This window comes from Rhinolophus sinicus, linkage group LG05 (assembly GCF_036562045.2).
Source record: "Rhinolophus sinicus isolate RSC01 linkage group LG05, ASM3656204v1, whole genome shotgun sequence".
NCBI lineage: Eukaryota > Metazoa > Chordata > Mammalia > Chiroptera > Rhinolophidae > Rhinolophus > Rhinolophus sinicus.
Genome location: NC_133755.1, coordinates 173,946,695 through 174,090,873, shown reverse-complemented (window position 1 = coordinate 174,090,873; position 144,179 = coordinate 173,946,695). Strand labels below are relative to the sequence as shown.

General features: G+C 38.6%; 1 protein-coding gene across 3 annotated transcripts; it reads left to right on the top strand.

Annotated features, from left to right (window-relative positions):
• Positions 1 to 80,009: 80,009 nt before the first annotated feature.
• Positions 80,010 to 143,678, top strand: NOX3 (NADPH oxidase 3). Of its 3 annotated transcripts, XM_074333736.1 has the most exons (14): positions 80,010 to 80,365; positions 81,137 to 81,337; positions 85,272 to 85,367; positions 85,475 to 85,585; positions 86,551 to 86,635; positions 95,390 to 95,535; positions 98,042 to 98,223; positions 102,122 to 102,251; positions 107,204 to 107,296; positions 109,103 to 109,356; positions 115,216 to 115,378; positions 126,153 to 126,299; positions 130,469 to 130,593; positions 141,069 to 143,678. In XM_074333736.1, exons 4-14 carry the CDS (start codon positions 85,526 to 85,528, stop codon positions 141,193 to 141,195), a joined length of 1,512 nt encoding a protein of 503 aa, XP_074189837.1. In that variant the 5' UTR covers positions 80,010 to 80,365; positions 81,137 to 81,337; positions 85,272 to 85,367; positions 85,475 to 85,525; the 3' UTR covers positions 141,196 to 143,678. The 3 variants fall into 3 exon arrangements, with proteins under 3 accessions (XP_074189837.1, XP_074189836.1, XP_074189835.1); XM_074333735.1 differs by lacking the exons at positions 80,010 to 80,365; positions 81,137 to 81,337 and adding an exon at positions 84,499 to 84,632 and having other exon boundaries at positions 115,216 to 115,270; XM_074333734.1 differs by lacking the exons at positions 80,010 to 80,365; positions 81,137 to 81,337 and adding an exon at positions 84,499 to 84,632.
• Positions 143,679 to 144,179: the final 501 nt, after the last annotated feature.

Here is a 144,179-nt window from a genome sequence, read left to right as displayed (position 1 = left end):
TCACAAGGGGAAAACCAAGGTGTCTATGGGCCAGGCTCTTATTAGGATGCTCTAGAAGGAATCTGCTTGCATGCTGATTCAGATTGTAGGCAGAACCCAGTTCCTTCTGGTTGTAGGACTGCAGTTCCCACTTCCTTGCTGATGGTCAGCTGGGAGTCACTCCCAGCTCCCAGACGCCTCCTTCAGCCACTGCCTGTTGCCCCCTATATCTCAGAGGCAGAAATAGCAGCTAGAATCCTCCTCGTGGTTAGACTCTCTCTGGTTTACTCTTGCCTTATCTCTCTAGCTCACTCTTCCTCTGCCTTCTTCCTCTGCTTTCAAAGTCCCGTGTGTGTACACAGGACCCATGTGGAGACTCCAGGATCCTCTATCTTGAGGTCAGCTAATTAGTAACCTTCATTCCATCTGCAGCAGGACCGACTCAGTATTTGAATATCCAGGAATGGGAATCCTGGGGGAACTTCAGAATCTTCAGAATTCTGCCCACCACAGTCTGTCTTTAGGTAGTGACCAGAACTTCAAAAAATTGGAGTCATGCTTCTTCCTCTTCCCGAAAGCGGCCTGAGGTGACCTCTGAAAATGGTTTGCTATTCGCTTGACCCAGAGAACCCCACAAAATCATGTAAATCAAGAGGTTCAAATCTATGGGTTCATTTTAAGAACACTCGTGAAACTGCGCAGACCATCAAGGGGATGCATATCTGAAAAGCCACCAAGTATTTAAAGGATGTCATGTTACAAAAGCAATGTATGCCATTCCGTCGTTACAATGGCGGAGTTGGGAGATGTGCCCAGGCCAAACAGTGGGGTTGGACGCAGGGTCGTTGGCCCAAAAAGAGTGCAGAATTTTTACTGCACATGCTTAAAAATGCAGAGAGTAATGCTGAACTTCAGGGCTTAGATGTAGACTCTCTGGTCATTGAGCACACCCAGGTGAACAAAGCTCCCAAGATGCGGCGCAGAACTTACAGAGCTCACGGGCGGATTAATCCATACATGAGCTCTCCTTGCCACACTGAGATGATCTTCACTGAAAAAGAACAAATTGTTCCGAAACCAGAAGAGGAGGTTACTCAGAAGAAGAAGATCTCCCAGAAGAAACTGAAGAAAGAAAAACTTATGGCCCGGGAGTAAATTCAACATCAAATAAATGCTAATAAAAGGAAAAGCAAAAAAAAAAAATTGGAGTCATAAAAGCCATTAAATTTCTACAATGCATCACAAGTGAGTAACTCAGGATGTTTGGCTAATGAATCATCATCACAACTGAAGCAAAGTATTTATAATTTTCAAAGGCCATCATGAGACAATTATCATAATTTAAAGTCCGTAGGTGTATCAAAAATTGGTATGATCAGTGATGAAAAAGTTCCAAATATCTCTTTATATTTCTAATATATGAGATACTCCTTAAAGATTTCAACTGTACATATTCAGCCATAACTAATACCTATTTCTTAGATGGTAGTTTATCTCCAAATTCCCTTTTCATTAGGTTTTATAAGATGTTGTTTCCAAGGAGCTGAGTATATTCAAAATCTTTGTAACACAAATTCAATTATATTTGCTACCCAGTCCTGAACAACAATTAGCACATAGGGCAGAATCTCGACTCCTCGTTTTTCCCACATGGAATCCTCAATACAGTTATAAACACACAGGTTGATTACTAAATCGGCAGACACTTATTGATGACCTGTGGAGCGAACAGTACCATTTCTAAGCACTTTGGATTACACAGTATAGAGAAATTGTTCCTTCCATAAACAGTTTTTAGAAGACAGGGAAATACATGATCAACATGAATAGTGTGTCCAAATACATATCATGACTTTAAAATGAGTTAAGAGGGTGTTGGGGAACATTACTGTAGGTGGCAAAAGAAAAATATTTAGTAGGAAGAATTTCCTTTGAGTAGGTAAGACCACAAATGATTCTGAGATGGAAGAAGTCTAGCACTGCTGATCTAAGGTTGCTTTTTGTATGTCGAGGGCTTATTGAAAAGAAAAGGAGAACCGTGGAGAGGGAGACAGCCACAGCTGATTTATCACCCTGAGAGCTGGCGGGAGAAGAGCCTGTGTGATGGAAAACTTTCAAGGCTATTATTAGAAGATTGAATTTGATTCAGAAGACAGTGGGACTCTCTGACAGAATGGGGAAAAACAGAGAGATATAATCAAGGCATCAGGCCTGAAATAGAGATTAATCGCACAGTGCAAAATAACTTCAAAAAAACTGCACTCCAAAAGCAGCAAGGAAGAAGATAGAATAATCTAGTAACAATTTGCCAGTGGTCAAGGGATTGTACCATGGTGATGATGGCAAATGACTTGATGGTTCTAAGTGGAAACGGTGAAAGCAGATGGGCTTAGAAAGGTGGAGAGGAATCAGAACGCAGTGCTGAAAAAAAGTGTCGTGATCACCCTGTGGTCTCAGGGATGTGTATTTTGTCAGCTGTTCAATAACTCTTACTAACTCTGATAAGCTCCATTTGTTCATTCAACAGGCCTAACATATAAAGGGCTTTAGCCCTGTATCCTTCCTATCTATGATCCACATTTTCATGGAAAAAAAACAAAAAACCCACTTTCTGTGTATAATTCACACTTTGCATTTCTAATCCACAGGGAATCAGACAAGTCTTCTTAAAGTTAGTGACCGCTAAACTGAGACTGGAGGGTGGATACCAGGCAGTGCCTCAGAGAAATAATGTAATCAGATGTGGGTTTTAGACTAATCCTCCTGGTTGAATAGCGGCCTCCAGGTTGAAGAGAAATGAGGAAGCTTAGGTTGGTAGCCAGATGACCTCGTAAGTTGACCCAAACAAAAGAGTGATGGCGACTTGATCTATGGCAGCAGCAGAGAGAATGGGCGAGGGCATTGAAATGACAGATGTTCAGAGGAGAGAAGAGGCACTTGATTGACTGAAATAGCACTTGGTTGACTGAAAATTGGGAAATAGTGATGAAAGGGACCTATCATGAATAAGCCCCAGGTTTCTGGATTTAACTACTAAGGTCAGTTGTGTTGGAGAGACAGTTTGGAGATAAAATAATGAGTTCCAGAAATGTTGCGTATGTGATGCCCAGCGCATGTGCAAGGGGAACTGCCTTAGTTGGCTGTGTGGTGGGCAGCTGGCTACATAGAGTGGGAATTGCAGAGAGAGTCCGAGTCTTGAGCATGGAGACTGACTGATGCCAAAGGAGTTGATGCAATCACACCCAGGACAAGCAGCAACAGACAAGAACCCAGACAGAACCCCGAGGGACCAGTAGCTACACATGCCACTGGACAAGTGGAGCTATAGGAAAGAAAATGGGTCTGTCAGCAGGAGTTGCTGGCTTCCTCAGGTGGCTTTCCTGGGGTTCTCAGACTATGGAGCCAGAATTAGTTAATGCATTCGTTCAACACCTTCTTTTGTTCTGGACACCATACGAGGTCCTAGGGAACATGCTCAAAACCCCTAAATGAAAGACAAGCCTCCAGAGGGTGCCCTGCAAGATCCATTTATGAAGCTGTAGGTTAATCTCACCGTCCAGCCCAAATACAAAGTTCTGTTTGGGACAAATATCCTTAAAGGCCGTTCTGAATAATAAGGTACCCGTATTGTGGCTATAAAGTTGCAAAGTACTGCAAGGTATATTTTGTGACTAATTTATCAGGAGGCAGGATTATTTAATACTTACCATTCTGTGGGGGGTTCTTTTGGCTGAGGGAAATGATTGGCAATATAATCTCCTAAAAATGTCTAGGCCACTTTGCCTCTTTCATATTCTGTGGTGCTGAGCTCTGGGACTCAGGCAAGTATTTTACCAGGAATTTTCCTTTTGAGAACACCTGATCCCTCAGCGTAGGCACCCTTCAGTCTACCTGGAAGTAACTGGATTACCACTATTGTTGAGGGGAAAATACGAGTTAATCTCTTCATAATGCCAATTTTTACCCACATATTTAATGTGAAAAAGTATATGAATATTATTTCCCTCATAGTGACATCTCAGGTGTGCATAGGGTCTTTACAAAACACGTACACATACAAAAGCTCTTTTACTCCTCACAATAACATGTTAGTACTACCTCTATTTTACGGATGAGAACATTGAGACTCTAGAAAAGTGATTGCAAAGGCCACCCAGCTAGCATGTGGCAGAGAGAGAGCCTGCTTCTAGATATTTAGAGCTCAAATAATAGCTTTTCTAACTAAACAAATATTTTAGGCACCCAACATATGGCACCCAACAATTTCATTCTCCACAGTAAGCATATTATTCTAATTTGGGGTATAGATTTTTTTCCCCCTTCTTTTATGTGTTTCTAATCCTTCTTCCTGGCCTTTTTATTAATCTTTGATGTGGTTTAATTATGTTTGCTTTAAATCACTTTTTGAAAAAGGCAGAGTATCATAAATAAATTAATAAATAGTCAGACACATAAATAGATTACAAATCTGAGGCTTGCTGATTCTCCTGGCAATAACAAAATTTAAATCATATTTAGGTGACAAAGAAAGAAAGCAAAACTATAGATATGAAACAGATTTTAACACATTCTCAATAAGGCACTTACTCGTTTCTGCTAATGAAGACAATTCCCCAATTAAAATTAATCCTAATCAAGAAAATATCTCTACTGCTTCTCCTTATAACTCCAAGCCCAGGGGATCCATCCATCTTCTCTCTCTATTCAGAAACACTTTAGTGAAATTATTTGGAGGGTCTAGTGAATCTATAATTTCAAAAATGAAATCGTGAAGAAGCTTTGAAGACAGAGGCGAGGTAGGGAATCGATCAAAATATCAGCATTAAGCCTCCGCCCACCAATTAAACAAACTGTTTCTTCGTCCAGAAACCACTCTTCTTACCAGTGTTGTATGTCTTGCTATATGATCTTTCTCATTTCACTTATTTTCCCTATCTAAAATTCTATCGCTTCCAGAATATCAGTATTAGTCAATACCTCGTTTTTATAAATGTAAATATTCTGGGATTCATTCATTCAATGAATACTGATCAAAACCTACAAGATGCCAGGTGCTGTGCTAATAACTGGCAATGTAGCATTATAAAAACAACAGACACATTTGGGGATAATGGTTCACAATTAATGAAAATTATTTAAATTGGTTTGCTTTTTCTTTGTTGGTATTCATGTGAAATTATCTTCACGGAGGAATAAGACTACTGTATGCAAGGATAAAGAGGAAAGTAGGTGGTGTGGGAACACGCTTGTCCTACCCTGGTTAGAAGGGGGCTAGTTTGCAACGTATCGCCTCTTAGCTCCACATTCACCTTGCACCTCACCTGAGCTGTGATGATGGACTGGACCCTAAACACTTCTGCTTTACAGGGAGCATGATGTGACGCTTAGTCAAGAGGAGGCACTCAAGTGATACTAAAGAAAAAAGGGGCTCCCTATCCCGGTCTGGGTGCATGTTTATTGCTGTTGTTATTATTGTTGCTTCTAGAGTGTTGCCGGCAGGTGTGACACATCTGGTGCTGCTCTGCCTCAGAGCTCACAGTCCCTTGGGGACTTCATAGCCCTAGGCCAGGGCCAATGGCCACTTCCTGCAGTCCGTCCAGTGCAAACACCCCATACTCCTGGCACCGTTTCCCCAGCAGCACTCCAACTCCCTCGCACACCTGCTCACCAGCCCTGGCTCCTCTGCACCTCCTAGAGTCAGAGCACCTTTGATGTACCTATCCCCCCAGAGGGTGCTTCCTGGTTTCCCAGTGACTGGACCAGCTCTGGTGTGGGCAACCCAGAAAGCTTCCCCACCATGCAGTGGCTGCAATCGCACCTTCTCCAACAAGGACTGAAACCGAACCTGGAGGAGGGGACATCCCCTTGCAAGTTTGCTCTTTCTTAGGTCCTCTCTTTCAGTCCTAGGGTACATTTTAGAGTTCTCATTACACCTTCGTTAAGTACTCTCCTATCACAGCTTAATAATACTTTATATTACATTTCCACTCTTTAAATTACTGTGTGGTTTCTGTCTCCTGACTAGACCCAGATTGATACAAAGGTCTTTTGAGACAAGACACCAGGAGACTGGCCAATGGTGAGAGAAGAAAACAAAAAGATGTCAACAAGAAACTTATCAACTGAAACAGTTTACATGGCACTCAACCCTAACCCTGCAAATAAGAAGGGAACTCAATTCCCCTCCGTCTCCCCATCTACTTTGTCCTATCCTAGGTGGCTCTGTGATGTTAGGATCCCAAGCTAGAGGGTAAAAGAGGGTTACTCTAACCCCATTTAGTATCATCTTCACTTTGCAAAACCTGCTTTAAGTTCCATACAATCAACTTACAAATAAACGGTTTTCAGGGGGGAAGACATTAAAATGTAGATATTACCCGGTACCATTACCACATTTTGAAATTGGATTTACATATGAAATTCGAAAAAATCAAAGCAAAATAAAATTGACGAGACAGCATAGGCCAGTAGAAGGAACTTGGGTTTTTGCCTGACTCCACTGCTTATCAGCTGGTGAGCTTGAGCACATTAAGCCCAACGAATTTCAATTTCCTCAACTGTAAAATGGGAAGAATAACATTTACTTCACAGGTTTGCAGTGGGAATTACATATTATCATGTATGTCAAGTACATCACACACGGTAGGTGCTGCTGAATAAGTATGATTTGCCTTTCTCCCTTGATTTTTTTTTTTTAATGAAATGTATTGTTTTCAATCTGAGACAGGGTGCTTCTTTCCCCAGGATCTACTGAAACACAGGGGCTGCTGGAGGCAGTGTTTCCACCCTGGCCAGTTTGTGCAGTGAAATTCACTCCTGAGCAACAAGTTAAAAGAGTTCAGCTTGCAGAGGCTGCTTCTCCCGGCATATGGAAAACTTGTATCAAGAAGGCCCCTCTTCACACAGGGTTTTAGGGCTGACATTATTTCAATGCTCTAATCACAGCCCTCTACATGTTTTCTTTAACTGTTTTGAGTTTAATAAAATTTCCATTGCGCATGGGATTATGTAATTTATGTTAAGTGACAAAGATGTTCCAGTCATTCCCACAATGAAATGGCAATGAAAAATATGTCAGAAATGTTAGTCAAGAAATGCTCAGAGACCTGGCTCAGAGCCCAATTAGCAAGGAACAAAGATATATATATAACCTAGTTAAGCTAAAGAATCTTTAATTATGCTACTGGAAAGCCAAGGGTTTTAAAGTTCAAAGGATATGTAGACATCTGTCCAATTCCTTTCAGAAAAGGCAACAGAACTTACTAGTACTCAGAGAGAGTGACAGACATAAATAAAATTGGCAAGGAAACGTTAATATAACTGAAGCAAAAAAAAGAGTAATAGGATTGTGTATAATTTTTTAGTGTGTTTGTACATTGACTTATCTTTTGTGCTGAAGGAAGTTGCCTTGAACGTTTCTTCTTAAAATCATGCACACAGATATCAATGTTTAATCATTATGTTTGGGTTTGAGTAGTTATAAATAATTACATTTCTGAATGACAATAGTTCATAGTCGATATGAATTCTTTCAGAAAATCTGCGTCCCTCGGAACGCCCACGTGCCCAGACTGTCCTGACATGACCAAAGCTCCCCCTGGTCCCAGTTCACCTGTTCAGATTTGATTTGGCAAAGTTTCGTAGCATGCTTATGAGTTTTCACTTTTTCACAATCAATAAATAATAAAATGGCTACCTCCTGCATCTGTTTGGTCACCAAGTTCTACACCTGCTGCCCCCTCTCCATCCTTGGGTTCAATCCTTCATCCACAACCACTGACCTATTTCAGATATTCATCCTCCAGCACCTAGACTGTTTCAAAAGCCTCCTCCAGCATTTCCTGGCTCCCAGCCCCCTCATAGCCAGAGCCATCTGACTAAAATTTAAATCTATTTATGTTGTCCCCAGTTTATATTCTATCAATGGCTGTTCATTGCCAAAAGGATTAGCCCCAACTCTTTAACATGCGTTGAGGCCCTTCACCCTGTGGCCCCATCTATCTTCCCATCATCACCTCCTGCCACTCTTTCAGAAGCTTTCTGTGCTCCACACTGAATTATTCCACCACACTTGCTTGTGCATCCTTGGCTGTACACAGGCTCTGCTCTGTCTGGGATAACCATATAATCTCGCTTCAAGGCAAGCTAGCAATTGGCACCGTGTCTACTTAGTACCAATCTAGAGAAAAGACTGAAAGCTTTGTGGGGTAAGAGCTCATCCAAATAACCATCTAGCAGCTAAGCAGACCCATCTCCAGGAAGCCACTTAGTGACCATCTGTCATTACATGAGCACAGCCCTTGGGAGTTCCTCTCCTCTACTCCAATCAGCCTTTCAGAGCATTCCTTACAACTACAATCAGTGCTCTCCCTGGGAGGAGTTCTAATAAATACCATTTCACCAACTTTTAATTGTCAAGTGATGTGTTAGCACCCCATATAGAGTGGCACCCTCAAAGGCTGCCCATCTGATCAAGCCCCTTATCTACAATGACAAATCCCCACCCATCCTTCAAGATTCAATTAACACATCCCTATATAACCCCAGCTCTCTAGCAGAATTAATTAAACAGACACTTTAAAAGCACGTACTACCACCAGGGCTTTGGGGTTTCTATTCCAAGTGTTTTTCAAACATTATATCACTTTTTACTTACAATAACAACTCTACAAGTTATGTGTTATTATCCACATCTTATTTATAGATAGGAAAACTGTCACGTAGCTAGCAAATGGCAGAATTAGGATGAAAAGCCCAGCAGGCTGGCTGCAGAGTCCTTGATCTTAGCCTGTCTGCTTAGCTGTGTGTTTAGTTACTTTTTCGTTCCATTGCCAGGGCCTCTTATGATTATTTCTATTACAGCAGGCATCCAATCGTATATTAAGTATTTGTTTACATTTGCATTTTCCCTCGAAATTTTGAGGTCCCTATAAGTAGGGCTCTTACCCATATGAATATCTCCAAGAACTTGCTTGGACTCAGTACAAAATAGACATTCTCTAAGTAATTGTTGGATCATTAATTAATCCATCAGTTTTCATAAGTAAAGCCTGTGTTTGGATCTCTATATTAAGAAGCAAGGAAAGATACCCTACATATACTAAAGGAGTTGCATTTCACATGGTGTAATTGAGAAAAACAGAGTATTTGTTTGCTCAGAATTGACGATTGGATAAAGAAGATGTGATACGTATTGTATATACAATGAAACATTACTCAGCTACAAGAAAAGATGAAATACTGCCATTTGCAACAACATGGATAGATCTTGAGATTATCATGCTAAGCAAAGTAAGTCAGATGGAAATAGATGATGTATTATAGAGTTGTACATCTGAAAACTATGTAACTTTACTATAACAATTGTTACCCCAATACACTTAAATTTAAATAAAAAAAAGAAAAAGTCAAGCACCATATGATTTCACTCATATGTGGGATATAAAACTAAAAGCAACAAACGAACAAAACAAACAAAAACTCAGACAACAGTATGGTGGTTACCAGAGGAAAAGGGGGGTGGAGGGAAGTGATAGGAAAGGATAAAGGGAGTCAAATACCTGATGAAAGAAGATTTGACTTAGGGTGGTGAACACACGATGCAATATACACGTGATGTATTATAGAAATGTATACTTGAAACATGCGATTTTATTAACCAACATCACCTCAATAAATTTAATAAAATTGTAACAAATTGAAACAAATGGCTAAGTATACTTGCTAACATTAAATTCTATTATCAAGTTGCATGTGCAATAACAAGATATTTTCAAAAGCACCTTTTATAGTGTATCCTATAAAAGCATATTAGTAAAAAATGTTTTCGGTGTCATCAATATGATGAAAAGAAGTCAAGATGACTTTCTGATAATTACTTCTGAAAGAATTACTACAACATAAGAATAATTAAGGCCAACCAGGGAGATAAAATCCTTTAGATTCAAAACGTGGAGAAATGTCAGAGGGTGTGAAACAATTGTTTTAATTTTTCTCGTTTGTAAATTCATTTTATGCCTCCAAGTGCAATATAAATTATTTACCAAAATTAGCTGTAATCACTTACAGAAACAAGTACAAGCAGATTCACACATAAACCTGTATAGTTGCTTTATTTGCATGTAAACTGTACTAATGTCTAATTAGGAAGGTAACCACAGAGTAAACAATGCTTAATGTTGCAAAAAAAAACCACAACAAACCCACTCCCTCCCTTCTTCTAATTTAAGAAAGAGATAAGGAGAAAAGAACCAGTGGCACAAAGAAAAAACACATATTCTTATTTGAAAACATCTTCAGAAACCATATTTCAAGATAGAATTATGTAGGACTTTTATTTAGTTTCTAATTATCAGCATCAATTATCATTCAGGCTTATGAATGTGCTAGAAATGTTATTTTAGATTTGAAATACCACTCTGCGAAAGGCTGACCAGAGGCACACGTACTTTTATCTTACGAGGTGGAGGTCTTCCTTTCCCTCCAGTGTCTCTTCTCGGACATTAGTCATGGTCTCGGCTCTTATGACTCTTTTGAACAAGGACAGGACAGTTTGCCAGCTGGCCAATAAGGTACCATGAAAAGTGTCTTAAATTAACCTGGAGCTGAGCACTCCACTCAGTTATTTGCTAACTTACCTTTCGGGTTCTATCTGCTTTCAATGTACCCCTCCCCCTTTTTCAACCCTGGACAGGTAGGAGCAGTACCTTGCCTGGGCCTGATACCCACGTGCATTTCGTATTTGATTGTCAGTGCTGCTTTTATATGACTATAAATGCAAGGGACTTGGAATGATGGAGGGTTGTCCATATGGTGTTGGAGGAAGATCTATGATGAGAAGATCCTTTCTGAGATCAAACTGGCATCTACTCGCATTACTTTGTGGCCACAGCTATAAATGACACCGGGAAACATGCCTCATGCACTTGGAAATCTCCTGTTAAAATAACAGCAACTCCCTTGCCTGTTTCTTAGGGTAATGCCCTGCCATAAGGGAGTCAGGAAAGATGGCATTGGAGAGATCGTTAGCGTTCCCAATGTACTTTCAAGATGGGAAACTGAAGGTGTCCGATGTGTTCTTGGCAAAGCCAATTTCCAGTCTCAGATGCAAATATAGAGATCTAACCCTTATCTGAAATTACATATGCCTCCCACACACTGGAACTTGATAAAAATTCTGCGTGAAATGAGTCAATAAATATAACTACACGCTATTCATTTTTCGCCCTTGGACATCATTTTCCCATAGCCATCAAGTCTTTGTGTGTACACATGTGCACACACACAAACACACACAGAATGTGCATAAAGGCATAGCTCATGTTGGTGATCTTTCTGGTTGTTAAGCTCTTTCTGGTGAATATCATTCCCAGCATAACCTCAAATCCAGCAAGCCACATACGCAGAAGGATGGCAGACCCTGCATGGAGTCAGTGTTAAAAGCTCAGTCAATTTATAAGCATTGCCATGCCTGCGTCTTTAACTTTGCCTGTAGCTGTAGGCTAGACTGCATTTCAATCAGTTCGAGTTCAGCTGTCTGTTTTATTACACCCAGGCCAGTAACACTTTGGGGATTTTCAGTCCCTTCAATGACAAATGTATATTCAACCACTGCTGTGAGCAGCAGTGCACAATGCAGGTCACCAAAGGACAACAAACTGAGTAGGTATGTCAGAGAAATGTTCAGAAAAACATCTCCATAGGTGTCTTCAATTGCCTCTACCTTCAATCTTTTCAATCTTTTAGAAGCATGTAAAGTTGTTGTTTTCAAGCCACATAAAAAAAAAGCAAAAAACCAATGTCCTTTAAAAAGAAATATTGAGATTGCTTAAGGCATTTCTAGCAAAACTTTATACAAATTTAACCCATTCGTATGACAAAGACGAGATTTTTATACTACCTAATGTGGTGGTTGGTTGCTTTGGTATAATGTTGTTTTTTAATACAAATCAACAAAGTCTATTCACAGATGCCACTCTGAGCTTCTTATTTCACAAAGATGAAATAAATATCCTTAAATGGTGCAATGCATCAGCTATGCTTAGTGAGACACAGAGAAATTTACCTCCATTGTGTTATCACTTAGCCAACACAACTAAGAGAAAAAGAAAAACACCTTCCTACGAGAGAAATGTCAGATGTGCTGAAAAGACACCGAAGTGGCCTAACTATATTTTCACCTTGATGCCTGTAGCCATTGTCAAGGCCCAAGCTACACTGATGTACCCAAAGTATCTCCGTAAAGTTCTTTTACTATATAAAGGAGGTAGGAAATTTTCATCAAGTCTCATCAATCAACTGAAAACTTTCTGTTAACCCTCGATCTGGCTCCATCTGTTATAAAATTCCAATTAATTTGTGCAAGATGCAAATTTTATTTAACTGAAAGAAAGTCTGTGAAATTTTAATTGTTGGCCTTCGCTGCGGTTCTCCCACCACAGAATTCCACCTCCAGATCCATTTTGTGAGAGCGTTTAGTGCAACAATAACTTTCAATTTCCTGTTCTCAATTCTTATAACACCAGGACTTAATCACTTGGCAATTATCAGGACATCAAGAGCATAAATGCTTTCAATGTATGAAATCTTGTTGTTGTTGTTTTTCCTAGTTTGTGATATGCATTTTTTTTTTTTTTCTATTCTGCACTATCTCTTGGGTCTAAGAAATAAGCCAGGGTATGCTTCGTACTAAGTTTACCGAAAGGATCGCTTGGCAACAGCCATGTAACCAGATTTGTCTTAATCAAACCCTGGTAAGGATCAGCCTCCTCAGAAAACAATCAAAAACAGCTTGACTTTCTAATACAAAATTCACCACGGACAGTAAGATCATATCCAAATCAATACTCATTCAATATCACATTTCTTCCTAGCAATAAACACTAAATGAAGGCAATGAGTTTTAATATGTCAGCATCCAAAACGAGTGGGCTCTTCAATAGATATATGAAGGTGTTATATATACGTATACTGTGTGTTATTCAGTGTTTCCTTTTCATGTTTGTTTGTTGTTTTTCATTTTTGCTGGGTTTTTGTTTTTTGTGTGGTTTTTTTTGGTTTGTTTTTGCCAGATATTGGCAACATTTCAAACATTTAGAGAATGAAAAAATATATCTTTATGAAAACTCCTTCAATAATATTTTGTTTGAAGGTGCATGCAATTCGGTAACATGGTTTTCCCTTCTTAAAACCTTTGCAGGACACAGAGCTCAAAGCACCTACTCCTGCAGAGAAATGCATTTCCATGTTCAATGTACACCTCTGTCGTTTAGAATATCCCTGTTTGTTCTCAATTCGGTAAATTATTTTTAAATAAAACTGTGGATCTACTGCCTAAAAGCATAATTGAACCTCTGAAAGCTCTTTAACATCTCATTTTGAGGTAGGAGTCTCTCCTCAAAAAAAAAAAAAAAAGTGGATTCTCACAAATAACACATTCAGAGGTTAAATTACACTATACTATATTTTTTTCTTCATCGCCTCTTTATTCCTTTGACAAGGATCTCCCAAACCACCATCTTATTCTTCAGAAAATTCCTCCCTCCCTCAGCTTTTTCTTGTCATGAAAAAACAATTTGATACATTAATTCATTCCACATATTAATAGTGATTAATAGTCACAACTGTCGAAGATGTGTGTTCATGAAGTTTTTGTCCATGCAGGTTTTCACTAAATATTACTGTAGTGCCCATTCTTCCGGGGACTTCACTGCTTGTGAAAAATGCAGCCCTGAGCAAGACACATGGAGTTTACCTTCTACTGAAACTATAGTTACACGTCCTTTGTCATTCCCAATATATTTTCAGTTTTGTTTTTTGCCTTTCTTTTATTTTCTCTTGATAACATTTGCCAGGGTTTCCACTCTGTTGTTAGTCTTTTCACAGGAGCTGTTTTTACATCCATCAATTTCTATCCATTTACCTTTTTTTTCCTATTTTATTAAATTTTGACTTTTTTTTTTTTCCTCCTGCTTTCTTGGCATGTAACCTGCTGTTCCTTTTTCTAAATTCTAGAGTTGCCTGCGTGGTTCTTCATTTAAAAAAAAAAAAAAAAGTAATTTTAGTTCTTAATTTGTTAATGACATGTCCAGCTGCTTGGTTCTTTAATTTCCGATTTTTCTAATAGATGTATTTGGAAGTTGTACCTTTTCCTTCCAAGAGCCGATTGACTTGCATTCCACAAGTTTTGATATGTAACATTTTCATAATTTTTATGTTTTATGAATTATTTAGAGGGACATGTTTTATTATCTTGTCATTTTGATTTTGCTTTCCAATTTTATTGGTTAGAGAAGGTGGTCCTGATACTGATGCTTTGGTGTTTGATGATACTGTTCTGTGGCCCAGTCAGTGATGTTTTCACATTTGCTCCATGTATGTCTAGAAGTACATCCTGTAACTAGAGGCTACAAGCTTGTATATATGTCCATTAGAGGAAACCTGCTCAGCGACTTTGTTTCAACTTCCATGGCTTATTGGAGTATTTGCCTTACATGCTAAGACATCTCAGATACATGTATGATATAGTATGATTGTGGATTTGTAAATTTCCCCCAGAAATTCTGACAAATTTACATCATAAAATTTGAAGCTATGTAGCTAGCTATGTACAGTCACAGAATCATTATATTTTGCACAAGAATTAATTCTCTTACCATTATAGAACAGTCATTATTCCTAATCAAGCTTTTGCCTGAGAGTCTGTTTTGGTCTAATACTATAAACGAAAACATAGCTACCCTACTTTTCTTCTGGTTAGTGTTTTCCCTGCACATATAATCTAACCTCCTTTACTCTCGTTCTTTGTAATGATGTTTTCGTGTGCTGCTTGTAAACAACATATCTGTGACTTTTTGAGAGAATCTCTGTGTTCTAACTGGAAAATTTTGTCTCCCTACATTTACTGATGATCAGCGATACAGTAAGAGATATGGATGGCTAAAGAACATAAATTGTATATGACAAGCAGAAATAGCACAGTAAAAGAAAAATAGGAGAAAAGGGGGGATGAAGGAGAAAAGGTAAAATAAGTTTGCTGACTGCCTCAGACGGTCCACTCCAATGGTCTAAAAGGACGGTAGCCACAGCAGTAGTGACTTTCCTTATTGCTCAGATTCTCATCTTTAATGTAATTCATGACTAAAAGAAACAAAGGTCCTTGAGGAAATGGCTAAGTGCAAGCTTCCGGAAAGAGGGTACACTATCTTGGAATATCTTGTTCTGCTAAAAATCAATAACATTTCAATATTGATAGGGTCTGTTAAAAGGACACAGGAGCCTTTCGAAGGGGCTCTTCTATGGCCAGAATTGTGTCAATTGGAGCATCAAAATAATAATAATGATTGTAGTTGATTGGACCACTTGACATCTATGAAAATCCATTGTCTATAATGACACTAAAAAAAGAGAAGGGAAAAAAATAATTTGTAATCAATTGAGGCCACTTTTAAAGCAACTCCTTATGCCAAAAAAATGTTAAGTAAAAGGAAGAAAATAAGCATTTCTCCTGCCTTTCAAGAAAGAACTTTATTTTAGGATAACCAAATAGTCTTGGTTGATTAAATAAAAAGCACTATAGAAGAATGACAGATAATATATTTATAAGAAATGATAGAATTTGAAAATCATCACTTTACAACCTTAATTGATTCAGGAAAAGATTATCAATTTGTTCACATTAAGTAAATGGTTAATGGGGAGCTGAATATCCTTTTAATGCCAAACAAGCACTAACAGTCACAATGAAAAAAACAACATTGGATTCTATTTAGGGGAAAATTATAAGTTCAAAGGGATTTTTTATAACAAGTAAACAACATGAGTACCAAGAGATATTAAGAAATTATTACTATATGTGATGTTGTTATTTTTGGATACATAGGTAAATGATCTCATTTTTTAAAGAAACAATCTGAATTAGAAAAAATAAAATAATGGTTACATAAACAAAATGCAGTATATCCATCATGTCTTTATTTTTCTGTGATATTGATTTGTTCTATTATAGGAGTAGCTCTCAATTTATTAAGGAAAAATGGTTATTTTATGCAAATGCACACACATTCTTTTTCTCTTATTTTTAGCCCTTAAAAATTTAATATACACAATAAAATGTGTTAAATAAATAAACATAATAAAGTCTAAAGTTTATCATTTTCTCTACACTCTTTGCAAACAATGTAAGGCCCTACAGAATGTTTTAATGCTTATCCTACTTTTGTGATCTTATATGTTATTGCTGTTCTGCATTTTAGTTAAACGTTGTGTTTATACCTTCTAAATCAGCTGTCATCATCATGTCATTATCATCATCATCATCATCATCACATCATCATCCTATTTAGATTTCCCATGTGTTTACAATTTGCTGGTGTATCATTGTTTTTTATCTCATACAAGAGTGAGCTCACAACTCTTTTTCCTGTGTTTCATCCATTGATTCTGTTCTCAGTATTATTTTATGAGTAGTAAAATCTCCCAATATTTTTTGTATGAAAATATCTTTAACCCTTATGTTGAAATTACAGTTGAGCTGGGTATAGAAATCTAATTTAAGATTACTTATCAAACCCCTTTGAAATCTTATTTTTTGTTTCCTACTTGCTTTTGTTGCAACTGGGAGGTGTGTAGACAACCTACTTGTTCTTAAATTATATTTATTATTTTTTGCTGTACTGCTTTTGTCACTCAGTATTTCTAGACCTGAAATGTTCTTTATCCTGCTATAAATTCATTGTGCTCCTTGAATCTGAAAATGCATGTCTTTCATCAATTTTGGAAAATCCTTAGCCTGATGCATTTGAATTGTGCCTCTACCCCATTCTCACTAGTTTCTCTTACTGTATCTGCTACTTCCTGTGCTGAAACCTGTCCTTCTGTCCTCCATGTCCAACTTCTTTTTCATATTTTCCATTTCATTATCTCTTTGAGCTCAACATTGCACAATTCCTTCATTGTATTTTATAGTTCATTAATTTTATGTTCAGGTGCTTAATCTGTGTTGCCTTACAGCTGCCAAACCATTTGTTCCCCCTCGCTCTTCCCAGGATTTCACAAGGGAGTGCCTCAGCAACCTGAAGCCCGATGGAGGAAAAGTTCCTTTCAGGGGAAGTCTCAGCAAACTGAGACTCGATGGAATTATTCTGGTCCCTCCCCTTCAATGGATTCCTTGGAGATGTGCGTGTGTGTGAAGGCAACATTCAGCTGCAGCACATGGGAACTTTCGGAAATACAGTCAGCAGGTTCCTAACACACAGATTTTGAGATTAACAATCTTTTACCTCTTTAGAAGTTTACCAATAAAAACTACACGTTTGCGCAACTTGGGGTTCAGTCCCCCAAATTGGCTGTTCCCCTTGGTCCCGTGGCTTGCACTCTAGTCATGTCTACTGTCTTTTCTTAACCCTGCACCACCTCACAACCCTCATCATGCTGGACGCGACTAATCTGTCTACTAGGTTTTTCATTTCAAAGATTTATTTTTAATAAGTTACTATTTTCCTCTTCTAACAGGACAATTCTTTATACATACAAAACATATTTATCTTATATTATAGTTTATATTGCAATCATATTATCTCAAATTTTTAAATTTCAGTATTCTTATTTATTTAGTATTCTGACTTTTACCCATGATGGACTGTTTGAGCTTGAGTTTTGAAATATTGTGAGATCATTATTTGGCAGATGTGGGCCTTTATCAATGAACCCTCCTATGATATGGGTTATAATTTGTCCTCAGCTAACAGCCCCAGATCTATCACCAGCCTAGGACCATTTTAAGTTAATCTCTCAGTTTAAGGATTTCTAGACAACAGAGACAACATAAATTCAGTCCCCAAATTAAGGTGACGTGAGGCCTATGCTTATCAATTCAGAGCCCACACTGAGACACACAATCAATTTTGTCATCTTCCCCAGCTAATATGCAGAAATTTCCTAAGATTTTCTAATCACATAGCCCTTTGAGAACCTATAGCTTTTTGAACCTATAGGTATATCAGTTCCACCTCTCTTCCTTGCGAAACTTCAATTTCTCTTATGTCTCTAGATTGTTTCTGTGTGTCAAACGCTCCAGGGTTGTACAGTTTCAGCTCACACACTTACAACAGTGGTTTTTATTTCTTCCTTTTTAGCATTCTCCCTTTGTAGTTTAGCTCCATATTTCAAAGAAGTTTTATTATATTTTATCTTGTATTTCTAGCTGTTAGTTGCAGGTGAGTCTTCAGATCATCTAGACTGCCATATTACCAGAAATGGCAACACTAATTTTGTTTTTCTCTTTTAAACTTATATGACATAAATTTTCCTCATTGCCTTTCAACATTTTTACTTAAATTCCAGCAGAAGGAAAAAAAATGAATTTATGCGCACTACAATTTTAGTCTTCTTTCATGAATATCTCCTAGGATAAGTTATACTCCTCTGAAGTTCCTGATGTATAAATCTTCAAAATCTACTACTGTTATTTCATTGACCTACATTTGGCCAATAAATTTATTCTTGAAAAAGGAAATTTAGGCAAGGGAAGCACTATGTTCTTTCATTTGAAATGCTCTTGGCTTTTATATATGTTAATCTATATTATTGTCAGCTTTGAGATTGTAGTCTTTTCTATTTATTGGGAATTATACTTGATTTGCCTCTTGTTTCTCAGACAGCTTTTTCTGTACCTTTATATTTTATTCTTATCTACCCCACTAAAATTTGGTCCTTCTATTCTCTTGTAAGTCAATGATCGAGGAAGCTCTTTTCCTCTCCTGATTCCCACTAGTGTACGTAAATTACTAGGTCTCTTATTATAGCTTTAGCTATTGTTTCTAATCCATTTCTACTGGACTTGCTGCCTCAAACTTGATATTTATCTTTTACAGCACATATTGCCTTTTTTGTTCATCACGTTATGTTCAAAATCCTGCTATTTCTTTCTTTAGAATAGTAAGTGTGTCGCCTTATTCCAGTTTATGGTACCAATAAATTCTTTTTTTGGAAACAAAGAATCTTCTGATGCCAGAGTTCCTGATGCCCCTAATGTCTTTACTCTCTTCTCTTCAATCTCTACCACATCTGTGTGCACCAAGTACATGATTATTATTTTCTAGACTAAATTTGTAGAATTCTGAATTCAAGGTTTTCCATCAATTGCAACTTGCTCCTTTCCCTCTTTTTCCCTTTTCCTCAAATACAGGCTGACAGAATACCCTCCTTAATGATTAGTTTGATATTGTCAAATAAAAAAAATTTTTAAGCTATTTACTAGTACTGTAGTTAGAAAAATGCCTTCCATACTAACCATCAGCTCCATCCCAGAGTCAAATAGGAAGGAATAAAAAATACATAATCATCTCTCCCTCCCCATACCTTATCATAATTATATATTCAGGAATATTCCTCCTCGTTCTCATTATATGCGCAAAATTATTTTATTATCTTTTTTACATTAGCAGATAAGCCTTGTCTGGAATAAAAGTAATTTTCATATCCTTAGTTGTACCAGGGGAGTATCTTTGAAAGCTTTAGTAGGAGATCCAGAAGACAAATCAATTAATAAGTGTAAATTATTATTAATATTTGACCAGCACCATGCTACCAAGGGCAGAACTCCTGCCCTAGAGGGTCCTAAAATTCTTTTAATGAGACAAATGTGGGATGAGAGAAAGGAAACAGGTGTGTGTATGTGTGTGCGTGTGTGTGCGCACGTGTGTTTAAACAAATACAACCATGAATGACAATCAGCAACATTTTCAGAAATTTAAAATAAGAATGTACATAAAAGATACTTTTATTTTGATTCAAGAACACTGAAAACTTTTAAATACTGTATTCTATCTTTTTTTTCCCTTTTCCATGATACTTTAAAGAGGTAAAGGGGGACATAGGCAAAATTTTTTAAATGGTTTATTGTGGAAATTTAAGCAAAACAGAAGTCGACTATTATTTTGTTCAAAAGCTCATTGTTACCGAACTCAGATAGCTGCATACTGTATCAGTCATTCGAGTCTAAAAGATTATTTTCTCTAAGATTGATTTGTATCCTGTGTATATTTCTTGAGGCCCTGTGACTATAAGTCATCCTACCACATTCAAAAGATATATTTAAAAGGCTATTGTGAATACTGCCTCACCTTCACAGCTTGTCAAAGAGCACACATCCTCAGAACCAGAACATGTCCCAGCATCCAGAATCCACAAGGTGGCATTAGTGTTCACTTTTTTTTTTCTTTTTAAGGAAGTTAATTTTATGACTGTCATTTGTCTTTTTTTCTTTTTTTAAGAAAAAGATATTTTCTCTTTTGAGATATTTCCTAATATAATTAACAATGATCAAATTGACATTTTTGGAAAACTGCAAATAAAAAAGATTACTTGCCTACACTTTATTCTTTGCCTCAGTGTTTTGAAAGTTAATCATCTCATTCCTCAAATTTCTATCTCTTTTTTCTTTTATAAGAATGAGATTGCAGTCCAGTGTAGTCACCAGTAGCCTCATGTGCAATTTAAATTTAAATTAATTAAAGTTAAATAAAATTTAAAATTTAATTTTTTAATTGCACTAGCAAATTTTATGTGCTCAGTAGTCACATGAGGCTAGTGGTTGCCATATTGCACAGGGCAGATTCAGAGTATTTTCATCACTACAGAAAGTTCTTTGTACAGCGCTATCTGAGGAATAATGGCTCAAAGACCTGAATATATTTCTAGGGACTCATATATACAAATGGTATCCCCCTGTTGATAACTTTCCTTGTAACACATTCTGAAATGAAAATAAAGGTGAAGAGAAAGTTGAAATTAAAATGTAAACTTTCACACACCTTTGTGCATAACATGCTCTAGGAACACTGCGGCATCCTTTAAAATATTCCCATCTGGGCCATGTGTTTAGAGAGCGTAAGTTGGAAATCTTCAGAGCAGTCATTGGCATCCATTTTCTAAACTCTACTTATATTACGGAAGACCAGCAAGGTCATGGCTTTCAGAAACAGACAAATAAAATAGCAGAGCTGGAAAGAAACCTAGAGATTAGGGGATCCAGCCTCATTTGTGGTTCTTCAGGAGATAGGACCACAGAATGCAGCAAGTCTTGTACTAGGCAGTCCCCTAGTGCAGGAGACCAGAAACAAATTCTTTCCTGGATGAGCTTGATGGAACTTTTCTGTACCTAACTTTCATTACATGGAAAATGAAGGCTTGGGAAGGGTTATACGCAAGGTTACATTCAGTTTTAAATTTCTCTGTAGTATCACATTTAGTACTAGGCATTAAAGGGGTTTCCAAGTCACAGGATAAAAGACAGTACATCTACCTTGAGTATTAATTTTATTCAAGGATTTGGGGAGGAAGAGTTAAGTACTTTCACTGGTAAGTGATTTTAAAATTATCCTTTTATGTTTAAAAATGTGTATAAGTTATAGAGGAGATAAAACATGAAGCGACGAAGGAATAGTGTGCCTGTAGTGGGCTATTTGGGATATACTCCTAAATCCTATCAAGAGTTCTCATTCATTGTTTCTCCTTTAAGGACAGTTTTTACACATTTGAGAAATGCTTCAACAGGCAACTGCACAAGCATGAAAGCCTTCCAAAGACAAGTTTGGGAAGTGGGCCACGATTTGATAAGGCCTATAAGTCCAGAAATTTCATTTTGTTAAAACCATAACAAGGTAAAATTTAGTTCATCATAAAATACAAAGTAAAAATGTAATACTTAAATGCAATGATGGTGGTAATTATACCCTAAATCTGGGTTAAATTATTACTAATTTTTATAAAAACGTAGACTCTGAGTTTCCTGAAAGCTAAACAAAAAGTCAATAGAATGAGTGGTATTATTTTTGTTTTATAATAAATAAAGAATAATATTGTATAAGGAAAGTAGACAAACATATTCAAATTCAGAAAAATCAGAGGGCTAGAATCCAGCAGTGTTTTTATAAGGAACATTAGGATTATATAACATTGTGTTTAATAGCAATTTTACAAATAATGGAGAAGTACTCTTTATAGTCATTTCTTAGGTCCACCCTGGATAAAGGTGAAAAACATGCTGCTGTATTGGAAAATTTCAAACCACTTTTACAGAACGTTAAAAACAATTATGTTCCAGGTATATAGCATTTGAGTAACCTAACTTCACACAAGGGCAGATCTTAGAGAATATGGAGAAATGAATGCCTTCAATGATCATTTCTTTTATGAATGGTAAGTGCATTATTGTTAACTTTGTATACAAAAAATACCACTAAGTCCACAAGAAAGCCATATTATTCTAAAAGGAGTGCATTCAGACGTACCCTTAAATATCAGCTATTTAAAACAGAGACCATACAAGAGAAACATTTATAGAGATGTTTTGTTTCCCTGAAAGGAAAATAACAAACAATGTTATTTATCCAAGAGCCTGTTGCAAACTGGGACTGGGAATGTATTGTTAATTCCTGTCTTAGATTTTCAAATGGTAATGGTGATTATATACTGATAAATAGATAACTTTTTTCCTTGACAGTTTTTTTTATTGTGGTAAAAAACCCACATACACATAACATTAATTCACCATCTTAACCATTTAAAGTGCACTGTTCAGTAGTGCTCAGTGTATTCATGTTGTTGTGTAACAGATCTCTACAAGTGTTTCACCTTGCAAAACCAAAACTATACTCATTAAATACTAATTTCCTCTCTTCCCTCCCCCCAGCTCATGGCAGCCACCTTCCTACTTTCTGTTTTTACGGTTTTGACTGCTTTAGATAATTTATGTGAGTAGGATCATACAGTATTTGTCCTTTTGCGACTAGCTTGTTTCACGTAACATAAGTCCTCAAATTTCATCCATGTTGTAGCACGTAATAGGATTTCCTTCTTCTTAAAGACTCAGTAATATTCCATTGAATGTATATACCATATTTTCTGTATTTATTTCTCTATGAGTGGACATTTGAGTTGCTTCCACCTCTTAGTCATTATGACTAATACTGCAATGGGCATGAGTATGTGAATATCTCTTTAAAATCCTTCTTTGAACTGTTTTGAATATATATCTAGATATTGGGTGGCTGAATCATATAGTAGTTTTACTTTTAATTTTTTGAAGACCCTCCATACTATTTTCCATAGTGGCTGCACCATTTTACATTTCTACCAACAATGTATAAGGGTTTTAATTTCTCTGCATACTCATCAAGACTTGTGTTTTGATAGTGGCCATCCTAGTGGGCAATGATTACTTCTATGTCATCCTATCAAATATCAACTGTGCCAAGCCAGGCTTTTGATAGGAATATTGTACAGCAAGCAATTCAAGATGGTGGTCACACAGATGATCTGACTCACAGGATAATAAGAGAATTGTAACAGTTGCAACAGTCTTAAATTTACACATTTAATTAACTTGAAATGGTGCCATAATGCTGAGAAGTCTAATAGTAAGTAGTTTTTGTTGACGTGGTAGTCATTGTTGATGCAGCATAACGCTGTCAGAAGAAGACAGCTGGGTTTCCTAATCCTGTTCCTGCCACCACCAAGTTGTGAAACACGGGAAAATACTTCACTACTCTGAGATCATTTCCCACATTTGTGAATTAGGAATAAGGATATCAACCTCACTGCACATTATTGGCACAAAGATTAAATGAAAAGATGTACGTAAAGTGTCTGGCACATAATATTCTATCAACAAATGTTAACTTCTTTTCCCTTAATCCCCAAATCCATTTCTCATTCAAGGTGATATATTGAGAGATCAAGACCTGAATTTTTAATGAAAGTCTGATAGGAAGTTTCAGGAGACAGTCAGCAGCTACTGTAATATTTAGGAAGATTTTTTTTACAGTAATCTACACGAGACATTCAACCTGAAGCTGCCCTACGTAAAATGGAGTCTACTACCCAAAATAAGATTCAAGTAATGCTTTCTGGAGAAGCATTTTCTTGTCTTTAACTTTAATATAAGATATTAAATCAAAAGTGCTATGATGAACTAATTATTCTGGAGTCTTAAGCAGCTGGGTCTGAGAACCTATATTCATGAACCTGGATGGACATAGAGAAGGCCTCACACTGATAGTCCACTAGTCCATTCTACTTAATAAATGCTATCAATCCATTTTCAATGGAGTAGCCAGAGAGATCTTCCTAAACCACAAGCTAAATCATATCACACCTCCACTCAAAATGCCCCACTGGCTTCCTACTAGAAAGTTGTTAAGCCTAGATGGCAGGTATCTTTATTTTGATCATTACTATAAACAAAGTACATAGAATATTGCCTAACAGGTAATAAGCTCTTAATAAGCACTTGTTGAGTAAATACATACATGAGTAAAGAAATAAATAAAGTAGTCAAGTCGAAAAAATTTCCATATAGCATCCCTAGGTTCTGCTTAAATGTTCTACTTATTTTTCCAGGCTTTGCTTGACTTCTAACCAAGGTCTATGAAGTGGAGGCAGGAGACCAGTCAATCCCTGGGGATGGAAGTTGTCACTTCCTTTCTGATGTTTGGAGCCATAATCAGTATTGATGGTGTCTCCCAAAAGACTGCTGGGCCTGAACACTGTAAATTCTTTTTAACTCCTTTCTTGGACAACAGAACTCACTTCATCCAGCTCAGCTTCCAAGTCAATGTAAAAACTCAGGGCATTAGTGTTGGGGAATGAGCAAGTCTAGGACACAATGTACTTTCAATTCCAAGAGGCTCCTCTTACAGATGGAGACAAACAAGGCTAAGTTCAATAGTCAATTACAAGAATGTTTTGCTCCTTCTATGCAAACATGGTTACCCGAATATGGGGGTTTCACGTAACTATATTGAATTGTAGTTGTGAGTTTGATCAAATATTTCTCTCTTTGGATAAGATATAATTGCAAGAATAATGGCCTACTGGCCAAAAAAAAATTTCCTAAATCAAGTAATCTAGCAATAGAATTCTATTAGAACCACTTCTATTATTGACATTTGGGGATCCTAAAATTGCTGGGTCAATTAAAAAGTGCCTGAAACATAATGTTTAACTGGCTCTCAACTTGAAGCTAGAAAACTGGACTTTTACATGCCCCATGGCAATGAGAGAGAGAGAGAGAGAGAGAGAGAGAGAGAGAATGAGAGAAGCAAAGAGAGACAGAGAGCTCAAAACTGGCTTATTAAATAGGCAAGTCAGGAATTAGAAATAGATTCTCACTGGTTTGCATTCAGATAAATTAAACAGGATCTGACAGATATTAACTCTGATCATTATGACCAAGAAGTCCTGAATTACTAAATGTATATGATTGGGGCATCTTAAAATGTATGTGGTTGGGTGTTTTTAAAGAAATTTATTCTCTATAAGACTCAGAACGAAAAAAAAAAAACATATAAGAAGAGTAAAAGGGTTACTAGATTGAAGTATCAATGAGTAAAATTTAGAATATGGATTTAATGCCTTACAATGTTGTTTTCAAAACTGAATGTGCATAGATATTACCTAAGGAGCTTGTTTAAAATGCAAGTTTTCATTCACTAGGTTTGGATTAGAACGAAGTTCTTCATGGTGAGTCCCTGGTTACTCTTTATGGATAGCAACATGCTGCCAAGGCCTAGCCACCCAAACTGAGAAAGAAGCATCCACACAATGCAGGTCAATGCCAAGGGTGATCTTACGGCCTTTGGATCATTGTTAGTCCGTTGATGGCACCATGATTGCAGTGTGAGAAGGAATCATTATTTTATTAGTGTGCTATCATTCAAACTCCCTTCATCTCACAAGTGCGGACTATTGATGCTTAGTTGGGGGTTGTTACCATGACTCTTTATTGCTTGAGTTCAAGAGCTACAGGGCGAGTCTTGTCTTAAACATTTTCCCCATTTATAGGAAAAGGAAACACAATCATATACAGCAACACAGTATAAAACTTAGTGGTCAGAGTGATTGACATAAATTGGAGAAGCTGAGACCCACTGAAAGAATAAAAGTTCTGTGATAAGTTTGTCCGTGAGTAGGATTTATCCACTCAGCCTTGAACTATAGGAAAAGCCCTGAATTGTGATGAGGCACGTTGGAAGACCAGAACGTGCTCGGCACCCCTTGGAGCCCCACAGCTTGCTGCTGACTTGCCTCCGCAGACTCTGGGGTCCCCCTGCCTCCTCCTAGTACCAGTGCCAAGAACCCCACTGGGTCATTGTGAGCATCCAAGTCTCCCCAGGGCACATTCAGAATCAGAGGCTATGCATTTAACAATGCAGAACAAAAGAAAAGAGGCATTAAGTGAAAGAACCAGGTGGAAATACCAAATAAAACCACTCAAAAAGAAGTTCTTCAACTTGCTGAAAATTCAGTACTTGAATAAAATTCATTTACTTTTGAGCCTTCCCCACAGAGTTCTCTGGCATGCCCTGTTGTGCTACATCAAGAGAGAAACAAAGGAAAGTCAGAGAATCATTTTCCTAACTGAACAGAAATATAAGTTGGAATAAACGCGAGTATATCCATAAACACAAATTCATCCATCTACAGTAAAGAAAAGATGCATAGACCTTTGATTTTGGCAGTTTCAAGGTTTGGCTTGCTTGTTTCAGTAACAAAACATAATTTATGTGTGTCATAATATCATAGTTCTACACAAAATGACTTTGGCTATGACACATCAAATTGAATACTAAGGAGAAAAAATGACTTGTTCTTTATTCAACAGTTGTCAAGGTCAGTATGATTTGCCTAAAAGTTAAAGCATATGTTCTGTGGGCAGGGTAGGACACTGTAATAGGTTGAGCCCTGTGGGTATTGGAATGAAATGATCAGGAGAGATTGAGGGCCTAAGGAATGTAGTCAGGAAAGAGAGTATAAAGAAAAAAAGACAGAGAGCCACGGACTTGACTTTAAGGAAATTTCACACTTAGGGATGGTGAAGAGAGAAGAGCTGTGAAAGATCCATGAAAGGAATGATCAGAGTCTTATGTGTGGACGCAGAAGCCAAAGATAAGAGATGGGCTCCAGAAAGAGACAGAGGTGTCTAATGGTGTTAAATATTCAAGAAAGCTCAAAACATATGAGCACTGACACAGGCCATTGGATTTCACAAGTAGCAGGTCATTTTTTTTACCTTAAGTATGTAGCTTAATTAGTCAATGACAATGAGATTAGCAAGGGTTAAGCTTTAAAGGATGAAGTATTGGCAGGGAAATAGGGAAATTTAACTTTGCACGAAAGAAGATTAAAAGAATAACAAAATTAAGGGTTTTGAGAGCAAGATGGAGAGAACACATTTATGTTAAAACAACATGGAAGGGATTCATACCAAAAGAGCTTCACTTTCTTAGTCATAGAAGGTGGTGGCATTATTATTTCTGAGAGGGATAAGTGGGACTGGAGCTATAGGATAGTGAGGTTTTTTTCTGAAACAATTGAGAAATTAACATGAGAGGTATATAAAGACCACTGAGTAGAAACACAGGTACCTGTAAAGTTGGTATTATTTAGTATTAAAATGGTCTTAAAATTCACTTTATAAAATAAAACACTGCACATTTCTTTGATTCCTTGAAGTTATTTGTGTCCTCCCCTGGGGCACATCTTTAAAAAATAATTTTTATAGAAAAATCTTTCTAAATGAATTTATCATCTTTATCTTTCTGTGCATATCTCTGCTCAGTAAACATGGAAGAAAATATGGCAGGAAAAAGGACTTGGATATGTTCTACTCCAGTCAAAGAGCCCATTCCTTGCCTCACTGAATATGCAATACTGTAATTATCACTCATAGTTCTCACCTACTAGCTTCCCTCTTCTCCACTGTTCAAAGAAAGAAAAACACAAAAGATGCTTTAATCTTTCTGGCATTACATAGCCAACTGGTGATATATTAAAAACTGCCAAATCTCTTGCTTTAAGACCCAGTCTTCCATTTGTACTTCAAGCATATCTCCAAACACATTTAGCTAGCATTCTTAACAGAGACCTGAATTCAATCAACGTTTGATCTATTTGGTAATCAGTCCACTTTATGGGAAGGTCTAGGTGAATTCACCAAAGAAATGTGTTATCATTTTTTAAATATTTAGTATATTCAAAATCAGTGTTATACAAAATAACAAAAAAAATATTCTATTGATTATTTTATGAGACATAGTTATGCCAAATGGATATTCTCTGATTACCAATTCTATACAGAATTGGTTTTCCTTCACAAGTAATTTGTATGTGCTTCCAGTATCTTCATATAAAGATGTGTCCCTCCTTCATAATCACCAAAAGATGTGCTTGTATGTGAGTGTCAATACTGGCTATCGTTGGTCTTAGGCAATCCACTATCTCTTGCCTAGAATCCTTTATGATGGAGTGTGCATTCATATAATTGTTGACCTGTTTAAGAATATAATGCAAATGAAACAGCTATAATTTCTTTTGTGTAAAGCTAATGGCCTATATGTAGACTAAGTCTACAAATTTGTACTCAGCATTATATTCAAAATGTCTTAGTTAGCTCACAGGAGGCATTATTACTCTGAAGTATTTTTAGTTATAAATTAGAATAAAACGTCATGATACTATATCAGTGTTGTTAGAATGGGTTATGCTCTAGCAAGATTTCAAAGATAAAGCAAGGAGACAGGATCAGGGAATACAAACACGGGGAGGCACTCATGTGTAACAAACACGTACAGAGGTAAACCATCAGAACCCTGGTCAACAAAGAGCTAAGGGTCAAAAGCCAGTAGTTCCAGGTGATTTGTGCTGGTTCATCACTTACAGCAAAGTCACGAAGAAAATGTACAGGCAAGAAGGTAAGACAATAAGAGTTAGAGAAGCTTACATGCTTCACAAGCACCAAGAATGGTTGTAAGATCAAGTTCCACTAGAGCCAGGAAGGTCTTCCTAAGGAGAGTATCAGTTTTTGTTGCAAACAAACCACTTTAGAAATTAAAGATTTAAGACACTATTCACATTTATCATGAGTGTATGGGTCCTTTGATCACTTATTTCTGATCACTGAGCCAGGCTCAGCTGATCTTGGTTGAGCTCCCTCACGTGTCTGTGGTCAGCTGGGGTGTTAGCGGGAGGCTGGTTGGTCTTGGATGGCCTCACCCTGGATGACTGAGCTCTTCTCCAGGTGGCTCTCTTATCTCTCCACCAGGTAAGCCGGAGCATGTTCTCATGGTGAGGTGCAACAAACGAGGCTATGCAAGCGCTTTTTCAAGCCTTTGCTCCCATCTACTTTTCTATCATCCCATTGGCCAACGCAAGTCATGTGGTTAAGCCCAGAGCCATTGCAGGAGGGCAGGAGGGCAGAATCAAAGAGGATGGTACAAATTGGAACCATTAATGCAATCAATATACCATAATAAGTAGGCAATATCAAGGCATTGGTAGTTGGAGCTAATTACAAGTGCATATACTTTCTGATAAACAGTAGGCTGGCAACTGATGCATGGAAAGAAAATATTTAGCTTATAAATACTTGCTCAAAAGTAATTAAAGAAATAAAGACCATTCAAATCCTAGCTGCACATTTCTACCTGCTAAGGTTTAAGAATGCAATGTTGGAGATTTAGGTTAGATATTTAAAAAAATCTTGCTGACAATGGGAGTCGTAAAACACTGGAATGGGTTAGTAGAAGAAACTGTAATTATCTTTTCTTTTAAAGTACTTAAATTCAGACTAGCTACCTAGTTATCTGGTATGTATTCTTGGACAGAAGCAGGAAGATGAACTAATTGACCTTTCAGAGTCCCTCCAGACCTATTATTGTCATGCTGAACCTATTCACACAGTGGAAGAAAGACTCTAACAACCTGCCTTTTATTCCTACACTTAACATACGTTTATTACAGACCCTCTGTGCTTGGCACTGTCCTTGGTGCCAGGGACGTAATCCCCACCTTTAAGGAGATCACAGGCTTTGGTCAAAAGGTGGAGCAGACATGCTCCATCTACATAAGTGTTAACGCATAGGGGTGATGGAAGATGCTATTTTAAACAGTGAATTGGTTTTCAAAGGACAAAGGCTACTGTGAAAGGAAAGATCTCTTGCCCTGGGTCTCTGCCTGTCTTTTGAGCTGGCCAAGCTAGCAGAAGGCTCTTTTGTTCCACTAAGCCCACTGAGGGATTTAAGACAGACAAAGGGACTTAGAAAAGAGTTATAGGTTAGGGGCTGGAAAGAACAAAGTTCTCTACATAATTGAGTGAGAATTTGTGATTGTCTAGAAAACCCGAGGTGAGGTGAAAACAGGGACACACTGGAGATAGAATAGTGAAGGTAAGAGTCCGGGTATTACATGGGGTAACAGGGCCAGTGAGAAACCCCTTGTTCTCAAACCCCTTGTGGTGACTAAAGGGAATCTAAGATCCTAACAATTTAACTTTTAAATATCTAACAAGAGAGACTCTGTCGAAACAAGATTAAAGGTATAGCTCATCTTTCCCTGCTTATCCCTGCTAAGTACAATGATAAACCCTGGAAATAACACAGGAGGAAATCAAAGGAGAACTCTGAGACGTGGCAAAAGGAAGGCACACTGATTGGGGAGCCAGGACTGAAGAAATAATATGATGTCAGGACATCTTACAACCTCCTGCCCAACAGAAGGAGGCAACCCATGCCTGGTACTTCCCACCTCCAAAACTAATGAAAGAAGGTGACTCAGGTAGTCCTAATGACAATGGGATCGAATGGGAGTCCTGCCCACAGAAACACCACAGGGAAGGGCTAGAAGCCCCGGTGAGAATAAGCCTCCTGCCGAAACATTCTCCTTCCTTGACAGTCCTGGGACTCCCCTCCTCCAAGCAATAGACTATCCCTTTCCTCATGAGTTTTCTAAAATACGTGCTCTGATTGAAATTAAAATTATAATGCCGTCTAATACTTAAGACCATGATACTTAAAAGCGGGGAAGGTAAAGGATAAGTGGAAGTAAGGTTTCCATATTGAACTTGAAGTGTTAAAACAGCATGTGCGATAAAGCATGTAGGTATATTGTGATACCCAGAGCAACCACTAAGAGAAGTATACAAAGCGATACACTCAAAAATACCATACATACACCAAGGTGGAATCCTTAAAAATGTTCAAGTAACCCACAGGAAGGCAAGAAAAGAAAAATGGAAGAACAAGAAGCAGAGTAAATAAACAAAAATCAAATAATGTAATGTCAGACTTAATTTCTAACATATCAACAATTACTTTCAGGGTAAATGTTTAAATATGCCTACTAAGAGGCAGAAATTGGCAGACTGAATTTTTAAAAAAATGACCTAACTACATGCTGTTTATAAGAACTTTACTTCAAATTCAAAGGTATAAGTAGGTTGAAAGGAGAGGATGAAAAAAAGATACATCCCTTTTTACTTATAAAAAGGGATCGAGATAATACATAAGCTTGTATTTGTATAAAAATGTTGAGAACAATTAGAAAAAAACATTAACAGTAGTTACTTCTGATGGGGGTCATTAGGGATCTGGTATGAGAACATTTTTCACTGTATACCCTTCCATGTTATTTTAAAATTTTAACACATGTACTGAATATTTTTTAAGTAGGTTTTTTTTTTTTTAAGTTTATATAACAATAAACTGAAGAAAAAACTTTGGTCAGTAAAAGATCAGGACTATCTAATGTACAATGTCATGTTATTTACTGTAGCAGTCAGATGATGGGCCCGCTCACCAAGGCAAACCATAAATCGTTAGTCAAAGCCCCACTTTGCGTGGTCAGTCTGCATTAATGCAGCTCTGGAGTGGAAGGAGAATCAAGGAAAAAGATCTGTTTTCCTCTTGGAATCAACACCAGGCCTGAGATGTAGGACTAGCCACAAGGTAAAGAATGAAGAACAATATCTCAGCAGAGGCAAACGAGAGCCAAAGTTGACCGTGAAAATATAAATCCCCCTCACCCTCCCACCTCCACGCACCGGAGAGTTACAGAAATCTTGATGAAGGCATTGGACTCTTACAGGGCCATGTGTACTTGTTCAAGCTCATTTCATTTCCATCTCAAAGAACTGAGTTCCTTAGCTGACCACTGTGTGACCACAGCACATCTTGGTCTATTGCCACTTGTGTCCACTTGTGGAAAGACAGGGTTAAATCGTTTAACCAAAAATTACACATCCAGAGTTCTCAAAATTTTTCAAAGATAACGCCCATTGATGAGATTTATTATTTTAATAATTGAAGTATGATTTCTAATTATAATAAAGGAATCATGCTCCTTAGATACAAATTACTCAAAGCACCTATACCATCTTTGCAAAACATCTACAGCCATTTTCAGATTCAGAAAGGGGATGCCCCATGAGCCGAACTCTCAATGACAAATTCTGTTCCCTCTCTCATGACAGTGGCAGTGTGAGAGAGACAGATGACTTGGAGCTTTCATACATTAAGATTTTTCCCATTAGCTATTTATAGGGAAATCTTTTAAAAATGTATATGCTTAAAAGTTTAAAGTGTGCTATGCAGGATGTTACATTGACAAATGGATGTGCTGTAGGTTACTCAATTCTTTCACTCCAGACTTAATTTTATTGCCAAAGGTAACAGATAATATAGAATGTTTCAAGTTCCTGATCAAGACTCTCAAATGAAAAGATTTTTTTCTAGATAAAAAATAATGTGTCCAAAATTCTTAAATAAAAAGACTAATTTTTTTTCCCTAGAAAAAAATGCAACAGTACAAGAAAATATATTTTTAAGGGTAATGCAAACCAGCTAAGGAGTGTGGTATTTGGAGACATAGGAAGGATAGATTAAATGGAAGAAATGACAAGAAAAACCCCCAAAGAGGAGTAAATCTTATGGACTCCCTTGGCTATTCTCGTAACCTGGTCTCTTCTGTTTAGCGGCCTTAAAAGTGGCACAATAGTGAATAAATTACTGTAATGGCCACCATATTGGAATTCTATTTACCTCACTATTAAGGGAAGCTCATTTGATTCCTATGGATAACTAAGGTGCATTAGTCAGCACATTGAGATGGAAAGGGGTTTTCTGCAGAATCAAATGACCCATTTAATTGCCAAACCAATATTTCATCCTGGACTAAGTCTGTTAACCTGTACATGTCTAACCGTAAGAAAAAGCAGACCAGATCTTGTATTACCACTTGCCAGAATCCTTATGGGTCTTAGGATCCACTGGGTATTCTTAAAGCCAAGAATACAACTTTCCACTTGGCTCCCAACCAGAGAAGCCAAAACTCATTGCTTAATGCTGCAATTTATCTTGAGTGACAGCCCTCTTCTTATCCCATATTTCAATTTCTGTACCAAAATCGATACAGGAGGCAATCGGGAATATTTCAACTCTTGTGGATCACATTGTTTGAATCAAGAAGAACAAAACGCCCTAAAGATAGATGTTTTGAAGATCCAAATTTCTGTTTGCTAAAATCAATCAAGGTATTCTTTTTTTCCTTTTTTTTTTTTTTTTTTTTTGGCTTCCACTACAGTACTATGTGGAATATGGGAGAGACATACACAAAGTTAGAGAAACTAAGTCTAAAAGATTTCAGGAGACCAGCTCATAATAAAAACACCTTTAATTCTACAGCATTATTAGGAAAGGTTTAGGTTCTTTACCAGCATTTTTTGTATATTCGAAGCCTAATTCAGCTGACTCCTCTAAATATTTTCCCTGTCTTCAAGGAACATCTAACTGTATAGTGTAACCAACATAACAAAATGTTCAGTGATGCTTAAGGTTACAAAGAGAAAAACAGAAGAAGAGAAGGAAACAAGAATCACTATTGGAGAAAAGAGGTGATGATTTACATGGAATATTTAGCATGAGAATATTTTATCTTATAAGACTGGTTGTGCAATATATAATCTTGTTTAGAAACTATAGCACTATATTAAGGAGATTTAATGTTATGAAAACAAACAGTAGACTAAGAGTAATAAGATGAAGTTTATAGTGTCTGCTGACACTAAATGTGTGACCTTGGGCAACACATTTAACTTTGTATGACTTAATTTTCTCATGTATACAATGAAAGTCTTGGACTAGAATTATTTCTAAGCACTGCACAATAGGAAACATATGTTTTAAGTACAGGAGTCAAAAATTTTAAATATATATTTTGAAAAAAGTAATACATTGACTAAATATTGTTTCCTTTGAATTTTTTTTTTACATTTGGTATTTTGCAGAAATAACTTTTATAAAAATAAGATATTTATGATTTTTTAAAAGGATTTTGCATTATTAATGATTGGAAAGGCAGGCAGGCCTTTAGGTATTTCTGAATAATGACTGTTTTCAAAATTATCCAAGTCTTCAAACAAGCTGACAATTATTTTTAAAATCTCTTGAGATATAGTATCATAAGACTTAATACCTGTGAAATTATTTTACCAACTGTAAGACAATACAAAATACAAATATCACCATAATTATTGTTAGTACTTGAAAATTCCACATATGCTGCCATCAAATTGTTGATTTTATGGCTTATTCCTTTTTATTTTTGGTGACAATAAAATCTAGATGTTAAATTCCAAGTAAAATTCTAAGATGAACAATTCATGTGAATGTTCTTTCTCTTTAGCTTTTAGATTATTTGGTAAACCCAAATATTATCTATGATTCTTCCACAGTTTTATTCAAATACAGTACTACTACTGATTTTCACTGAAGAAGCTATCTATTGTCACTCATGTAGCTCTGGATGAATGAGTTTTAATTTGACCCTCAAGAGTCAGTCTAGCCAAATAATAACAATGAAAATGCATGAGAACAGCAATTTCAACCTGGCTATTTCACAGACAAGCTTATTTTATGCATCAATAGCAAATAAATCAAGAAATTGGATGGACTTGTTGAATGTCTTTCACTGCTTTAAGTAAATCCATCTAGCTAGCGTAACGAGCAGTTCTGAAGATTGGAGTGTAAGCAGAGAAGAAATATTGATTGATTGCTTTATTTAGAGTAGAACTGTAATACCACCTATGCAAGGAATTTAGCATATATAGCTAGGCAGTACCATCTTGTTGCTATAAACTTAACTGCAAGATAGATTAGACCCTGAAGTGTGAAGTCTGGTCCCATAACTTAAAGCTATCTCTAATAGCAAAAACAGTTCCTACTAAAGGCATTAACTTCCGGGAGATGCAAGGGACTGCTGGCTGGCACATGAGATTTCCATAACGCCATACTACATACAGGGCAGCTGAGCATCCGTGGGCACATCAAAATTCAATCAATTGAGTTGTTTTCAATCAACCTTGTCAACATCTTAAAGAGGAAGAACACCTTACATCAAGAAACTAAATTTCCAATTTATGCTCCATTTTGGTGGTTTCGACATCGTTATATACACATAAAAACAAAGCCATCTAAGAACAACCTCTCCTTCCCTATCAGAAATTCTTACTATTTCACAAACAGGAGTAAAGGAGCCTTGATCCATAGTCCGAGACCTAAAAGAGCATAAAGGAATTAAAAGAATAGGAAAGAGCCCCATTAGAAACATAACCGCCCTGGGAGAAAACTGTGCTTCAGTTCTTGTCACATGACCAGCAGCATCTCAATAACATGCGTCGACTGAGAAAAGCTGGGGATAATGTTTTCCAATCATATGAATTTTTAGACGATTCCACAAGATTATCCAGATCACCCAAGTTTCCCAGTTGACATTTCTCTGGGATTTACTCATCTATTCTGAAGCCTTGCTTGACCAGCTTCCAGCCAGGGCTCCACGCAACAGACATTTAAAATTTCGCATATCCATGGTCTGTGCAATGTCAGTGCATCCCTCATGCTCGAAGCACCGTTTCCCACTTGTACAGGGTTGGTGCAAACACTCCTCAGGGAACTTAAAGTGTGGGGGGCAATCACTTTAAGAGGAGACAAAAATTCAAACAACTGATGCTGAGAAACCAACTTGTCCTAAGTAATATAGTAGCTCTTGACATTCAGGGAGAAGTAAATCCCAAGAGCTTTGCGTATCTACAAATTAATACCCCGTACTATAGCTTATAAATTCTTCTACATAATGAAGTGAGTCATATCTGGAAAATAAACTCGAATGACTTCTTCAACCCCTTCAAAGAGAGTTACTTGGAAATTATAACCAGCAGAGGAAAGCAAAGCAATATTCAGATTGAGGGTGTCAGCTAGACTCACTGCCTGGTTAGATGATGTGCCCTGCAGAGCAGTCTCCTGCTACATGGGCTTCCCACTGCTTTTTTAAGAAAAATGACAAATTACTATAGATCCCAGGCCTTGAGAAGGGTCACTTGTAAATGTGACGGCTCAAACTTATTTTATTACTCTGCAAAAGCTTGCAGGCATTTTTATCACAAGAAAGTTGTCTGTTCTCACAAATAACTTGATGTAATCAGTTATAATGGGATTCACAAGTAGAACCATTCCTTATATTTAATATAAAAATCAAGGGAAAGTGTTTAAGTATATTTGTATTACAATCTAATGAATACTAGTCATTTGATAACTTTAAAGAAAAAATATGAGTATCATTCCTTTTAAAAACTTGGTTTACAAAGATCTGATCCAATATCCTTCAGAGACTCTCCTGTGAAACTGATATTTGTCTACCTTTACTGTGCAGTAACAGTGTGACAGCGGATCCATCACTGCAGGCCTCCTTTAAACAGCACAATCCCTACACTGGTGGATTGCAGAAATAGGTGATACATCCTACTCCTGAATTTTACAGCTTTCACTCAGTTGCAGAGATGTCAGGAACGTGAGTTATTTTTACGGCTATTGTGTAGCTATCTCCTTGCTGGGTGATGTGATGCTTCTCCTGGTGCTTTCACAGTTCCCTCTGCCTCTGTCCTGGCAATAACCAACTGTTTTGATAATATCTGAATATCACGTGACTAGAGGGAATAGTAGCTTTGTATTACTCATGTTTGTGTCTTCAAGCAACAGGGCATGTCACAGAGAAGTTCTACCAACACATGTTTACTAGTTAAACTGAATAGTGACAAGGCATTTGACTATGTTAGCTTTCTATTTCTAATAACTAATATCTGCCCACATTATTTTTCCCCCGTGAGGCCCTGGGAAGCATAGCTAACCCCTTGGCACCAGCTCCTAAAACTTTTTGCTTCTCCAGTGGTGGAAGAAAAAGCCAAAACAGAAGGTTTTAGCAGAGAAGCTAGTGTAGCTCGACACAGCAATACCTAAAGGCAGTCTAAGTGCATCTCTGTGAGATGTTGAAATGGGAACAGTTTATCACCTAGAATAAATGGGAAAATGAGCACGATTACTCTCATTTCTTATAGAATAGTATGAAAAGAAATTGAATAAAAACCTTTGATGCCAAAATCACTAGGTTTCATCCTTGAAATGATTGAGTGAGAAGAGACAGTCTCAGAAAAGATTTTCTAAAATGGGCCTGTTTAAGCATCTTGTTTCCTCAAGCAAAACTGCAATTTTGATTTATAAAGTGCAAGTAGTTGTGGAAACACCTTTGAAAAGGTTATTTATACTATGCAAGGCAGGAATCTAATCATACCAGCTGGTTATTTTTTCTAGAGAAAATGCTTTTCCAACATGTTGGGCTTGCATAGTCATGCAGGAAACCAATTTTCGCCCATGAGTGAGGTTTTCCCCAGTAAGTGAAAAGAAAAGAGAACTCAGTTCTCTTGAGCCTTCCTTCCACCACATCAGAGAGAAAATATCTAGAAGGTTACACAAAGCTAGTCTGCCGAGGGTTGAGCTGCACACACATGAGAAGACTGGTAAACTCTCCACTCTTCCCAATGCTGGTGTTGGCTTTGACGCCTGTGGCACATTGGTTGTTTTACCCATGGCTTCTGTCCTTTTCCACACATGACAACAGACCCTCTGTGTCTGTTCTAGATTTCTCTAGCAGTGATTTTCCTCCTCCTGTTTCTATTTGGATTGCCTCTTCCCTTTCTTAAAATATGTCACAGGTTTGTTTTCAAGGCCAAGTAGAAGAGTAAGCTGCATACATCCACGGGTATTTTGATAATTGGACAATTTCTCCCATTCCACACTTCCACTCTTTTTTATATACTTTTCAGTGCCAACAAAGGATCAAAAGAGCATTTTAAAACTACTTTTGTAAATGGGGGAAAAATGGTTTTAAAGTCTCCTCTAAAATTGACAGGAACATAAAATTAAAATTCCATTAGATACTAAAACCAACCTAATAAAGAATAAATTTATAAGATTTCAGAAAACCTTCTTTATTTTCTTAAACAGCTGCAGCTAAGAAAAATATAAATTTAACTCGATAGCCTAAAAATTCTTCCATGAGAAATAATTAAGGTTTAAAGAATAAAGTTGCAGAAGGGAAGAAAGACGCCATTTTCTCACAGTAGGGACTACTTTCTAAGGTGAACATCATTCACTCACATACAAAATGGTTCTTAAAATTTGTGTGCACAACTTCTATATTTGCAGAATAAAAAAATTATCAAAGATTCCACCCATGAAATATTAACTACTATGGGAATTCCCACCTGTTATACACAACTAGAAAATCAGACAAAATATATGAAATAAACGTTGTCAGACAGTGGACAAGTGATATAGGTCAGTCCTTCCTAACAGATGGACAAAAGGTGAATCATGTCCTACAATAACCCTAGTTTACTGCCTGCAGGCAATTGCTAGGACCAAAAGCAGTGAATCAGAAAACAAAGAGATGCTGAATTTCTCCTTGAGTTGGAGAGATCACGTTTGGAGTTCAGAGAAGCCAGGATGTCTAAAACTTGCAGGACAGAATAGTGGTTATGAGAGAACTACACAGAGACAGCTCCAGAGATCTGTAGAAGTGTCCACTGAAGTCATTGCTGGAATACTGTTCTGCACATAAAACTTCAGAATGCTGGAGAAAGAACCAGAAAGCAGTAGGATGAAAAACTAACCTAAGAGAAGGCAGGAAAAGCAGGAGATTAAAAGCAGATGTGACAAACAGATAACTAGGAAGATGGTAGTTTTAACCCAAAATATATCAATAATTACATTTATGTAAATTGCCTAACAATTAATTATAGGCAGAAATTGTCATATTTAATAAGAAGCAAAACCTAGATATATGCAGTCTGTAGGAAACCAAATTTAAATATAATACTCAAATATATTAAATGTTAAAAGGGGGAAATATATACCATAAAAATTAATCAGGAGAAAACTGGAATGGCTATATTAACATTAGATAAACCAGACTTCAGAACAAGGACTATTAGCAGGGATTAAGAGAGACATTTCATCAAGATAAAAGAGTCAATCCAATTTCCGGTCAAGATGGCAGAGTAGGTAAATGCTGTGCTTGCATTCTCTCATGACCACATCAAAATTACAACTAAACTTCAGAACAATCATTATTGAGAATAGCCTGAAATCTAACTAACCAAAGCCCTGCAACTAAGGATACACAGAGCAAGCCACCTTGAGACTTGTAGGAGGACAGAGACATGGAATGGGCTGGTTCCACACCCATGTGTGACCATTAAAAATCAGGAGGTATATCTATGCTGCAGAGGTTTCCCACCAGTGGAGCAAGGGGTCCCAGCCCCACATCAGGCGCCCTAGGCCAGGGTTTCAGTGCCGGGGAGAGAAGTCTCCACAACTTCTGGCGTGAAAACCAGTGGAGATTGTGGCTGAGTGAGACAAGGGCAGCTGCATTCCCATGCACTCCTCTTAAAGGGCCTGCGCATGTACTTACTCACTGATGAATTCACTGGCTCTGAGCTCCAGCACTGGGGCAGCAGGTTGAAAGGCACCAGGATCACCTGGAGAGGAACTGAACTGTGGGCTTCAGGGTGAGGGCTGAAGGAGCAGCTTTTCTCCCAGAGAGAAGTGTTGGCAGAATCCATTGTTCTTTATTGAGCTCTCTCCCCTCTCAGACTGCAGAGGCAGGCGGCCGGCATGTCTGAGTCTCCATCAACTTAGATGAGATTGTTTGTCCTGCCCTGATGAATCCCTGAGACCCTGCCCCACCTAACTTTCAGGCACACCCCAGCTGCTTCCAGTGGCTTTTCCATACATATGACCTGTCTTAGCTCATGCTACAAACTTTCCTAAAATCTCTCAAAGGTTCACAAAGCCCAAAAAAGAAGCATCTGTCTTCAGCATGTCCCGTACCTTTGACTGAGCAGCCCTAAGCTCAGCACTAGTGAGAGTTAGCTTTGCTTTGCAGCTTGGCCTCTCGAGGCAACTTCAAGTCCAGCACAGGTGGCAGCCATTTATAGATTGCTATGTGATTCATGCTAGATGGCCCCAAGCTGGGCACAGCTGCAGCTAGAGTTGGCCTGTGGCAGGCCCCCTCCCAGGAGGCTCCAGGGCTGGTACACCCAGTGACCAGCTTTGGACCAAGCTGGAACATCACCCAGTTACCCCAAGGACAACACAGCCAAAGGACACACTAGACAGGCATCAGAGCCCTGCTAAAGTGGATCCTGCTCTGTAGGGTCAGCCCCTGAGCAACAGCTCCTCCGCTGTCATGGCCAGTCTTCACAACCAATCAGCCTGAGAGTCAATCTTTCCTACTGACATGCAAACAGCAACCAAGGGTCAACTACAACAGGAGGGCACACACAACCCACACAAAGGGCACGCCTGCAGCACCTGGCTCTGGTGACCAGGGAGACTGAGCCACTGGGCTGCACAGGACACCTACTACATAGGCCACTCTACTGAGACCAGGAGGCACAGCAGCCCTACCTAATACATAGAAACAAATACAGGGAGGCAGCCAAAATGGAGAGACAAAGAAATATGTCCCAAATGAAAGAACAGAACAAAATTCCAGAGAAAGAACTAAACAAAATGGAGACAAGCAATCTAACAGATGCAAGGTTCAAAATTAATTTTTAAAAGAAACAACATCACTTATAATAACATTAAAATTAAAATACCTAAGGATAAATTTAACGTAATATATGTACCTATACACTGAAAACTACAAAACGTTGCTGAGAGAAATTCAAAGAGATTTAGATTACGGAAAAGGAATGTCGTGTTAAAAGATTAAGAGACTCAATATTATTGAGATTGATCCCCAGCTTCAACACATACCAATCAAAATACCAGAAGAGTTTTAGGTGGAAATTGATAAGCCGCTTCTAAAATTTATATAGAATTGCAAAATCCTTAGAAAAGTCAAATGAATTTTGAAAAGAATAACAAACTTAGAGAACTTACTGATTTCAAAATTGTTATAAATCTGCAGTTCAAGACAGTAGATATATATATATATATATATATATATATATATATATACATATTCAATTGCTTTTCAACATAAGTGCCAAGGTAGTTCAATAAGGAAATGATACACTTTTCAACATATGATGCTACAAATGGATAACCATATGCCTCCCCCCAAAAAAACTATTTTACCTTACACCATACACAAAAATTAACTCAAAATGAATCATAAGCCTATGTGTACCTCTGGAAGTAAGCACAAAAGAAAATCTTTGTGACCTTGAGCTAGGCAAAGATTTCTTAGGGCACAGGAAACACAAACCATAAGAAAAAAATTATAAATTGGACTTCATAATGTTAAAAAAGTATTGCTCTTCAAAAAAAACAAAAAACACTGTTAGGAAAATTAAAAAGTAACCCACAAACTTGGAGGAAATATTAAAAAAAACTATATATATATATGTGTATATATATATATATATATATATATATATATATATATATATATATATATATATCTGATAATGGGCTTGTACTTAAAATATCCAAAGAACTCAGAATTTGATAATATGAAGTCAAACAACTGAATAAAAATGGGGCAAAACATGTGGACACTTCTTAAAAGACGACACACCAATGGCACAAAAGCACATAAATTGGTGCTCAATAGCATTAGTCATTAAGGAAATACAAATCCTACTACATACCCATTAAATTGGCTAAAATTAAAAAGACAAATTCTACCAAGTGCTGGTGAGAATATGTATTAATTTCACTTTTATACATTGTTTCAATGTATAAATAAAATAAAAATTAATATAGCCACTTTGCAAAACAATTTTTTATAATGAAAGTACACTTACCATCCTATCCAGAAATCCCAGTCCTATAAATTTACTTAAGAAAAAATGAAAATATATGTCATGCAAAGACATATCTGAAGGTTTATAGTGGTTTTATTCATAATAGTGCCAAACTGGAAACAAACCAAACATGCCTCAAATGGTGAATGAATAAACAAAGGGTGTAGCCACACAAAAAATTGCTTCTTAGTCATAAAAAGAATTGCACCACTCATTGATCCGAAGCATAGATGATTCTTAAATGAATTATGCCAGTGAAAGAAACCAGACACAGAGAACTACATACTATGTGACGAAAACAAAGCTATAATCATGGAAAAATCAGTAGTTGCCAGGGACCAGGACAAAGGAGTGACTGAATGCAAGGGTCACAGCGGAATGTTTAGGGCTGATAAAAATGCTTTATATTTTGACTGTGGTGATGCTTACTTAGCTGTATACATTTGTCAAAACTATACACTAAACTTGATTAATTTTATTGTATAATTATACATCAATAAACCTTATTTTTTTTAAAAAAAGATTGAAAGGAAATATAATCAAAAGAAACTACCATTATTTATTTTAAAATCTGTATTAAAAGACATTGTTGTTTTTTCCTATTATTGTGTGTCATGATGTGTGTTTTAATCTTTTTTGAGCAGTGGAAAAATCAAGCTATTTAAAACTGAAGTTGACTATGTGGAAAGATCTTCAAATGGTATAAATAAATTAATATTAAAATTAGAGTACTTTGTAGTAACTAATTGATAGTTTTAAGATATATTTTAGAAGTGCAAAGAGTACTCGTGGATGCTTATCTTCATTGTGATTTATTAAGCAGTTTTATGTATCTACATACGTCAATATTTATTACTTTCAGTACTTCATTTGAATTATAGTTTCATTTAGAGCATCCAATTTTTATAATCAGTAAGTCATTGCTTTTTATATACAATTATAATAAAAATAACATGGGGATAATGTCGTGTTTACCCTTTTGCAATTTTCATTTCTAGACTATGTTGTCAAAATTTGAAAAACAAATTCATTGATGGGAATAGATTTTCCCTACTTGGCTTTCAAATTCATTGTAATCAATCCTGTAACATTAAGCACATTTCCTCATTAATATGAAAATTGAACTTCAGGAACTGACCTTATAAATAGATCAGAGAAAGCAGAAGGACATTGAGAATACTTTAATGACATTTCCAAATAATCAAGCCCAATAAAAATTTAGTGTTTGAATGTGCAATGTGCAGAATGAATCAAATTCAAAGGCACATTTCAAGACTTTAAATAGCCTTGCTGAATGAGAAAAGAGTAACCTGGTAAATAAATCTTGATCACCTTAAATTGACAACACTTTGAGTGTGTTTTGCAGGAGGTGTAAGTTTAGGACACACACACACACACACACACACACACACACACACACTATGACTTCCCTAACAAATCGATTAGAATAATATTGAGTTACACAAAATAACCAATTTCCTCATATAAGGACTTCTCAGAACCTTCGATATTGTAGGCTGTATTGTGATTGCGGAAATATACATATCCTGCAAATTATTTGACCATGTTTTCAAGAATCAGCTGTTGGAATTCGTATTTAAAAAGCAAATTTTGGCAAATTTGTGTTCAAGTGGTATTTTCCCAGAGTAAACCTTTCTTAAAGATGTGAGCACAGTTGTCTAAACCATATCTCACTTAATCTTTTAATAGGAATGCTGCTTCATTTGTTCTTCTTGGTAAATGTCAGAAATATGCTCATAGGTAATTATTTTGTTGTTTGCTTTTTTAATGTCTCTTGGAAAGTGTTTATTTTTATACATGTATATATTTATGCAATTTGTTTTCAATAAGTAAATAATTGTAAAGTGTATGTATATAATTTAACTAATTATGAATGGCTCTAACTTATTTTCTCAACCTAAGCAAAACTAGTCTGGTTCCTATCAGATAAGCATACCCACTTATCTGCAAAGAGACAGTTTTTAAACAAGACATAGTTGTTTGAAGACAATTTTCCATGAGTCTCTAGCATTTCTGCACATTTTATGACCACTGGCATTGGCAGGTTTATCAGCACTGTCTTGTGAAGGACATTTGGTATAGCAAAGAGCCTTAGAACGTAAAGAGTCTCCCTCTGGGCCAAAGTCTCCAGACAAACATTGGGCAGGTTTGTTAGCAGCGCCCTTCAATAGAGCTTCCTTTAAAAGCCTGGTTCCTGAGCAGCCTTTAAAAGCTCAGGGCTTCTCAGCCATGAAACAAACCCATTGCATGTGAGTGTCCCCTGCGTTGCTCTACGTCACAGCCATGGGTCTTGGGATATGAGGAAAACATTGTGAGCATGAAGTTCATGCTTCCTGCTGTGCCATGAATAATGAGATCATTGTTTCTGATCCAGGAGTCTTGCATCTTCTGCAAGTATCCATGAAACCAACAAGCTAACTTATTAACTTGCAAACAGAATAAAATCTCAGCTTTTTATAGTTCTTGGCCTCAATGTAGTTTTATAGTACATTGAGATGACCTTTTCAAGTGCATATTTTCCCATGTAAGGGCAGGAAAGGTTTGAAGATATCAGTGCAGGATTGAATGACACGAGATGGGGAAGGAGGAAGGATGCTTGGTCTGGTTGAAAGAACCAAATGCAAGGTTTCCAGGGACTGCCAATGCAAGACACAAGGACAAAGTGAGAAACTATGATAGAGGCAGAATTTCAGAACACAGTGGTTTTGTTTTCATGGTCCAGGTATACGCGTTACACAGTTTATGGGGCTTACAAATAGAAGAGGATGGCAGGAAGCCAGAATCAGGACAAGTATATTCTATGGATCTGTATAGCATAAAACATAGTACATCTTTATTTTGATTGCCCTGACATGATCAGAATCTACATTGCATGGCTGCATTTCTAGAATGGAAGGAGGGATTAGAAAGATAAGTCGTAGGTACAAATTCAAAGTACAAAATTCCAGAAAATCAAATGTTCTGGAATTAGAGAAATGAGAGTGCACTGTCTACACTTGTGGTTACCACCTAACAGGGTAGTCCTATATCATTTTATTTTATTTTGTAGGACAAAACCTCCAAATCCCAAGGTTTGAGATAATGAAATTCTCTGTCTTGCTACTCAATACTGCAATAGGCTGAATAATAGCCCCACAAACTATCCATGCCTGAATCTCCAGAACCTGTAACTAAGCTGAAATATATGGCAAAAGAGACTTTGCAGATGTAACTAAGGTTTCAAACTTTAAGATTTCGAGATGGTTCTGCATTTATTTGGGTGGACCAATCTTATCTCTGGAGCCCCTATAAAAGCAGACAAATTTTCGCCCCCAACTGGAGGCAGGAAAGAAACAGCAGAAAGAAAGTCAGGGAGATTTGAAGCATAAGAGGGATTCAACCCATTGTTGCTGAAGGGACACCACATGGAATATATGAAAATCGGTGTGGGCCACTCTAGCAGCAAAATCCTTGCTGACAGTCAGCTAGGAAATGGAGATCTCAGTCCTACAAGCACATGGAACTGAATTCAGCCAACAACCTAAATGAACTTAGGAGTGGATTCATCCCCAGAGCCTCCAGAAAGGGGGTAACCCTGTCCTCACATTGATTTCTGCCTTATGATGGTCTAAGCAGAAGACCCACAGAAGCTAAGACGTACCTGGACATCTGTCCAACCTATAGAACTGGGCACTGTTTTAAGTGCTAAATCGGTGGGAATCTGCTACTGCAGAAACAAAAGCTAGCACATATACTAAAGCCTCTCTATAAGTGTGAATGGACAATTTGTAGGAAGCTTTCATATTTGAGGATTGAAGCAGTGATAACCCAATAAGCAAACCTAGGGAGATGTTGCCAGTTTTTAATTCAAATGTCATTTATTTGCCTACAGGACATTTGTCTCGTAAATGAAATAACTTGATGAATAATTGAACCTTTGCTATTTGATACCTTTTCAATTATTCAATAACAAAAAAAAAAATAATAATAAGAGTATCATGGCCAGAGAGTTTAAATAAATATTTCTCTCCTGAATTTATTTAACTCTTACACTGCGACCACAATGTCAAGCTACCACGCAGACGGTGAAAACTGGAAATGTCCTTTGAATTACTCTTTTAGGCGTTGAACAAGAGGTTAGTGAAGCACATAGGTTAGTATTTGCATCTTGCCCAGCAAATGACCTAATCCTCCTTTGAAGATCTTTCCTGTTACTTTGAACAAAGGAATTTAACTTTTCTTTGAGAATAAAATTCTTTGACAAGCGAAAGAGCAGATTTGGAGTATTATAATCTGTGCTTTCGGGAGGTAATAATATAACTGATCATTAGTTAACTCACAGCAAGATTATCTTTAGTAACAAACACAAGGATAGAAGTAAAAAACTGCAGAGCGAGGAGGGGTCTCTCTAGGGCGCAGTGAGTAATTTGGGAAGATCATGTTTATTTATTTGGTAACTCGGAGTCAATACTCCAGAGGAGAGAATGCATTTCAGATCATTAACGAAGTCTTAACTCTTCACCTGGCTTCTCCACAGTCTTTGATTTCATATTAAGGTACAGTGGCTGATAACAACAAATTACCAATTACCTCCTTCCAAATGTAAATATTTCAGAAGCAGGAGATTCTGCCTATTTGCCGTCTTTTGACATCAACAACAACACAACTAGAATAGAAAAATGTGCTGGTACTTCCGTAGCAAACGTCCCGCCATGGCAGAACTTGCGAGAGCACTGCACCCCTGCCAGTAGAACTTCTGCAGTGATAATAACAGCCCCTGACATCTCACTTATAACATACGGACTCCAATAAAAGAATATCAGAGAAATTTAGGGGAACGTTTTTCTATTGCGTCAACGTTGATGTTTAAAATTGTACCTGGACATTGGTAAACGGTGAACTCAAAGAAGACATTGAGGACAACATCAAAACCATCTCGAGGGGATAAAAACTTTTCCTATTTGAAAAAGTCCTCCAGTAATTTCACAGTGTCCTATGGCAACTCATATCATCAGAGGATTTGCACAATATTTATCTTCATATATAACTCGTCTGCTGAAATTTTTTTTTTCATTCATTTAGGTCTTCTTTCATTTTGTTCAACAATATTTTGTTGTTTTTCAGTGCACGAGCTTTGCACATTTTTGTTGATTTAGTTGATTTTAATTTCTCTAATCATTTTAAAGATATTTATTATTTCATGTAATAACCTTTTAAATGGTCAGTTCCGTGAATTAATTGCCATTGCACTTATTGACCAGGCAGTTTGAATTGTTATGTATAGAAGTTACTTAAAGACATGAATTCTCTTTTCTGTTGACTGAATCCCCCACAGTACTTACTTAAAGTATAAGGTACTCTATAGGAAGTTAATTTGAAAGTGCTGAGTGATTTGTTTTTACTGAGGATTAATTTGTTAGAAATTGTAGGAACTAAATGACCATGAACATGGTAATTAAGACAATATGCTAAGAGATACTAGAGAAAGTCAGCCCTGGAGTCATTCCTGAAGACTTAAAGCATGTAATCCCTGACCTTTGCAATAGCAAATTCTGCAGTTTACCAATGTCTTTTTCCCTTCCAGAAACCTGTACATCCATAAGACTCAGGGTTTAGGCACAAGAAGCCACTTCAGTCAATAGCAGTTAGCATTTTGTTTCTGTAAAGAATCAGATAGCTAATATTTTAGACTTTGTGGGCTATCTGTTTGTCATACAGGGTGTCACACGGGATCTCAGCTCCTGCTCCCCACATAAGAACACAGGATATGGTGTTCTTAAACCAAAGGAACACCAAAGGAGCCATAGATAGGGGAGTCAGACCACTATATTCTCGTTGGCAGCCGGGCGAGACACACGAAGTAGGATCCACACGATCCGCAATCTGCCGTCCACCTTTCTACCTGCCAACCAACAAACCAACCAACCAATGCAGTCACGGCAGTTATATCAGCAGCCAATTGACCAACCGGCTCCAGCCAACGGCCAACCACCACCCAAGCCAGCACTCCCCCACGCGAGGCTGAGAGCCTGGAAACTGCACTCCTGGCTCTGTCCCCACACTGTTCTCTGTTATAACTCCTTAATTTTGCCATTGTAGTCCAAAAGCAGGTATAGGCAATACATAAACAAAGGACTGTACCTGTGTTCAAATAAAACTCAGATTTGGGCACCCAGCTGTAATTAGCCAACCCCTGGTCTATCATGATGGACCTGGAACACAATGCTGTCCCCACAGACCTGGGTAGCGGGGATGTTTCCATAAACATGTCTTCATTATGATAACCTAGAGTGTCAGAAGCACATCACCACCAGGCACTGAGCTGACCAATAGGAAGATAAACTCTGCCAACTCCAGACCTCTGGCGATGACTGACACCTGAGGAGGGAGGAGTTTATGCAGCCAGAGAATGAAGGGCTACAATGGCCCAAACCTTCTGGATTAGTCTGCTAGAACTGCTGTAACAATATGCCACAGGCTACGGGGCTTAAGCAACAGTTTTTCACAATTCTCGAGAGTAAAAGTTCAAGATCAAGGTATTATTCATAGCAGGGCTGGTTTCTTCTGAGACCCCTCTCCATGGCTTGTAAAAGGTCTTCTTCTCCCCATGGCTTCACTTGGTTATACCCCTCTGTGTGTCTGTGTCCAAATTTCCTCTTCTTATAATGACAACAGTCATATTAAATTAGGGCACATCCTAATGACCCCATTTTAATTTAATCACCTTTTTAAAGATTCTAAATACAGTCCCAGCTGAGGTACTATGGGTCAGGACTTCAACATATGAATTTAGAATGGACACAATTCAGCCCATAACATTTTCTCTCAGAGGAAACCCGGAAACAATTAAATGTAAAAACAGCCCGTAAGTTCCTTTTTTTCCTTTTGTTTCTCCTCCCCTGGACCTACACTGTCCACTTTCTTTCCATGGCCAACACCAGCTATGTAGAATCTGGGTTTCTTCCCATCCTAGTTTACCGAAAAACAGATACAACCTCTCAGCTTCCCCCTTATTTCTCTACCCCATAAAGCACGCTCGTATCATCTGAAAAATTCTATAGGTTTCAAATAGTGTGTAACAAACATCCTTTCCTTCTTTCAAAACTTACATCTTATTAGGAAAGATATAGTCACATTAGGAGAGGTCACTGGACCAAAGAAAGATTTGTCTGCTTTATTGTTAATAATATTAATTCACATTAACACAGCCCTTTATCACCAAATATATTGCTTTGGTTTTTGATTCCTGTGGTAGCCTGTGAGGAAAATAAGATCCCCAACTTACAAATGAAGAAGCTGAGCTTTAGAGAGTTTTCGTGATTTGCCTAAGGTTATACAACTAGGTTACACAACCAGAAAGATCTGGGGCTGTTACTCAGACTTGGGGTTATTGGCTCCTGATATTGCTCGCATACTCTAAGCTGCTGCCTCCTTATTTTAAGTGAAAATGAAGATGTGGCATATCTGATTGAGAAAAAGGAGGTGAGGATGGAGAATGGACGGGTCTAAGGAGTGATAAGCAGATTCGGTCTTAAGAGAAGTAGAAGATAAAGGCTGATGGTCACCAGACAAAGTCTGAAGTACTAGCTGGAGGCGGAAAGATGAGGGAGAAGATAAGCAGAGCTGCCAGTCCTCCCCAAAACCATTCTCCAAGAGGAAAGATGGAATGCATGTTTATCCTAAGAGGTAGCTGCTTCCATGACCAGAGGGGAGCAGACTTGGAGAGCTGTTTCAGATGTCCCCAGCTGATGTTTCTTACTATGCAGCCTATGTGTGTCAGGCAGGAGTAAACTGGGGTCTGCCTGCAGCCTGTTTACAGAAGAAATGGCCTGTCAAGGATAAACCTAAGGCGAAATCCTCACATCAGAATACTTTGTGTTGAAAAGAAATTGTACACTCCTTCCCTCCCTGTCCTCCAAAACAGGCTTTTTATTTTTAAAAGTGTATGATGCTTGAATTGTTCCAACCAAGGCTATGCAGGGCTCTTCGAAGGGGCTTCATGGCTGCCCTTGGGAGACAGTGCCCAAAACATTAGATTTTGAACTCTAATTTGAAAAAATGTTTCTAATTCAGATCCTACAGTTTCCTTTTGTAAATTTCATGCCATAATTTGTTATTGGGCTTCCTCGTGGCACTACATATAATCCTGCCCTTCAGATGGTAGTCGAGAGTTACTGCATCTCTCCAAGTCATCACTTAGCTGAGACATATAAAGCATAGTGAGTTATTGTAGCCGCCTTTTTCAGGCTTAAGTCCTTAGTATGATCTCTTTATCATCCCCAGTACTCTCTGGCAAAAAATCTCAAAGTTGGGAGGAATTTTAAAGATCACATTAGTCCAGCCACCCAGCTGATATCTAAATCCCATTCACCCAGCAGACCAAATAATAAGACCCCAAGTGGCTACTCAGCTCTCAGGTAGCTCAATACTTTGTGAGTCAACCGTTTATTTGGACAGTGGAGATACAATGTTTTGTGTGATTTTTGTTGTTGTTCTGATGGGAAAAACATCTGTGGCTTCCAACTATGATTCCATTCTCTGAAAGCCAGGCAGAAATCTACCTGTCACACATGCAGCCACTCAAATATTGAAAATAACTTGTAAGCTCATTGAAGTTCCCCAGACTCGAGCAAAGGTCAGGTAGGAAGGGCACACATTAGGTTTAACCATGAAGGAAGCAGTTTGTTTACCTACCTACTCATCATCTTTACCAGAAAACACAAAGAAAGCATCAAAGTACGGTTTCCCGAATTTCCTCTCTCTCCCTGCCTTCTTTCTGTCACTGCCCAGCTTGTTCTGCCAGGACAGCCCTTCCATTTTTTTCTCTGTATTTGCCTATAATATTTCTCTTGAGTTCCTATTTTAGTAAATATGCTGCCAAAGCGAGCACATTCTCTTGAGTTCCTGCTAGGTGACTGCCAAAAATCTACCATGTGAATTTGGGACTAATAAGTGAATATGAAAGAATGACTTAGCCTCTTCTGATAACATCATTTATTTCACCAGGGATCATCCATATTTAACATGAATATAAGTATGTGATGCTGCAAACTCACATGACCTACTTGTTTAAAAGGCATGAGATCTTGAGATCTAGCAAGTGCCTTTGACCCTTTTAAAAATAAACTTTATTTGTCTAGCCTGGGGCCCAGTGCTGAAGAATAATAGGAATAAATCTCAGATTCTAGAATAAACCTACGTTTCAATGCTGAAATAATTGCTTACGTTATTTGTTTTGGGAGATGACCACACACTTCTGACATAAGCTGCAAGTCAGCTCGGCTGAATTGCATTTGCATGTGGGAAGTAAGAAGCTTACCATGAGCATTCGCCTGTGGTTACTCATAGATTCAAGGGAAGAAAACTCTTCACTAATTCTTTACCCTCATTTCTAGAAATCCCTTCATTCTAAGGACTGAGAAACCCGTTAGCTCAGCTGTCTGTCAAGGGAGAACTCCTAAACCTTCCCTGACTGATGGAAAGTTAAAGGTCTCCTAGGATGGAAATGTCACCGCATCCTGTGGTTACCTTGGCCGATGTGGCATTTAAATAAGATGTCTCCCTGCCATTGTCACTGTGATTCCCAAACCTTCTGAGTCTCCCTGCCCTTTTCTATTCTTCCCATAATGGCATTTCCACTGTCCTGGCACTGCCAAATTCATCTTTGCCAAGACAGCTCTGACCTGCTCAAAAAACTCCAGTGGTTCCATTTGCTTCCAGAATAAAAACCAAAGTCTAATCCAGCAATCCAGATTCTTCATCGGCCATCTGACGCCTACCCTTCTGGGCTGATCTCCTGCATTCCCTTTGTAAATCCTCTGAGTTAGGCAGAGCTAACCATTGGACCCACCTCCCACGCACACAAACCTGGTCACAGCAGCTCTTGGTATCCTTTCTGCCTGGAGTGCTCTCTGCTCCTTGTTTCCAAGGAGTGTGCTCTACCTGCTCATCTAACATTCATGCTTCCATGGAGAGTTCATACTTTCTCCTTCTAAGCTCTTGGCGGATTGGCTTTCTTCCTTGCTGGGGGTCTTCACATAATCTAACTTGCACTGTTTTAAGCATCTTCCCACCTGACTACAATAATCAATTGTACCAGAGTTCAGCGCTGTGCTTCGGACCCCACGAGGCTCAGGGAAGGGCTTATCCGAAGGCGCAAACCTAAGCCAGTAACTTGACTTTACTCATGAACTCAAAACACCAATAAAAAGAACATCAGGAAGGGATAGATATATAAATGGCATTTATATGTGTTCATTTTAGGCCCAAGGCCAGTTAGTAGGATATCGACCTTGGGCACTTGATCCACGGCATTCTTGTGATTATACTGCTGAGTCCATTGTTGTATGCATATTTTGCTAGTAGGAGAAAATGAAAGAAAAGAAAAAGAAGCCCTTGTTTTTCATAACTCGCTTCGTAACTGGCTTTCCTCAAGTTTTAGCACTGATAAACTAACCTAGAAACTATTTTGCATTTCATTCCTTGCTGGCTCCCTCACGTTTTATTCCATGGTGCTCTTGCATCCTTCTTAACATTTCCCTGCTGTGCTCTTACAGCCCTTGGAGTTCTTGCAGAATATCGTTATGTCTTATAATCATTAAGGAAAATGGAACAATTGCATTTCCCACCAACGTAACTCTGGGTAATCCTCCTTCGCTGCTGATTCTGAAAAGGACCAGAAAACACAAAGAAAACATTGAAGCGCTATTTCCTGAAATAATTCCATTCGCCTTGATGCCTCCTCCAAAGTGACAGCAGAAGCAGAGGAAATAAGGTGCAGCTTCCAGAAGCGAATACTAGTGCCGCCATGCAGGACTGCAATAATTGAGTTTTAATGTCCTGAGCTGTTGCCAGTCATAAATCCTCTCTATGTAAAACTCCAGCCTCCGCTAGGCAAGATTAATGGTGAGCAGTGTATATGATATTTATTAAACCTCTTTTTATGTTGCGTGGCAATCTGTGCTCCCATCAAACAAGCTGAAATAATTGACATTTAGCACATCAACCTGCTTTTGACTGAGAAGCCTGACATTCGTGTAGATAGTAAACATTTGGCAATTGCTGTAAATGTCTCCAAATTTAACGTCGTGACCTTTTCTCAGGTAAATGTTTTTGGATAAAATGTAAATAATGATTCACTGTATGTCAAATACCACAGTATGTCAAATACTGTGCAATGTCAAGTTTACTGTCTTGTTACCCTCCAGAGGTTCATAGATTGGTTGACCTGTTGCCTCTTTCAGTGAGTTTTTATATTAAAACTCACTATTGTGTATTATAATTCATTGGTTTTTCCAAACTTTCCCCCACAATATTTCTGATTAAGCAGAAGTGTGGTTTGGTTTTATTGTTTAATTAAATGTATCTTGGCATTTTAAAAATCCATACTCCGGCATGAAAAATTTAATTCTATTTCAGAGGCCTCTGAACACAAAGATACATACACGCCTCAAAACTTCTGGAAATGGTGATTTTAAATCATCAAAGAAAGTAAGACTACAGATTCAATGGGCTCATTGTTTCACCTTTCAACTTCTCTGGGCTCTTCTCCAATCACATAACAAACGCTAACGTTATCAAAGCATAATGTAACTGCATACAAACTTGTGTTGTATAAAACGTCATTCTCATTCATCAATGTGGAAAGGATCACTCTAATTAATAGTCCACCAGGTCCTTCCAATTGCACTACTATATTTAAATACTTTCCCTAAGAGTAACTAGACTTTCAAATGATGTTCACTTTCTACACACTAAGTGCAAATGGAATTTTTTCAGGCATCTTCCATTTCTTTAGTTTAACAGAGTTTTGCAACTGTTGAAGTGGTTCAATTGGAGTTTTTTAACATGGCAATAGACATAGATATGTGTTGATGTGCTGAGAATAAAATTACACCTATTTAATTTTTTTTCTGACGTTGAAAGATAAAACAGATATGTTGGTCAAACTTCTAGACAAGTTCCTATAGAGAAATTCAGATAATCAGTTTTTTAAAAATAGGTATAAATAGGGTGGCCAGATGGCTGAGTTGGTTAGAGCACAAGCTCTGAACAACAGGGTTGCTGGTTCAATTCCCACATGGACCAGTGAGCTGCGCCCTCCACAACTAGATTGAAGGACAACGACTTGGAGCTGATGGGCCCTGGAGAAACACACTGTTCCCCAATATTCCCCAATTAAAAAAATAATAATAATGAAAAGGTATAAATATCCATCGTGTGCCTGGTATTCACTTTGCATTTTGAACATTCTTATTAAACATCCTTTCAACAGAATTTTATTGAGTGCCTACTATGAGCAAAAGGCACACTCTCTTCCCTGGTAAAGCTTACGCTCTAGGGGAAACTTTATATTACATGTAACTTCTCTTTGTTTCCACAATACCAAGTCACAGTTAAAGCTGGTGAAAACTTAGAGACCATTTCCTCCAACATGCTCATTTTAGCCATGGAAAGCTTGAGTCCCACTAGGTCTCTATGACTTGTCCAAAGACACACACTTCCAAGAGCAGAGTGAAATGAGAATCAAGTTCTACTCCCTCCTAGAGAGCTCGTGATCCTCTCACCCTCGGCCTAGTTCATTCTCTAGTCCGTTTAAAATTAAATTACAAAACGGCATCTCATACAAAAGTTTGAAAAAAAGTTATCCAGGTCTCATGCAATTGGCACTACCTGAAAACACAAGAAACTATGGGTACACATTTTAATATCTCTTTGGAATGCTGTCAGATTGTAGTTAAAAATAATAATGATATTTTAACAAGAGCGAGCTCCTTTATAATGCCTAATAGCTTCCCCACACATTTCTGAGCACTTTACCTCACAACACTATGAGTCAGGTTCTGCCAGCATCTCCACTTTACAGCTGAAAAAATTGAGGCACAGACAAGTAAAGAAACTTGCTCTTAAATAAACTGTTCATCCAGGTAATGAGTCAGTAAAGCCATCAAAAGGATCGAGCTTACAAAGTGTATTGATGCTATAAGACTTCTGTAGCATATTGTTAAGCAAAACATACGCATTTATCTATGTGTATAAATATATATACATACATGTGTACATGTCAGTGTGTGTATTGCTATTGTTTGTTTTGTTATAATCACCAGGGAACTTTGACAAAATATACTTTCCAGGGTTCTAACCACGAACTATCAAATCAGAGTATCTCTGGATGGGGTCCGTACCGTGGATTCATGAGTTAATGTTTCACATGAGCCCGCCCTGGTACAACTGAGCTCAGCAGGAAAGCAGCATTCTAATTAACTGATGAGAATAAGTTGTTCTAAGTTATGAAATCCAATCAGCTTAAAACTCTTAAGATAATAGTTATATTTTTATAAAGAAACAAATAGATCCCACATGCTAGGAAAATGCACATCTATGAAATCGCTCCTGTCACCTCACCAATATGCCAGAAAAAGGATTTTAATTGTGAATCCCTGATTTAGACCATTGAACTGCAATGCCCTTTAAGGCTAAACTAAATTTTTAAATTCAATTCACTGGAAAGAGTTCATTGGTGACCTTTGAGAAATCAATGGTGTAGTACCCCAGGAAAAAGATGATCTAACTTCCTTATCAATGGGTGACCTTAAAAGACATGTGCTCTCCCTACCAAAGAGATTGGAAGAGCACTTTCCCCAATGAAGTCGGATGACGGCCTGTTATGTCCTAATGGGAAACTTTGCGTCTCCACGATAAGAAGGAGGATCAGGATGGATCCTGAACACCAGCTCTGAATTTGTACTCGACAGACAGACACATTTAGCCATTTTTATTAGCACTATTTTGGCCTTACTGACTCATCGCTTTGGCTACTTGAATTAACATTAACGTCACTTGTTGATTAAAATCTTTATTTTAAAAGCAATACATTTGCTTTTTTAAAAAGGTGAAAGTCGTTTGTATATAGACACACTTTACAGGTAGTCATGGCAATAAAACTTTCAGAATGGAGAGACAGAAAATAGTAGCTATCACCATGAATTGTCGTAACTACCTAATGAATGCTTCTCCCATGAGTGGCCCCAGCCTGGCCACGTGCTTTCTGTGTCAAAGGCCCAGGATCCCTGAACATCCAGACTCAGTTCTTTTCCTATGGCTGAACCTTATTCCCATGATATTTCTTACCAATACCAAGGAAGCTCCCGAAAGGGCATACAAACTATTGCTGGGGACCTCCCGCACTAATGACCCCTGGCATCCCACACAGCCCAAACCAGGCTCCAGTGTTTAACTAGAGACAGAGAGGCATTCCTTTTAAATAACTCCGTGATTGACTACAACCACCAGTTCCTACTTTTCATGACACTTCTTGGTTTAATACATCCACTAATGATGTAAACAACTGAGTACAAAGTTTAGACAAAACTGTGAGATGACCCTGGTTTTGTGAGATCAGCAGAAGCTTAGAGGAAAACTGAGGACTGGTCCAGAAGACAATGGCAGAGATGTTAAGATGTCCCGCCTTTTCATCTGTCTTCAAGGAGTGTGTCAGTTACCTTCTGACTCTCCATAAACGACTGAGGTCCCTATCTGCCTAGCCAGCAGAGTTAAACACTGCTTCTCACAGTCCTATATAAATAAGTTATGGACAATATATTGCCAGCTTCCACCACCTAATAACATCATGTATTTTTTATGTATTGTTGGGATTTGTAAGTTGGAGGCATACCCATTGAGATGGATAATGGTTGTGCTCTTTTATTTTATGCACTTACCCTTCTTTTTGAGAACTGCATTAATCTTCTGTTTTATAATGGTGAATGCCAAAGAGGTGTCTGTCCCTCTCTGACTGCTAAAAAAAAACAAAAACCTTTGTTGGCTTCTAAAGTACTTGCTACTTCTATGCATCCCCTGCTTAGACATTTTTATTAGTATAATTGTTTTTGGAAGCATAAACCAAAAGTTGGAATCTAAGGAGGCTGAATTCCTATGGAGCAGATTTATGATTCAATATGAAAAATTCTTGTACTTTGAAATGCAGTCCCCAAAGTCAAGAAGGATTTGATGTCAGAATGTTTTTAAATCATTTCCTAGAGGAGATCTAATACAAGTGCCTGGAGACGCTAATGCTCCAACAAATGAAGTCAAATTTCAGATTAATTTGCATTGATATCAAGGAGTATTAGGTGATTTAACCATCATTAGTTTCAAATTGTTATACAGATGAAATAGCTATTTTATCCTAACTGCAAGCACAATGGCAAAACACAGACTATTATTTAATTGTTTTAAATAGACTGTGATTTTGAATGTTTCTAGTATGACAAATTTTCTCAACCCCTCTGAAATAAGCAATGCTGCAAATGTGAGAACAAGCACCAACATTATTACACATAGAAAGGAAGGCTTAAGCAGACATGGGTTTTCTGCAACTGCAAATCTATATTGACATTGTAATAAATTTCCTAGTTGATGGAACATCAGAGGTGGAAGGGAACTTAGAAGATAACCTAGTCCAGCACCCTTATTTTACACTGGACAAATCTGAGTGGGTACGTGGGTCATCATACAGCTGTTTAGAGGAAGAGATTAGGTTATCTCTTATAACGTGGGTTATCATACAGCTTTTTAAAGGACAGAGCAATTCAGGGCTCTGTCTTCTACTAAATGTTCTTTCCACCAAACCGTATCATGTCTATAGGACCGACTATATAAGAACAAAGCGGTAGTGTGTGCTTGAAATTATTTGCCATCCTTGAATGACAGGTTGAAGGACCTCATTATCACAGTAAGAGAATATGATGTTAATATTTTAAAAAATGAAACTAAGTACATAAAGTCTTCTTTGAACTCAAGGTCCATAACATTAGTACCTATGTTTTCTTCTATGCAGTTTTTTGTTCCGTCTTATGTTTAAGTCTTTGATCCATTTTGAGTTCATTTTGGTACATGGTGACAAATAGCAGTCTAGTTTTATTCTGTTGCATGTGGCTTTCCAATTTCCCAGCACCATTTATTGAACAGACTTTCTTTTCTCCACTGTTATGTTTTTGGCTCCTTTATTGAAAATTATCTGCCTATATATATGTTGACTTATTTCTGGGTTTTCAATTCTATTCCGTTGGTCTGTGAGTCTCTTTTTCTGTCAATACCATGCTGTTCTGATTATTGTCACTTTGTAGAACAAATTGAAGTCAGGGATGTGATACTTCCAGCCTTGTTCTTTTTTTCTAAGGGTTGCTTTGGCTATTCAGACCTCAAAGTCAAGCGAAGTAAAAGCAAAATTAAATGAATGGGACTATATCAAACTGAAAAACTTCTGCACAGCAAAGGAAACCATCAACAAAACAAAGAGACAAACAACCAAATAGAAGATATTTGGAAACAATACCTCCGATAAAGGGCTAATATCCAAAATATATAAAGAGTTCGTATAACTTAACAACATAAAAGCAAACAATCCAATTAGAAAATGGGCAAAGGACCTGAACAGACATTTCTCCCAAGAAGACACACAAACAGCCAACGGATATATGAAAAAATGCTCAACTTCACTAGCTATTAGGGAAATGCAAATCAAAACCACAGTGAGATATCACCTCACACCTGCTAGAATGGCTATCATCAACAAGACAAATAATAACAAGTGTTAGAGAGGCTGTGGAGAAAAAGAAACCCTCATACACTGCTGATGGGAATGTAAATTGGTACAGCCAGTATGGAAAACATAGTGGTTCCTCAAAAAAATTAAGAATACAATTATCATATGACCCAGTAATCCCTCTTCTGGGTATCTACCAAAAAAATCTGAGAACATTTATCCGTAAAGATATATGTACCCCGATATTCATTACAACATTATTTATGGTGGCCAAGACATGGAAACAGCAAAAGTGTCCTTTGTTTGCTGATTGGATAAAAAAGATGTGGTATATATACACAATGGAATACTATTCAGCCATAAGAAAAGACGAAATACTGCCATTTGTGACAACATGGATGGATCTTGAGATTATTATGCTAAGCAAAATAAGTCAGATAGAACAAAATCAACAACCATATGACTTCACTTACATGTGGGATATAAAACTGAAAGCAACAAAGGCAGAGACAAACAAAGAAACAAAAACTCATAGACACAGACAAGAGTACAGTGGTTACCAGAGGGTGAGGGGGGAGGGTGGGTGGTAGAAGAGAGAAAAGGGGATCAAATACATGGTGATGGAAGGAGAACTGACTCTGGGTGGTGAACACACAATGCAATATATAGAGGATGTATTATATAATGGGAAAGTATGCTTGAAACCTATATAGTTTTACTAACCAATGTCATCCCAATAAATTCAATAACAAAATGAAACTAAGTAAAAACTAAATAGTTTTGTGTGTTATATACAATACTAACATATTTTTTTCTAGTTTTTGTTCCATCGTTACTGTTTCTCTGACTTAAAACTATCTTTAAGAAGATGTTTTCTGATCTTTGTCTGTTTTTTTCACGTAGGGTGCAGGAATTGTGAAGACTTCGTTAAAATTTGAAAAGGAATATCCGCATCATTTTGCCAAAACAAAGAAACAAAAACTCATGGACACAGAGAACAACTGCTACATCTCTGCCATCAATTTCTCCATTAGATGTACACATTGTCATACTACGCCTAACAATGTGATTGAGATCACCACAGTAAGCATCTGAGAGGACAAATCTAATCAATGTGCTTAAATCAATATTCAAAAATTGAAATGTTGCACTGTTAATGGGAATGAAATTGGTGCAGTCACTATGGAAAACAGGACAGAGTTCCTCAAAAAATGAAAAACAGAACTACAATATGATCTAGCTATTCTACTTCTGGGTATTTATGTAAAAGAAATGAAATCACTATGTCAAAAAGATATCTGTACCGCCATGCGCACTGCAGCATTATTTACCATTGCACAGACACAGAAACAACCTAAGTGCCCATCAACAGGTTAAATGGATAAAGAAAATGTGGCAAACACACACACACACACACAGTATTTTTCAGCCACAAAAAGGGAAATTTTGCCATTTGTGACAATATTGATGACTCTTGAAGGCATTATACTAAGTAAAATAAGTCAGGCAGAGAAAGACAAATACTGTGTGGTCTCACTTATATGTGGAATCGAAGGGATAAAAATCGTTCGTACGAAAAACAGATTGGTGGTTACCAGAGGCAGGGTGTAGGGGTGTGTAAAATGGGTGAAAATAATATACCTTATTCACCAGTTATAAGGTAAGTAAGTCCTGGGGATACAATATTGACTATAGCCAACAATACCATACTGTATATGTGAAAGTTGCTAAAAGAGTAGATCTTAAAATTTTCATCATAAGAAAAAAAATTTTTAAGCTACGTGTGGTGATGGATGTTAACTAAACTTATTGTGGTGGTCATTTCACAGCATCAAATCATTAGGTTGTACACCAACACTAATGTATTATATGGCAATTATATCTTTAAAAAATTGGTATGTATATGTCTTACAATAACTAAAATTTATTGAGCACTTACTATGTGTCAGGCCCTTGCCCAGTGCCTTACACATGTGTTTTCCCATTTAATTCTCAGCATAAAACTACAAATTAAATAGCATTATTGCTACAGTATGCAGTTGAAGGAAGAGAAATGCAAAGAGAACTTGGTCTAGATCATATTGCTAGCCACAGACACGTCCAAGTTCTGATCTTTGCAACCCGATTCCAGAGCCTTTGTTATTTGCCATAATTATCTAACTGCATGGCATATTGCCTCTCCTAGATCTTGCTGCCCATAATTGGCAAGCTTGATCAAAATAGTAGTCTAGCAAATCTGACTCAGAAAATAGCATTATCAGAAAAGAAAAACAAACAAACAAACATGTTTTCCCTGAGGGGGGCCAAGGGAAACTAATTAAGAGCTTCACTTCCAGCAGATTTAGGACTGTTCCATCTTCAATGATGCAGGTAACAATTTCATGAGATTTGAAAGCTCTTTTTCCAACAGCCTCAATCAATTGCTTTCAATTTCTTATGCAAATGAATTTATGGATATGTAAATGCCAAGTCACAGAAGAAATGCAAACCTGATAAATCTGTAATGAATGCAACCCTTGTTAACAGTCTATGGTTCCAATGAGAAATCTTCTTGTGATTTACAGCAGGGGCGTAATTATTCTAGTTCCCGTAAGTGGCTTCTGTAGTGACACCAAGTTTGTAGTTTGTCACATGGGTGACAGCACAAGTACATATATAGCTGTTCATTTTTAATAAGTCAGATACATAGATGGGTATTCTCTAGCAATAACATTATGTGATAGATTTATGAACGTTCAGGGACATTTACTTAATGGCAGAAATTAAAACATTAGATAAGAGGTAAATATGGTAGACAATGAAAAGCAGCATGCAAGTAAACCAAATGTTTTATACATTTTGTAACCTTTGCTTTGGTACTTCTATATCTATCCATGTGTGCCATGTTTTTAGTTAATGTCAGAGTAACAAGTGTCACCATAATCACACCCCATGTGAAGGGAATTGTTTGCATCAATGTAGTTATGAAGGGGAGAATGACAAACCAAAAATTAATCAGCATACATATGCACATCTGGAAATGCTTTGCAATTCTATTTCTGAAATATTGGTATTAAATACCAAAGAATGGCTTAATTATCTGACATCATTGCTTTAAGTAAACTTTTTTATTATTTTGCTTCAAAGTTAAAATATTGATAATGGGGTGATTCATGGAGAGTGATGACAGTAACCTTTTACCTTTCTTATATCTTGAAAGGTCACTTGGTTTTACGGACTTTATAGGCACTTGTTTCAATTAATTGTGTACTTTATCAGTGAACTCAGATGTATTAATACGAGAAGAGAAGACGAGGCTCTAGACTAATTTTATGCTCCATTTTCTAGATTGTAGCCCACACTGACGGGTTTTCTCATTAACTTAGTGTGCTTAAGGAATTACATCTTGGATACCTCTAGGATGACGAAAAATGGTGCAATGACTCTTACATTAAGAATCCTCCTGTTTGCCCCATAACGCCATGTGCTTTGTTCTGTCTTGTAGCTTTGATCTATGCCCTCCCCTAAATGATAAGCTCCTTCAGATGGTGCTGGTGTCTTCCTCCTCACTGACTCTTCATGTTCTTTTGATCCTCAATGCTGGAGCAGTGCCTTGCACACAGTAGGCATGTGATGTCCACTTGTGGAATGGAGAAAGGAAGCAAAAGAGGGAGAGAAGGAAAGAGGTATGGGAAGAAGAAAGGGTGGAAAGAGAGAGGAAGGGAAATAGGAAGGACGGGGAAAAGGGAGGAAGGTAGAGAAGGGAAAGGAAAGAGGAAGGGGGAAGGGAAGGGAAGGAATGGAAGGAAGAAGTGGAGGCAGGGTGGGAGAAAAAAGGAGGGAGGGAGGGAGGGAGGGAGGAAGAGAGGGAGGGAGGGAGGGAGAGAGGAAGAAAGGGAGGGAGGGAGGGAGGGAGGGAGGGAGGGAGGGAGGGAGAGAGGGAGGGAGGGAGGGAGAAGAAAGAAAATCTGTTCCATCCTCTTCATAAACTCAGAGACCCTAACCTTGTAGTCCTAGCAATGGCATACATGTGAAGGACCTATGAATTTTCTAGGTAAAGACATCCACGCAGATACTAATGGTACCAAGAAAATGCATCGGTACAGTGTTCTGCTGCTACAAAATTTAGAGAAAATTCCTTTGGTTACAATGTACTTGGAGTTCCATTCAGTTAGATTATCAAGCATGAGATCATAGTGATCATTGCTTTTTAATAATAATCTTAAAACACTTAAGTAGTTTATTAAGTGTCTAGTATGGGTCTGATATAATGCTAGTCACTGAAAGGAAAGCAAAAGAAGTTGTACATTCATCCATTTGTTCAGCATATACTGAATATTTAGTAATTTGCCAGATGTGTTGAACACTTTCCTTGCCCTTGAAATAATTGCATTGCTCCTGGGAAGCCAAAATATACAAGGGTAGAATAGAACGCTATGAAAATAGTGAGGTAAATATAAGCATTTAATAATAAAGGCAGTACTAGCCAGCATTTATTAAGTGCTTACTATGTGTTGGTCAGGGTGCTAAGCATTGTACATGCATTATTTTATTTAATATTTAATGCACGTTATACTCATGTCATTGAAATCCCCATTTTATAGCTGAGAAAACTCAGCTCAATGCAGTTAAATAATTTGCTGAAGTTATCAGCTAATCACATGAACCAATGGTTTTTCTGCCTCCAAAATTCATGCACTTAAACTTTATGCTCTACAACCTTTGATCACCTGTCTAAATATTTGGTTGTAAATAATATATTCTAAGGAATTGAAATTCTGTTTTGGCTAAAATTATATTTTTAAAGTTTCACAGAAGAGATAAAACTTGAGATACAGCTCTTGAAGTGTTAACAGGACTTATATTATTTGAATAAATAGAAGAAAAAATGATAATATCCAGTTGAAGGCAGGGGACAGTAAGTTCAAAACTGTCAATTCAAATTTATGCAAAATGATGAGATCTGCCAAGGACAGATAATTTAATGGGATGGAAGCTTTGGGCCCACGTGTCTATTGAGACCAAAGAATATGCCCCGGACAAAACCTAGAGCTCATGGGCCACCACCCTGCCCTTCCCCATCACCACCTACTTACTGATACTAAGTTCTGGTCCCTTCATTATTGAATCACTTTTCTCCTTTCCATCTTCACCACCAAAACCTTAGTTCACGAGCTCACAGTTTCTTCCCAGGGTTAGGGCTCCAACACTTAACTTGTTTTATAGCACCATGAAAATATTAAATCTCTCTCTAATCCTTAGATGATTTTTATCAGAGAAGTGGACATGATAATAAAATTTGTTTCACGGGCTAGTGTATGTGTTAAATAAAACAATGCATGTAAGATACATAGCTCAGTACTTTTTGCCTGGCAAATAGTATGAACTCAACACACATTAGCTTTGCCATACTCTTATTTCATCTTTTTATGATATCTCCCATGTTATCTATCTCCTAACCTATGGCTAGAGACAATCTTTCCAAAATTTCACAGCTAATTGTTTCAGTCTGATGCTTTAAAATTTTCCCATGATTTCTCATTGCTCCAAGATGAAATCCAAACTGCTTAGTCTGGTATTAGTCTTGTAGGCCATTCATACGTCAGTAGGTTAATTTTAAAAACAAGTAAGCCCCTTCTGTGTGCCAGGAACTATCCTAGGGGTGCGGCAACCACAACAAACTTGCAATTCAAAGTCTAGAGCCAAGATGAATGAAGCGCTGGTCTAGAAATAGAGATTTGGGTTCATCGTCATTAGGTAGAACCCATGGGCGTTGCTGAGCTCGCCAATGGAAAAGATGAAGTGTGAGAAGAAAAAGGATCACGAATAAAACCTTTGAGACCAGCAACGTCTAAGGGATAGACAAAGGAAGAAGAGCGCATGACGGAAATTGAGAAGGAAACACTGGGAGGAATAGAATGGGAACCAGATGAGGCTGCCGTGAAAATCAAGGGAGGAGGGAGCAAGGGAGGAGGGAGCAGCCAACCACATAGATCCTGCAGTTAGAAAGCCATTGGGAAGGGAGGAGACCTACCTGCCATCGCTGGAAAAGAGAATGGCAGGTGAGAAAATAAAGGCCGAGGTACGAGTCTAAGCTGTATTTTCCGGTGCTTCTTGCTGAAGTGAGAGCGAGAGATCCCTCCACTCCAACCCTGCGTTTCCAAAGCCAACAAGTGAACTCTCTTTAAAGGGAATACTTCATGTGCCAGTCGTTTCCAACCCTGGCTGCTTATTAGACTCACTTCAAGAGACTTTAAGAAGTAATGACACCCAGGCCTAATGCCAAAATTTGTATCCAACTGATTTTGAAACTGATCTGACATGTATGAAGTTTTAAAGCTTCATAAGTGCTTTGAATTTGCGGCCAGGTTTGAGGACCGTTATCACAGGTGACAGGAAAGAAACCAAGCAGAAGCCTCCTGGCTGGGTCATGGAAGACAAGTGCAGGTTCCTGTTGAATGAGAGGGACTTTTAGTGATATTATCTAACATTTATGCATTTATGCATTCATGCTGCACTGTGCCCGGGAGTTGATGTATACCATCTTAATGTATCCTTGCAATCATCCTATAAGTAAGTTTTATAATCATCCTCATTATATGGCCATGGAAACGGGTTCAGGAAGGTTAGTACTTTAGCCAAGGTTAGCTAGCCGGTAAGAGCAGAACCAGGATTCACAGGAACCTCGGCTGTGTGCCTCACTCTGATGCCTCCCACATTTAACTCCTGTATCCCATCACAAAAGCATTATGGCTGGCAATACAGAATAACCACGTGATTAATTCCTGTGGCTACAGAGACAAAAGAAAAAAAGTCATGTGTGAAAATTTAAGACTACCAACACAAAACAAACTATATTATATATAGTAGAACCTGTAGTATGTAGGTTCTACTAGAATCTTCTACTAGAATCTTCAAGAGTACCATGCTGTCAGTTTCCAAAGTCATCCCTACATCATTTACTTGGCTAATGATATACTGCAGAAATTCAATTAGCAGATCGAGCACAATCCAAATAAGCCACTAGACAGATAATTAATTTTGCTTAAACTTAGCCTGAACCTGAATGGCACGTCTAGTCTACTGTCCTAGGTGACCCAAAACTGAATGGATACAATGACATAAACCTAAATAATGATTTAGTAGAGCAATTACCCAAAGTTTATAATTTTCTCCTAAATTATCTGCATGATAGAGAGTCCGAAATTTGCACATGAGTGAAAGTTTGTAAATTATTCAAGACAGGTGAGCAGAAGAGTACCAGCAGCTGCCCGAAATTGTAACTCATTGTAAGTAAAATTCATTTCACTGCGCGTGCACATACACACACGCCTGTCCTCAAGGAGTGGACATGTGTGTGCATGAGTGTAATATGCACCCGTTCCTGAATGTGGAAGAGCTGAGATCCTTCACAGCATCTGCCTTTGCACCGACAGCCACAGCATTCTTGGGGCTGAATAAACAATGGATACTTTTTCTAATTTGTAAGTGACAGGATGAAGAATATTGTGGATTTTCCCACCAGACTGTAACAATATTAAGGTAAATCAAATTTTGCACCTCATTTATTTAACAATGTCGTTTTTCAGATGCTATAGGTTTTTTCACCTCTCAGAATACAAGGCTGCACCAATTTCCAAGAACTTATTTTTGAAAAGAAAAAAAAAAACTGTTAGCTCTTGAACACTTAATTATAATTGGCTACGCTTCTTTTCTTTTATTAAGTGATAATTTATGAAAGACTACTTCAAGATTGTCTCAAATGCTGCGTTTGGAAAGACTGAAGCAAGGGAATATGTAATCACTCTGTAATGTAATCAGAATATTTAATTAACATGCAATCATAAAAAAAGAAAATAGTCTCATAGTCTTCGTGCCCAAAAGTCAGCAACAGGAATCTATTTGAAAGGTTATATATGCTTTAAAAATATTTTTAATGGAGATAACATGATTTTTATACAATATTTGCTCAATCATTCTTTTATTTCAAACAGAAAAAAATAAGAATAACTTGACCTAGAACTTAGTATTGAAAGGAGACTGCCTCTAATATCCAAACCAGTTCCCGCCGCCTCCACCTTCCCCAGGTACCACACAGCTCCCCATCACTTTCCATCCCAAATGCTTCTCTAATCACATCCTCCTCCTGCATCCATCCCATAAATTGCTTCTTTCTCTTCAGCCTTGGGTTACTATTGAACAGTACCCTCTAAAACCAAAGCTTTGTTATTTTTAATTTCTGGTCATTTTTTGTCCTATTTAAAGATCCATAAGAACATATAGAAATAGAATTTTAGAAAATCACCGAGGAAGAAGGAGGACATAATTCTGTACACCAAAGTAATGGCAAAACACAGGTCAAGAGATGAGTATCATTAAGAATCATACTCAGATTTATAATAGAAAACATAGCTCAAAATCAAGTGCCTTTCATACAGTCTATTCATGGATATGAGGTGGTTTAAAACTTACTACTTTTTTATTTATTTTTTTTCCCAGAGTTTGGCTTTATTTTGCAGTACAGACATCCTTGGAAAACTTACTACTTTTTTAAAAGCTACAATAAACTTTTTGCACATATCTGTTTGGATACATGAGCGTGAGTTTAAGGCAGGTACCTAGAAGAATTGCTCGGTGGCAGAGTATACAAATATTCAAGACACCTCCATACTACCAATGGCTTTCCAAAGTCGTTATAACAGTGAACACTCCCACCACAGGCTGGAATAGTTCTACTTCCCTTATTCTTGCCAACTCAGTAGAGTCTGTCGTTTTAATTTTTGCCAAATACGTGAGAAAGAGTACTTTCTTCATTTTGTACTTCTCTGATACTAAAGTTAAATTTCCTTTTGTATGTGTGTTAAGGAATTTGATTTCCTCTTATAATTGTCCAGTTTCATATGTCTAGTTTTCTAGACAGTTCTTTGTCTCTTTCTTATGCATTTCTAGAATTTCCTTTTATCTTCCTTACATTAAAGTTACTAATCTTACTTCAGTTCTATATGTTTAAATTTTTTTCTCCATTTTCACATTACTTGAACTACATACTCATATTGCGTCCACTATTGTATAAATTACTACTTTAATTTCGATGTGGCCAAATTTATAAATCTTAGAGTTTTGCGTTTTGTGCCTTGCATGGGACCTCCTGTTTTATTCCCAGATGATAAATATATGTCATGTATTTTCTTCTAACAGTTTCAAATTTTTATTTTTCACCTTTAGGCATTTAATCCACACAGGTTCGATTTGGATGTGATGTGAGAAAGGGACTGAATTATATTTTTCTCATATTGAAAGCCATTTACCTCACCGTGTATTAAATAGTCCATCTTCTGCCCACTGAGCTGCAATGGCACCCCTCATATAACTTCTCAAATAAGACAACTATGCTTTAGACATTATATTATGTACCATTCAGCAATTTGTTCTTATTCTACAACCATATTTCATATTGTTTTTATTATGTTTTATGTATATGAGTATACAACTATATATGAATATATATATATACATATATATATATATATATATATATATATATATATATATATATGTATATATATATATATATATTAAGCTTTCTATTAAGACTTGGTACCTGACGGGGACATCATTCTTTCTTTGTTTATGTCTATTTCTTTTGCTTAATTTTGGTTTTATATGTGTCTCAGATATTTGGGGACTTTTACTTTTCCATATTCAGTTTTGAAAACTGTTTCTCAAATTCCAAAAATGTCATGGTGGGATTTTGATTGCAATCGCATTGAATTTAAAGATTCATTTGGGGGGGAAATGGCATCTTCATCACTGTGAGTCTTCCCATTAATTGAAAATGGCATCTCTTTTGCTTACTTTAAAGTCTAGTTCAATGTTCTTCAACAAAGTTTTGCAATTTATTCTGAGACCCTAACACATATTTTGTTAAATTCGTTTCTGGCGACCTCATAAATTTTGTTGCTATTATACATGGGATTTTCTAATTCCTTATAGTTTTAGAAATTAGATATCTATTAATTTGTGTATGTTAATCTTGTATATAGTAACTTTCCTAAAATCTTTTAGTAGCTATAATATTTTTTCAGTTGATTCTCTTGGCTCATGTATGCAGACGATCATTTGTAGTTTACCCTTTTTCTTTATAATTCTATACATTGTAGGTGTATTTCTTGTCTTGTTGGTTAGGTCCATTAGAACAAGATTGGATGATTATAATGAATATCCTTGCCTTATAAAGTACATTAATGAAAATGCTTTTAAATTTTATCATTAAACATGTATTGTAACTTTTTAAGATGCCCTTCTTTAACTTAAAAACTCTACTTTTATTCTTAGTTTTATAAGCATTTTTATTATATATATGAATACTGGCTTTTATAGCATGACTTTTCTCCAATTATTGAGATGATCGTATGCATTTTGACCTGACTTTGCTAATGCAATGAATAATATATAGAGATTTTCTAATCTTTAAAAAGAAACTCTTGCATTATTTTAATAAACATTAGTTAGTCCTGACAAATTTTTCTACATGCTCTTAATTTTACTTAGGAATTTTATATTAAGTTTCAAAACAAAACTTGTCTATAATTCTCTTTTCTTATATTTTCCTTATTTGATTATCAGGGTTATGCTAGTATGGAATTGTTTTTATAAGATAGAGATCTCTTCTAAATGTTCCATAAATTTTCTTCTAAAATTTCCTAGGCCTATTTTCTTGTCATTGCTTTGTGAAAGGACAGGGTAGGATTTGTGCTACTAATACATTTCTTTAAACATTACTATTCTACTCAGATCTTCTATTTCTCCTTGAGTATATTACAGTAATTTGTGTTGAAAACCATATAATTTATCTATTTTTTAAAAATTTTTATAGAGTAGTTCCTAGTATACGATGATACTTAAAAACAAAGAAAACCTCTATGTTGTTGGGTTAGTTGATTCAGTTTTGTCTTTATTTTGTTTTACTTGTTTTTCATGACGTCATGATATTATTTAATGATCATTTTCCTCTTTTAGCTTTTTGATTATTTTAAATATGTTTATTGTAAAGTCTCTTTCACATTTCTCTATTTTTTTCTAGAACTTTGGATTAAATATTAGAGAGGATAATATTACAAACCTCCATGTACTCGTCCCAAATTCAAAATTAATAAAATATCTTGGCCAATCTTTATCTGTTTGTTACCTCCACATACTTTCTCTACTCCTCGATTATTTTGAAGCAAATCTTAGACATTATATTATTGCATCCATACATATTCTAGTATATATCTCTAAAAGATAAAACAAACTTTAAAAAAATATAACCACAGTAACATTGTCATACCTAAATATCACACACACATACACACACACACACACACACACACACACACACACAGCCAAAAAAAAGGTATACACATTTTAAGAAAGGAAAAAGCTGTATTAAAATTATAATACAATGAGTGGCACTGGAATTCATTTGATTAATATATTTTTAATGTTTTGATGTTCATCTTTTGAGTGGACATCATACTACACATTTCTATCGTAATTCAGTTCAACTTCGAAAAGTAATACATAGATAACATCTCCTAAAATGTATACATTTTTTGGCCCCCCAGTATATATATGTGCGTGTGTGTATATATATATATATATATATATATATATATATATATATACACATATATGTATATATATACATATATACTGAATATATATTTTATATATATGTATATAGATAGATAGATATAGATATAGATATAGATATAGATATAGATATAGATATAGATATAGATATAAAATACTGAGTGAATCTGGTGAATATATATATGTATATTCACCAGATTCACTCAGTATTTAATTTTCCTTCCTGTCTCATAAATTTTATAGTTCCATTTTCCAGTCAGGTTTTATTAAGGTCCATACTCTGAAACTGGTCAATGTCTCCTAACTCTCTTTTGATATACAGATTACCTCCACCTTCTGCATTGTGGTTGTTTAACGAAACTGATCAGGTTGTCCTAGAGCATCTGTTAGTCGGGAATTTGCTAAATGCATCCAGGTATTATTTTAAATATTCTTCAATACCAGTATTTCCTGAAAATTGGTGGTTAGATCTAGAGGCCTGATTAAATAAAGATGCAATATTATATTTGGCAAAACTACTTTATAATATTATATACCACGAAGTGATTCAGAATATCTGGTTGAATCTCTTTTTTTGATGTTAGCAGCTAGTGATGAAAATTGTCAGTTTAAAATTTTTTATGATTCCTTTTGCAATTATAAGCTTGAAATCAGTATTCCTGAAAGGAGATTTTTTTTTCTTTAATTATTTGGTTACCATAGGTACAGTTCAAACAGAAAGATAGGATAAAAATGTAAAAATGTTTGATTCTTTCCATTTATTTATCGGTTGTCAGATAATGAGTTGGTGTATCCACAGCTTCAAAGGTGAAAATGAGGTGTTTCTTTTTTAGTATCTTTATGAATTCATGCATTTAAACATATTTGATATGCTGTTATCTTTATTAGCCCTAAAATTTTCCCATCTTTGGCCAATGGGAACTTTTTCAATTTGGTTCTTAAATCTTCTTAACATGTTACTTAGAGTCCTTGATAGTTTCCTTGCTTTCTTGTATGACAAGATAGTCCAAGCTCTCATGAATTTCCTGCTCGACCTGGACTCAGCCACTTACCATGGATTATGGTTTCTTTTACTGGTAAGTGGTATTTGGAAACCAGACCCTGAGTCAAGAGAAGCTCATTGCCCATTGCCATTTGGTTGTCCTCTTTTTTTTTTCCCCTAGGCCTTCTTAATGAACTTAGCTAGAAAATAATCTTCTAGCTATACATATATCGTGACTTTATACTGACACTTCTGATTCAAATCCATAATTATAGAATTTGTACTTAGCCTCATTGATCTCCTATCTGCGTCACTTTTGAAAACCCTGGTTCTCAATGACACCAATATAAATATTCATTTTGTTTATACTTCAACACACACCATAGTCTTAGAATATTACCACTAAAAGTATATTTTAGTTTTTTGTCTGTACAGTATATAACTCAAAATGTACTCACATTACTTGTTAAAAATAACTTGGAATAATTTCTCTCTGTGTACTTACCGTTCTTTTAGTCCTGATCATTTAGATGGTAATTTTCTAATTTATTGTCTATAGACTGTCTTGCTTTGTAGTAAACCTTGCGTGTATTAAAATCTCAATATCTAAGAGAAAACCAATAGTTGAGTCCTACCTTCCATGAGGCATTTTTCAGGGCCTCTACCAAGATCCTAAAAGTTTCACTGGTTATGAACTATTTTTACATTAATTTGTGGCTCCATGTTTCATTACCTTTCAGTACAAATTCAAGGTTTTGACACTCAGGGCAATTCTGTTCCCTCCCACAGTCAGGTATGAACCGTTGTCTTCTAGGTTATAATATGGCACTGAATTCACAGCTTCTTCCACTGGGCAGGGAGCCTGCTATCATCTCTTGGGTACACCTGGGACATCTCCTCTAACCTGTAGGTCCAAAGGTGAGTTTCCATCCTGGAACCCCACCCCTCCCAGCACTATTGCTTTTCATACCCTCTTCATTTGTCTACCTATGGTTTTCTATTTTTGTCATAAACCTGCTTATGTATTTCTTAATATTTAAAAATAGTTTAGCTGGCATTTCTATGTATTTTAATTAGTAGTGGAGTTCTCTACATCTATGAAGGCCACAGCCTTTTCCAGAAGTCTCAGAAATTAAACTTGTACAGATATATTCACACACCCCAGAAAATCCAGGGGAAATTTGGAAGCCTTCTTCATCCAGATAATTTAATATTTGTAAACATCAGATGAATTGACTGAATTTTTCACTGGATACTTGAGTGCATGTAGATATACATCCAATTTAATTTCTGGTACTTATTTCAAAAGCTTTTTAAACATTTAATCTGTGTCTTGTAGTATTTTGACCTTGAGCATGATACGTAGGCTCTCAGTGACTCAATGGGGATGCTTATTGCATTCTAGATTATATGACTGTCACTGATGTGTCACCGTAATAAAGCCTAATAGATCTTACAGGTTTGAGTGCTCTTTCTCTGGGTGTGCCTCAAGCACCGTGTAGGGGCACTGTCTTTTCCAGTGCATTATTTAGTCAATTGTTGCTCTGAAGAACACTTCAGGGCTCCTCAAGTGCCTCGCTTGCATTTAAGTTAGTAGGTTCCTCAAACTGAGCCCCCATCTCTTTTCAAAGTTGAATTTTTTAAGGAGAATAAATTCTATATTTTCAGTACGTTTTTCTTCTATGTCTTAAACATATCTTCACATGATTTTAAAAAGATATTTAAAAATTAAATGTATCCCTTGGCAATTTGATTTGTAGGCTAAGGAGAACAAACTTTTACGAATGGAATATTTTTAAATAAATCATAATTAATTAACTATGCAAATATATCAAATAAATTTGGATACATAGTTAGATGACTAATTACAGTTAAGAAAGGTTAGAATCTATAGTACTATTTTTTAACTTGGTTAATATAATATTATAATTGGAGTTGCTTTGATCATGGGGAATGTCGGAGACAATAATTTTTCAAGCTTGGTTGGTTTTGAAATCATATGGTTATGAGTATTAGCAGCTTAATATAAAACGTGGTGCTGTCTACAAAGTTAAAAGAAATTATTTTTGTCATAATAAGCTATATTAATTTAATTAGTTGTCTATACGGTTACATTTTTCATTTGAAAATGAAAGTAGAATGGTAGTTGATAGATCTAGTTCTTTAAAAAGAGAAAAAAGAATTCTTTGATATTTTAATTCCATAGAAAAAAATGTTCTTCCTCGGGTTTTATTATTTCATATGTGCTAGAGATTTGAATGCTCATGAATTCCTGTATTCATTCAGTAAGTGTTGGTAGGGACTCGGTGATGTGTCAGGGGCTCCCACACCTTGAGTTAACTTTCACGTGCTCTCTCCTGGGCCATTGCAATGGCCTCCCACTTTGCCTCCCGGCTTCTAGGCTCACTCCCTCCAGTCCGTCCTCCACTCTGATGCCAAGGCCGTCTTCTGATACAATAATCTGGTGCCTGCACACCTGTGTTTCATGCTTTCACAGGGCGTATCACCCCGGACCATGGCAGTTCTAAACGGAGGGTCCATGAGCCACTTCCAGCCAACAGATGTGTTTCCTTGGGCTCACACTATGATGGAAGTGCTGTCTTTTGCTTTCATTTAAATTTGCCCCCAACCTTAAAAATAAGCAAATTTTACTATTCGGAAGTAAGAAAAGATGATATAGGAACACTTGTGACAACATGGATGGATCTTGAGAGTGTAATGCTGAGCGAAATAAGCCAGACAGAAAAAGCAGAGAACTATGTGATTTCACTGATATGTGGTATATAAACCAAAAACAACAAAAGAACAAGACAAACAAATGAGAAACAGAAACTCATAGACACAGACAATGGTTTGATGGTTGCCAGAGGGTAAGGGGGGTGGGGGTGGGGGGTGGGGGTGGTGGGAGATGAGGGTAAGGGGGATGGAATATATGGTGATGAAAGGAGAACTGACTCTGGGTGATGAACACACAATGGGATTTATAGATGATGTAATACAGAATTGTACACCTGAAATCTATGTAATTTTACTAAGAATTGTCACCTCAATAAATTTAATAAAAAAATAAAAAATATTTTATATAAAATTCTAAAAATCTGACTTTTCTTCAAAAATTCAAAAGGCAATAATAATGGCCAACATTTCTACTGAAACTAAGCAGAGGCTGCCCCTTGCACATGAGGTTGGTCACAGCAGACACCTCAGGCGGGACTCACTGACAGGAACCACCTAGAATCTGAGTCTGACCCTGAATGCAGGCTGGGAGCCAATCTATTATTTTTCTTACAGGGCTGCAGTATGTTGAATTGTGGTCCCCAAAAGATATGTCCAATTGGAACATCAGAATGTTACTTTATTTGGAATAAGGTTTTTGTAGATATAATAACGGTAAATATCTTGAGATGAGATCATTCTGGATTAGAACAGGCCTTAAATATGATGATGGGTGTCTCCGAAGACACAGAAAAGGGGAAGACACAGAGGAAGGCCTTGTGAGGACACAGGCAGAGATTGGAATTACACATCCCCAAAACAAGGAACACCAAGGGGGCCGGCAGCCACCAGAAGTGACGAGTGGCATGGAAGGAATCGTCCCTCAGAGTTTCTAGAGGGAATCAACCCTGCAGACTTTTTGATGTTGGACTTCTGACTCCAGACTGTGAGACAATAAAGTTCTATTGTTTTAAGCTGCTGTTTGGGGTAGTTACAGCAGCGCTAGGAAACTAATAAACGCCTTCAGTGATCTGGCCTTCGCCTTCCTCCCAGCCCCCTTTGTCTGTTCTGTCTTCACCTTTGACCTCTGTGTACATGCTTGCAGTTTCCTCACATCCACGTGGCTTTGTGATTCTGTTTGCACCTGCTGCGCCCCTGCCTGGAAAACTCTTACATCTCTTTCTTACTGGTTAAATTCCAGTTCATCCTTCCAGACTCATATCTGAGGGCAAATTCCCGGGAGAACCCCTCCTCGTTTCCCAAACGGAGCAGATTGCTGCCCCCTCGTGGCAAACTGTACTTTGAACTATAACACAACACTTTCCTTTTAGCCCTTAATCATACCAGGCAGAGAGTATTCCAGGATAGGAAAGCTTACAGAGGAGTCATCTCTGAACTAATCCTTGAAGGGGGTTAAGTTTATGTGCCATGTAATGGTTAATTTAATGTGTCCACTTGACTAAGCTATGATGCCCAGTTGCTTGGTCAGACACTAGCCTAGAGGGTGTGTGAAGGTATTTTTTAGATATGAATAATACTTAACTCGTTGGACTTTGAGTAAAACACATTACCCTCTGTATTGTGGGTGGGCCTCATCTAGTCAGTTGAAAGCATTAAGAGCCAAGACTGAGGTTCCCCAAAGTAGAAAGAATTCTTCTCAAAACTGCAACATAGAAATCCCGTCTGTGTCCGGCCTGCTGCCCTGTGTAATTCGGACTCAAGACTACAATATGAACTCTTGCCTGACTTTTCAGCCTGCCAGCCTACCTGACAACTTGCACACTTGCCAGCCCCCATAATCACGTGAGACAATTCCTTAAAATAAATAAACAAATCTGTGTGCGTGTGTGTGTGTGTGTGTCCTATTGGTTCTATTTCTCTGGAGAACCCCAACTAACACAAGAAGAAGGAAGAAGATTCCAGAGCTGGAACAAAATGCAGACATGCTGATGGGTTCAGGTGTGATTGGCTCAGAGGGTGTGCTGACACCTGAAAGAGACAAAGTTGGAATGGAAGCCTGGGGCCAGCCTCTCATGAGAGTCATTTCAAACAGAAAAGCAGTTAGGATATGATGCATTCTGTGCTTTAGAAAGGTAATTACTCTGGTTGCAGAGTTGGGATGGGAGTGAAACAACTACGGACAGATATATCAATGAGGAACTAATAAAAAAAAGTGCATGTGAGATGTCATAAAGGCATATGGTGAGGCACCTGGAGTGGATGGGAGGGGACATGTGGAGATACAGAGGCAGAATCAAGTGACATGAACAAACGGCTGGCTTGCTGTACTGTAGCTTCTTGAAGTCAATCTATGTCTTATTCATCTTAGCACCCCAGCGCCTAGAACACTTGGGAAACAGCACTCAATAGTTTGTTAAATAAGTGAAAAAATGGAAGAATATACAGGGAGAATAAAGAGAGGATTAAAGGCAGCCCTGATGTTTGTCCATCAGAAGAGCCACTTTTTTCCTTTCAGTAGCGTTTAAGCATTACTTCTTGTTGCCTGTCCGCAAAATCTGTTAGTCTAAAAATAATCAGGAACAGTGTAGCTTTAGCTTCCCACAAAACGCCTTCTCCCTTGAGCCTTGCCTCCGATTTTGTGGTGCATCCCATGTCTTCCCTTTCTCCACCCCCCAGTTCTCCTGTATCACATTGAGCCATGACTGTATGAGATGCGAGCAATTTCTATGACGGCAAAGAGACTCAGTGAGGAGACCAAGTTGAGTGGAAGAGGGGAAGCCATCAAGGTTGGGTAGAAAATATATTAAGTTCTCAAAAGTAGGAAAACATATGAATAGGTCAACAAGACCTACCTATACAATGTGGAGAGGCAGAAAGACAGGAAGATGCAATGAGTACTGTTGGGCGTTTGTAGTCATCTGATTACGGAAACAAAGGCAGATTTTGACCAAGTGGTTTTAAGAAAAGCCACATTGCACATTGCACTGCCTTGGTCACCCTGACAACAAATCCTCTTTCTTATAACAATAATGTCACAGCAATAAAGACCCTTGCAAATCAAGTAAACATTAATTATAGGAGGAATAGTATATGGCGGAAGAAGCCCCACCTAGCAGAATGCGCAGGAAGGTGTCTGAAAGGAGTTTGAACCGCTACCACAGGATTAGATTAGGAGGCAAAAATTGAAGTTATGCATAAAAAGGATAAAGTGCAAAGGACAAATGAGTTTTTAACAATCAGTATCCAAAAAATTAAATGATGGGCAGCCATGATTTTTTTTTACTCCATCTGTCTCACCTTCTGGAAGAGACTTTGAACTGAAAAATGGAACTGTTACGATTGAGGACTGCAGCTGCTGTGGCACCACAGCTTTAACTGACACTTACATTGGCTGGAAGGGTGGAGGCCACATGGCGAGGGATGTAGGAATAGAACTAGGCATCAAATGCAGCAATAGACCCCTACACTGATTTTCAACTGATTTACAGACTTAATTGTTCTTGTTGAAGAGCCTTCTCTTAAAATGCACTCTGACATGGATTCTGAACAATTATTTTGTTTCCACCTCTTGGCTAAAAGAATTGCTTAAATTATAGCAAGGGAAAAAATAAAATTTAGTTTCGAATTATGTACCAGAAACAAGGCATTTCTTCAAGACAATTGGACTCTTAAATTGCATTCTTCCACTGGGAACATGTATGTTTTAAGTGTAAACTTTTAAACTTGGACATAAAATCTACACTCTCACAAGAATTATGTTGTCAGTGAGGTAGGACAGAGTGGCACTAGATGACTGATCCTCTGTCCAATTATTCCAAATCACGTTTTTTCTTTACTGGTTCAATTTAATTAGCCAGGCCATCATAAAATGCATCTAGCTCTGGATGTCAATCAAAACAGAAGCATTCATGTACATGGGGAAGTTGTCATCGGTGGTTTGGTAAATGCATCTGTGCATCTGTCTCAAAGGTAACATGGTGAGGCAGGCGGACCACAGGCGTGGCAGTCAGGCACAAAGGGCCTGCAGCTCAGCCATGATAGTTGTGAACTAGGAGGTCTTAGGAGAGCCTGGGCCTCTTTGCCGCTCCACATCTTCCTCATCTATGAAACAGGTCTTATCCTCATTGGTCTGCAGAATTAAGTATCATAATGTATGCAACGCCTGGCACCTGGGAGGTCCTCCGGAAATATACACACTCCAGGCTACTGGAATGTGATTACACCCTCCCTCTGAGCATATTCTGAACTCATCGTCGAGGACCCAGGCTCCTAGAGTGAGCTTTAGGAGATGCTCTTTGCTAATTCTTCCATCTCTCTCGGCTGTAGAGCAAAGATATGAAAACAGAGGTGCAGTGAGTAATGCAATGGAACAACCAGTGGATTTGAACACCTGGGCTCTTAAACCTGTTTCTCCACGAACCAGCAATATGTCTTTAGACTGGTGCTGTAACCTCCCTGTCTCTGTTTTCTCCTTTGTTAAATGAGAATATTGCTCTACATGATCCCTAAGGCTTCTCTCAGTCCTTGAGTACTACAATTCTGGGCTATTTTGATTCAAAGTATGAGGCCCTAGAACCCTCTCTAAAAAAATATTCCTGAGTCTTTCTGTGTGTGCCTGTCCTGCGTTGTTGAATGATGGTTGTCATGATGACTGTGGACAGGGGACAGGTTTGTCCCCTTTTGCCAGTTTAGTGCTAATTGAAGAGTCATAGAAATTTTATTATGGCACCAAGCAAACATACCTCTTTTCTGTGGTTTCAATTCTTTGTTCTATTTTCCATTAAAAAAAAAAAAAAAAAGAAAATTGTACTGTTTTGGTTCAGCTTTCTAGTAGCCTTTTGTCAACGAAATAAATCTTCAAAGTTGTAATAATGGAAATATTAATAGTAGAGCAGCATAATAACAAATTTCACATGAGATGACAAGTGAAGAGCAAATCATTTCATCCTAGAAGAGAGATACGTGGAACCTGCTGAGTGACACTGGCAATCCTTTGGTATAATTGTGCAATGCTTTCTCCAGGTGCTGTTTTCATATCTGATGGTTTTACTTAAAAAAAAAAAAAAATACTAAACCTTTGTTTGATCTTCCTGTTCTTTTCTGAACTCTGATCAAACCATTCCACCATTTGGCAAACTACCTTGTAAGTTACTAGCAGGCTTAAAAGTAAAGTTTCCAGCTTGTCTACATGGATCATAAAAGCGAATATTTCAATAGATGTTCATTTGCTTTCTTATTAGTTACCATAAAATTCATGGCTGTTACAAGAAACATTTATTTATAGAAAGCTTGTTTTATGTTATTTCACCTCTCGCCTGTCTACTAAATCAAATGAATGTGATTCATTGTTTGATTCCAGAACCTTTCCCTGCAGCACACAGGGGATAAGTGAGTGTGCAGCGTAAAAGAGCAGCAGGAAAAGATGGTTTGGGAGTTCTCTCCTCATCACAAATATGTGTCTTCAATATTTAGTTGTTGTGGCAGGAAAATGGCAACAAATACATGAACTGTAAACCATCTGGCTTGAAATATGTTCAAATATGAATGTTCATCTTGAAAAATGAAATCTATGGAATTCTGGCATCCACTTTGACTTTTGAGAGATGAACAGCTTGAATATGCAAAGAAGGAATTTCTAGACTAGCCTTCTTAAACTTAAATTTTCCTGAACTCAGAAGTCAAATGATTCACTGCATGGTTAGGAAAATTTCCCTCTCACTTTTAAACTTTAAGGAAAAACACGGACTGCTTGAAAATTCTGCAACTGTATCTGTGTAGGGCTTTGTACAGAACCGTCTTGTGTGTTAAGAAGCAAAGAAATGAATGTGGTTTGTGTGCTTGTTATTTAACATTTGCTAAATTCTAATGTATGAGAAACACAGTATAGAAAACATGATAATTCTGGCTTTCACCAGATTCCTAAACCAAAAAGTTAAAACTAGCAAAAAGAGGAGACTTTGAATTGTGCCACTTAGTTGGGGGAAAGAAATGATGAGTTAGTCGCTCTGCTGTCTTAAGGACTATGATCCCCAGTGTCAGCGCCCGCCAAATGACATTGAGAAGAGGTGTAGGTGACTTGCTAAATGTAAAAAAGACATGTGCTGCAAACATGTGAGCAATGAGGAAGATGAAGGCAGGAGGACAGGCAGCGAAGGAAGCATGGAAGCGCTCTGGGCTTACACACCAGACCAGAAGTGACCACAGGAAGAAGACGAATCAGGAGTGCTTTTGCGTGCTGTTTGATGTTTGGAGAGCTTATTCAAATGACTTTTCGAGAGACACAGATACTCAAACGTATTTTCTCCTTCTCTTTTCCACACTGTATCATTTTTCACAAAACCCAGCCTGTTTCACTTCTGGAAAGAATTCTCCCCAGACTAAATCTGTCACCCAGATGTCTTTGTGCATCAGCCTCCGTCAGAGGTACCACCTCTGCCACTCCAAGACACACTCATCTTTGAAAGATTCTCTAGTTGCTGCACTTGTAACCTGTCGCCTCCTTACTACATTCTAAGCATCTAAATAACAGAATCCAGACCGTGAACACCACTGTGCCAGGCATCGTGTGACGCATGCCGTAGTCTCAGTAAGTGTTCATTCGAAAATGTGAAAGTTGAATAAATGAAAGAATTATGCCATAGGTGGGGGGAAGCATGAACTGGATCATGTTAACTAAGTTTATGATACAAGTCAGATTAAAATGATATTAACAGAGCACAATGTTTCTTGAAATAAAATTACAATATACTTAATTCAGCAAAAGGGTAGAGTATTGGTGGATACACTTAATTAAATTGTATTTTTAAATCAGATATATTTTAATGTATGGACTTTCTTAACTTTTGTCTTTTATCTTGATTTTCCTTTTAAAACGGAATTCATCCAACATATGATTTATCTAATTATCACAACCAATTCTCCTCAAAATAACCATGTAAGAATTTGAGATTTTATGTGTTTGTGTGTTTTCTTTGTTTTAGTCATTTCTTTTCAATTTAATACTTAGATGTTTATAAATGTTTTAGGAAAAGGCAAAAACATGTTTAATGCTTAGAAGAGGAAAATTTGGCAATGTTACTTTTATACTCTGTGAACTCCGCTATATCTACAGGGAACTTAGACTTTTAGTATGCAGCAGCAAACACTACTTGATGAACCATCTTGCCCTTGAGGATCAAACCATTTATTTGTTGGGTCAAGTGTTTAACTAAGAAACGACAAAGAACTGAAAATGTAATAGAGCAAATCAGATCCAGGAATGCAGTGTGGGCAGTGTAGTTTATGTTCACACATACAGGCAATTAACCTGTGTTTGTAATCATCTTTGTTCTGTTTCCCTCCTACTTTTTCATTACAGGAAGTTTGCTATCGATGATCTTTACAAGGAAAAAGGCTCACATCATCTTTTGTGGATTTGCTGGAAGCGCCAATGAATATACCCATTTGATTAGAAAGACTACCCGCCTTGGAAACAAGCAATGTAAATTTCACTTCATTTGTTCTGCGAAAATTCTGAGAAATGAAACCGGTGCTACTTATGAGCAATGAAAACAATTAGGTGAGACTAGATCCAATTCCGAGCACTTACATCATTTGAGTAGATCTGTACAATTTCCTCTCTCTTTAGAGGCAGCCCTATGAAGCTGGCCTAATTCTAGCTTGAGTTCTATGAAGTCTGATTGAAATATTGTAAACCAACCAGTGGCTCATCATATTATTCTTAAGTGTAAAAATTTTAAAAAAGTTGGGAAGAAAAAGTATGTTTATCAATTGCACAAAACTATTGAGCTCTGAATGAATGTGAATACAACTTGAAGTTCATGTTTTTGTATGAGTAAACTAAGCATCATGCAAGTTCTACAAAAACACAATCTATGAAGAAAAATGCTGAAGTTAAGTCATGAGTTATACTTCCATAATACAACAATGAGCCATTTTTATACACTATGAATGAATAATAGCTGTACTTTAACACAATGTGTCTTTACATATTCAAAATGAGGAATACACATATTGAAGAAATAAGAATAGGGCATGCAAAGATATGTTTTTGAGCCTAAGCCTTTAAATTGTATTTTCACCACTAGAAATATTCTAAGCAATTAACAACAACAAAACAATGTGACCACACATTATTATTCAGCAATATATGCCTTTCACTTGTAACACTGTGTGAAGAGTACAGAAGGGTAGCAAATTCCAACTCTCCCTTACACTCCCGGAATCTAAAATAGACAAGATAGGATAAAATTCTAGGTGCATTCTCTCTGAATTAATTTTTATAACCCAACTGAATCAGGCCTCTAAGATATGTAAATCCTAAACACTTCAGAAATAACAAATCATTTCATCATGGAAGATTATTGGCTTAAAAAATGAATATGAAGGCTTTACATCTTTATATGACTCACTGTTAAAGAAACAACTGAAGATATTTCACTGACTGCACTCTAACCTCAGGTTAATGCTTCCAAAATACCTGTACTTATACATATTTCTAAAGGGGGATTTCTTTTTTTAAAATGTCCTTTTCTAAAGAAAAGAAAATTTGTTAAATTTTTATTGGCAAATCTAAGACTTCTCCCAAACAGGCATCCTCTCATGTGTGGGTGTGCATAAGTGTGTTTATGAGTGTGTGGGTGTATGTGTGCGTGTATTAGGGGAGCTGGTGGTGAAGGAGGAATGAGATTGGCTTTACGGGGCTTTATTACAATTAGCCCCATTAAACCAACATGGAAACTAGGGCTCAAAAGAGGTAACACAGCCAGGGCTGATGACAAGCAGAAAGCTCACCGATTTATCAAAATGCTTAACCTGTAATACCAAAGTTCAAAATGGTTAGAAATATAGGTTTTCAAAAAATGTACCTGGAATTTGTTCTAATTGAGTATGGTAAGATCGTAGACATGAAGACACCTGCCTTGAAAGAAGAGTTTATTACCTACAGTTCCGTAAAGGAGGGGACACACCACACCACGCAGGGCCGCACCGGGAAGCACCAGGGTCAGTTACGAGGCTGAAGGAACAAAGGGGAGAGCGTGGGCCAGAGCCAATATGGTGGTTCTTGCAGGAAAGAATGGGCAAGACAGGATGGCAACCTGAACAAGCCTCAGACTGAATAGTTTAAAGAATTTCAGGAGGCTCTGGGCTGGAGGGGTGTTGCCTAGTTGTCCTCTACCTGGCCGTGGGGTGACATAGGATAGAGAGAATATTGAATTGGTGTGTGAAAGCTTGAGAAAGGAGGTAATTGGGGGGTATGGGCTCTGGATTGGCTTGGTTACACATCAAAGATGTGTTCTCATGAAAGTGGTTTGCTATCACTAAGAATTAGCTGTCCCTCCTTGATCAACAATGCCCCAAGATGTTAATGACATTTTTATATAAAAAACAAAAAAACATGGTTCATATAGTAAGACAACGTTATTCGTTTTTATATTGGTATCATGTAGAAATAGATAGCATAATTAATCATATTTATTTGTAATTAATAAATTAAATTAAATGAGTTCCTATAGTTTAAATATGTCCAACTTATAAGAATGAAATTAATGTCTGTATATTAGGCATGTTGATGCACAAATCCGTATATTAATATTTCATAAAATATGCCGTATAAGGCAGTGTTTACAATGAAGATGCTCAAGTCAGAGGGAACTGAATTCAAGTCCCAACTGACCCAACCGCAAGTTACAACATTGGGCCTGTGTCCACACTTGTGTGATGGGCCTATAATACCTACCTCATAGACTGAATGTGTGATTTAATGGGACAATATTCAAAGTGTTCTTAACATAGTACCCAGATTATTTATTGAAGATTTAGGGTGATGATGATGATGATGATTTACTTCAATAAATAACCAATTATTATTCTTACCAGGTTTTTGAAAATTGTTCATTCTTTTAGGACTATACATTCACCATGAAGATCTAGAAAGCTTAGGCAATTATTCAGATGACTCAAATTAATTGTCAAAAAATTTTAAATAAAATGTTTGGGCCAGGACTAGCCAGAAAACTGCTTCAACTGGGACAACTTTACCCACCAGAGTGGTATTTAACAGTCGTGCTTCATAAAATCAGAGAATGGCCAGGTTCACGGACGGCCACTCCTGGGATCACTAAGTACAAAAGAATATTCTTGTTTACCTCATGGGTGCACCAAGTGGGATTAGGAAAAAATAGGATTTATTTCATAAATCCTGCAAAAATAATCACTTTATTCTTTTATAGTCACACTTTTAGATTTGAGAGTTCTCACGTATGTGATGTTTTTAAAGATCTTTTTCTTCACCATCTTCTGAAAGATGGTTTAATTCATATTTATTTACTCACCATTCTATATCTTTTAAAAGAGCTTTAAAAGGGGTGGGGTGGGGGAGAGTAAAGAAGAAAAATAAACTAGAGAAAGCTCTTGTGAAGCATTTTGCTATATCCAACATTCAGCAGTTAGGTTATTTCTCAAATTTATATAAAGACTTATTATCATCTTGACTGCAATCATGTAGAAAATGAATGAGGTATAAAGTACATGAGGATAATTTAATAAAACGAGCTTTCTTTCCTTATGAGATCTTTGAAGAAAGGAATCATTAGACAGAGACCTGCCTTGTATTCACCCAGGTCATGAGGCGTGTCAGTTTGGTGATGTGCCTTTGGCAAGACGTCCTTAATTAGAAATTCCTCAAGAGCTGCTCCCAGTAGGTGCTTCCTAAGACAAAACAATTTAGCAGAGGAGCCCTTGCTAGGATGCTACACAGGTGAATGAAAGAAAGAATCTGCCAACAGCAAGAGAGGAAAACTGTCGTGATGGGGTGTTGGATGTTGAATGAGAGTGTCTCTGTCATATTAGCAGTAAGTTTTGTTTTTGCTATTCAACTTTAAATACATATTGAATAGTCTCTGATTTTTAGGATAACTTGGATAGGAATGCTAAATAGCTTCAAGTATTACTCTGGTTAAAAAACTATAACTTGTTAGAAAACATTCAGTAGCTGTATTTAATTTATCCTTACAGAATTATGTAAAGTTGTTTTCCAATTGAGTTCATTTTTAATTATTTTTAAAGTCAAGTAGTTTGATTTTGCATAATGTATGAATGTTTCTCTAAATCAAATGAAGTCTTTGAATTAGACTATGAGATTGGAATTTTTCTAGAGTACTTTTTGAGTTGTTTTTTAAAGATTTCTTCCTTCTTGGCACCGTAGACTTAACACATTATAGCAATGTTGATTAAGAAGGTTTTGCACTTTTCTTAAAGTTCCTTAAAGAATACCCAGTTGTGTTAAAAATCTTTTTCAGAGAGGAAAGAATTTCTTACCAATATACATACTGTTAAGAACTAGTCAATAAAATGATGACATGAAGTAACTCTGATTAATATTGAGAAGCTCATTTCACTTGAACTGGACCCCAAGGAGAACCCCAAGTGATTTTGAAAAGAAGAAAAGGTTGAAGACAGTATTGACTGGTTCTCTTTTCATTCTACTCTAGGTCTCATGGTTGGGAGTTAATTTATATCTGTTTATCGACACATTCCGTTGGTATGGAGAGGAAGAGTCTTTCTTTTATACACGAGTGATTCTGGGTGTAAGTAGACTTGGTGACTCTATCATTTCAGAAAACAAAATGCATTCTATTGGCCCAGCTTTCTTGTTCTCACTGTATCTCCTTCTCATGTCTCTATATATGAATAGTCAACCCTGGCTTGGGCAAGAGCGTCTGCAGTCTGCCTGAATTTTAACTGCATGCTAATTCTATTGCCAATCAGTCGAAACCTCATTTCGTTTATAAGAGGAGCAAGTATCGTAAGTACTAAATTATTTGAAATAATTTTCAGTTGTTATGACTTACTAATAAAAGTGCCATTGAAAACAGAGATGTACTTTACTATAAAATTCCCAATAATCGTGTTTAGATGAAGCTTTGCTTCTTTGTAAGAGAGAACACAATAGCTAAAACTGAAAATCAGAAATCGGTACATCGGACTTGACTTTTACTTTTGCCATTGGACTGATCAATCAACCTTCCCCTGATACATTTGCTCCATCTGAAAAGTAGAGCTAATAAAATTGACCTGACTCACAAAGATGGAAGTATTATAACAGCCTGAACTATTACCATTTCTGACGGAAAGGAGACAAATATGCAATTGAGCCAAATGCCACTACAGAAACATCGCTCTGAATTCTCAAACCCAGAAAGCACAATCAGAGTACACAAATTTTACGATGTAGATTTTAACCCCTACCAGACATAAAGGAACGTGTCCTAATTATATTGATTTCACTGTATTAGGTACTTATCTGTGTCTCCTGCTAAACAGAGTAAACACACTGCACAGAAAAATGAGACCTTCAATGAGCTTTAGTAAACAAAATTATTATACACTCATCTTCATAATTTTATAAATATTTAGATATAGATGACTATAGTGCCTTGCTTTGTGTACCAAGGATTAATTTATAGACTATAAACATCGATGACAATGATGGTTATTATCTTTCTTTTCCAAATAAGCATGGATATTAGCAGGTTCATTCCTGAGTTTTGACTTATAACCAGGGTGCTACTAACTCAATCATTTTTATTGAGTTGAAGTTTCAGAAAAGCCAGTAATAACCATTTGGTTTTGCCTGTTGGAATAATTAATGGCCACTCATTTTTGTGTCACATAACCCCACCTTCAGTAAAGTCCTGCTCTCTTAAGTCTCATGACACTGTCATCACTATGATTTCTCCCTAGCCAAGACTTTTATTTATGTTACTCTAGTGCTGCAGAGGACCATGGAGAAGACACTTAGACAAAAACCTCAAATTCCACAAACTGGTTGCCTATGGAATAGCCATTAATGCAAGTAAGTGCTTATTAGTCATTGCCTAATGTGTTTTAAAATACCTAAGGTTTACCTTTATAGTTTTGTCTATTTCCTTTCACCGAAGGCTCCCCCTTAGGTAAAAGAAATCTTTTTCTTCCATCTAACCACATAAACCTTATCCGAGGTCTGACAATTAAGTTTGCAAACTTGTTGCTACGATATTGCTAAATTTTTTTGATATCAGAGGGATTATTCATTATGAATTTGTACTAAATGGACAAACACTCAACCAAGTACATTATTTGGAAGTGCTGAAAAGACTGCGCGAAAAAGTTAGACAACCTGAACTTTTCACCAACAATTCATGGCTCTTGCATCACAACAATGCACCAGCTCACAAGGCACTGTCTGTGAGGGAATTTTTAGCTAGTAAACAAATAACTGCATTGGAACACCCTCCCTACTCACCTGACCTGGGCCCCAGTGAATTCTTTCTTTACCGAAGATAAAGGAAATATTGAAAGGAAGACATTCTGATGACAGTCAGGATATCAAGGGTAATACGAGGACAGCTCTGATGGCCATTCCAGAGAGAGTTCCAAAATTGCTTTGAAGGGTGGACTAGGTGCTGACGTCAGTGCATAGCTTTCTAAGCGGAGTACTTCAAAGGTGACCACAGTGATATTCAGCAATGAGGTACGTAGCACTTTTTCTAGGATGAGTTCGCAAATTTAATTGTCAGACCATCAAATAAACAGATTTTCAAATTTCTAACTTATACTCATGCAGTTTTTTCTAGCAAGCCTTCAATTTGTCAAGGAAAAGTTTATGAAACTTCATTTTCATCTGCGAATAATTAAGCTTGCTGACAATGATACATACCTACTTGAAAAACAAACACTTTGCTATTTAATATAATTCACATCAGAAATAAAATTGACCTATATTCAAAAGCTCATTCACAGTCATCGGAAAAATGATTATCAAATGTTATCATGAGAAGTAAAAAGACAAAAGTAAAGCCAGCTCATGTGAACAAGGTTCTGAATAGTTTTGAGCTAGTGGATATAAAAAGATCTTGAAAAGATATGAAGCTTTACAGGCATATAAAGTGTTATTGTTATTTCTTGAGTTAGAAAACAAGAGAATTCAAGAGAAAGGCACTAGAAATGAACATCCAAGGCCAAGATCAAACTCTGGGGAAGAAGACAAGTGGAGGGGTAATAACCAACTAACTTGTGGTTTTGTAGGACAAAAAATACATTGAAATAAAAGGCTATCTGAACAACAAAGAGTTATGGTCCAGGGCTGTTTCCCTCAAACTAATTTAACTATAAAATGTTTTCCTCATTTGTATTTATCCTCTCATGCATGAAAAACAGCCAAGAAAAAGAACGCTCAAAACAAATGTGGATTTAATTAAGTAACAAGACATGACAGACTCGTGCCCGAGTGCCAATTAACACAACTTTGGCTGTGTGGTGAGACCTGTGGGGAGATTTCCCCATCAGTTGTCCTCAACACCAGATTAAACCAACCCAGGAAATGCTTGCAAGAGGTCTTTGTAGTTTGTTCAGAAAGAAAAAGACATCATGTCCTCAAGAAAACCAGCTAAGGGATGGAGGGCAAAGAACAAGGCTAATTCATTTTTTTGTTCCAAGGTCCACAGTAGCTCCAAGTACTATACACAGGTGCCAATAGCTTTGATGAATAAGTGACTGTGTGAATGAATGAAGACTCGGGGAAGCAGATTTCAGCTCAGAAATGGAAGTCTTGTCCAGACCTTCAAAATTACCTAAAATTAGAACCAGGTTTCCCTGAGAGCACTGAGTTCCCTGCAGTGGCTGGTGTCCAAGTGGAGTTGAGATTGCTCCTTAGAAGGCTCTTCAGAGAAGGAATTCAAGGACTCTCTAGGCTGATTAAAAATCTTAAGAATCCTAAATTCGTACGTTAAAAGAGGAGAGACGACAGTAAAATGGCAGGAAGATTATTATCACCATGCAATAGCTGTAAGGCAGAATTGGACTCTCAGAAAAAGTTACAAAGATATTATAAAGAGAAGGAACAACAACAAAAAAGTATCACAGCATCAAAACACATCAGAAAAGAAAGCAAAGAACCAGGGAAAATGTGTTATAAAATAGGTTTCTCCTTAAACCTTTGGGCATGTATATTTCTCTCTGTATAATCATATTTCAGTAGTACTAATGCATCAGCAATGTGTAAAAAAAGTCTCCCGTGTACATAACATTCTGGTAGGAGCTACAAGCTTCCGAAACTGTGTGGTCAGTACTGTGTTCAGAATGGAGTATAATATGTAGGGGCAGCAATTGACTTGAATCGAGTTATTTTAAACCCCCGCAGCAGGCCCTGGTTGTGTGATCTCAGATAAGTGCCTTATGCTCTGCCTTCTGTGGAATTAAAAGAATACTAATACAATCTATGCATCTCTATGAGACACGCAGACGAGTTGTCAGGACTAGTTGTCAGATTACAAGGCCATCCACTTGCTGCCATGGCAAAAAGAGTCAAATCCAAGTTCCGCATGGCCAGCAGGCTCTGCTCCTAGCGCCGCGCGCTCCTCCAGTCTCATCCCTCCCACAGCCTCTTGCTTTTCCCCCCGGGCGGTACCCAGCTACTGGCAATCCCTGAGGAGTCTGTGCTTTCGTTCTTGTTATTCTGTGTCTGAAATGCTCTTCCTCAACTTCTTCACTGGGTAAGATGTTGCCACATCCAGGACTTCTTGCCTGGTCCATTTCCCCTGACCTGCCAGGTCTGGGGAGTTGGCCCCCCTCACCTGCAGGCCACAGTCACACCCCCTACCACATAGAGAAATTTCTCAGACTCAGATCACCCCAAGGGCTGAGACTGCGCTGTATGCATCTTGGCTTCCCTGGTCCCTGGCTCACAATAGGTCCTCAGCGCATCTGGTCAGCCTGAGGCTAAGCAGGCATCGCCCAGCAGGCCAAAGAGGCTGAAGGAATTCATGGGAAAGGTACCCAACACGGCAGCACAGGAGTCATTCAGGGAACTGGGAGCAGTTTAGGGTGGAAAAAACAAGAATGTGGTCTGTGAAGAGATTCAAAAGGATGCCAGTCGTCCAAGAGCATGAACTCACATTCGGCTGCAACAAGAGAAAGCAGGATGCTCTTCCTCCCTCTTTCCCTTGCAAATCCCTCGAGAGAATCAAGTGTTCTCTCAGGCAGCCAGCCACCTTCCACGTCAACACCCACCACTGTGCCTGCTCCCAAACATCTCCGGGGGCTCGCCCAGCAAAGGCAGATGGCTTTTGAGAGCAAAGTGCTCCAGTTCTCTGACCGCCATGGCAACCAGCAGCGCTCTGGTTGTTTCCATTCCTGGCAGAGGCAGGAGGGTGGGGAGAAAGTGCTCTGCTTCTCCCCAACCCTGACAAAGCAATTATTACATTTCACATTAACTAAGAAATGTGGCTGGCAACTGCGCTTTTAGAGAGAGAAAAAGTGCTAAGCCCTGGTTTCATAGATGTACCTTTGCTTTTCACATTTTGTCCTTCTGGTGTATTAGCCTGGGAGCAGCTGAAAATGTCCCCATCCTTATTTTATTAGCATCGCCCATTATGCTGGTTTTCAAATAGCTGACTGGCTTAATAGAGGTGTGTAACCTTGGAAGACACGCATCCACATAGAAGTGTGCGTGCCAGCCTCTAATTTCTCATCCGTTCCCCTATAAGTTGAACTGCAGGCTTTAATTGGTCAAATCATTAAAGGATGTAATTAGAGCCTGGTGGAAGTAGGCTGGGGAGGGGGAGGGAAGAGGCAAACAGTGGTATCTATAATCAAGGGCATCACCGAAAACGCAGTGACAGGAACGCTTCTTATTTTGGCTTCCTGCCTTCCTGCTTGCCTGCCTATGATAAGAGCTGCTGGAGCAGTCTTCCACCACCAATAAATCATGTTCAGGCACCTATAACCCCACTGGTACACAAATCGTAGTTTCACGGCCTCTTCGTTCTTATTCATGCAGATCTTTCTGGCCTCTCTGGTCCACAATAGACCTTGAAGACCCTTCCAATGGAGTAGCTGTACTTGGAGCCTGAGCTTCCTTCAAAGGGTGCTGTAAACAGTGACCCAGGCAGCTCACTAGCAAATTCTGCAGCTTCCCTCTGCTAAGTTCCAGGGGCGTACAATGACCCATTGCAGCTCAGTGATAAGTTGCTAAAATTAGTTTACAAACCTCAGTAAAAACAACAGGGACAGGTAAAGAGGAGTGTGCTCAGAATAAGGGTACTGAGAACAAAGATTTGGAGGCCCCAAGGTAGAGGACAACTCCAGAGGCCCCAACTCTCAGGACCAGATCCCAAAAGAATTGCTACTAACCCAGTTCTGCTAGAGGCACTGGGAGCTCCAAGGAGACTCTCTCGCCATCCCCGCCTAGCGTGATTAAATGTGACTTACAAATGAGTGGCATGCACAGGGTACCACAGTCAATGAGTATTCCTGCAGAAATCAGACCACAAATTTGAAAGTTTAGGGCCCAATTCTGGCTACAGGAATGCTGCCAGTATTTGTCCCCGGGTCCTTATTTCTAATGGCTATGTCATTAGAAGGTGACTAACTCCACCATGACTGTTATCACTGACAGGCAGACAAAAAGATAGCAGGAACTGACCACCCTTCCAAGATTCTCCCTCAATTATGCTTCCTTTGATCTCCTGAAAAATAAAAAGAAGGAAAGAAAGAAGGAAAAGAACTTTCTCAAGGCAACTGGCTCTAATTGTAGCCTTCATGATTTTTTTGTTCCCTCTTCAATAAAAGTTCCTTATTTGAACTCAGAAGTTCACACACCAATTAAATGTGCATTTGTAGTGTGTCGAATATCGCTGCTCTCTTTTAACTGTAAAAGTACTTTGGTGAGAAAATGAAATTGTGGAAAAACCCAAATATAGCATCGTTTAGCCTGGCGTTTGCGTGGGTTTTGGAAATATTTATCTTGGGCTCTCCCAAGGGCTCAGCAGAAAGTCCTCAGAGACATGAGGAAGGGTGACCTGCACAGCTGATGGCACTGGATTTGCCACAAAACTTAAAAAGCCTCTTTAATCTAGTGTTGATTTTGAAACCATATTAAAACATGAGTTTCATGTTTGCATTACTTTCATATTGGACTCCAGATCCCTTTTAAATGATAAATGTTTCCAGTTAACTTCAGATAGAGACCCAGGAGACAGGCAGCTGGAAGGCAGCTTAGATATTGTGTAGTTCAGTCCAATTCACCCATTCTACAGATGAGAAAACAGAGGCTGAAAGAAAGCCAAGTAACTGAGAGGTATCCTGTTCAGTATTCTTTCTGCTACATGATATCAAATCTAATAACATGCTATGATTCTGATGACTAAGAGAAAAATGAAGCCATATCACTATTTTATCACATACATGAAACCACTGTCACTGTAAACATAGGTAACAAGGCCATTCATACTAAAATAACTGAAATGTACAAAGAGAAGAATAGAAAATATAATGTCTGAAAAAGAACAAGATCGATATCTCCCCTGGTTTCTATCAGTCCCAACAGCCCTGAATTTGGTAGCTGGGCTAGTTTTAGTTCCAACCCAAGATCACAATAAAATTAGAATTGGATCTAAGAGGAAATAAAACATTTAGACAAAGTTTGCCCAAGCAGTTTTCTCTCTGAGAATTCCTGAGATAAGTAAGTTATTCTACTTTTTATCTTCTACCTATGAAAAAAGGAAAACCAAGATGGTGGCAGCTTGAGCAAAGGAACATTTAAGACATGAATTTTAAAGTACAAGAAAAAAACTGGAGAGGATAGTTTTCAACATATTCCCTCAGGAGCTACCTCTTGAAAAGTGTCTTGGGCTTTCATTAGTTTCTTCAGCTCTGTTATGAGAGAACTGCGAATAAAGAGTGCAATATTTTGGTTCATTCAATAAATGTACTTAAATTTAGTTTAACAGTGTCAAATTCTCATGTGGAAATCAATCTGACAGACAATAGATTGTGATCAACATGTCACGACCCAGGAGGAGAATGTTATAGAATGCAGAATATAAGACACAGAACTTACCTGTTTTCCCTTTCTGACTGTCACATGGGGATGATGTAATGGTAAATACAACACCTAATTTGGTTTGAAGCTCAGTATCTATTTCTGTAAAATGGGAACAGCTCTGCTCTGTCTGGTGTGCTTTATTTAGTCCGAGGGAGGATGGAAGAAGGTTAGGAGCAGAGAAGAGAGGGCAAAGTGAAGGAATGTGAAAAGCATTTACACTCACCTACAATGATGGCTCCAAAGGCTGTGATCAGTCCTAAGTCATTGGAGCTAGTTTCTGACTCTAGATTAGACGCCAAGTGACCCAGTCAAAGTGTTTTAGCCAAGCCTGTAGGAGAAATTCATTTTCAGTAAAAAGTAAGGTATAACAACTATTGATTAGTGAAAAGAAGCAATATGCCTAAAAGGTCAAAAGGTGGGGCCCTGGAGTTAGGCAAACAGGGTTTGTCCCACCTTTGCCATTAATGAACTACAAGCTCCTTCACCTTTTGAATGCTGGTCTGTAAAGGGGAATAAGACTAATACCTGAAGATTACCTGAGACAATATGTCTAAAGCATTTGTGACAGTGTTCGGGGGATAGTAAACATTAAATCTATGTTAGCTATGAGAAACATTACCTGTTTTTTTTTTCAAAACATTAAGTTACTGATCAGAAAACAGTGGTTAGAAATACTGGAGAATGTTTCTGCTTAATGTAGCAAAAGTTCCCATTTCATATATAGCTTATTGGAAGAGACTGTTCCTAGATAAACTTTTCTAGCTTTGTGGGCACTGAGACTAAAGAAAGTAGCCGCTGCACAGACATGGCTGCATATGTTGACAAATGAAACTTAAGGGGAAAATAGTCTCTTGACTGTGTCCTCATGGGTTCCATGAGGACACAGTCAGCATCACAGACTCAGAAACACTACCATGTGTTTTACCGTCATAGGCAGGCCTCAACCAAAACCATATTTGACTTGATTTCTACTTAAAGGCTGTAAATAAGGTCAAATTTATATCTTTATATTAGCATAGAAAACACTGTTCCACCGGTGTTGCATCTACAGATCAACTTCCTGACTCTCTTTCTTTCTATAATCTCATTGCTAGTTAGAAAGCCACTATTAAGTATATATTGGTACTAAGCAGTGTGCCAGGTGCTAAGGTTTCAAGGTGGACCAGTCCAGTGGACTCAAAGTCCATTGGGAAACATAGGTATAAATAAATATTCATAACAATAACGTGTGGGAAATGTTATAATCAAGGTATAATTTGTGCCTGTGGAATTGACGAAAGCTTGCAAGAAAGCAACTTTTGAGAGGTGTCTTAAAGCATGAGTAGAACTTTGCAAGGCAGGAAAGGGAATGGCACTGACAGAAGAAACTCAGGTGACAGAAGATGGCATTTCTAAATAAATATGGTACTAGCACCACAGGCACCAAAATGACACCAATGTTCTCAGAAGTTTCTGTTGTTTCTTTTTCCCTCACTTCCCCACACCTTAACCCACAACATGCAGCCATGGAGGATTCCAGAATTTGCCCAGAACTTGTAGAGATTGTAACAGTAGTGGCTTCTGCTACTGTGAGTACAGGAAAATGGAAAAAGAAAAGGATATCAACTGGGAAATTATCTATACCTGGCAATGAATTCTCATTTCACACTTGAATCTGATTCCAATGGCAGGCGTCAACTGGCCACCCAGCTACTAGTGTTCCATGTGCAACAAAAGCATCAGGATGTCCTTGTCTGTTTGTTGTGACTGTTGGCTTTCCCACAGGTTTCACAAGACAGGAAAGGGTAGCACTGGGCACCAATTCCTTAGGCTAGATAATGCTGTATTCCAGAGTGTGTTGTCTTCATTTAGAATTTAGACATCACCAATTCCCAGAAGTAGAAAGCTAAGTTTTCTTCTTAAGTATATACAGAGAGGTTTAGTTCCATAAATACTGCCTTATTTCAATCCACTAAGAATACCACATGCAATATATGTGCATGGGGATATATATACTAAGGGTCCTAAAAAATGTATACACATTTTAAGAAAGATGTCACTTTGGTCAACATTGCTCAAGCAGTAGTTCGCCGTACTCAGAAGTGTCTGGACACTGATGGTAACCACTTTGAGCACCTCTTATAATTGCAGAAGTCAAACGTGACTTGTATTCATCTTTTGTTATCAGTATATATTGAATATTACAATTTCAATAGTCTTTTTTACCTTTCTTAAAATGTGTATACATTTTTTTGGCACCGTGTATGTGTGTGTGTGTGTGTGTGTATGCTAAAACATATAAAGTAGGAATAAAAAAAATAATGTTTGAAAGGGAATAAAAATAATATCTTCCCCTGGTATCTATCATATATATCATATGCATATATATCAGTGTGTATAAGACACAGTATTCTAGAATAATGCTTTCTGATTTCTTGGGAAAGAAGTTTCATATATATATAAAACATAATACCTATTCTACTTTCAGAATGATCAGACGTTTATAATTAAATTATAGTGAATTGAGATTTACTTGATTTCTTAATATAATGAATATGAATGTGGAAAATAACACAGTATCTTCGGAAGTATTCAATCTACTCACTTTAAGACACTGAGAAAGACGCACACATAATTCACTTTTCATTGTTGATTATAAAAACCATGACAGAGAAACCAGAACATATAGTCATTGTTTTTGAGTTACTATAATACAAAGGAAGAAACCCGTCTGGCGCATGCTCTTTGTGGTCTCCTCGTCCACAGCCATCCACATTGCGGCGCATTTGTGCAACCTGGAGCGCTACCACCTGAGCCAGTCAGCAGAAGCGGAGGGACTTCTGGCTGCACTTTCCAAACTTGGCGACACCCCAAATGAGAGCTACATCAACCCCATCCGGACCTCCCACTCAGTGAGTTCTCCTTGCTATCTAGTTTCTCATCTGAAAAATCCTTCCTTTTCCAATCCCTTCAAAATCAGGAACACTATTTCAAAAGCTTTTAATGAAAGAGCTCGAGAGAAGACGTTCCTGCCAAATGTTAACATCAATTTCACCTTCTTAAAAAAAAAAAAAAAAAGTTATTTTTTTTCTGCCATAAATATTGCTAAGAGGTTGTGAGCAAGGAGAAAAACTGATGCCACTTAATTAGTTTATAGCAAAAAAAATAATAAATACACCTTAACAGGAAATGCAGTAACCTGTTATATCCCTAATATTTTAAAATTGAAAAGCACCTCATGATTAGGTATTTTTTTGCTGACGTTGGAATCATAAAGAATATGAAGGGCCCTCTAAATCCAGAGATCATCAATTAGACGTCTGCAATTTCAATTTGCAAATTGTCTTCTGGGTTTCTTCTCTCGTGTCATATTTTGGCACACATGTGACTAGCCGGTTTGCCAAATCAGGTGCTAGGCAAAGGAGCTAATTTCCTAATGAGACCTGTATGGCTAGTGACATCGTCAATGCTAATAACCTGTGTGCACAGAGTGGCAGCACACGTGGGAAACAAAAGGAAAACCAAACATGTAGCCACAGAAATCCACCTGCTGAGATTAAGACATTCCTTTCACTTAATCTACCCCCTACCGCTTTCTTCTTAGTTGATCTAAACCTTTGGCCATGTACGGCCATATTGGAATATGCATCTAGAAAATGAAGCAGGTTTTTAAAAAAAATCTATATTGCCCAAGAAGAGCCCTAAGACAATGCACTGCAGAAATGGAAGTCTCTCCATTACCATCTGGGGCATCTCTCTCAGTGACCATTTTGTCCATGTACCCTTATTTGAAGAAGCAAAATCCCAAGTCTCTCTTGGGGGAAATTGTTCCATGTCATGTCCCCTAATTACCCTAAGATGGTTTCCAATATCAGGCCATTGATCAAGTAGCGCTACATTTTCTCACCTGATGGTAACTCAAAGCACAAAGTTCACAATTATAAATCCAAACTGCCGATGGTCTGAGCCTATGGGAATGCCTCTGGTGTACTCCTTTGAGCTGCAGCATTTGTCTGGGCACCTACGGGGTTAACTGTTTTCCCCACTAAGGCTCTGCAAAGTTCATTGCTACACACACCCAAGAATAAACTTCAACATTTTGAAGAGACTATATAGTAAATAGCATTTACTATAAACACTCGTACAGTAATTTAAGATAATTAAACTACTTCTAGTATAGTTATTTCAAAATTTTAAAAGAAATATCCTATGTAAGTACTGATTAAGTCCAGAAAACCCTCTAATTTGGGGTATACGGAGAAAGGTGAGTATCAGTACTTTATAGAATATTGCTAAATAGATGCAGTGAGATTATTTTAGAGGGTACATTGCAACTCAAAGCAGTCTGTAAGTATGATACAAGAAAAGGGCAGTGGGGGATTTGCTTTAATAAGCAAAGAGCGATGATTTGAAATTAGCACATCATATGATGTAAGTGGATTTCTACAATGTGTGAGTACACTTGAAAAAAAATCTTTTAAATGTTTTAGACATACCCTTTTCAATTTTATTTCCACTGTTGGCTCTATGAATCAAAAGTAAACACCGGAGAAGTCCCTGTCAAATTTTACCCCGCAATCTCAAAGCAACCCAAATTAATGACATTTTACTGACAAACGACACAGAGTGAGTTTATTGAGCTCATGGTCTCTCAAGGATAATAACACAATGTATGAATACTGATGACTTGATAAGATATGGGAAACTCACAATAAAAACAAAATGCTTTGTGGTTCATAGTCTACGTAACAGGCTATTTAACCATTTCCTGAATCCCCAGGTCAAATTCTGGCCTTTTGGCAGTGTGTCTACCAGATAAGAATAGCTGTATCTTTATTGATCACCTAGGATTTACAAAGTCTTATGCCAAGCCTCCTGAGGTGGCATGAAAGAAATGCAAGTCATGGTCCTTCCAATTAAAAAGCAAAAGCAAGGAGTAACTACCAGAGGAAGAGACTCTGCAGCTGCTCTAAGGAACCTCTCAAAAAAAAGTGTTTATTAATATTAAAATGCACTTAAGCATGGCGATCCACATTTTTATTTTAAAAATTTAAAAAGTTGAAACTCAGATATATATATTTTGCCATATCTTATTTTTAAATGTATTTTCATATATTGTCCTAATTTTGATTCCACATATTAATAGTAACTTGGACATGAAAATTGATTTATACAGATGAAAAATGTAATTATTGAAATGCATTTGAGGAAATTATCACAAAGCACGTGTCTGCCATCAGATGGGAGAGAGAAAAGGGCAAGGAAGCTCCCTTTTTGAGTTGTATGGGGACCATTTTGAAGCTAATCTGTGTCTGATTAGCACATTTTGATTGCTCCTTGCTTGGACTCCCCAAGTATTGGTCCTCAAGTGGAAAATGAGAACTAAGATATTAATGTCATGGCATTTCTGTCTTTCAGAACACAACCACTGAGTTGCTATCGACAATCGCAGGCATTACTGGCCTGTTGATCTCTCTGGCTTTAATCTTAATCATGACCTCTTCCACCGAGTTCATTAGACAGATCTCCTACGAGTTGTTCTGGTACACACACCACGTGTTCATCATCTTCTTTATCAGTCTGTCCATCCACGGGGCAGGGTAAGTCCCTACTGTACTCAGGGTGTATGGTTTTTATCTCTGCGAACCTCAGAATAACCTTAGAATGGCCTTTGGATGGAGGAACATGGCATGCAGGACACATAAATCACACGAAAAAGCACATTCACAGTGGCAAATTCACAGTACAGCTTTTTTAGTCATACTGAAAATAAGTGACATAGATGGTGAAGTATTATATTTATTTTTCCAGCTAACTCTGTTGGGGCGTCTTGACATTTTTATAACATGCAGGAATTGTAACAAAGGCTAGCTGACAAGAGATCCATGTTTCGTTTAGAACCTATTTGCGCAATAAAATTTATGTGGGATTAATCAGGATATGTATTTTTGACACCCAGATGTCACTTCTGCTTGACCAAAACCATCCACTAGGAAACTCAGTGTGGGGCAGAAGACAGTGTGTGAGATGGCCTATCTGACCTGGGCTCTGCCACTGGTCATCAGGGTGACAGTGTGCAAGCCTTTTACCGTATTTTGCCATGTATAATGAGCACTTTTTTGCCCAAATTTGTGAGGGAAAAATAAGGATGCGAATTACACATGGGAAGTATTAATTCCGTATCTATACAAATGTTTTTAACTCTTCTATTTGTACTTATGAGTTAAAAGTGCAACTCTAGAAATCAATAATAATATCCGTATGCAAAATAATATCCTAGATTATGATAATCGGTTTTGTTGAACTTACGACGAACTTGCAACAACAAAGAGTTCTTTGCCTTCTGTGATGCATAATATCATAAATTTGTTACCGGTACATAAAATTTCTTGTACCTTGTATCTGTTTTGTAATTATTGGTTATATTAAATTTCTTGTACCATAATACGTTAAAAAAATAAATGCTCAAATTCCTTTATAGTACAAAAAACAAGTACCTAAATGAAAACAAATAAAAATTTGAATTAAAAAATTAAAATGAAAGATTTTTTTTCCCTGAAAGTTTGGGACCACAAATGTTAGTGCACATTATACACAGCAAAATACGTTAAATTCTCTGGCCCTCAGTCTCCCCATTTGACTTTTAAGATTCCTTTTTGCTCAAACATCCCATAAAATGCTGCTCTGGCACTCAACACCTACCTGACACTGTTAATCTTCTTCATCAGGAAGCAGGAGTAGCACCTGAAGTATAACAGTCTCCAATACGATGTTTTCCATTCTTTAAATACAGAGAATGGCATAAAAATGTACACATTTTAAGAGATGTTATCTATGTATCACTTTTCGAAGTTGAATTGAATTACGGTAGCAATGTGTAGTAGGACATTCACTCAAAAGATGGTGTTAATCAAATGAAAGCTAGCATCGTTCATTGTATTACAATTTTAATACAGTTTTTTTTCCTTTCTTAAACTGTGTATACATTTTTTTGGCACCCTCTGTATTATCAAAATAGTTCTGGACCAATTAACTGATTGATGTCTATAAACTAGCTTGTCCCATGTTAATTATTTCATAAACTGGTGCCTCTTTTTTTCCTTTTACAATGTCAAAGAACACTCATATGCATGACCTATTTGGCCTTGACAATAGTCCTATCCAACAGTCAGGGCTGTCATCCCCATTTCATTAGGAAGAAACAAATATTCAGAGGGTTAATTGATTTGTTCAAGGTCCCAGGACAAGTAAATGACAGACCTAGGACGCCAGTCTTCAGACAACCAAACCTAGTAACAGAAGTATGGGTCTTCATTACCAGAGGTGGGCTCCATTTCTGCCCAGCCCTGGAAGAGCGAACACATGGCAACAGAGACTGCACCACACGGTGACTGTGGGACCTGTGTGGGGCCAGATGGTAGCTCCTCTGGATCTGCACCTCAGCAAGTCAACTGCCTCCTCTAACCTCCCCGCACACTAGATATTCCTTTCATCTCGGCGCCCTACTCCTAGAACGGGGTCATCCATCAGCTGCTGCTGCTTATGCCTGATTAAGACCTCCTTCCCATCCATAAGCTTGTCTGATACACAAACCTGTGGAAGGAAGAATGGTCCTTGGGAGCATATTGCACCCTACACAACTGCCTCTCCCTCTGCGAATCCTCGTCAGTCAGTGTTCACATTGCTTCTGCTGCTTGGCCAAGGTTTTCTAATCTCTTTTAGCTTTAAAATATCTGCAGTTAGCTCCTCTGAATGTGTGATGGATCCCTCACCCTGACTTTTTGTATCTTGGGGGTGATGGTGTCTGGTCCCAAAGTGTTCCATCCCGAAGACTGTCAGCCCCGCCTCTCCCTGCAGAGTCTTCTCCTGATGCCGGGGTGTTAACCCCTGTAGAACGTTTAAGAAGCTCTCACAACCCACGCACGTCTAGAAGTCTCTTCACAAAAATTAGGCACGTACCCCCCCCTTATCCCACCTCCCCCGCCTTCACACCCCGGATCATTGCAGAAGCACAAGAGGATTTCAGTGGGCAGTGCTTCATTGCAGATATTTTTAATACCCAAATAACATTTCATAAGATAAAATTTTTCAGTCATTTTAACTTAGTTGAAAGGCTTATTTTGGGATAAGGACCTCATTTAATCTTCTCAGCTTGAAGTATTCTACAGCTACTATTTACGCAAAAGTAATTTGCAAATTCTGTACGAAATGCCAGTAAAGTAGGATTATTGGAATGTGTTAAAGCCCACTAAGCTTCCTATCATGGGATGGCATAGATGAAGACATAAAAAACTTAAAATTTTTAAAAAGATACTGCATCGGAATGTCCGGAGGCTTCTTCAGATAATATAGGGAATGAGCCTGAGAACGAAAGTGTTAAAATGTACAGATTCTTCTCCTCTAGGTTTCATTTACCATTCACCCTCCTGTGTCTGGGCATCATTTGCTCACGGAAGATTCAGAGATAGTTTTGCTCATCTAACTCCAAGGGACGTTACCAAGTTTGGATGACTTCCATAAAACAGAGTGGGACAAAAGCCAAGATGCCGGTTCTCTGGACGTTTCCCAGGACATTGCTGCTCCCTTCTCCCAGGCCCTGTGCCTTACAAGGGGACATGTTACCCCACAGACTCCCCAGGACAAGAGCCTTTTTATGCTGAAGTGCCTCAGTCTGTGAGCATCATGTTTCTCAAAAATAAATCAATGTATTTTATTCAGAAAGACCGAGGAACTGAGCAACTCCCAGATTACATGGCCTCAATATCTTCTTATGTTTCACCACCTGGGCACCAATGGGTAAACCGAGGAACTGATACCAAAGCAACCAGTCAAAGTCAGTCCTTCCCACATTTGTGGCAAATATAACACAGCAGGATCACTGGACTCTTGTTCCAGTGGTCCGTTCACAAAGGCCAGCTTTCTTTTTCACTCTCAAATTCATCAATGTGGTCCTGAAGACACACTTCTCACTGACCTATTCTGACCCTGTCAAAACTAGGTCTGCCAGTGGTCCCTGGGGTAAAAAAAAAAATCATTATTCAGGGCACTGCTTCTGACTTCTTCACTTGAAAATTTCTAGGTGCTCAGAAACAAACCAAGGAAGGTAAAAGTTAAATAAATCTGCAAAAGACCCAAATAGTACAAAGTTAGCCAATTAGCCCGAATCAGCAATCAGGACGAGATGTAACCTAATTAAATTCAACAATCTACAAAAGGATGTGTTCAAACAATTTCCCTTCATTATGAATTCTCTAATATAGACACTTTCAATTTAACACAGATACCACAGAGGGGCACTTCTTTTCTGGGTTCTTCAAAGTTACTCCAAGCTTCTTAAATTCGTATTTTTAAAGGTGCTAAGGGAAATGAATGACAGCCCGTTGCAAGACAGTGCAAGTGTTCTGCCAGAGCCCACCGTGGAATATATGTCCGTGTTATCACCAGGCTGCACAAAATCAATTTTACATTTTTGCATTTTGTGTTTTTTTTAATGGCAAGTCGGATCGTGCGAGGCCAAACTCCCGAGAGCCTCTTGCTACACAACGTCACCTTCTGTAGAGACCACTATGCTGAATGGCAGGCAGCTGCCCAGTGCCCAGTGCCTCAATTTTCTGGCAAGGAGCCTTCGGTAAGAATGAACCCAGGAGCTTTTAAAAATAGCTGTCTCCATAGTTAAAATAACTAGAGCTTTTATATGCCTGAGAAAAGAACAGCCCACGTCACCACTAGACAAAGCCACTTCTTTATTAAGTGTGTTAATGGAGAAATCGAGTTATGGGTAATTTTAAAAGGGGTTTACTGCCAAAAGCACTCTGTCCGTTTTGCAATGTGTTCTTCTACTTCCATTTAAATATGGATGTCTGATATTGTGAGGATTCATAGTACTGCAAGCACAGCAATGTCTCTGGAGGAATTAGAAAGCCATGTGGCGTGCCACCCGCTGCTCTCAGCAAGCTCAGCGCCCCTCTCCCTTCTCCATTCTGAGAACTAATAGCATCACTTCTCAAACAAATGTTAAGCAACAGCCAAATGAGAATCATGCCCTCGTTCTAAGCTTGCTTCTTTCTTTCTATAGCTTTTGGAATGGGGGAAAAATGGGGTGTTAAGTGCATTTACTTCCTGTTCTAATTAAGCTCCCATAACTGAAATAAGGACTAAGGTAGCCAAAAGAGTGGGTGATAATTAGAGTAGATGATAATGTCCACCAGATCTCAAAAGAAATCTTTCCTGGGTATGCTGTAATCATTACTGTTGGTGGCAAAGATAAATAGAAATAATGATCCTATTTGGTCTCCTCAGGTATCTTAGAAGAATACAAACTGTGGGACAGCTGGGTGAGGCATGAAAAAAACCATGAAGCCAACAGATTAAAACTAGAAGAAAACAAGTGTCAAAAAAAAAAATACATGTGTCATAAAAAATGGGATAATAGTATATAAATGGTGGGGATTTAGGGAATTCAGTCATCAACTTATGAACAATAAAATGGTCAGCTGTTTCTGAAATCCTCAAATAAATTAAGCACTGGATTTTTAAGGGTGAAAAATGATGGGAAGACTGTTTAAAACTGAAAGAGCTAGGATAGATGTGCCCATTAGGATGTGGTTCTTTTAATGGCCAGTATAGATTGTCTCTGTCTTAAACTCAACTATCAGTAGCTACTACCTAACCTGCATATTAATGAGGCGCACGAAAGCCTGTCTAAAATTTTCAGCTACAGCATCTCCATAAAAAAATCAATACCCTCCCACACCTCATGAATACAGACCAGAGCCTACTCCCAGCAGCAGCATATGCTGACATTAATTACCATTAAAAGGGGGAAACTGACCCATCTAACTCTCCCCGGCAACACCTCCTTGCACACCCAAATTCATGTTGTCACTCTTTCACATTATTTTTAATGGATCCTGATTCAAAGCATGTGAGGGCTGTGCAATTACCGCTTGGCTGGATGTACAATATTCTCTCTGATGTCTTATAGGCACTGAGTCCAGAAAGCATCCCAAGGACGAGGAAGGGTTCCTGCGCTTCACTGCCCCACACCAACCCGGTTTTGGCAGGACTCCATCCCTTCCTTTTTGCCTCTCTTAACTCAGTGCATTTTCATGGCGCTTTTATCAATAGAATGTTTATCAATTCACCTTCAGTGGTGCGCTACTCCCCATGCTAGGATGGAGGATGCTTCATACATCACCTCCGAGGAACTGAACTGATCAAAGGAACCAATTATATCTTGCAGTCCCTTCTCCCCCACTTGTCTCACTGCCCCTTTCCTCCTGAAACTCACAGTCACATACAAACTCCAAATTCTAGAATTGTTCATGCAACCCATTCTCAAAAGACACCTGGTCTTCTTTAGCCAAAGAAGCACCTTATGTTATTTAACTATGGCATCAGTAAGTAATAACAAAGAGCAATAATAATAATAATGATAAGGCTGATGCTTTTTAAGTTATTAGGGAATGATGTCAACAGTACAGGGGAAAGCTTTAACTGAGGTAGAGTCGATTCAGCAAATTTTTTCCAGTTGGCTATTATATACTTAGAGTTGCACTAGATGCAGGATTCAGAGACATGGTTCCTGCCCCTGGAAACCTTATTGTCTAGAAAAAGAGGCCATTCATAAACACACACATAAAATAAAATCCAAGCCAGCATGTTCTTACTTTCTGGTAGGGATGAAAAACCAAGAGTGAAAGTGGAGGAAACAAGTTTCATTACTACATGTTTTAAATCAACATGGTTTTATTTCTATCATAAAATACTCACTGTACTATGACTTTCTGAGTCTTTTGGAGAAGAAAAAATAAAGCTAAGAATCCATAGAGTATTTTAGCATTAAAGAAACCTAGATACTAAATAGTACGGCCCCTTTATTTAATAGATGGAGAAGTTGAGACCCAAGGAGCTTTAACTTTTTATCTGTGGTCACAAAGGGCATTCACAGCAAAGCCACATCAAGAAACCAGAGCTTCTTACTCTGTGGCCATGACCTGTCATCTCTATACTCTTCAAATTCATTTGGAATCTCTGGCCTTCTCCCACCCGCCATTTTGTTAGCTCTCTGCTGCTATCTGCGGTACATATCCCTGACATTGTACTTATCTCTCTGAATAAAGCTAAAACATTTAAGAGCTTGGAGCAAACCCAAATAATAATTTCTTCCAACTCATTTTACAAAACAGAAATTTGAACATAAAAAGGATCAAGATTTGCCTAAAGCATAGGGTAGGGATGGTAACCCCAAGACCGGAAACCAGGTCTCTGAGACACAGCTCTGGTTCTACCTTGCCAACTGCCCCTTTTGCTCTGAGCTGTGGCCTCCTTGTCGTCACTCACACTTGTCTAACCTGGTCATTGCTGTGAGGACATTCTTCTATGATTCACCTCGGGCCATACCTCCCCCTCACTCCCTAACTTCCAGGGGTTCCAGGACTATCACAGTGGACTTAACTCGTGTTTTCTCTTCCTGGAGCAATTTATATACTAGAGTAGAGATAGAGCCGAGGATGAATAGCTTACAATTCTCCTTTCTGACAAACCATACAAAAATAATAATACTAATTCATCCCATTTTATCAACAAGGGAAAATCAGGAACTATGACTAAGTTGACACCATCAAAATGAAGTCCGTGATGTCTAAAACTTTGTAAAATGGGCAAGGAAGATTATTTGTAAAAATACATAGAGACTATGTGAGTGCCTTTACAAATATCTCTCTAAATTTATATAGAAAGAATTGCATTCTGGCCATTATTTCTGTAAATATCCAGACCAATTCTCTAAACACTTTTTGGTTCATTTGAGCATAAGTGACCTAAGGATTTATTCCCTAGATCCAACCCCATCCTTCAAGTCTACCCCTTCCTGTCTTTTTCTTTCCTCTGCTCACCATCCCCACCTCACCCACAGCATAGGTAGACAAAGGTTTTATTCTCTCCATTATTCTGAACACGTTGCTGAACCCCACTGAGGCAGAAAAGAATAGGTAGGCCAAATTGCTTTGTGTTTCCTGCATAAATCAAGCCTTTATCAGATAAACAAGAGGCTCCCAGGGAAAAAGCAGAGAAGGCTGATGTAGGTGAGAAGAGGTGCCATGCAAACACACCCAGAAATAAACAAATGATAAATACAAACAACAAGAAAGATAATAGAAGTAAAAATAATGCTGAAGGGCTTGTGACCTGTCAACAGAAAAGATGGAGCAGGATAAAGGGCAAGGAAATAGTGAGCATTAAAGATAGTCCATAGATGAGGGTTTTGTGAACATCTGAATTCAAAACTATGAGACATCCTCCTGCTTCTAAGATAGTAAGTGTACTAGGAGTAAGCCTATGGAGTTAGAATACCAGGGAGGGGATGTACGAACATTATGAAAAGGGTTGAGTTCCAGTCCTGGCTGTTTGTGCCCTAGCTTTGTCTCTCTAGGCAACTCTTATCCGTTCCCAGAATGTCTGGTTTTTAATTCTATAAATGCAAAATTAGGCTCAATTTCCAAGAACTCTTAACATCCTGAAATTCAATGAATGAGTACGGCTCTAATGTTTTGTCAAACAAATGTCAATACCAACGTCAGTGTTGGACAGGAAGAAATGTGATTACATGGTAAATGCTCTAGGGACGCACCAGGGTTCTAGAAAGAGCACAGGTGGTCAGGCACATTGGGGTTTGCATCTTTACTGGGCGTCTTATGGCTTTTGTGACCCGGACAATTTGATCTTGCTGAGCCATAGTTTCCTCTTCTGTAAAATAAAGAGACAATCATATGCCTTGTAGGGTTGTTTGGTATGAGACTTAGTATAAGTCTTCAAAATTTTTCAGTTTCCATCCCTTCCCTTTTAGGGGAAGAAGACACCTGATACAGGAATAGCCTGCTGGTAAACCGATGGTCGGTATTGCAGATTTTACTCAGAGAAGGTTAATGTAGGATGGGCTTTAGTAAGAATGGAAATATTTCCTGTCACAATTCTCCAGGCAATTGTTGAGGCTTTTGTTCTGATTCTGTAAACATAGATTTAAAATGCTGAGAAACTAACTTTGTGTTTTATTCCAGATAATAGTGGCTGTGCATGTGTATGTGAGTGTGTACGTATGTGGGTGTGTGTGTTTCTTCAGGCAGACCCCCAAGTTGTGCTGTATTGTTGGCCCCCCAAAATTACCATTCAAAATGCTTTTATTTCATTTCCTATATTTTATGTTGGCTTAACAATGTAGCTTTGTAAGCTTTTGACTTTGGCTGAGTTTGGAAGCATTTATGACCCTATCATATATAACATAAACATCAATCTGCTTTCTTATTTCTTTGCAAATTCAATTATTTCTAATTACAGAAAGGCATCATTGATCAAGTAAGCATAAAAACCAATACAGAAGAGTTTAATCTCTTAAATAAGCTCGTAGACTTCAAGGAATAATTGAATGTTATAGTATTTAATACAAGGAGACATCTTTGTTGTTGATAACTGGCTCAGAGTTAAAGGGAAATGTCTGAACCCCATCATGTTATATATTGATTGGGTTCAAATTGAAAATATTTGGATTCTATTTTCATTTCCTCTTCCTCTCTCTCTCTGCAGGCTTGGAAATGGGTTTTAGGCCCTGTGGTCTTGTATGCATGTGAAAGAATAATTAGGTTCTGGCGATTTCAACAAGAAGTTGTCATTACCAAGGTATGCATATAGCTTTATGTTGGAATAAAAGCCTGAGTGTAGATGAAAATTTTTTATTAGCCCAAGTTTTTAATTTGCCATTTTTATTGCAGAAGTGTCAGTAATTTAGAGGCTCATCTTCTGTTCTAATAATTGCTCGCATCCTGCACATCTTTTAGTGTGACTAATTTTACTGAAGGCAGGGATCAGGGTTCCAGAACGGTACACAGAATTCTGATAAAGGTTATGGTACAGCATGAGAATCATCTGCATTCCTCCTTATTTCAGTTTCTCTTCATGGGGAAACGGGCAGGGGGACTGAGTGTGCTTTACATTGGACATAGTAACTTCAAGCATGTTCCCTTCCCTCACCACATAAAGACACAGATTCTGCAAACACACAAATAATATGCAAACATTTTCAAGCCCATATACTCATACTTAGAATTACTGAAAAGAAGATGAGGGAACAGACACCCTGGAGTTCAAAGGGAAAGGGGGCCCTAAGGGGTTTCAAACAGGGAAGAAGGATCTATGAGGGGCTGCCTCCCAGCCAATGAGTGCTCTGTAGTAGCCTGTTTCAACCTTGCAGCTCTCCAGTATTCACCTCATGCCTGAGAAAGATATGAGCAGGTAGACCAAGAACACACCCAGGAGACTGAAGAAGTACCAAATACTCTCCCCCCAGTTTTTTCAATATCTAAGAAGAACTTCTCTGCCAACCAAACCTATACTGATTTGCTAATAACAATATTACCAGAATAGCGTCTCTTTAACTGTCTTCATGGAAGCAGATGCATGGAAATTGCTTCGTATTTCTGTTTTAAGCTGTTTCTATGTTACTGTTTTTAAGTTAAGCACCAAAGGCTATGAGGCTATATCAAAAGCTAGACAGTAAAACTTGGAAAAATCTGCTAGAGCTGTTACTAGGGAGATAATTTAACAGCCAAATCAGAACGAATATCAGTAGGCAGAGGAGAAACAGACCTAATGATTAAAATGCGGTGAAATTCTCTTTTGTATGGAAAAATACTGTCACAGAATATCTAGACGTTAGATTTTGTTCCCTTATACCGCTAGCCAAAAAATAAAAAACAACAAACATGGGGGCCTGGAGAAATTTTCAGGAAAAAAGATGGAAATCTAAGAAGGGAAATCCATTCTTTCCTTCTGATAAGTAGCAATTCATAAATTTCTTATAAAAGTGATTGGTAAGAGTTATAGGAAGCATTTTGCATGATGCTTCCTATATCTAACACTCATAACATAGGCAGGAGACCTGGATGAAACTTGACTAAAACAAAACCAAACATTTCAGAGTGAGTTTGAAGATTATTTTCCACTTAAAATGAAGAAATACCAGAGTTAATTCATAAAGGATTGAGGAAAGATGCAGATCATTTAAAATTGAACCTGTGTTTTTAAGACATAGAGATAATTCTACGAGTATTTTAATCCCTTTAAGCATAATCAAGTGCGATGCATGGTGTGCTAGCTTATATTTTCTTGGGTCTGGTTAATGGTGGCAAGGAAAGTGGGGCCTTTAGAGACATAAAGACACATGCTGCACACCACATTGCACCTGGATGTAGTAGCGACCCAGATTTCAGACATCACTGTGCAGGAAATAAACTTCATTCATGCTGGAGTCGGCAACCCAGACAGGAAAGTGATGGTAAGGATCTTGGGAAGTTCATAACAGACGGCACATATAAATTAGACCTCAAAAAAAAAGCTGATTTAAAAATTTAAAAACCTTTGATGGAATAAAGGCTGTTTTCTTAATACTTGAGTAGAAAAACCAACAACTCCCTTGCTCTGGTTTAGGTGGTAAGCCATCCGTCTGGAGTCCTAGAACTTCGCATGAAAAAGCGTAACTTTAAAATGGCGCCAGGGCAGTACGTCTTGCTACAATGCCCATCCATATCCTCACTGGAATGGCACCCATTCACCCTCACCTCCGCGCCCCAGGAGGACTCCTTCAGTGTGCACATCCGGACAGCAGGAGACTGGACGAGAGCTTTACGTAAGGCCTTTGAGGCGGAGGGACAGACCATCAAGGAGCCCCGGAGCCTGCCAAGGTTGGATCCCATTCCTTTTTTAGGTATAAGTTGGAATATTTTTAAAAGTACGGTATTTTAGTGTATCAACATGCTACCGAATTTAGTAATATCTTTATTCTAGATGGTGAGTTTGAGTCCATTTTTTAAAATTAGAGAATCCATATAAAAATATAGTCATTAAGTTTGGAGGGAGTCAAAATTATGGATTGTCATCTGCTCAGAAGACAGTGCCCCTAACTTCTGCGTTGTTCAGGAGTCAACTGTAATTTAGTAGATTTCTGATACAAGCAAGCACATTTCTTTAAAAAAAAAAAAAAAATGTCCAACAAAAGCAGGCGAAGGAGAAAAGGAGAATTTTGCTTTCCCAGCTCCAATACGTCACTTGGCTGGGTCTACACAGCCTGCAGTGAGTAAGACAGTCCTGTGAACTTTCTGCTGTTAGTCTGAAGTCTTTTCATTATATTTGTAGAGGATAAGAAGGATACTTCATGGTCAGAATTAGTCTGGCAGACCCCATACACTAGAGAAAGAACTAAACAGTTACAGACTGAAGCTCATCAAATGACAAAATGATCTGAAAATCAAGAAAGTCAGTGGTGTCATGCGGTCAGTCCCACATGCATGTATATGAGTATTAATTAACCTCCACTGCGTGCCAGAAATGTAGAGATGGCAAAACATTGCCTCCATTCTCTAGGACATCAAAGGTCTAATGCAAGCAAATGATTTAATTTTGCTACAAGGGAGATGTGCAAAGGGTAGAGCTGAGAAGGGTAGAAGACCACTGATGCCACCTGGATTCGTTTCCGAGGATTGTCGTGACAAAGTACCACAAACGAGGTGGCTTAAAACAATAGAAATGTACCATCTCACTGTTCTGGAGACTGTAAGTCTGAAGTCTAGGTCTCAGCAGGGCTGTGCTCCTGCTGAAACCTGTGGGGAAGAATTCTCCCTTGCCTCTTCCTGCTCGCTGGTGGTTGGCCAGCAGTCCTTGTTTCCTTGACTTCCAGCCACAGCATTTCAGCCTCTGCCTTTGCTGCCACATGGTGTTCTCCCCTCTGGTGTCTGCATCTCTGTGTTTCTGTGGCCTCTTCTTATAAAGACACCAGTTGTGTTGGATTAAGGGCCCACCCTCCTCCAGCATGACCTCATCTTCACTTGATTAATTTTATCTGCAACAACCTCTTTTCCAAATAGGTTCCATTCGAAGGTACTGAGGGTTAGGATTTCCACATATCACCTGGGGGACACAAGTCAATCCAAAACAGCATTCTAGTCACAAAAGGCCGGGCACATGACAAGTCCCAGTGTAAACTACCACTCCTTGGCTCCTTTGAATAAACAGTGGCTTAAGCTCAATTCCTGCTCACTACAGAGTTACCCAATAAACACACAAAGCCCATGTTTAGGGCCCCAGTTAAACAGGGACACACACACACACACACACACACACACACAAAGTGTTGAGAAAAACATTTGTGAGAGAATTTAATATTTCAAAAGAAGTATCAAGAGGTTCTCTCTTCTGCCATGCTTGGAGGGTATCAGGAACTGCCAAGCAGTGGTCATGGCCATAAGAAATTGAGTGGTGAATACCGTAAGGACACACCTAGAATGGGACTTCCTGGGGCCAGATGCTGTCTGTCCTCTTCTGGACGGCTGGTGCCGAGAACAGTGTCTGACACGTCGTGGGTACCAAGCAAATATGTGACGAAGGAATCCATGCATTCCTGCACCCAATAGGGGTGCTTTAGCTCATTTAATCTGACAAATATTTACAGGTGCCACACTAGGCACTGGAATAAATTGAAGGCACAGATTCGAATCGGCTTATTGTTCCTTTTCCCCCTTCCCATGGGACACCGAACTGTAACTATGTAGCACTGGGCTTGGCTGTGTTTAGTGAATGGGAAGAACCATACGCCTTCATTTCAAACATTGGTACGAAACAGAGGTATGATACCAAAGCAGACCAGGGCCCCTAGTCAGATGACATCACCTGACTAGTCCATTCAATGATCTTTTCTTTTTCATCATGGAAAAGAAGCAATGTAACAGAATTCCAAGGTGCAGAATGCAGTGTAAATGCTTAAAATCAGGAAGAAAAGTAGGTACACAAACACACATACACCGCTTGTCCCTGCCCTCTCCTTGGCATTGCCAAGCCAGATACTTCCATCCTATTTGCTAGCCTGGTCTCTGCTCTGGGTGTACACAGTATCCAGTCTACCAACCAGCCTCCTCCTTCACACACCAGCTAGCATTTCAGCCAATTCTCCGACAAAAACTCGGAACGTGTGTCTCGGTAGTCCATATGCTTTCTCTCGATGGAGTGCACCATCCGCTTGAGGCCGGATGTGATCTCCTCCACCACTGCCTGGGCTCCTGGGCGCCACTCCCCGCTCCCTCAGTGCACTCGGCCACGCCTGCAGCTTCTTGTTTTCTCCCACACGGAGCACACTCACCTCAGTGCTTTTGCCACTGCTGGTCCCTCTGCGTGGAACGCTGTTCCCCAGATCCCTGCTTGGCTGCACCCTCTCTCCCCCAAAATCTCTGCTCACGTGTGTCCTTCTAGGGAAGCCTTTCCTTCCCACCTCATAGGAAACAATAACCCCGGCTGACACTCGGTAGCCACCGGGCCCCAGCCCAGCTGCCTTCTCCTCCACAGTCCTTATCACCACCTGACACACGAGGTATCTGCTTGTTGATTTGTTTACCATCTAGCTCCCCACACGAGCACGGAAGTGCCGTGAGGAAACGGAATGTGTTTAGGTTCACTTTGACATCCCCAGTACCTGGAATAGGCCCACGTAGCTTGCGCTTTAAATACTTACTGAAGGAATAAAAGTGAGTCGTAAAGAGTGCAGCGTCCCTTCATTTGCTTCATTCATTTCACCTCTGCCTCTGTATACATGCCAGCACACGTTATTAGCAGTCAAACCAAAACACGAAATCAAAAACAAACCAAACCTGAAGCTTGTTTACATCCTCACCATAGTCAGGATTTCATTGGACTTCCCTTGGATGATTTTATTTCTCAGCATTGTTTCACTTTTGAATTCAGTCAAACACATTGGGGAGAGCAATGTCCATTTTCACTGCTTTGGATCCAGAAAGGATTTAATCCAGTTCAGGAATCTGTGAGATGAGTGGTGACTAAAGAGCCTGGAGGAAAAGCAAACCCAGGCAAGAGCCAAGAAAAGCCATCCTCTGAGCCCAGGAGAAAGGGAAAGAATGTGAGCCCTTTTAGACTTTGCCTTCTGCAGTAAAAAGGACCGATTCCCAGAGTTGATACTGGAGTTTTCAGTGATTTCACCTGCTGCCTGGAGCCAGGGGCTCCAGAGTCAAACAGCCTGAGTTCAAAGCCCCACTTTGTGCGTGATCCTGGAGAATGTATGTATCACCGTGCCACAGTTTCCCCATCTGTAAAATGAAGCCGATAGTAACAGCACCTCAGGCTTTGTTTAGGATTAAATGTGGCAGTCTGTGTAAAGCCCTTAGCACGATGCATAATAAAGAAAAGTTAGTGATGATTATTAGCAAAATCAGAAAGGTCACCTCCTGCAGAGATGACAGTGAAAGTGATGACTCAATAGGGAGAATGATGTAGATGAATAAAGGTCACAGGTTGGAAGAGACAAGACTGGGGGTTGATGAGGTGTGTGGGGGGTGCTGCTGGCCATAACCAACCAGGATGCTAGACAGCGAAGCGTTTTCTAAGCTGCGTTAGTAGAAACTCTGTATCTAAATCAAAGAGAAAATCGCTGAGTGAACTTGAAAAACGAGAATTCGAGTAAAGGACACCGGTTCAGGATTGTGAGGCGTCTTGAGGAATGGAGATATTTTGGTCCCAAAAAGAACAAGTAGGGTGTCACCATAGCTACGAATGACTAATTAAATGCCTGAGATGCAGGAAAAGGGAAAAGACCCGGTATGTGTTTCTCAAGAAGACAAAATCCTTTTTTGTCAGAAGGCAGATTTCTGTGAGACATGAGAAAAAAATCTCTAATGCTTAGAGCTGCCCCTAAAAGGAACAAAGTGCCCTGCAATTTAATATCAGAAAATGTCAAACTACCAGGGATGTGGCAGGAAGGATTACTACGTTAGCAGGGAAATTGGAATAAATATTTTCTCCTGCCACTTCCAGCTTAGATTCTGAATTCTAATTACGTAGAAATTCATTTAGTATGTATTTCTGTGGATTGTATGACACAATTCTTCCTTGGGTTTGTTGTCTTTTCAAATCAGTGTCAAATCCCAAATATGACTAATTATAAAAAACAATTAACAATAAGACATTTTAATCTATCGACAGTTTCTTTTTCTCTGTCTCAATTCCCCTTATTTAATTATTTATAAAATAATCTACAGAGGGCTGAGATACTAACTCTTCCTGGTTAATGACCTTTATTTTTATTCTTCCATTTCCATATATCAATATGTAGTAAAGCCTTAGTAATTAAGGTTAACTTGAGGAGAGTTCATTTGAATTATTAGGAGGTTTGGCATATGGAATGTTTTTAAATAAACCCAATTGAACTTTCATGACACATCATGAGCCCAAATGGGCCAACCTGGGGTGCCTTCAACAGACACTCCTTAGGGAACGGTGATGAATAACTTAAAACCCTTTTAATTAGCATATCTTTGTTCATATGTAAATGTGTGCTTTTGGAATAGTTGAGGTTTTTAATACATTCTGCTGACTAAAATATTTTGAACATTCCCTTCGCGATTTATTCAACAAACTGTTACTGATCAACTCCGTACCAGAGAGCAGGCGAGACTCTGGGATGCAGTGGTGAGAAAACACACGCACAAAACAAATCATGCACACACACTTCAAAACAAGTGTAAAATTACAACTGTGGTGAGGACTACAGAGGAGGGGTACATGGTGCTATACGTTATATAAAAGGGGATTTAACCTAGTCTAAGGGTCCATGAAGGCTTCCCCAAGGGAATGACGACTGACGCAACCTAATGAAAGGGAAACTTAACCAAGTAAGGGGACATGGGAGAAGTTAGGGCAGGGGGTTCCAAGTGATTCATTACTTGGATTATCACGTGCAAAGGCCTGGTGGCAGAATGGGGTACTACGTATTTTAGGAAATGAAAGAAAAGCTAGAACGTGTGGGTCCTGAGAAACGGAGTAGAATCCAGGGGCCAGTCCATTTAGGACCATGTTAAAGACAATCACATCAATTCGATGAATATGCTTATACAGAAAAATTTGCTAAGCGAAGATAAAACATCAGTGCCACCCCTGGCCTAATTATTGCAGAATTTGAGTTTGCATAATCTAAAATAACGAGTTTTAGAAATTGCACGTAACTGACCAATTATCTCAACATTTTTTGCTTATTCCAAACAAATGACTTCCAGTAGGTTAAAATTATATAAATATATGGTACTAAGGTGTGGGACCGAATAAATAAATACAGGGGAGAAATACACTCGCAAAAGGACAGATAAGCCTTCTGAACCACCTTGATGCTTCCGCTTTGTTTGTCTGATGGCAGCTAGCGAAACAAAAAGGAAAGAAAAGGCCTCTTCTACCAGGCTTGAGGATGCTTGCAACCACACACATTTCTAAGAAATCTAAGAAGAGTGTGCCACGTGGAAGTGGCATGAGCTCGACCCGGAGGAGTCAGGCATTGTCCTGTGATGAATGGCACCTGTGCCGGACTGTCTGGTCACCCCCCCATGAGGCAGGCCCCGATATCCTCATGCTGACTTCAAGCTCACCAAATAGGGCATTCTGTAGCACAGAGCCAGCCTGCCTGCACACATTTGCAAATATATCTCATAAAAGCACTGGCTTAGGATGGCTTTATTTTCAAGAGCCATACACCTAGCTAGACTTTGTTATTGCAGGTTGGCAGTGGACGGGCCATTCGGAGCGGCGCTAACAGACGTATTTCACTACCCGGTGAGTGTGTGCATCGCTGCAGGAATCGGGGTCACCCCCTTCGCTGCTCTTCTGAAATCTATATGGTACAAATGCTGTGAGTCACAAACCCAGCTGAAGCTGAGCAAGGTATGGAAAATAATCATTAGTTCACCCTTCTGTGGATTAAAATGCTCCATGCCCTTATAGCTATCATCTGCCAACTCTTGGGGAGGATTTTAATTAACAATGAGGGATAAACTCAAGGATCCTTAACTATACTTATGTTCTTAAAAATCTCCATTCAGTATTACATTTATGAGAAGGGTTATGTCTAATCTTGTTAAAGATGAAAAGACATAAATTTTATTGCTTCATTGCCATTGCAGGACGAGTAATTGCTCATGTCAGTAAAATATGGACAGGCTGCAAAGGGCTATGTGACTGGGCTGCAGTTAGTAATATTCACAGGCAACTTTTTCCTTGGTCTCTTTAGCTTGATACTCTGGTTGCAAGTGTACAATTCAATATCTTCCGCTCATGGACTCAGGGTCTTAAGGAGAAGTGAAAATGCCATAATTGGCATTCATTGGTTTTTCTTACTTGGTGTTGCCATCCAGCTCCGAATATCCCTTTGGTCATCTCTTGTACATTCTCTGACTAGATCCTCCAAATTGCCTTTCTTCCTTTGTCCTAGTTAGAGACTCTGTCCCCCCCTTTAACCCTCCTAAGATCAGCAGCAGATCCTAGAGCACAGGGGAAAGGGAGCCCTGCTGGCACCAAGTGGTGTCCTCTCAGGGACACCCAGTTTGTCAGAAGAGCTGGTTCTGGTGCTGATTCTGCCACTTCTTTTCTGGTTGACACTTTGGCTACAGTTTCCTCATCCATCAAAGACAGATGCTTGATTAGATCACCATGTCTCGGTGTGTGTTCTATGGAACGTGAGTCAGATGATATGGCCCACTAAAGAAAATTCTGCAGTCAAATGAACTTAAGAAATGCTACTACAAATCCCACTCTAGAAGAGTCACATTATCCATTTGCATATTAAATAAGTTCTGTAGGAAAAACCTCATTCAGTTTGCTTCACCCTTCCCAAGCTTATTTAGCCACGGACACTTTCTTCAGCAAACATTTACTAAAAAATAACGTTCTGGGAAGCACTGGGGGTGATGCCAGACTAGCAGATCTCTAAAGTGGGGCTTTCCCAACTACGAGGTAAGAGTAAAATTAGCTATCATTTCATGAGTTTCCAAGTGACAAGCGTTTGACATCCATTTTCTTATTTGCTTATCATATTCCTCCTAACAACCTTATAAAGTAGATAATACAAGACCTGTTTTCCAGTTAAGAAACCTGAAGCTTAGAGGGACTAAAGTGACTTTCCTGAAAATACATGGGTAATAAAAGGCAGAGTCAGGGCTTCAACTCAGGCCCATCTAGCTCTTTCCATGACGTAACCAGCACAAAGCAGATGACATAGCCAACACGCCATCGTACTGTGGGAAGACTGTGGGGGTTCACAGTCAGAAAATCTCCCTCAGCTGGTTCCACTCTCACTGGCAGCATCACCCTGAGTGAATCAGTTCCCCTCTCTGAGCTGGGTTTCCTGATCCACACAATGGAGGAAATAAGAGTCCATATCGAACCGGAACGTGAAGCAAACACAGAGAGCTAGTAAATTCCAGAATGAGAGTTGGATCCAGGCGCTTCATGTGCTAAAGCCTGTCTTCTTTTCTCTATACCACAATAAGTTTAACAAAGAGTCTTCGTCTATCTGGGCTGCTATCACACAGTACCCTAGGGTGTGTGGCTTAGAAACAACAGAATGTATTTCTCCAATTCAGGATCAATGTACTGGCTGACCTGGTATCTGATGAGAGCCTGCTTCCTGGTCTATAGATGGCTGTCTGCCTTCTAGCTAGACTTTCCCATCACCCAGGGCAGAAGGCGGCATGGTAGCTCTCTGGAATCTTTTCTTATTTTTTTTTTTTTTTCAATCAGCAAGACTCAAGTTTGTTGGCTTGCAGTTTGCAACTCAGGAAGGAAAAAAACACATATTGAAGTCTGTAAGTCTTTTATAAGGGCCCTAATCCAGTTCATGAGGGCTCCGCCTATATACCAAATCCCCTCCTAAAGACTCTATCACCAAATGTCCTCACATTAGGGGTAAGGCTTCAGCATACGAATTCTGGGGGCACAGAAACATCCAGCCTATGGCACAAGGCAAGCAAAACACCTCCTGTTTTATGCATTTGGACCCCACGACGATGCTTTGTTATAGTCAGTGATGATTTCTCAGTGCTCTTAAGCTGTTTCTTTCCTCTTGTTGTCACCTAGAAAAATGCGCTTATGGAGGTGGCTCATTGCTTCGTGGTTTCCATTACACTAAACAAGATGTTTCATGTGACCTGATTATGATGGATTGTGTGTCTCACTTGCATTCACTTTTTCACTCAATGAATAGTCAGCACCTAGTATGTGCAAGGCCCTCTTGTACCGATGTGAAGAGCCCATCACTGTCCTCAAACCAGACTTACAATACCCTCGCCCTTCTCTCAACATCTTTCTCCCACCCAGTGTATGTTCACAGCATATGTTGTTTCCCCTAAAAGACTCTGAGCTCTTTGGGTATCTTCATAATCACACACACACACACACACACACACACACACACACACACAGTGTCTACAAATTTTGAATAAATCCATGCTCAAATAAATGTCTGTGTGCCCAAAAAAATGAAAAAATGGCGTCTCTACAATTCTCTATAAGATTCTAGATTACTAAAGTCAATTCATTTTTTTAACCCAAAAGGCTATTTGTCCAGTAACTTTACAATTAAAATAATACATCCCAATTATTTTACTACAAACAGAGAGGGAAAATTCTTATAGGAATTCACAAAATCTTAAAGTCCACCTAGGAACCCACAAAATCTTAACGCTGCCTCCTCTCTCACCGTTTCATTGTTATCCCTGGGCTCTGTTTTGAGGATTTCTCAAGGCTGTTTCAGAGGGAGGGTTAAGCAGTTACCACAAAACTGTAAAATAAGGACACTGATCTCTATTCCAAAACACAGAAACCAGAGAATTGGAAATAAAAAAAAAACAGTGTTTTGTACAACATAAAAATTTGGGGTAATATTAGGTCAATGTTCAGCTGAAAACTAAGGTAGAAATAATGGTATATGGGAAAAGGGAAGCTAAAAGCATAGAATCACAAAATAACTTGAGGGGCCTTAACCTCCTAGCTTTGCACCTGACAATGAAAATCAGCGTCTGTACTTAGTGTGGGAAGTGATTTGTCTGCAGTGGCCCAGCAAGTTAGCCTCTGAGTTAGGATGGGAGCATGTGTTTCTGATTTCAACGTCTAAGCTCTTTTATGAAAGAAATGAGATTTCGTACTATTGAAAGTTTCGGCTGAAAATGACACTTCAGATCCACTCCCTTGGAGTCTGTATGCATGGGAAAAGTTTAAGTAAAGCTTCTCTGTTGTAAAGAAACTTTGTGTCTGTTTGAGTACAGCTATCATTAGTCTTATGTAACTAATATTTGTCAGGGCCGCCCACATGCTTTTGAGATATAAATACTATTCCTTCCACTAAACTGTCAGCATCTATATAATTTTTAAAGTACAGCAGAGCAAAGCAGTATATAGTTATCTAACAGCATCTTCACAATTATAGATCTAGGCTCTAGTTTTCAGATTGTTCTCTTCTGTGATAAGGAAACAGGAAAAAACAGCATAGGAGTTCAGAGCTGGAATTTTAAGCCTAAATGGTTAACTGCAGTGGCTTTTCTCCTCCCCATGTGAAACACCAGTTGGCACAAAGGCACACATTTTTACACGCAAGCCTCGTACCGCCTGCCGCTGCTTTGGGATCGTGTGTAGTACTTTCTATTTGAACCTGGTCTTCTAAAATTCCTTTCTAACGATCTTTTCTTTTTAAAGACAGTGGGGAGGAGGTGGAGAGGAAGGGAGAGGAGGAGTTAGGAGCAGACTTCCCAAGAAGGCCAAATAACAATACGTATAATGATGGCTTGCTGTGAAGAAAATGAGGGAAAGGTGTGATACGAAGGTCAGACAATCAAATTCAAGAACTTTCCACCGTGCACTTACAGGTGGAAAGTTCGCCAACTTGACTGTCTGACCTTTGTATATTAAAGGGATATTTTCAACACAGGAGTAAGAGCCAAATTTCACTTAGTGGAAGGCAGATGAGAACACAAGGCTCCTTTGGGACGAGCGAAGGGGTTGTGTGTGAGTGGCTGAGAAGTCTGTGATGCAATGTGGAGGGAGCTGAGTGCTGATGGGTATAAAGGCCCCACAGCAATGAACGTCCTCCAACTCCTGCCTAACAGGTATGATTAATTCTACATCACACTCAATTTGTGAAAAGGGCTTGAAAAAAATTAGGACAGTTTGCTTGTGCAAACTGTCAGGATGATGAATGAAACAGGTGTGCACGTGTGGGGAGGGAGTGAGAAGATTGCTGACATAAATATATTGGCTTCCACATTTTAGTTCTCCCCACTATCACAGCCATATCATTGAGCTGAGAGGACTGCCAACTGGACGACTGGGTTCATTTTCTTAACTGCATGTGTAATCTTCAGACTATAATAAAATAGATTACAGAAAAACTGAGAGAATCTAATTTCTTCATAAATTGTCTTCCTTCATCAGCTCAATAATACATAACCGCGATAATGGGTATTTATAGTGTGTCCCATGCAAAATGGCCTTTGGGTTCTTAACCTAATAATAAACAGATAATTCAAATAAAAAGACAGCATGGGCCAGTGGGAACAAGGCAGAGGCCAAGAAAGGCAAAAATCCATACTCTACTTAAATATATTAATGAAACAAAGAAGGGCCTGCTCTCTTTTCTAAAGAATGAAAAATGCATTTAATTTACTCTGTTTAGTTTGAGAAATTATTTACTTTCACTTCCCCTCACGCTGGAGCTGTGGCTACCCCTGGAATTCATCATCTCTCCTCACCACCGAGTGCATCGTCATAAATTGAACTGGGGAGCACGAGGCCACGTTTGTCTCTCTGGAAGACACATGTGCTTCTCATCTGTCACCAGATGGCCTCAGAAGACTTCAGTCCCCCATCAGGCCTCACCACAGCCCTGTGGGGAGGTGACTGGTATTAATATTTTTAATATCGTGGTTTATTAACCACACGAGCCATACAAGACTACAGTGTCCTTGTAAAAGATTCAAATAAAATACTCCGTCCAAAATCTCCCTTCATTAGTCTCCCTCCCCAGACTAACTATCACCACCACTTTGTCCCCAGGGGGCTCCCCATTAAACAGTTCAGAGCATCTTATGCATCTTATTCCATTCCCTTTCCATATGCAGGGTGTTATTTTATTTTCACATTAATAGGAATGGGGGTAGGAAGAAGGAAGGGGGAGGGGGAAGGGAAAAAGAGGGGGAGGGAGGGAGGGAGGGAGGGAAAGAGAAAGGAAGAGGCATGCCCTTTGTTTTTACTTTCTTTATAAAATGGCTTGGAGCACGTTCAGTCTCAATAACTACTGACTTCATTTTATGTAGTGCCTTCAGAGTATTTTGTATTATTACTATCCCACAATTTATGTAATTATTCCATTAGGAGTGAACATTTTGATTGGCCAACAATGTCACAGGGCAAAACAGCAGTATAGCCATGAAATAGTTAACATTAAAGATAATGGCTTTAAGAAAAAGTCTTAAGGACTAAAAATGGTTGACAAAGCTTCATTTCCATCTTATAATGGTTAACCAGAGACACAATGCTGTAATTATGTTTTTTTAAAACTGGATATGGATGCCACATTAAGGAAACTTCTCAATAAGAGGAAATAGTTGCTTCAGAATATGTTTGCTGTTGTATTCATTCAGGTTGACCTTGGCAAGAACAACAAAATAGAAGGACTATAATAGCTACCATTTATTGAGGAGGTATATTAATGTTTTCTAAATATCAGTCACAGTCTTTATCTTTTCAGAGAGAAAAGTTCTCCTTTTGGAAAATGGTCATGATTCCCAAGATGGAAAGTCTCCATCACCCTGCTGGTTCAGAGCTTCTGTCAGTTCTGTTATTTCATACAGTGTGGATGTGTTAGTCAGCTCAGACTGTTATAACAAAATGCATTTATTTCTCACAGTGTTGGAGGCTGGAAGTCAAGACCAGGGTACCAGCATGGTTGGGTTCTGGTGAGGGCTCTCTTCCTGGTTTACAGGCGGCCACCTTCCTATGTGTCCTCACATGACAGAGAAAGAGAACTCTGATCTCTTCTTCTTCTTAGGACACTAATCCCTTTATTGGAGGCTCCACCATCATGATCTCATCTATTTCTAAACACCTTTTACAATCCCCATCTCCAAATAGAATCACATCGGGTTTGTACATATGAATTGAGGTGGAGGGAGACATAAATATTCAATCCATGACATTGGGGAACAGAAAGTGCTGCCCAGGAGGAGACAAGAGCACAGTGCAACCCCATTATGGGTGGAGGTGTTGGTCAAGGTTGAGGTCAACCTTGGCATCCTATGAAACCCTTCCATGTGAGTTTAGTGCACATGGAGACTGGCGTGCATTTTGCTAGTGAAGAGGCTCGTCTTTCAGGACGATGTCTTTGTAATCAATGCTGAGGTTCTCAGACGCGTGCTAGAAATAAAGTTTAGTTTCAGTGACCACCTCTGTGACCACCATCTCTCTAATTCAGGAGTGACTAGTGGGAACACAGACCTCCGAGTAAGGCAAATGGCCCCCTTTGTTCTCTAACACAAACATGTGGTGTTTATTCTATAAGCTCTTCCAAATGACAGTGAGGATAGCAGCTATAAGCTCTGAGCACTTACTGCGTCTGTTAGACATTATGCTAAATGCTTCCATGAACCATATCCTTTCATCTTCACAAGAATCTCATAAATTGTTATTCTGTGTTTGCTTGTTGTCATTTTACATATGTGGTAATCTAGGCTCAAGTTAAATAAGCTGCCAATTACACAGCTTATAGATGGTGAAGCCAGAGGCCGAGGACGGGTTGCAGGACTCAAGAGCCCACAATGTCCAATTATTATGCCACACCACTCCCTAAACATGTGCCCTCATCTACCTTTTCCTTCTTTGGAGGGGGTTTGGGCCATAAATAAATAGATAAGTAAATAACTGTGTACCCATTCTATCCTTAGGGAATTAATTTGAGGTCTAAAGAAATACAGGTTGTATTTATGGATGTGTCCTCTGCTCGTGTTCATGGATGCCAATCCAGGCTACGGCACCGGAACCTCTGATGGGAGTGTCTGTAAACTCTGGTAGTAAAATAGATTAGTAGCTTTTCTTACTTCATTTTATGGAATCATTTATCAAAAAGTAGCACAGCTCCATTTTCTGCTGGCTCCAGTTAGCCTCAACCTGGTCAGCAGGCCATACTGCAGAATCCTTAAAGAGCAGCCTGGGCTGTGGGGAGAGTGGGGGTGGGAGGGAGCTCGCAGAAAGCACGGCGCTGAGAGTGCTGCTCTGACCCAGGCCCTCTGAGACTGGACTCGGCTGAGTTTTATCTGGTGGTTCATGCCTGGGAATGATGTGAAAGCAAACAGCTGTGACCAGCCACACACCCACAGAACCCCCTAACCCCATTGCACCATCCTGGAAGGGTCTCCTACAACATCTGGGAAGCCATTATACCTACAACAGTGTGTGGAATGTGTCCTGTAAAAGACATAATTTCACTACTATGAAAGTTCAGAACTTTTGTCATTTTACTGAGGATGATTTGCTGTTCAACAAAACTTTTTAAAGTAACCTTACATATTTTGGGCCTCTGGAATAGGTACAGAATCCTGAAAGCCATGCTTTACATAGGTACCGTGTTTCCGTGAAAATAAGACCTAGCTAGACAATCGGCTCTAATGCATCTTTTGGAGCAAAAATTAATATAAGACCCGATCTTATTTTACTATAAGATTGGATATAATATAATATAATATTATATTATATTATATTATATTATATAAAATATAATACTGGGTCTTATATGAGTTTTTGCTCCAAAAGACGCATTACAGCCAATTGTCCAGCTATATCTTATTTTCAGGGAAACACGGTAACTGATTTTAGGGTTGTTTTATTTTTGGAGGCTAAGCAGGGGTGAGTGTTGGAAAGCACAGATCATGGAATGCAGTCTATTGTTTGGGATATTTGTTCTACTATTGACCAGGTCCATCTTACTGGCCCAAATGCAGGAGTGAAACTCTTCTGTCCCTTCCCAGTGAGTGAGAAGGGCACTCACTGGGAAGGGAGATAAAAGAGAGACAAAGTAAATACCCTTTTCCTCTGTTGAAAGTCTCTTTTCTTCTTCTCCTGCCTGAGCACCTCTCCTGAGCCTATTCAGTTTCCTGCATTGCCTCTTGCACAAAAGCTACCCAGTGTCAACTTATAAGTCAATTACAGAGGGGAAAAACACACAAAGCCATTACAAGGAAGCAAAAGGTATAAATGGCTTGGCGCACCCTAAGAATGCTGACCCATGGCTGAGCCACAAGAAAGTAAGGACGGCAATGATTTCTCTTTGAAAGGACGGGGCTCAGTGTGTAGAGGAAGCTAAGATGGGGCCATTTTTCAAGTAAGGATGATTGGGACTGGATTTGAAATGGACGTGTTTTTTAAAAAGCAGATCTTTTGCTTTGTTTTTCCCATATGAATGTATATGAAGCATGTTCCTTAAAAAGAGGAAATAATAGAAAATAAATCAGTAATGTTTGTTGTATACCAAATGCTGCCATTCATGCTTTATCTAAGAAGATAAAACAACCTACAGAGGACAGGAGGGGGACATGCATAGGTAAGAGTGGCATTAAATTCAGTCGGCTTTCTATTTCTACGGGGAGCAAAGCAAGTTAAAGGGAGAGCTAAAGTTTTCAAAGAATAATTTAGATCAGGCACCCCACAAAGTGACAAGGAAGAAGATAGCAGTATTCATCACCAACATAGGCTATAAAATCAGCCTTCTGTCCTCCACTGTCCTGCCCTTACCCCCCACCCCACACCCCCACACACAGGGCTATTCTCAACACAGCACGCAGAGTGATCCCTCCCTCACGGTCCTCCCTCAGATCATGTGTCCCCCCTGCTCTATGACGACACTGACGCCCTACGGTGACTCCCCATCTCACTCCGAGTAAACGTCAACAATAGCCGGAAGCCCACACCTGCACCTCCTGGTCTTACCCTCCGACCTCCTCTCTTACTGTTCTCCCTGCCCTCACTCAGCTCCAGCCTTACCGCTTCCTGGCTCTTCCCTGAGAGGTCCCCTCAGGGCTCTTTACTCCTTCCCTCCAGCGGTAGAGCTCCTCACAGTCATTCGACTCCTTTGTCCCTCTTGTCTCTGCTCAAATGTCCCCTTTCCTTGACCATCTGATTTAATATTGCAACCCTTTCCAGCCGGCCTTATGTTTTTCCATAGTACTAATCACCCACTGACATATTCTATATTTTACTTGTTAATTTATTGTCTTTTTTCTCCTTCTAAAGTGCAAACTCCAGAAGGTCAGCGAATTTTGGCCTCTTTTGTTTGCTTTTATAGTTCCAGAGCTAAGAACAGTCTTGACACAGAGTAAGCGTTTAATATGCATTTGTTGAGTCAACAAATGAGTGGATGAACACAATCACTGTATTTGTGGGGGTTCATAGGGGCATTCACCTAAAGGAACCATTGGTGGGGAGCCAACACAGTTAGGGCATCATTTGTCCTGGAATTAATATTCAAAATGCCCCTTCTAAGTAGCACCTGTCACAGATATGTAAGCCCTAATTCTTAAGAGGAAAGGTTTTACTATCACTAGCTTCTGTTCATCCTATCAGTATTTTAAATTCCTGCACAAATCTGGAGAGAAAAGACAAGACGGTTAGCCTGGAAATACATTCTGTGATTTTCTTTCCTCATGAATTTGAGCTGTTAATTAACTCTCACCTATAACTTTCATTAATGATGGTGAGCTTGCAGGCTGACTTGGAGAGGGGAGAGAAAGAACACTGACTACTGGAGGAGATATTTCCTGGTGGAGACCAAGACCAGCCCCCTGGTAAATCCTGTTGAGCAGTAGAGATGTGTCTCTTTGGGGAAGAGGTGCAGGAAACAATAGCGGGCAGTAGGGCATACAAGCATGAGAAAAATCAGAATTAATCGATTTCCCGTGTTTCCTTCTAGAGACAATGATCTAAAACTCTAAAGCACAAACACTCAGCCTTTATTTTTAACAAACCCAAGCTACTTCTTGTCACACAGGAAAGTGTGTTTGAGCCGCTTGCGAAGCACAGAGTTTTCTAACAAGTGTTCCTAGACATAATTTTATTACAGCAGTTGACACACAACCATAGCCACCACCCAGCAGCTTTCTTGGACACTGGTATGTCTGGCTGAGGGGAAACTTCTGGCCTGTGTGGCTTGACTCTGCAATTACCATAATCTCCACCCTCCTGAGGTCGTGCTGGTGGAGTGGATTAGTGCACAAGCCTTTGGGGTCTCTGGAGAAGAGAGTTCAAACCCCCCAGCTTAGCTCATAAGTAAAGATGAAGGGGCTGGCCTCACAGTTTATCCCCTTTGGGAGCAGTGAAAAGCACAGCTAGTTATGATTATTGACCTCGTTCAGAAGAAGTACAGCCAGGAATGTGGTGAACTGATCCTCATCCAGAGAGACCAGCCACGGCCAACAGCCTCCTGACTCTGAATTCATTCTGGACTTTTTCAAACGCAATGTGAATTTTTTTCAAAAGACATCACAGTGTGACTGTTCACTGGCAGAGAAAAGCATGTTATTTTGCAGAAGTATCCATTGGAGCTCAAATAATTTAATGGAGATAAAGTAGTCTGCGACTATCAGCACATTGTGAAATGTGTTCTCTCGTCTTTTCTCGACAGGTGTATTTCTACTGGATTTGCAGGGATCCCAGTGCTTTTGAGTGGTTTGCTGATCTCTTACTCTCACTGGAAACACGCATGAGTGAGCAAGGGAAAACTCACCTTCTCAGTTACCATATATTTCTTACGAGCTGGGATGAAAATCAGGTATTGATAAGACTCTGAGGATGAGCAATATTATCTAAGTCCTCTCATAACAGAGCAAAGAGCAGTTTCAATAATGAGCTATACAGTTACCCAGTAGCACGAAAGAATCATTTTTATGTTCTTACCAAGGGAAGGAGAATCAAATAAAACCAGATTAGACAGAGCTATTCAAACCATAGCAGTGAGAGAACTTACAGTTAACCTGCCACGGAATAGAGAAACAGATTGGAAAAGAGGGTGATTAGTGAAGACAATCCCAAGTTTGGAAATCCAAGGGAAAAAAATGTCACTACAAGTTGCATTTGTCATTTTAGTGACATCAAGTGAATATTATTGACCAGCTGCACTGTCTTGCTGAGCTCCTAATTGGTTCTAATTCTATGCTTTGAGCTGTTCCGAGTTAAAAAAGAAAAATTCCCCTGGTATTTACATTCAACACTTTACATTGTAAAGAATGTGAGCTTCTACAGAAAATAATCATTATGAATGCATGATTTATCTAGAGATTTCTTTTTCCTAAGGTGTTCTTAGAAACTGTGTGCATATATGTGTATCCCCCAAAGATCAAGGTCATCTGTCGTAGCAGGTGTATTGTGCAGTGTGTTGTATTAGAATCATTACGGTGGACTTCACCGAAAATAATGTATATCAAAATATGGTACTAGGGTCGCATTTCAGTGTTGATAATTTTAAATGATTAATATTAAATTTTAAAATCTTCAAATATGGAAGCTAACGGCCAAGTGATTACTAGGTTACAGAATGTGTGTTCTAATTAATCAGCACTTCTGTAGCAGCTCCTATTGATATTAAGTTTAAGGGAACTGTGTTTGAGCCAAACAGATTTGCATTAATCACTAAATTTATAAGTGAATGCGCTCCTGCCAGCAGCAAGTAAGCACTTTCTCCCCCACCCCCACCCCACCCCCACACACACATTGGCCCTACAGGACATCACTGTAATATTATAATGACTGTGCCTCTGCATGAGTAAGACTTTTCCTTAAAATTCAGTAGCTACGGTAACTGAATTTGTAAGGTCCTATTTGCAGTCAGCCTTTAAATATTTATTCCTCTGAGATCATTTGAAAATAGGTTTCTTCGGAACTAGGCTTGAAACATCTTAATGAATTAAATAGTGTTAATTATATTTTCCAAACATTTTCCTTATTCAAGTGGGATTTTTGACTAATGATCTATGTGGTGACGTTCAGGCACAGCCTTTGTCTTTTGCTTTCTGGTAGCGTGCTCGCTCTTCTGCTTCTAAAGTGAATTGATCCTGAGTTTCCATTTTGCAACTCATTTGGGAGTTGCAAGAGTGGGGCTCTGTTTGATTTTTGTGACAATACAACTTTACCCATCCCATCTCTGCCCCTTCCAAAAGTGCTATTTAAGACATACTTTTTTCCTGAATACAGGTAAATTAAAATTGACACGTTCTGCAGTTTTTACCATGTCATGTTGGAAATTCTTTAGATGCTCAAATTCCAGGAAAAAATAATTGGTGCGGTCTGTTGGTAAGGAATCAAGAGGCTATTTTCGAAGTAGCCAATTGTTAAACTGAAGTCAACAACCTCAAAGTGGCAAAATGACAAGCACAGAAGGGACAGATGGAAAAGGTATTACACGGGGCAAATCAACAGGGTTTGAAAATTAATTGAGCATTGGGCTGAGAAATATGGAACAAATATAATTCCAAATGCTTGAACATGAGTGACTGGTAACTTGATGGTACCAGTTCCAAAAGTAGGAAAGGCCTTTTTTTTCTATTAAATAATGCCCACACTTCTTCATAAGTACTTTATGGCCCTTCCTTGACTGATGGCAACCCACCTGTTCTGTTCCATTCCCATCATTTTCCTCTGGCACTGGAGCTACCAAACAATGCATGGGCTCCTGCTGTGCCATACACCTTCCCGTCTTCCCTCACATGTCCCCTCTCCCTGACATGTCACTTAACGCCCTCTCTCCTCCCCACTGCTTACTGCACAGAATCATGTTTTAAAGCCCCGTCCCCTGTAAGGCCTTCCCCAGTTCTCTTAATCAAAATTACTTGGGGTTTCACCGGACTCATTTATTTATTTCTCCAGAGTACTTTGTTTGTGTCTTTAGTGCAGAAAGATCATGATCTGATTCCTACGGTTGCCGTTGTACACGTGGGCGGCCCCTCTCTTCGATGACCAGTTCCTCACAAAGCACAGACCTTCTCTCTTTCTTCCATGTATCTCTCCACTTGTTCTACACTGCCCGCTTGTAGGATCACTCAACTATTGTACGTGGAAGTAAACAGAAGTCACACGTTATTTGGGAAGATGACTTTTTAGCTATGATGACCAATTTGAAGGAAATAAAGAAGTCTACGTAAAAATGTGTTTGGGGAATTAGAGATGCTGGACTCTACTGAGGCAGGAAGATGAGGGCTTGGGGAAGAAAGTCTGGATTCATCGTTATGGATTATGTGAATTGGGACCAGGTAAATGGAAGCTCTTTGGAGAGTAGTGGTCCAGCATAGATGCAGAGAGCTGAGATTGGAGACAGGGAAGGCAGCTACCCTTTGAGACAGGAAAATATGATAGGAAAACGAAATCTGATGTTACTTCCTTGAATCAGTAGAAGAGCCAACGAGAAGTAGAAGAAATGGGATTTTATAATGCAAATGGGATCTAAAAGAAGCAATATTCAGCTATGTGGTGAAGAAGCCACAGAGAATAAGGCCTGAATTGGTCGTTAGATTTGGCAATTGTCAAAAGTAAATTGACTGACTCTGTCTTCTTTGCCCACAGCAGACACCAGCTTACTCTATGGCGCCAGTCAGTCCTACTGTTAAGCAAAAGGGCTGTGGGGGTGCAATGCTGCCACTCTAATCTGGAGGCTGATACAACTCTGACTTTGAGTTCCAGTTCTGATAACAGGGCTTCTGCCCACTGCCAAGGCTCAATCCTCAACTAGCGCCTCAGTTCTTACTCCTGGACTCTTGTCTTGAACTTCATCTTTACTCTCTGTCTTGATAAACCTGCCCTCCTCTTGCCATTTTTCTCCCTCCTGAAGTTCTTCTCCCAAACTCAGTCCCTATAGCAGTCGTGCTACCTGGTGTCAGACTTGTCTGATGGCAACTTCCCGCAGCCTGGATTTCTGTGATTCCGCCATCGTCGACCATCATCCACTTGGCCTGTTGGAGCACTTCCATTATTTCCTGCTCGACCTCCCCACCCCCGGCTGTTTTCCTAGATGGAAAAGGTCAGCCGGGGAAGGCAGGCGCTCAGCAGGGGAAGGGTTGGACCTAATAGGGTCGTTGGCCCACCTGGTCAGGAGCAGGAAGAGTTAGGATGTGAGCAACACAGTGGCAAAGGGTAGAACACACAAGTGCAAGAGCCACAGAAGGGTCTAAGGAACAAGCACAGGAGATAGAAATCCCAGGAGATAAAAAGCAAAGCAGCTACCAGAACTCAAAAACAACAAAATTATCACTAGGTCTGGTAATGGTCAGAGTCTTATCCATCAGCCACTAGTTACCTGATGCCTGGCTGCATTCATTTTATTTGAAGTCAAACCACTGGGCACAGAGCTCCACCCTGGCCCCTTGTGATTCTCAGTCACCATGTGCTGTCTGCCAGACTCAGCACCCGCCCTGCACTTGAACCCAGACAGTACACTTCAAACCATTTCAACCTAGGAGGCAGATCTGATCGTAAGATCTTCTTCCTGGAGGTTTCCTAGCCCTTTAATCTGGCAGTGCTTTCTCAAATCCCCAGGGTTTAGTAGTAGTGAGTGGATGGGGACAGAGGTACAGGTTAATTTTTTAAAAGTTTGGCAGAGAAAAGGAAGTAGCGTGGTGCTTGCTTTCCCTTCACCGTAGTTACTCTATTACTCTCCTCTTTTTCAAGAAAAGTGTTCCTCCCAGGTTCACGTTACTGCACATCTACTATGCGGAAGGTGCTTTGTATCAATAGTTTCCGAAGAGGAATATGTACAAAGAAACATGAGATATGACTCCTGTCCTAAAATGCAGAGTCAGTGATACCTGATAGTGACAAGCATTTCCAGCCCCACGAAGAATGTTTTTGAGTATTAAATCTACCCATGAGCATAGTTACTTCATCTTTTATTTAGTAGCAGATGCCTTTTTTTTTTTTCCTGAATGTCATCTGATACCACAATTTTTATTCTAGGCTATTCACATAGCTTTACACTGGGATGAAAATACTGACGTGATTACAGGATTAAAGCAGAAAACTTTCTATGGAAGACCCAATTGGAACAATGAGTTCCGGCAGATAGCCTACAATCACCCCGGGTAAGAGACTCCCTTTCCTCTGCTTGCTGAGCGCCTCCCTGGAGAGACAAATGTCTGTTGAAATGCCAGGCTATTGGGCACGAGCTGGTTAATGTGCAGCAATGGGCATCCTGTTTAGAGATAAAACATCAACCTTACAAACGCTGGTCATGGATATTTGGGGAACCACGATCTCTGCTTGACTGGTTTTATAACATCTGACAATTAGCGATTACGTTGAAACTGTCACTCCGAAACTCAGTTAAAGATAGTGTTTCTTAAACTACCTATGTTTTCAAGAAAACTTTGGTGAACAGGTGATCTGTAATCACCCGACTGGAGAATTCACTTATGTCCAACTGTAAACTGTACATAGCATGTCTGGCAAAGCAGACAGAAAATGTTATTAGAAAATGTTATAAAAGCAGGCATTTGGGCTCGGTGGGTAAAGACCAGGGTCTGAGCCCAAGCGCCTGGGTGTAAACCCTGGCTCTGCCCTTACCAGCAGTTCACCTGGACAGGTGACTTATCCCCCCATTGACTTAGTCTCCTTCTCCGGAAACCGCAGACAACAATAGTGCTTACCTCCCATGCTTCTGTGAGGGTGAACTGCGTGAATATGCACAATGTGCCTAAAACAGACTTTGGATTCAGGAAATGTTAGCTGCTATCATTATTCTTATTTCAATTATTACTATACTTATTATCATTATATAATACACTTGCATGTAGAAGAGGAAGCGCATTTGTTCTGGGACCATAAAGCGGGAATGGAGGCTGTGCTTTCTGATTCTAGATGTTACTGGCTGCATAACATTAGCTTGTTCAAGCTTTTGGGCTCCATTATAAAATGTGGACGGTACCATGCAGTCAGTGTTGCTTTTATAATTTAAAAAAACAAACAAACAGCATGTTGAAGTGCTCGGTAAAGTACAAAGCACTAATGCAAACATTTATCATTGTTACTATGTGTCCTCTAAGTCCGTCTTTGTTTTGAATCTCCATCATCTATGGCTCTTGAAAGTCAGTATGTCCTATTATTGTTTTTGTTTAAAGAATACTTTCCATAGTTGAGCAAAGACCTGAAGGAAGCGAGGCAGTGTGCCATGTGGACAACTGGGAAAGAGAAAGGCAGCACGTGCAAAGGCCCTGAGGCAGGAGACACTGTTCCTGGCATGATCTAAGAGGCCAGTGAGATTGGAACAGGGTGGGTGAGAGGGAGAGTAGCAGGAGAAGGCATGTAGGAGAAGTAACTGGGGAAGAGTGACACGTCATTATAAGGCGGTAGATTTTATTCTGAGAAGGGAAACCACTAAAAGGTTTGAGCAGAAGAGTGACATGATCGATCTTGTGTTTAACGGGATTGCTTCTGGCTGCTGTGAGAGAATAGATGGTAAGGGTTCTAAGGCAGACGTGAAGAGACCAGCAAGGAGGACAGTAGTGGTGGAAGCTTGATTAGGATCAGTGGAGGTGTTGAGAGCAATTCGATTCTGGATATTTTTTGAAGGTGGAGCTGACATGACATGCTGATGGTTTGGGTGGAAGGCAGGCATGGCTCAAGTTAGAACAGACTTACCAATTAATGATATGCGGATGACTGCAAGAAGAGAGGTTGGCAGGCACTGGATATCAGGTGTTCCATTTTTTTTTATATGTTTAGCTTAAGATGTCTGCTATGCATCCAAGTTCAAATGTTGAGGAGGCATACGAATACCAGTCTGGAGTGTAGAGGGAAGTTCAGGCTGGAGATACACATTTAGGAGGTATCAGCATTGGGACATGTCAGCATATAAAATGTGTTTGGAACCATGAAACTGGATGAGATCACCAAAGAAGCAAATAGAGATTGACAGGAGTTCCAAGAACCACAATATTTGGGGGATATGGCAATATATTCTCTATTTGCAGGTTACAGACTTTAAATTACTCACAGGTATGTTATGAATCATGTCATTTAGGTCTTCTACACCCTGACCTTTTTTCTGTCCATTTTATCAGTATTGAACCATTAAGAGTAAATTAAAATCCACTAGGACATTTCTGACTAATTCCCTAATGCCTGTGATTTCCCTATTGTCCTGCCATCTCTCCACTCAGTTCTGGTATTGCCACTTTATGGTCTTCCTTCATAGAGGTTATTGCTTCATTAAACTTGTTGTAATTTTCTAGTATTTTTTATGCTCTATGGAATACTTCTGTGGTGAATATTATTCATCTTTTAGCCAGTTAAGCTGCTTTTTTTTTTGCTTTTTTTTTTCTTATTTTCTCATTGTGTCACAACTATTCCACTTTCTTTTATATTGTCATTGAATTTGTTACACTTCCCTGGAGTCTGACGGAGTTTTGGTGAGAAGGGAGGTGTGGAAGGAGTGACGAGGTAGCATCCAAAGTTCATCACCCATGCAATTCCAGTGGCCTCTTTCTTGTGAATTCCCTCCAACTTAACATGCCCCATGCGCTCTGATACTCCTGCCAACCCTTTCTACAGCCTGTGCCCCGGCAACCTGCCCAAGAAAACCTGGACCTAAAACAAGGGTGTTCCCTGTGCAGGCTCTGGACTCCTGACCACACCACATTCACACCAGCTCAGGGCAGAGATAGTTGGAAGGCATGGTTGTGGGGACTTACTCCTGACCTTGGATTGTCCTGAGAGTAAAAGACTTCTGAGAAAGGCCAAGAAAAGCTTAACGTTTGCCTTCAGGGTTAAGGGAAGGAGGGAGTAGACCAGCTGAACAATCACTTTCCCCCAATGGCTCAGCCTCAGATGACCTTTAAGAGCCAGCCACGCCCCATAGCAAGTGGCCTTGGGACTCTCCAGGCACCACTCCTGAAACCCACTTGCTCCATTGCCCCTTGCCTTGACTCTTGCTGACACTTAGCCTAGAATCCAGTTCTGACGCCCTATCTTCTCTTCAAATATGGTACTTTGAACCCCTCCTGGCTTCTGGAGTTTGAGAATCTGGTTTCTCTGGGCTCCCTTCTCAACACCCAGTCCTGGCTCTGGGACCCCCAGCCGGCCTCCTCTGCGCCCTGAAAATCATCACCCTTCATCTCACAACCATAGGGTATTTCTCCACAGGCAGAGGCTGGATCGTTTTATCTGTGGTTTCCTTAAAAAAAAAATTATAGGCAGAAAACTAATAAAATGCTACAAGTTCATATGTTATAGCCACATCAGGCTTTTTATTGCTATTTTCTCCTTTTGGAAAAAAAAAAAAACATAGTCATCTAATAAATGTATTATACTCAGTTTTCAATGATCGTGGAATGAATATTCCTACGTTGCAGGCTTTTGATGCAGATGTATCTTGATGTTAAGTTCTTATAGATAGAATCACTCTTTATTATGATTTTCCTTTATTAACACCTCACATTGTATTAGGTTGGTACAAAAGTAACTGCGGTTTAAAAGGTTAAAAATAATTGTAAAAACCGCAATTACCTTTGCACCAAGCTAATATTTGTTTATTTTTGTTACACATGAAATTCGCAGCCCAGTCAGGAAGGCCTTTTAAGCCAAACCATTTAATTATCTCCCTTCCCCAGGAAAGGTGTGAGCCAGAAACACAGCACCAAGAGACAGAGAGTGCAACTGAGTTTGCATAAAGTCTGCCCTCAGAATTATGTTGTGTAGTGCTGAGAAGTGAGTCTGTCCAGTTTTTCAGAGAGTAAGGAACAGTGAACAGTTGGAAGATAGGCACGTGACATGGGTATGACTTTTCTTGTTGCCCCTGTGAGGAGTGTGTTCATTCCTTTTCAGAAGCCACAACCAACATTTACTACGTCAACATACTTAAAGCCCAGCTGAAATTTTTAGTCCAGTAGGGACGTAAACTCTCTTCCTGATGGAGGATTTCATCTCTAAGAGAGTATAAGAGGCCACCAAGGCTTGGATGTCACAGACACAAGCCTCTATAGCTTACTTCGTAGGCCCAAATTTTGAAAACGGCGTGTTTCAAATAGCCTTAGACTCTAGAGTACCACAACTTGTTCTATAGCTTCAACTATCAATGTCATTAATATTAGACACCTGTAGGCAGAGCTCAATTTATCATTTTGTCCCTGGAATGCCAGCTCCCTGGGAACAGACGAGTCACCGATCAAGAAAGAGCTTAGTACCACCCTCCCAAAAGACTTTTAAAGTGACCTCCTTAAAATAATTTTGTTTTCCGCTGTGCAAAAGAAGATTTATGTTTAATGAAGCTTTTAATGAAGAAATCTCGGAAAGAGAATGCCAATAAAATCTAATTTTTAAACAAGAAAATTTAATATGGAGAAGTATTTCAATATCCTGGCCTTTGTCCAGATATAGATGAAACACACAATCCAATTACGGTTCTGCACAAAGGACAAAGTAACATTAATTTTCCTCAAGATGGTTATTAAAGAGATAAACAGTATGTTTTCCCCTGATTATGTTCAGGATACGTTTGTTCCCAAGCCTACTTGGCGAGTCCTACAAGACAGGTCTGTCATTAGCTCCTATCTTTTGGCAAAGTTAGGTCAGAAAGAATTGGTGGGTTTGTTAGTGGCCTCAAAAGAGTTTCTTTGTTCTTGAGGACCTTTGAAGTGGGCTCTCAACCATTTCTATTCATCAGCGAGAAGCCAAGGATTCTCAGGGCTTACTCTTTTAAAAACATTTACCTGTTTGCTCAAAGCTGGAGTTTGTTCTTGTTCTAAAAAGAAGGAGGTAAATCAAAAGAATAAAGGGAAGAGGGGCAAAAATATTTTTTTTATAGAACATGAAAAACAGCACCAAAAATAAAGCTTGAAGAGAAGCAGATCAAAGAGAATAGTGCAAGCTTTAAAGGCACCAGAAAATTGCAAAAATAACAGTAATAGAGAAACAAATTGATGGACATCAAAATGAATACAAATAAGGAATGGAGAAGAAAAAAATTAAACAGAGATCAAAGACTGAAAGTTGAAAATGGCAAAGTGTATTCTGTTGTTATTATTTACAATTAATTTTCATAATTATATCAGCTGTATTACAAAAACACAAGTGTAGTTTGAAAAGAAAATCAACAAATAGTAAGTGGATGTATAAAAAGTAAGTCTTTGATATGCCCCAAATCACATACACATCACAACTGCTACGCGTTGCTTAGTTTAGACAAGCATAGAAAAGTCCTATAAAACAATGGAAGTTATTCTCCCAATTAAAATAGAGTAGGTTTACTAAATACATCTTACTAATCGATAGAAAAGTGTATCTTATAGAACAATGGAAGCTGTATTTCATTTTTCGTAAACATTCTCAATATTTTCCCAAGCTTTAGACAGATATTCAGAAAATCAGGAAATCGTTTCCAAGAAGGTAGACAGAATGAAAACAAATATATTTTTGTCACATCTAGCTACTTTTTTGATGAACGCACATTGTGCACATACCCAACCTTCTGGATGTATGGATCAGTTGTTTTTAATTAATTGAACAAAATGAGTTTCCATAAGACTCCAATCTTTGATCTTACACTTCACATATTTACAGTTTGCCACTTTCGACTTATCTACTAACAACTTCACCATGCCTTGTAGGCGGGAAACTTTATGTAATTAATTACCATAAAAACTTTGAAGAGGTGGCCATTTTTTCATGACTTCAATAGAAATGTTTCTTTTATCCGGAAGGAAAAAATAAAGAATAAAAGAATACTACCATTTGTTAGAACAGTTCCGCCCAACCCAATGATGAGGAAGGTGCTGACCACATGACTGGGAGCCTCTAGTCCATATTGTATGAATGTATTTTAGACCACCCATTGTTTCCAGAATGTAAAAATACCTTTATACTAAATTGAGTACATGTGTCCATCTGGTAGCACATTTGCTGTGTGCACACCCTCCACTTCTCATTTGTACGTGCATATGTGCAAAATGGTTTTAAATGATATTTTTAAGAAATTAACATTCTGATTATAGCCTACCAGGCCCTCTGTCTAACAGGATATATCCTACACATTCATTATATGACTGAAATGTTCAGAATACTCAAAGAAAGAGACTTAAATGGAAATTCCACAAATGATAGCTGCATGAGAAAAATAATGCCACCATAAACTTATGACTGGCATATTGTTAGCATATTGAAATGATACCTTTCCACCAAAGAATACCAACTCTCCACTTATAATCAAATAGAAAGATTCAAGGAAAGGTACCAGCACTACTCCATTTTATTATAGGTGGGATGAGGGAGGTGAGTGAGCCCAAGGTCGATTTATCACTGCTCTGCAAAGTTTCTTTGGGGATATGATCTATCAAATCATTAGATATGGCAAAAATATTAGATTATTTCTGTATGAAGGTGTGTATATTTCAGTGTTTTATCAGAGGGAGGAGGGGACAGGGTAGGCAGGAAAATGGCTCAGCCGTTTGCGGGGATCCAATGCTACAAGTCAACTACTTTCATTTCGCTCTGCTCTTTGACTATGACACCCTCAAAGACAGCATTCTTCTCTATGCTCCTGACAGCCAAGCACAGTGACCAGCCTCAGCAAGTGGGTGGACAGTGAGAAGGATGAGGAGCTGGAACAAGAGTCCTAACTCTTGTCAGGGAAGACGGAGTCTGTGCGAAGAGGGCAGAAGTGCCACAGCAATGAGGAAGCTGTCAGGGAGGGCTGCCTGTAGGTCCTAACAAACAACAGAGTAATTAGGATGCTCAGAAAACTACAGAGCAGACTGCTGCCCATCAGTTGCAAGATGGGTTAAAAAAAAAAAAAGAATAAAACTGGTCCACACAATTATCGTCCGTGGTTATGAAAAAGAAGATGCTGTACAAAACATAATTATGTGATGAATCATTTGGAGGCATTTCTAATGAAAAACATTCTTTAGGAAAGATTAACCGGAAGTTGTGTCCATTGTCTGATACCGAGTTGGTAGCTCTTGTCTTCTTTCAAAACCTTCATAAATCCACGGGAAGCTTCTGTTTATTGATTTTATTTGCAGAGAGCACTCAGGGTATAAAGTAATTTGATTTTTTTTTTAAATGGAGTTTAGGGTCTGCCCCTACAGGGTTATAACTTACCAAGCATAAAAGCCAACACATAAAAACAAACATACAATTTAAAGAGAGAAGGGCTCAAAGCAACAGAACTGGGAATCCAGCAAGATGGTGGAATGACCCCCGGGCGCACCCACTCTCCCTTATGTCTGCTGGATGGAAATCTCCTGGTGGGTGACATTTTGAATGCCTTTCATGCATTAGTATTGCTGAACTCTTTTGAAAAACGCCTCAACCCCACAGAGAAGAGATGATAGTTATTTAGCAAATAAGAGAGGGGAAAAGAGGATTTTCTTTATTGTTTGTCAGAGTTAAATCTAATGCTGTAATGTTAACCATTTTTGCGGCTTGTGTAAAATTTGTCCCTTTCTCATCAAAGTCAGCAGCTCAGACTGATCAATGCCGCCAATGTCCCTGACCCAAGTCCTCCTGCGTGAGCAAACTCGGCAGGCTGTAAACTGAAGAGTAATGCCTCGTGTTTTTATATTTCTTTTACAGAGGAACTTTTTTTTTAAAGCAATCGTGGGTAATTAAACTTTATAGAAGGATTTTTTTCTTTACCAACCCCATTAGGGTTCTGTTGCACTTGTCCACTGCCTCATAAAAATAAAAATTAAAAAAAAAAAAGACAATGCTGCTGCATCTGTGCCTTCATCACTTTGTATGGATTCTCAGCTCCATGATTCACCGTTCGCATTTGTGACCCAAAATCACTGTACTTGAAATCACAAATGCAAGGAGGGTAAGCAAGTCAAGCAAAAGAGTGCCATGTGTGGGAACAAGAATGCACAAATGCTAGCGAAGGACTGGCCTTTCAGCTGTAGCGGAAGGTACATAATGAATGTCTTCTGTGAGACTTTGGTTATTTCATAACCATGACAGGCACACGAATATAGAAAAGTGTGTACTTAGCTGTGCAGTGTAATAGCCACAGCTTCAAAAGAAGCAAGGTCGCTGTGAACTGCTGGGGACGCCAGTGGTACACCTGGCAGCCAGCAATCAGAAGCCTTTGAAATGGAGTCTTCAAGGCAGAGCATCAAAGAGCATCCTCAGCTTCTGTAAGCAGTCACTGTGGCTGCAGATGGAGGGGCAATCTCGGCCTGTTGGGAACAGGCCAGTGGGCAATCTCTTTGGTGACACCTACACTAATGGAAAAATATCACCACCCATAACAGCATCTTTGAACCTAGATGCAAGGATACCTCTGGGCATCAGACACAGAACCAAGCTGTGACTCCTCACTGGGAAAGGTTTTGCCTGACCCATCGATCATTGCAAACATTTCAGTCCAGAATTCAGAAAGCCTCTTGATAGAGTTGCTCCAGGAAGCCTGGAATCATCTCTGGGTTACAGCCTATATCACATCTCTGTTCAGTTTCATGGAGCAGGCAGACGTCACGTGGGCTGTAACATAAGCAGCCTGTTACTGAGAGCTCCTCATGTGCCCAGCACAGGGCAGAAAGCTGTACCTGCAGTGTCTTGTCCAATCCTACAGAGGTTCTAGGAGCGAGGTACTACCACTCTCCCCGTTTTATAGTTGAGGAAAGGGGAGCTTTGAGGAGATACTTAACATGCCCGAAGTCACTCAGCAACAAAGTGGTGGGACCAACAGCACTCTTAACCACTGCCTTATATTTCCATAAACACCTTACACTTGTTTCATTAAGTCATAAACTCGTATTTTTCAATAGGAAATATTTTCTGAAAAAGTACTTTCTCCAATTTAGCCATGGGAATGATGTCTTTAAAAATAGTTCTTACAGGTTTTAAACATACTGTCATTTGTAAATGAATCCACTTAATAAATTCCTTTGAAGCTAGAGTTTGAAATGTAATTGAATTATCAAATTCGACCATGGATATTATGGTCCTGGAACACATAATTCAACGTGGATACGATACACGGCAGAGAACCATGTTAATATATAAGCTAAGAAGAACAAGGCTAGAGAAGCACTTCCCAACAAAAAAACCAGGTACGAAGAGGGAGAGGTGGGGTAGTGGGCTAATCCTAGGGTCCGAGGGATTCCTCTAAGAGTGTTTCTCAAAGTGTGCCTCCTATACCAGGTGCTTCAGTATCTTGCGAAAAATTCATCCTTGGACTCGAGCCTGGGAACCTATAATTTAACAATCTGCCTAGATAACTTTATGCACAGCAAAGTAGGAGAACTTTTGATTTAGGCTAGAGTAACAAAATAGGCTTTTGCCAGAGATTGAGAAAATGTTGTAAGGAACAGTACAATGCAAGAGAAGGGGAAACGTGGTCTCTATAAGTCCACGTAGAGGCTGGCCCCTCCCAGCTTCCAAGACAACCTGAGTCCTACCACCGGTGGTGTTGTTTATGTATAAGAAGAGCTGGCAGTCTTGGTCACAGGATTTGAGCAGCCCTGGGACAGTCACTGTAGACAAAGATACCTCTTCAACAGTTTTCGGAAATGCCATCATTACAGATGACGACTGTTGGGTGACTATATTTCAGCAATGTCTTTTCCCTTTCCAACTCTTCTATTTGGCCTTCTTTGAAAATTAAAATAATTCCAACAGGGGAAATACACTACGTTGCTATGACATGACTATAAATTGTATTATCTATAAAAAGGCAGGGTTGAACAAGTTATTAGTAATCATGAACACTTTTAAAACCTTTCTGAATGCGTTATCACATTTTGCTTTTAACTAAACATACAATGGTGTCATTATTATCTTTGTTTTGCACATGTGGAGATTGAGGTCCAGTGTCTTGCCCAAGATCACAGATATTAACCTGCAGAACCATGTATTCATTCATTCGTTCATTCATTCATTCATTCAACAAATGTGTGCTGATTGTCTATTTTATGCCAGTAAGAGATGAAGACAGCAGACCAGGTTCCTGCTCTCAAGGAACTTACATTCTAGTCTCCATCCAAGAGGACACTAATCAAGGTCACGAGACTGAAAATCGAGGCCATCTCACCTCTATAAACTCCCTCCCCAGTCATTAGGGCCACCAGCCTCAATCTTCTTGTCTCCCCCTACCTGGGCGATTCAGGGCATCAGAGGACCCTGAGAACCTGTGAAAGACTGTGGTACTGAAAGTAGGAAAAAAAAAATCTGAGAAAAAAGGAAGTGAGTGGAGAAAAATCAACAAATAAAGTTACAACCACAACCACTTCACTGGTTTTATTAGGTTGGTGCAAAAGTAATTGCGGTTTTTGCAATTATTTTTAACCTTTATAATTACTTTTTTAAGTGTGTTTTTCCAGGACCCATCAGCTCCAAGTCAAGTAGTTGCTTCAATCTAGTTGTGGAGGGCGCAGCTCACAGTGGCCCATGTGGGGATCGAACTGGCAACCTTGTTGTTAAGAGCACCGTGCTCTAACCAACTGAGCTAAGCAGCTGCCCATAAGCTGCAATTACTTTTGCACCAACCTAATATAACTGTCTAAGCGTCTGGCTAGCTTTGCCCCTTTGTAACACTTTCTTTCCTCTCTTCCCCTCACTGCAGCAGCAGCATCGGAGTGTTCTCCTGTGGGCCTAAAGCTCTCTCAAAGACCCTTCAAAGGATGTGCCGCGTATATTCATCGGCCGACCCCAGGGGAGTCCATTTTTATTACAACAAAGAAAGCTTCTAGACATTGGAGATAAAAATGCATGTATTGTGTAAGTGGGTTTGAAATTTTTCCTGTTAAGGGCCAAATAGTAATGATTTTAGGTTCTGTGGGCCACGTGGTCTCAGTCACAACTATTCAACTCTGCCATTACAATACACAAACAGAGTAGCCACAAACAATACGTCAGTGGATGGGTGTGGTTGTGTTCCCACAAAACTTCATGAATGAGCACTGACATTGATTTTCATATAATTTTCTTGTGTCATGAAATATTCTTCTTTTGATTTGTTTTCAGTGATTTAAAAATGTAAAAGAAATTCTTAGCTCAGAGGTTATCTAAAACCAGATAGTGGACCAGTGGGTAGTTTGCTGACCCCTGATATGGAGAATTTTTCCCAGATGTGTCATCATGCTTAACAGTATGGGTATTGTACAACATGTGTCAGTTTACCACTTAAATAAAAAAAGTTTAAAAAATAAATAAAAATAAATAAATAAATAATGAAAGCCCTTCCTCTGGTCTTGGCAGTCTAGTTATGGTTCTTGCAGAAGTCCTGTGCAGAACAAGGTGTCTCCCTACTCTTCCTTCCAATTCTGTACCACTCCTAAGAACATCCAAGTTTCCAGGAAGCTCCTGGACCATTTCTAACTGCTAGATGGCCAGGCTACAGGGTGATTATTTCCTTAGGCAAGCAAACATTTCAGCCCTCTAATGTAGTATTTCCTCCAGCTGGAATATCAAGTCCTGTGGGGAAGAGCACTGCCAAAACTCTCACACGGAGGAAGGGACTGGTAAACTGACACATGTTGCACAATTCAACATGGAGACTAGCATGGTGGCTTGGATTATAACCTCCTCTAGAAGTCATTTCGAATTTCCATCACCCTGATGGAAGAGACATCTGCCTTATATCCAAACCTAATCTTTTCTGCTTAAACGTAAGCGCCTTTGTGCTTTTTTTTTTCATCTCTATAGACCTGAGAAATCACTAATGGGGGTTATCTTTCACAAAAATCTTTTATATACTTGAAAATGACAATAAAATCATCCTTTCCCTATCCGTTTTCTAGTCTAAACAACACTGAATTCTAACCTTTCATCCTAGACATATATCGTAGCCCTTCAATCACTCTTGTTGCTCTTCTTTAAATCCATTTCCATTTCATCACATCCTTTTAAAATGTACTGACTAAAATGAGACAAATATTCTAATATAAGCATGACTCGTACTAAATAGATGAGTGATATTTTAGATTTTGTGTGCCATATGCTTTTCAATGCAACTAAATTCTGTTTGCCTCTCTGTTTTTTCCTCCCTTTCTTCCTTCCTTATGTCTTTCTCACTTTTAACAAATACTTTTTATTACTACATTTTGATCTATGATCAGTTTGACATTATGCTCCAATTCACCCTCTGCCTCACAAACATATTGGGATTCTATTTTAAATTAAATACTCCCATTGAGCTAATCTTTCCATACCCTGCAGCTGTCTTACCCCAAAAGTGTTCCCAAAATATTCTTCATATCACCTAGTTTTTCCTACTAGTACCGGGGAATTTTTTTTTAATTTTTCTAATATTTCAAAATTGTTTTGAAGTTTAGCACCAGAGTCTAAATACTACTATTTAGCTTAGTACTATCTACAGATTTCATTAGTAATATCTAAAACTTTTCTTTAGATTTTTAATCATGTTATTGAATCCGAAGAACTCCACCATGCATTCTTGCCACTACCTGTTAACATAAGCTCTCAATTGGGAAGAGTAGTGATAACTAGCCATTGAGAGCAGTACACCACCCCATACTTCCTTAGCTTATAAATAACATGCCATATACAACAGAACAAAACATTTATTGAAATTAAAATAGACCATATTTTACAAATGTCCCTTAATGCTTCTTATGCTTAATACTATCATTCTGTCATAAAAGAGAATTAAACTGGTCTGACATGATTTGTTTTACAAAATCAGGTAGCCACTTAAGCTCTTTTAGGTATTTCTAAATTATAAATTGATCAATTATTTTACTTTATCCTCAAATACTGACATTGATTCCATGATTTTAAAATATACTTTAAGAACAATGTTGGGTATATTCCCTGATGTCTCAAAAATTATTTCTAGTAACTCTGCATTGCAATTTCTCACTATCTTTAAGTAACTATTGCTTGACGCATATCATTCAAACTCTATTAATTTTAGTTCGTCCAATCTTTTTGTGTATTTATTTCCCCACTTAATTTTGATTCAGTCTTTATAACTAGGACTTTCTACAGTCAAATGTGTATATTCAATCTTTACTTTAGCAGGAAAATGAAATACATTAAAAGATTTCCTCTTGGTTGTATTCAATTATTACTTTTCTTTCCCTTTATATTTGATAATAAAATGCACTCTTTAGTCAACTAATTTTGTCTAATAAATGAGAATATACTTGTCCTTAAAAGCAGATTTCAATCTCTGTACATTTCTCTCAATTTTCTTATAAACCTAAAGCTGTTCTAAAAAATAATAATAATAAAGTCTTTAAAAAAAAACAGATTTTGCTGCATCTTTAAAAATCTCTGCTGTTTGCATCTACATTTTAGTTTTGAACTTTAGGCTACTTCCATACATACTGCGTAGAATCTGACCTATCCAAATAGAAAAAAAATTCAAAATGTTAGATTTCTTTCAGCCGCAACAACCAAATAGAAAATGGGATTAAAAAGAAAATAAAGCAGTCTATTCAAAATAAAAACAAAAAATGTAGCCAATCTATACATATATTTAACAAAAATTATGCAAGATGTTTTGATAAATGAACACACATTTATAGAGAAATTTTAAAATGTGTAGAAATGGCATGTTCCTAAATAGAAATATTAAACATACTAAAAATACCAATTTGTTCCAGATTCATTAATAAGTTAAATAAATTTCCAATCAAAACTTAAATTCTCTTTAAAATTTTTTGAAATGGTAGATATTCTAAAGTTCATCTAGGAGAATATATATGAG

Excerpts from the sequence above, each read along its gene's own strand:
- NOX3 (XM_074333734.1), top strand. The coding sequence starts at position 84,543 with ATGAAAGAAAGAATCTGCCAACAGCAAGAGAGGAAAACTGTCGTGATG. Across the intron at positions 95,536-98,041 it reads CCATCCGGACCTCCCACTCA|AACACAACCACTGAGTTGCT; the intron begins GTGAGTTCTCCT and ends TCTGTCTTTCAG. Across the intron at positions 107,297-109,102 it reads AAGAAGTTGTCATTACCAAG|GTGGTAAGCCATCCGTCTGG; the intron begins GTATGCATATAG and ends GCTCTGGTTTAG.